This window comes from Camellia sinensis, chromosome 6 (genome assembly GCF_055761805.1).
Source record: "Camellia sinensis isolate YWXY chromosome 6, ASM5576180v1, whole genome shotgun sequence".
Taxonomy (NCBI): Eukaryota; Viridiplantae; Streptophyta; class Magnoliopsida; order Ericales; family Theaceae; genus Camellia; species Camellia sinensis.
In genome coordinates, this window is record NC_138966.1 from 161,682,451 (window position 1) to 161,826,629 (window position 144,179).

The 144,179-nt window shown below is 39.7% G+C and overlaps 3 protein-coding genes and 1 long non-coding RNA gene across 4 annotated transcripts; 1 reads left to right on the forward strand and 3 right to left on the reverse strand.

Annotated features, from left to right (window-relative positions):
• Positions 1-40,231: 40,231 nt before the first annotated feature.
• LOC145792449 (uncharacterized) lies at positions 40,232-41,347 on the forward strand. The gene is made up of 4 exons (XR_014331849.1): positions 40,232-40,369; positions 40,449-40,538; positions 40,636-41,159; positions 41,260-41,347. It is a non-coding gene; the product is annotated as an uncharacterized LOC145792449 (long non-coding RNA).
• A 12,651-nt stretch (positions 41,348-53,998) lies between these two features.
• Positions 53,999-57,286, reverse strand: LOC145793000 (uncharacterized). Its single transcript, XM_082875228.1, has 2 exons — positions 54,608-57,286; positions 53,999-54,531 (listed from the first exon to the last, which is right to left on the reverse strand). The coding sequence occupies exons 1-2, from the start codon at positions 57,150-57,152 to the stop codon at positions 54,215-54,217; spliced, it is 2,862 nt and encodes a 953-aa protein (XP_082731354.1). The 5' UTR covers positions 57,153-57,286; the 3' UTR covers positions 53,999-54,214.
• A 9,652-nt stretch (positions 57,287-66,938) lies between these two features.
• On the reverse strand, positions 66,939-67,802 carry LOC145793759 (uncharacterized). Its single transcript, XM_082876631.1, has 2 exons — positions 67,495-67,802; positions 66,939-67,167 (listed from the first exon to the last, which is right to left on the reverse strand). The coding sequence occupies exons 1-2, from the start codon at positions 67,800-67,802 to the stop codon at positions 66,939-66,941; spliced, it is 537 nt and encodes a 178-aa protein (XP_082732757.1).
• An 11,128-nt stretch (positions 67,803-78,930) lies between these two features.
• Positions 78,931-79,800, reverse strand: LOC145793760 (uncharacterized). Its single transcript, XM_082876632.1, has one exon. It carries the CDS (start codon positions 79,798-79,800, stop codon positions 78,931-78,933), a length of 870 nt encoding a protein of 289 aa, XP_082732758.1.
• Positions 79,801-144,179: the final 64,379 nt, after the last annotated feature.

Below are 144,179 nucleotides of genomic sequence, written 5' to 3' on the forward strand. Positions count from 1 at the left end.
TTCAAAAATGTCCAAAGAACCTTGAATACTTTGTGAGAGAAGGTATCATAAAAAACAAGCCACCTGAATAGTCCTAAAATCATTTTTTTCCTTACCTTTCGTGTGTGTTTTTGACAAATACCTATTGTCAAGGTTGTTAAGATCGAGATCCTACACAAGATCGTTTTGGGGGTCTGTCGGATCGGATCGAGGATCGTAAGATCCTACTAAAATGATAAAAAAAATGCAATAATTTTTATATGACTAAATAATACTATCAATATATATATATAGAATAAGCCCAAAAAAAAAGAATTATAGCAATTCAATGTAGAATTCAAACAATTTTTTTCAAAAAAAGAAGTCAAAAACATAATAAAACTAAATACCAACAGTTACACACCATTGTCATTGTTTCTTAATGAAAACAAAACAAACTAAATTAAAGAAGAACAAATGAAAGACTACAATAAGTCATCATTGTCACCGAAATTATCATCATTATTGCCACAATCAGCATTAATCATTGCCACATCATCATCATCATCACCACCACCCCCAGTGCCATCCAAGTCCTCAATGTCTTCACCAATAGTAGCATCTTCAAAGTCATGATCAAAATCCCTTCGAGCATTCATGTTTTGATCCATAGCATCATCATCACTTACTTGATGAACTTCATCATGTTCTCTACCAATATGATCACGACCTAAGTTGGAGTAAACAAAAAAATTAAAAGTAAAATTAAAGTTATAATTTCAAATTAAAACTAAAAGATGTGTACATAAACTTACAACCTTCTTCCAAATTCCTTGCAAGGGCCTCCACTTCGACTTCGTCTTCATCCGAATCACATCCATTTCGAGCATTCCTATCAAGAACACTCAACCAATTTCCTTCTCTTGGAAGAGTCAGAGTCTCTCTCTGTTATCCATTCATCATCTGATGGGACATCATCCAAACATAATGGATTCACGATTGCTTGTCTATTCATGTGTCATTGTCTCAATTTCAAATTGTACATGACAAACACCAAGTCATTCATTCTCTTTTGGTGCAAACGATTCTTCCACTTTGAATGTACCATCTCAAAAGCACTCCAATTTCGCTCACACCCCGATGAACTGCATGTTAAACTTAATAGCCTAATTGCAAACCTCTTCAACTTAGGACATTCATCACCAAAAGAGTCACACCAATCAACTATATAAAAGTTTAGTTATAAATTTAAAATTGATGAAATGAAAACAAATAATAAGATATTAAAAATGATACAAATCAACTTCTAGTAAAAATAAAAAAACACCTGGAGATTTCTTTGTTCTCTTTGCAAATCGACTATTCCTCCACTTGGATGATGTAAACAAGGAGAACAATGCACCTTTTTGCTCATGAAGGTGCCTCAAGGTCAAGTAAGATGTGGCAAATCGCGTTACCGCGGGCCTAATAAGTTCAATACATTTGGTGAACTCCATCTAATGAATAAGATTTGTTCTTGAATAAATGTATGCCACAATTCTTTTTCCTTTTTTAATTGTAACTCGATGAAGTTGGATTTGCTTCTCAAAATCCTCTAACATCAAATCTATGTAATGAGCGGCACAAGGTGTCCAAAACAAGCTCTTCCTCTTATCCATTAACATTTCTTCCACCAACTTATAATTAGAAGCATTATCGGTCACCACTTGCACAACATGCTCCACTCCAACCTTCTCAACAACCTCATCCAACATCTCAAAAACCTTTTCAACGGTTTTTGAAATGTTGGATGTATCTAATGATAATATAAAGATAGTTCCATTAGGGCTATTGACAAGAAAATTACAAATTGATCTTCTCTTTCTATCCGACCATCCATCGGACATAACTGTACACCCGGTCTTCTTCCATTGTTCCTTGAACTCATCAAGTAATTGCAATGTCTCTTGCACTTCTTTTTTTAAAAATGTCACCCTAATTTCATGGTAAGATGGTGACACAAGGCCTTTTCCATAATCTCCAATTTTCTTAACCATGAGTGGAAATATAGGATTGTTGACACAATTAAAAAGAATTGCACTAGTGTAAAAAATCGGACAATTGTTTGACAAACATCATCTCTCTCTTCTTTCTTAAATAATTGATTGATAGTTTTTTGATTTTGATGTCGAGACTTATATACCACAAATTTATCCATACGCCCATAATGTTTTTGTTTGTTTTCATGGCCACCGGCATGCAATAATTCCACTTCTTCATCAGAATCATCATCACCAATATCAAGCATTCTCTTTTTCTTATTTTCAGACTCCAATGTTTGAGTTCTCAAAAGACTCATAAATTTTTCTCTAACATCTTTCGGAACTTGGGGACATGATTCAACATTTTGATGAGTGCATGCCAAATGGTGTTTTAATCTATATATTCCTCCAGAACGAGTACCATTACAATATTTGCATTTTACCTTTTTGCTTACAGCATCCACTTCAATGTCGTGTTCCCAACCAGGATCAGATCTATGACCAGCAACATTTTTCCTCTTCCTGAACCAAAGGCTGACATTCCTGCAATTGCAAATTGTAAACATTAAAAGAAATTCCAAGCCCATGTAAAAATTGAAAATTGTAAAAAAGCTTTAAACAAACCATCACTTGGCAAATTGAAAAAAGGCATAAGACAGTTCATGTTTTTTTAATAAGCAATCATGTTTTGCCTTTCCAATCAAAGAAGCAATTGTGCTTAACAAGATTAAGTAAAATGAATCTTACAATGATTTAATTTCCATTCCCAAGAGCTAATGAAAATAGCAGTAGCATTATAATTTATAGCATTGCAGACAGCAAAGAAGAACAAGGAAAATTGAAGAAGAAATGTAACGCCCTCAAAATTAAACCCATTAAATATATATACTATCAACATGCAATGTTTAAAAGGGAACGATTCATTATAACATTCATCAGAGTCTTACTAAATAAAAGCATTACATGTAACATCAAATGAAATGCCCTACAGGCTTACATCTTTCCAAGCCAACACTTGGACACAAAAGTATGAGTTCTAACTCAAATACAAATAAAGCCCTAGGCTTGAGTGTTTACATGTGCTAACAAATAAAACAAATAACTGGAAATAGTCTTCAAAATCCAAGTCCTTCCAAGCTAAGTTCTTGGAGGTAGCTTATCACCTGAACCTGAAAATGATGTTCCCATATAGGGTGAGCCACAGCCCAGTAGAAATATACTAAACCAAATATAAGCAATGAATAAAGCTATAGCATTCAATAGATGATTAACCTAGATAATCAATTATATCATTAAACTGTCTCATGACACTAATGTCTAAGACACGTTTTACTTTACAACATTATCAATATGGCTCAGAACCTGGCCAAACTTACAACAGTGAACTATATATATCATATTCACATTCTTCCAATGTCAACAAACAAATGAGACTCAGGCTCAAATCAAAACACTTCATACTTCCAGTTTGATACACATTTTAGTGCTGTATCAATAAAAACACTTCAATATAAATAAGCACACATAAAAGTGATGCTAATGGAGTCCATCCCCTATCTCCTCCCAAACAAAATCCGGTTTAGAGGTCCATCCCCTATCTTTCCCTAAACCGTGGAGTACATCCCCTATCTCCTCTCACACAAAACAATGTATGTAAACACATAACATATACAACACACAATCAATACATATGATGTCTGTATTAATTCAACAGTCAAAATTGATGACTTAATCAATGATTAGTTTCAGTTATCCCTAATCCATATGCAGTGTCTACAACAATCACGACTATCCTCCACCGATAGCCCAAACAGTTATTTCTAGACTTGGAAATAAATAACTGGGTGATTTAAATTAACCAACTACCCCATTTAATCAATAAATTGCTCAACCTCATGGATTTAACTAGTTTCCCCAATGTTCCTTAAATTAAATACACAATTCAATTTATTTAAACAACTAGGGTTTTTCCCAAAATTACCAAAATACCCCCAACCTATTAAAATGCCAGAACTTAGAACAAAACGTATACATTGGAGTAGGAAATCCCTACCTCGAAGGAAATAACCCGAATGGAGAAGACAGAGATGAAGACCCAAATTCCAATGTGCTCCAAATCACCAAAAGTTCAGATTAAATGAAAGCCCTCGACTCACTCTATCTTTTTAATAAAGGATCTAAGGTAGAAACTCACTTTAAGTAGATCAATCCTAAGAGAGATGGTGTGTAGAGGGAGAGAGAACTCGTACCTAGGGTTTTGGAATCTGAAAGTGGATCAAAAACTGATCTGAAACACGCTGCTGCCTATTTAAACCTGACAGACTCGCTCGAGCGAAGACTTGGTTGCTCGAGCGACCAGACACACGAAAACCTCGCTCGAGCCAAAAATGCAATGCTTCAGGTCTGCAACCCAGCAGCACGCTCGAGCGACAGAAATCTCGCTCGAGCGAGGAACTCGAAAACATACTCCTCGCTCACTTGAGCGAAGAAAATCTCGCTCGAGCGAATAAGCACTGCCCACAGGTCTATACTAGACGCAAACGCTCACTCGAGCGAAGAAAAGCTGGATCGAGCCAGATGACACAAAATACAACCCTCGCTCGAGCGACCAAATCCTCGCTCGAGCGACCAACCCAAAAACTGGACAGCAACACTTGGTTTCCAAACCCAACCAACCTGAAACAACCCTGCCCAACACATCCTATAACTCCAAATGAGAAAATAAAGGACGACAACAACAATTATACAATGACAGAATACACGGAACCTAAGTCCGGATACAATAATCAAATGGGAAAAGACCGAGGTCGCTATAACCTCCCCCCCTTAAAAGAATTTCGTCCCCGAAATTAAGCATAAGTTTTTGAAAACAGGTTTTTTTTTTTATTATTATAATATGACAATTCAATAGTACACAACTTGACCCAATATTGGTCATTTCATCTCTTTATCAAGAAGCATCTCACAATATATATATAACACAACATATATCTCAACCTGCATCACTATTATGCATTATTCCTTTCAATGTTAGCAATTCCCATATCATATTCAATTGCATGATATATACAACACATTCAACAATGTAATCAACATATGCAATGTTACACTAAACTTATATAATGAAGCAAGTTTCAAGATACACCCATTTACCCAAACATACTCAATGTTTTACAACTTAAGACATATGTAAAGCTCTTAAGTTCAACAATATTACAAAATCTAAATACAAGAATACAAATCGACAAACATGTCCGGGTATTTTTCGCGGACTTCCAATTCACGTTCCCAAGTGGCCTCCTCCATTCCGTGATGTTTCCACAAAACTTTTACCAAAGGGATGGTCTTGCCTCGTAAAACTTGATCACGCCTATCCAAGACCCGAACCGGTCTCTCCTCATACGAGACATCCTTGTCAACCACTAAATCAGTCCAATCCAACACATGTGATGGATCCGGCTCATACTTCCGAAGCATACTCACATGAAACACGTCATGTACTCCGGACAACTGCGGTGGCAAAGCTAAACGATAGGCAGCCTCGCCAATCCTCTCAAGGATCTCAAAAGGACCAATGAACCAAGGGGACAACTTCCCGCTCTTCCTAAACCTCATCAATCCCCGTCTAGGTGATATCTTCAGAAAGACATGATCTCCCATGTCAAACACCAAAGGTCTCCTCTTATGGTCGGCATAAGATTTCTGACGACTCTGTGCTGTAACAAGCCTTTTACGGATCAGCTCAACTTTCTCCGTCGTTTCCCTCACCAACTCTAGGCCCAACAGAGGTGCATCACCCACCTCGGCCCAACAAACAGGAGATCTACACGGTCGGCCATGCAAGGCCTCAAACGGTGCCATACCGATACTAGACTGGAAACTGTTGTTATAGGCAAACTCCACCAACGGCAAGTGCCTCTCCCACGACCCACTAAAGTCTAGAACACAACCTCGAAGCATATCCTCAAGGATCTGAATAGTACGCTCGGACTGGCCGTCAATCTGAGGATGATAAGCCGTGCTAAAGGTCAACTTAGTGCCTAAGGCACTCTGCAAACTCTACCACAACCTGGCAGTAAAACGAGGATCTCTATCTGAGACGATCGTCACTGGGACCCCGTGCAACCTCATTATGTCCCGAATATATAAGTCGGCCAGATGATCTACTGAATCTCTAACACGCATAGGAATAAAGTGTGCCGACTTAGTCAATCGATCTACAACCACCCAAACAGCATCACTACCCCTCTGAGTCCTCGGAAGACCTACAACGAAGTCCATAGTGACATGCTCCCACTTCCACTCGGCAATAGGCAAGGGTTGTAACAAACCCGCTGGCCTCTGATGCTCGGCTTTCACTTGCTGACAAGTAAGGCACTTAGACACAAAAGCTGCCACATCGCTCTTCATACCCCGCCACCAAAACTGGCGACCCAAATCCCGATACATCTTAGTGCCTCCCAGATGCACCGCAAAGTGTGAATGATGAAACTCTCGGAGTACCTCCTCTCGACAAGACTCCGGCACAAACAGACGGTCTCGGTATCTCACACTCAGGTCGGGATACACCGTCAAACCCTTCTCAACCTTCCCACCGGAAATCTTCTCACGGAGGGATTCTGCCTCAAGGTCACCCCTCTGAGCCTCTAACACTCGAGTCACGAGTGTAGGCTGTACAACAACAGAAAACAAAGCCGCAGCCTCAACGGATTTGCCCAGAAGTAAATCAAACTCCCCCAAGTGCACCCAACATCTCCCATTCCCGGATGGCTATACTAGCTATGTTACTAATAGATTTCTTGCTAAGGGCATCGGCCACCACATTGGCCTTCCCCGAATGATAATGCAACTCGAAGTCATAATCCTCAATAAACTCCATCCACCTCCTCTGCCTCAAGTTCAAGTCTTTCTGTGTAAACAAATATTTCAGACTCTTATGATCCGAGAATACTTCGAACCTCTCACCATAAAGATAATGCCTCCAAATCTTCAAGGCAAATATCACAGCTGCTAACTCTAAATCATGCGTAAGGTAATTCTTCTCGTGGATTTTCAACTGACGTGAGTCATAGGCAACTACTTTCTCTTATTGCATCAACACACAACCCAGACCCTCTTGTGAGGCATCACAATAGACTGCATAACCCAACCCTCTCTCCGGAATAATCAAGACTGGAGCGGTGGTCAGTCTAACTTTCAACTCCCGGAACGACTTTTCACAAGTCTCACTCCATACAAACTTGACTCCCTTCCGAGTCAATCTAGTCAAAGGTGAAGCTAACCTGGAGAAATCCTTCACAAATCGGCGATAATACCCAGCTAACCCCAGAAAACTGCGGATCTCAAAGACACTCTTAGGCTGTGCCCAATCTTGCACTGCCTCAATCTTGGATGTATCAACAGACACTCCTTCCCCAGAAACTACATGGCCTAAGAACTTGACCTCTTCTAGCCAAAACTCACACTTCCCAAACTTAGCATAAAGCTTATGGGCTCTAAGTAACTCAAGTACCACTCTCAAGTGTTCCTTGTGCTTCTCCTCAGAAGGTGAATAGATAAGGATGTCGTCCACGAATACGACTACAAAACGATCTAAAAATTCCCGGAATATCCGGTTCATCAAGTCCATAAAAATTGCTGGTGCATTGGTGAGCCCAAATGGCATCACCAAAAAATCATAGTGGCCATACCGCGTACGGAATGCCGTCTTCGGAATATCCTCCTCTCTGACTCTTAACTGATGATAACCCGATCTCAAGTCTATCTTCGAGAAACAACAGGAACCCTTCAACTGATCGAACAGATCATCTATATGAGGCATAGGGTACTTATTCTTAACCGTAGCCCGATTCAATTTCCGGTAATCTATACAAAGTCTCAAAGCACCACCTTTCTTTTTAACAAAGAGGGCCGATGCTCCCCACGGCGAAACACTAGGACGTATATAACCCTTGGCTAGTAACTCCTGGAGCTGAATCTTCAACTCAACTAAATCGGCTGGGGCAAAACGATAAGGTGCCATAGAAATCGGCGCCGTGCCAGGCACTAGGTCAATAGAGAACTCAATCTCCCGATGCGGTGGCAAACCAACAAGATCCTCAAGAAAGACGTCCGAGTACTCACAAACCACCCGTGGCAACACAATCTGAGTCTCATCACACTCACTACTCAAAAAGCTAGCAAGTAGACCACTAAGCTCACTCTGCCCTCGCGAATCATACCCCGGTGGCAAAACACTACCAACCCGGTCCTCCAGAAAATGGAAACACTCCCCGCTCACGGTACAACAAGTGACCCTCTGGCGGTAGCAATCAATAACTGCCCGGTATGACGATAACCAGTCCATACCCAAAATAACATCGAAGCCCTTCATGGGCATAACTACAAAAGGAAACGGAAGTCTATGATAGTCGACCTCTATATCACAACCCCTAACACCTTGTTTCAAGATCAATTCACCCCCAAGAGGTGACACTACACAAATAGGAGATGCTAACTGTGCTAACTCCAACTCCAAAACAGATGCAAATGTAGCAGACACAAAGGAATGAGATGCACCCGTATCAACCAAAACACTAGCAACCGAGTTGCAAAACAAGAAGGTACCTCTCACAACTGATGGTGCCGGCACAAGATCCTGCGCAGTAACAGCGTACACGCGCCCAGACAACCTCTGATCAACCTGCTCACCCCTAGGAGCATAAGATTGCTGCACCGACTGGGACGATGAAGCCCCCTGATTGGCCCTTGAGGCCTGACCCGACTGAGCTGGCTGTTGACCCTGGATCTGCCTCAAACCAGATGCACCAGGTGTGCCACCCAACTGCGGGCAATACCTCTTCATATGCCCTGGTTGACCACACTGATAACACGAGAGTGGCTGGCCTCTACCCTGACTCTGGCTCTGAGATCGAGCCGAAGATGATGCTGCTCTCTGCACTCCTCCCCTCTGAGGACAAACTGGAGACTTGTGGCCCAGTTGACCACACTTGAAACAGGTAATGTCTCCCTGACTGCCTTTCCCCGAACTAGCACTCGGCACAGGAAAAGTCGATCTAGAAAAGCTACCCTGAGACTGCTGAAGATTAAAACCCTTCTGTCTCCTACCATCACTCTGACCATCCTGACTCCTCTAGGAGCCCTTCTGTCCTTCCTCCTCCTCCTGCATCATGATTTCCATGTGGGCTGCAGCATCAACCAAACGCCCATAATCCCGAATCATAGTTCCCCCAACTCTCAGCTTGAGGCCACGCCTCAACTTCTTCTCAAACTCGATACAACGGCGTTCCTCAGACGCCACCAACTCAGGTGCAAACCTGGACAAGCTAGTAAATGCAGCCTCAAACTCGGCCACTGAAGAACTCGACTGCTTAAGCTGGCAGAACTGGTCTCTCAGCTTCTCCCTAACTGCTGGAGATAAGAACCTCTCCTGGAAAGCATTCACAAAAGCCTCCCATGTACCTCCTATACGACCCTTAGTGAACTTCCACCACTGACCCGCATCCCCCTTCAGCTGGAAAGATGCCAAGGTCACTTTCAACCCCTCGTCTTCGATGCCAAGCATCTCAAACGTCTTCGTTGTCTGTTCGAGCCATTCATCTGCCTTAAGCGGCTCTTTAGGATCACCCACAAATTCATCCGGATTAGACCGAAAGAACTCCCTTTTCAGAAAGGAAGGTCCTACATCTGGAACAACAACCCGAGCTTGATTCTCAGGTCTGAGAATGCCTACTGACTCCCTGAATGCCCCTGCTATCTCTCGGGCTAGAGCGCCCATAGCCTGTTGGCCTACTGGCTAGGCCACATTGGCCTGGCCAATTCCCTCCTGAACTGCCAGAATCTCCTCTGGCATAGGCACCTCCTGCCTACCCGGCCTACCACGCCTACCGCGTCCTCGTCCTCGTCCTGACATCCTAATAAAGGAAACAAAGACGTTAGCACATTAATAAATGTGCCGAAACTAAGCACTCGCGTCCTAATGCATTGGACAACAATAATTCATTCCACGTAAGCACATAATCACATAAGCACCTACGAATTTCATTCCTGGATGGTGATAGTCCCGAAGCGTTACTATTGTTCCGGTTGGAAGCAGCATTGATCAAGTGCCTTTCCAACAAGACTACTAGAAACTCAAGGGTCCAATCAACATCCTAGGAACTACATTCCATACCCACATAGTCACATAAACAAGTTATCATGTAAGCATATAATATTACACTAAGTCTCTATCAAACGAGACGAACCCATTGTGATACTAATCACTTCCCACGTACCCAAAGTATTCAAACCTGGCTCTGACACCAAGTTGTAACGCCCTCAAAATTAAACCCATTAAATATATATACTATCAACATGCAATGTTTAAAAGGGAACGATTCATTATAACATTCATCAGAGTCTTACTAAATAAAAGCATTACATGTAACATCAAATGAAATGCCCTACAGGCTTACATCTTTCCAAGCCAACACTTGGACACAAAAGTATGAGTTCTAACTCAAATACAAATAAAGCCCTTTTACATGTGCTAACAAATAAAACAAATAACTGGAAATAGTCTTCAAAATCCAAGTCCTTCCAAGCTAAGTTCTTGGAGGTAGCTTATCACCTGAACCTGAAAATGATGTTCCCATATAGGGTGAGCCACAGCCCAGTAGAAATATACTAAACCAAATATAAGCAATGAATAAAGCTATAGCATTCAATAGATGATTAACCTAGATAATAAATTATATCATCAAACTGTCTCATGACACTAATGTCTAAGACACGTTTTACTTTCCAACATTATCAATATGGCTCAGAACCTGGCCAAACTTACAACAGTGAACTATATATATCATATTCACATTCTTCCAATGTCAACAAACAAATGAGACTCAGGCTCAAATCAAAACACTTCATACTTCCAGTTTGATACACATTTTAGTGCTGTATCAATAAAAACACTTCAATATAAATAAGTACACATAAAAGTGATGCTAATGGAGTCCATCCCCTATCTCCTCCCAAACAAAATCTGGTTTAGAGGTCCATCCCCTATCTTCCCCTAAACCGTGGAGTACATCCCCTATCTCCTCCCACACAAAACAATGTATGTAAACACATAACATATACAACACACAATCAATACACATGATGTTTGTATTAATTCAACAGTCAAAATTGATGACTTAATCAATGATTAGTTTCAGTTATCCCTAATCCACATGCAGTGTCTACAACAATCACGACTATCCTCCACCGATAGCCCAAACAGTTATTTCTAGACTTGGAAATAAATAACTCAACAATTAAATGGACGGGTGATTTAAATTAACCAACTACCCCATTTAATCAATAAATTGCTCAACCTCATGGATTTAACTAGTTTCCCCAATGTTCCTTAAATTAAATATACAATTCAATTTATTTAAACAACTAGGGATTTTCCCAAAATTACCAAAATACCCCCAACCTATTAAAATGCCAGAACTTAGAACAAAACGTATACATTGGAGTAGGAAATCCCTACCTCGAAGGAAATAACCCGAATGGAGAAGACAGAGATGAAGACCCAAATTCCAATGTGCTCCAAATCACCAAGCGTTCAGATTAAATGAAAGCCCTCGACTCACTCTATCTTTTTAATAAAGGATCTAAGGTAGAAACTCACTTTAAGTAGATCAATCCTAAGAGAGATGGTGTGTAGAGGGAGAGAGAACTCATACCTAGGGTTTTGGAATCTGAAAGTGGATCAAAAACTGATCTGAAACACGCGGCTGCCTATTTAAACCTGACAGACTCACTCGAGCGAAGACTTGGTCGCTCGAGCGACCAGACACACGAAAACCTCGCTCGAGCAAAGAAAAGCTCGCTCGAGCCAAAAATGCAATGCTTTAGGTCTGCAACCCAGCAGCACGCTCGAGCGACAGAAATCTCGCTCGAGCGAGGAACTCGAAAACATACTCCTCGCTCGCTCGAGCAAAGAAAATCTCGCTCGAGCGAATAAGCACTGCCCACAGGTCTATACTAGACGCAAACGCTCGCTCGAGCGAAGAAAAGCTGGATCGAGCCAGATGACACAAAATACAACCCTCGCTCGAGCGACCAAATCCTCGCTCGAGCGACCAACCCAAAAACTGGACAACAACACTTGGTTTCCAAACCTAACCAACCTGAAACAACCCTGCCCAACACATCCTATAACTCTAAATGAGAAAATAAAGGACGACAACAACAATTATACAATGACAGAATACACGGAACCTAAGTCCGGATACAATAATCAAATGGGAAAAGACCGAGGTCGCTATAAGAAAAAAGAGAAACAGAACTACTATGAGTGCTAATGAAAACAGCAGTAGCATTATAATTTATAGCATTACAAGTAGCAAAGAAGAACAAGGAAAATTGAAGTAAAAAAAAAAGAAAAGAAAAGAAAAAAGAGGAACAAAACTACAATGATAGCAAAAAAGATGTATATTTACAATCTTATAGAGCATATATATATACATATATAATATAATTTATATATAAGAGAAACATACAGAAATATATATATATATATATATATAATTTACCGAGACAAAAATAAATAAAAAAATAAACCGAAGAGGTGATTCAATTTAGTGAAGAAAGAAGAAAAGATGAATGAAGAAAGAAGAGCTGCTGAGCAGCGAAGAAAGAAGAACAGCAGAGGAAGAACAGCGAAGAGAAAAAAAAAAAGAGAGCAGCAAACAGTCTGAACAGCAGCGAAGAAGAGAGAAGAAGAAGAAGAAGAAGAAGAAGCAGTGTACCTGGAGTCGCAGTAAGTCAGGCTTCTTTGTTTGATGTTGAATCTCTCTTTTCCCAATTCGTATTGCCCTAATCGCAGTAGGTCAGGCTTCTCTGTTGCTTTGCTTCTCTGCTTCTCTCATTTTTGCTCCCGATTTTGCTTTTAAGTTGCCAAAAAAATCCTTCAAATCTGGATCGCATGGAGTCGCGATCCAGATGTGATCCTAACGATCCCGACGATCCCAAAACGATCCTGACCTGGGGTCGATCCAAAGTACGAGTTGGATCAAATGGTGTATATTGGGTCGTAGGATCATACGATCCTATGATCCGGATCGCGATCTTGACAACCTTGCCTATTGTACCTAGAATTATATGATTAGAACATTATATGATCACAATAGCTTGATTCGTAGTATTTTGGAATGTTTCTTATCATTGTGTGGGATTAGATTATGGGGAAAAAATACTTTTAAATTAAAAGAACCAACAACTCTGGCTTATTTCTTTATCCTTTTGTGTATCTGCCTGTGTGGTGGGAACCATGAATTCAACCTCACCAATTCATGGAAAGCAATACATTAAATAGATTAAAACCAGTCCATATGTTATTTCTTTCAATCCATATGTAATAAACAATGTCATGTCCACACTTTACAAGAATAAGGACAATTAAAGAGCTGTTTATACACTTTTAACCATTTCAAACCACATATTCTAGCCATTTCAAACCGCATACTCCTAGTAACAGACAGCAGGTTTGAACATTTATTTAAATAACATAAGTGAATGAAAAAGTTAATAAACAAAATTGGAAAGAAGAAGACTGATTGATTAGAACACAACCATATATAACAGGGTCATACTTCAATGCTAACAAATTTTCAAGTGCAGGAATCATTTTAGCAAAATATGCTAGCAAATTAGAAAAATTCACAGTTACAATAACATCTACACATCCATGATTTGGCAACCAAATTAAATATTGAATAGAGGCTATATTCATTCTGTAAATATTTCTCTATTTCATTTTTATTCTTTTTAAGTTTTATTCTGAAAACATGACTTCAATTTGGTTAGTTATAATTATTTATAATTGCAAAGTATCCTAAGAAAATATGAAACACAATATAGATCATATTTGGCTATGTATCTCAACTCAACATGGTGCCTAACTTATTCAAGTATATATTAAACAAGCTTTAAAAACAAATACTTTGCTCCACATTATAAGGGATGATGTTTACTTCCTTAAGGGGAAAAAAAAAAAAGAAAAAAAAGGTGGATGACTATAAGTTTTACTTTTCCCTCAAGTGTATATGTATCTTTGATTATATAATCTACACTATGTCTTTCTAGAATCTACTTCAAGTAAAGTTACCCATAAAGTCATTTATCAAAAAAAAAAAAAAAAAAAAGCTAACCCAAAAAATCTAATTTTCCTAGGATATGGTTGTTTAACATTCATCATAGAAGAATAGACAAGAGAGTTCATATTCTTTATAGATTTGAAACAATTTTTAAATTAAGAAAATAATCTACTCAAAGTGAAGCATAGAGAGAAAAGTCTAGAATACAAACCCATGCTATGAAGCACGGATACTTCAAATAGAAAGACGTATCCGTATCGGATACCGATACTCCTTGGATAATTACGGATATTTCTTAATTAATTTTTCATTAATTTTGAAGTATTGGATACTTAGTTTTGAAGTATCGGATACTCCGACTCACATATTATCGGATATTTCTTAATTAATTTTAAAGTATCAAATCCTCCAAGTCACGTATTACTCCTTTTACGAAATTAGAATTGTATTATTTCTTACATAACATCATGATATAATATAATTGCGAGAATAAATAGAATATTTTTACAATACTTTGTTTAGTTTTTTTTTAATAAAAATAACATAGTAAGCTCAAATAATAGAATTCATCAAATTGGCATATCTTCATTATATCATGCGCTTCCCCTATAACTACATAGAAGTAAGGATTAATAAGATAATATAACAATAGTAAAATTAAATATCAATAAATAAATAAGAAAATAAACTTGCATATAATATTTTTGACTAGTGCAAAAGGAAAAAACATAGGGCCAAGTTATGGATTGTTTTGATATTATAATATCAATATATTAGACTTGATATTGAAATGAAATATTTGCAAGACCTATTGAAAATTTAAAAACTAAACTAGCTATTAGCTTAAATTAATACCTAATTCTTAAAGATTAGTATTTTGCATAATAAAGTTACTGTGATTTCTCAACATTCTTGAGCTTATGTGTAACTCATTGCTAATAATTTATTTATTTTTATTTTTTACAAACGTATCATAGCCGTACCCGTATCCTACTTTTTTAGGTTTTGTTGTATCATCGTATCCGTATCGTATCGTATCCGTATCCGTATCTCGTATCTGTATCCGTGCTTTCTAGAACCCATGACAAAAGATCTCCATTCACAACTGGGGCTTCTAGCACCAACAAAAAGAAATCCTGTAATAATAACTCAGTTATCAAAATATTCTAGACTAATCAATATCTACTCATAATTTAGTTTCTTCAAACCCAATTAAAAAATTTATATCTATGTCATATGGAGAATTACTAACAAATCATATACCACAACAAAATATATATCTATGTCAAACCTTGGAGCCAATGAAGTATTAGTCTCTTTGACAAATTCTCAAACAGCTTCCATGCGCAAGTTTTGTATGCCCAGCAAGACCATTGTCTATCAAACACAAAGTAATCATTGAACATAGATAAATTGAAGTTGGGGGGAAAAAAATACAACCAGGGGTCATTTCTTCCTTCAAACTCATCTTGAAGAAAAAAAAAAAAAATAGGGTTCATTCCAATTCTATGATAAATTGAAGTTGTGTTCATGTAAAACAATCCTAAAATACAATGGGTTCATAAAATACTTATCTAATTCCTCTTCAAGATATCAATTCAACCCTAAGCAAAATGCAATTGCCAATTTTGTTCTTATCTAATTCCTCTTGCAATTGCTACTTTGCAAGAGAAAGAAAGGCATTTTATGTATATTACATTTGGTGAAATTGCTACTTTGAAATTGAAATTTTTAGATCAAGAATTTCAATTGAAATTTTTACAATTTGTCTAGTTAAGAGACAAAAACTAAATAGTTTACAAAAACCCCAAAATTAAACAAAAAAATTTCTAAAATCCTAAAATTTATCAGTTACAATACAAACATTATGTATGTAGGTGTAGAAATATGTATATATAGAGAAAAAAAGAGTAAGGTGAGAGCAGCTACTACACCATTCCAAAATAGTATGCAAAGAGGTGAAAGAAGGAGACAGAAAAGGGCTGGGAAGGGATTCATGATTGAAAATTAAAAGAAAATTGAAAGAAAGCTTGAAACCTAGCAATCAGAAAGAAAAAGCTAACATTATGGGAAAGCTCCATGGGGACTCAACCATTGATATACACACAAACAAACATGTAGATACATACATGTATATATATATATATATAGAAAATGAAATCAGAGTTGAGATCAAAGAAGTGTGAGCACTCTTACCTTCTAATCTATCAAGCCTCCATCACTCAGATCCTTCACTTTTCCACACGGTTTCTTTCTCTCTTTCAAATGTCTGATTTTTCTTTCTCTTCTTTCTCTCTCCATCTTTGCCTTTTGAGGGAAAAGAAAAAAAAAACAAAATTAAAAGGACGCAAATCATACCTGGACTGGAGGTCAAGAGTGGCAAGGCATCGGAACTGGCGGCCGAGGTAGAACAAGGGACGAATTTAATGGAGATGGTGGCTATGGTTTTGTTGCCAGTTGGGAGTGAGAGAGTGACGAGATAGAGATAGACAGGTATATATACATACAGAGAGAGAGAGAGAGAGAGAGAGAGAGAGAGAGAGAGAGAGTAACTCTGGCTATTGGGATGAAGAGGGCCAACGTTGGAGGAGAGGAAGCGAAGTTTTGGAAACATTCAAAATGACCTAGTTTCATTATAAAATATGTCCTTTTGCTTTGCTTTTTTGTGATCACAATTTAGGGGTTGTTTGGGAGGTTCTAAATAAGTGTACTTTTTGACCTTTTATAAAAAGATGTGTAGAAAAGTAGAGAGGAGATATTAATTGATGTGACCTAAAAAAGATAAAAAGTATGGACTTATTTAGTCTTCCCAAACTTGGCCTTACTGGTTGCGAAAGGTTTTGGGATCCCGCTAAAATGTTTCACCCTCCCGCCATTACCTTTTGAGACCATAATACAGATCTGCTCACAAAAAGTTATCTATTAGCTACCAAATAATTGTTGGTCGCGAAAATGTAACTCATTCGCGACCAAAAAAGAAGTTAGTGGCAGAAAGTAAATTATTTGCGACCAGCACGTGAAAGGTGGTCACTAAAAGTGTTTTTCTTGTAGTGAATTTTTTCGCATTAGTTTTTATTTCCATTGGTTGATTTACTTGTGGGAAATCATTGATTTTTCCTAACAACTGACATCAGAGCTTACGGTTTATTTGACCTTATTTATTTGTGTAAATCAATAGAGGGGAATGTGAGTCGTATGTCTAGCTTCAATAGAAGCAATTGGGTAACTTGAAAAATTAAAATGGAAGACCTATTATTTTATAAAGATTTGTATGGGCCTATTGAGGGTGACAGTGGCAAACCCGAGGGTATGCAAGATGATGAATGGAAGAGGCTTAATTGAAAAGCCATTGGTGTTATCTGTCAATAGATTGATAACAATGTGTTTCATCATGTTGCTACTGAAACTTCAACACATGATTTATGAAAAAAAATTAGAAGGCCTTTATGATAGGAAATGAGCTACAAATAAAGCTTTTTTGTTTCGTAAGTTGGTTAATTTAAAATATAAAGAGGACAACCCTATTCCAAAACATTTGAATAAAATAAAGAGTATTGTTAACCAACTTGCTTCTATGAAATTTGTTTTTGATGATGATTTGCAGGTTTTGATGCTACTTAGTTCTTTGCTCGAAAGTTGAGAGACTTTAGTTGTGACAGTTAGTAATTTAGCACCCGATGGAGTTGTCACAATGAGCCAAGTCACTAGTAGCTTGTTGAATGAAAAAAACTAGAAGAAAATCAATGGGTTCTTCTCATTCGGAGGCATTTGTTGTGAGAGGCTGAAGCAAAACAAGGGGGATGAGTAAGACTCCTCATGGTCGTGATCAAAACCATGACAAATCAAGAGATGGTTCTTTTTCAAAGAAAGACTGTCATGAGAAAGGGCACATGAAGTGGGAATGTCGAAATCTCAAAAACAAAGAGAAAATGCGTGACAAAAGTGTAGATAAAAAACAAGAAGACACAACGGCAGTTACTACCGATGATCTCATGGTCGTTTGTGAAGATGATTGCATCAATTTTGTGGGCCAAGAGAGCAATTGGGTGATTGATTCTGGTGCTTCTTTTCATGTGACTTCTAGAGTTGATTTCTTCACTACCTACACTAAAAGAGATTATGGGTGTGTTTAAATGGGTAATGAAGGTTTGTCCAAGATTGTTAGCATGGGTGATGTTTGCTTGGAAACAAATTTGAGCTACGAGTTGTTGCTTAAAGATGTAAGGCATGTTTCCAACATTCGTTTTAATTTAATCTCTACCAAGAAGTTAGATGATAAAGGCTACAACAACAAATTTGGTAATGGAATATGGAAACTCACAAAGGGTTTTTTGGTGGTGGCTAAGTGCAAGAAGACTCATATACTTTATTCGATGCAAGGAAATATTTGTAAAGGTGTTGTCAATGCACTTGAAGATGATGCTTCTACTGAATTCCGGCACAAACGGCTTAGGCACATGAGTGAAAAGGGGTTGTAAGCTTTTTTTCAAGAAAGAGCTTCTATCTGGTTTGAAAGGTACACATCTTAAAACTCGTGTTCATTGTTTGGTGGGTAAACAACATAGAATTTCTTTTCATAAAAATGTAGCTTCTAAAAAAAAATGTTTTGGAGTTGAATCATTCGGATGTTTGTGGTCCTTTGAAAGTTAGAACACATAGTGGTGCACTTTATTTTGTTACTTTCATTGATGATTATTCAAGAAAAGTTTGGGCTTTTATATTAAAAACTAAAAGTCAAGTTCTAGATGTATTTAAGCATTTTCAAGTCATGGTTGAAAGAGAAACAAGGTAGAAATTGAAGTGTATCAGAACAAACAATGGTGGTGAATACATTGGGCCATTTGATGAGTATTGTCGCAGCCAAAGGTATTCGACACCAAAAGACAGTTAAGAAGACTCCTCAACAAAATGGTGTTGCCGAGAGAATGAACCGCACCATTGTGGAAAGAACAAGGTGCCTGCTTTTCACATGCTAAATTGCCAAGATCCTTTTGGGGTGAGGCAATGAGGACAGCAGTTGACGTGATTAATTTATCTCCTTCCTATCCTTTGAATGGTGATGTCCCAGAAAGAGTTTGGACTGGTAAAGATGTGTCTTATGAGCATTTGAGAGTGTTTGGTTGCCGAGCTTTTGTTCACATTCCAAAATATGAGAGGTCCAAGCTTGATAGCAAGTCAAGACAATGTATTTTTTTTAGCTATGGGCATGATGAATTTGGTTATAGATTATGGGATCTGGTCGACAAGAAAGTCATTCGAAGCCGTGATGTTGTGTTTTTTGAAGACCAAACAATTGCAGACTTTTGCAAAGGTGATCAACCGGGGCCAAAAAGTAGTGATCTCATTGACATGAATCCATCTCCTTCATCTTCAGTGGATAATGAAAATAGGGGAGATGTGCAGCCACCTATTGAAGATGCAGAGGATGATACTAATCCTATTAAACTTGAGCTAGAAATTGAGGAAGAGCATCCAACTCAAGAACCACCACCGCAACTTGAGTTGAGGAAATCTACAAGGGACCGACAAACTTCAAGAAAGTATTCTTCCAATGAATTTGTGTTGATTTCCAATTAAGGGGAGCTTGAGAGCTTCCAAGAAGCAATTGAGCATGCAAAGAAAGATGATTGGAAAAAGGCCATGGAAAATGAGATGAATTCCTTACTTGAAAATCACACTTATGATTTAGTGAAGTTGCCTAAGGAGAAGAACATTTTGAAAAATAAGTGGATTTTCAAATTGAAGAATGATAACAAGAATCTGAGGTACAAAGCATGTCTTGTTGTGAAAGGCTTTGGGCAAAAGAAAGGTATTGACTTTGATGAGATTTTCTCGCCGGTTGTGAAGATGTCTTCTATTCGGGTTGTACTTGCCATGGTTGCAAGTATGAACCTTGAAGTTGAGCAACTTGATGTGAAGATCGCATTCTCCATTGTGATCTTGAAGAAGAAATTTACATGGAGCAACCGGAGGGTTTTGTGGAGAAAGGGAAAGATAAATTTGTTTACAAATTAAAGAAAAGTTTGTATGGCCTCAAACAAGCCCCGCGACAAAGGTACAAAAAATTTGACGCTTTCATGATGAATAATGGTTTTTCTAAAACCACTTCCGACCATTGTGTGTTTGTGAAAAAATTTCCAGATGGCAAAATTTATTATTCATTTGCTTTATGTTGATGACATGTTAATTGTGGGTCAAGATTATACTATGATTAACAAGTTGAAGTTAGAGTTGAGCAAGTTGTTTGCTATGAAAGATTTGGGGCTGCAAAGCAAATGCTTGGTATGAAAATTGTTCGTGATCGCAAAAAGGGGCTGATTTGGCTGTCTCAAGAAAGCTACATTGAAAACGTTCTTGAGAGGTTCAACATGGATAAAGCAAAGTCGGTTGATTGTCCACTTGCGGGTCACTTCAAACTTAGTTAGAATCAATGTCCTACAAGTGAGAAAGACAATGAAGAGATGCTGAAAATTCCTTATGCTTCAGCGGTTGGTTCTTTGATGTACGCCATGGTTTGTACAAGGCTAAATATTGTTCACGCCATTGGTGTGGTGAGTCGGTTTCTCTCTAATCTAGGTAAAAAAATATTGGGCAGCGTTGAAGTGGATTCTAAGATATCTTCGAGGGACTTCGAAGATGTGTTTATGTTTTGGAGATGGTAAGTCAATGCTTAATGGGTTCACGGATTCTGACATGGCCGATGATGTTGATTCTAGGAAATCTACTTCGGGGTATTTGATGACTTTTGCAGGAGGAGTTGTGGCATGGCAATCTAAATTACAAAAATGCATTGCTCTCTCAACTACTGAAGCTGAATTTATTGCCATTACGGAAGCTTGCAAAAAAAAAGTTATGGTTGAAGAAATTTTGGCAAGAATTGGGTTTGGAGCAAGAAAGGTATGTGTTTTATTGTAATAGCCAAAGTGCTATTCATTTGAGTAAAAATTCTACTTTTCATTTGAGATCGAAACGCATTGATGTGAGATACCATTTGATTTGTGATGTGTTAGATTCGAAATTGTTGCAACTCGAAAAGGTTTACAGAGATAATAATATTTCGGATTATGTTCACTACTACAAAAATTGTTAAAGATCACACTTTGACAAAAAAAAAAATATCACTTTTATTGGAAGTGTGATAAAAAAAATTAGATTGATATTTTAATCGCACTTAATTTGATTGAGTGTGATAATATTCATTTTTTATGTCACTTTTCAATTAAGTGTGATTGTATATATTTTTTTTAATCACACATTCTAATTAAAGTGTGATTATATATATACATTACTATTTTTTAATCACACTTTTTAAATAAGTGCGATTATATATATATTTTTTAATCACACATTCTAATTAAAGTGTGATTATTTATATATTTTTTAATCACGCATTCTAATTAAAGTGTGATTATATATACATTACTACTTTTTATTCACACTTTTTAAATAAGTGTAATATATATATATATATATATATTTAATCACACTCCACTACAAGAAAAAGCATATTTGGCGACTAAAAAAGCACATTTGGTCGCTGAAAGTATAGGTTTTGGCGACCAAAAAAGCATTAGTAGCCAAAAGTAAAGATTTTTGGTGACTAAAAAAATTTAGTAGCCAAAAGTATAGGTTTTGACGACTAAAAATCTATTTGGTTGCCCATATATGGCTTTTATCGACTAAAAAAATTTTAGTAGCCAAAAGTAAGGCTTTTCGGCGACTAAAAAAAATTATTAGCCAAAAGTAAGGTATTGGGTGACTAAAAAGATGTTTGGTCGCCAAAAGTGAGGCTTTTACCGACTAAAAAAAATTTAGTAGCCAAAACTGAGGCGTTGGGAGACTAAAAAGATGTTTAGTAGCCAAAAGTGAGGCTTTTTGGCGACTAAAAAGAAGTTTAGTCACAAAAAGTAGTAATTTTAGCTTGAGAATTAAATTTTTTAACGACTAATAAATAATTAGTAGCCAAAAGTATAGAATTGGCGACTAAAATTATGTTTAGTAGCCAAAAGTGGTCTCTTTTTTTTCTAGTAAATAATTTATTTTTACATAAATTATGTTCAATAAAAAATAATTATCTTTATATACATACTTTTATATTAATACGGGTCTATGTACTATATAAATAATATATGTTGCATATATAATCATATGGTGTCATAGAGGTGTAGTGGAAAGAGTGTGTTGTATACGGTTTATGGTGTGACAGAGTGGATGGTTTGAATCTCCACAAGAGCAAATGAGAAGCTAGTGAGTGTAATATTTTTTTTCCACATCTAAATATATTTTTTTTCACATCTAAATATTTTTAATCACACTTAAAAGGTGTGATCTAAATATTATTAATCACACTTAAAAAGTGTGATCTAAATATTTTTAATTACACTTAAAATGTGTGATCTAAATGTTATTAATCATACTTAAAAGGTGTGATTAAAAATGACCCCTTTTAATCACACTCCCAAATATCACACTTTAATAAAATTTAAAATGTGTGTTTAAATAACATACATCATACGAAAAAAGTGTGATCTTTATCTATTTTTGTAGTAGTGGTTGTTGTGTTGCTTGCGTGAAGTTGTGCGGCTGCTACGTATTGATACATCAATTTGGTGGAATCAAAGTTTGGGTTAGCTTCACTTATTTGTTGACAATTTCGGCTGATTTGGTGAAGTCGTTTTTTGGTGATTATTTTGGATCTTCTATAACTCTGTGTCGAAGATTTTTATTCATCTATTTGGTAAGGTTTTTTCCTCTTATTTATTTGTGATTGTTTGGAATTCACCTAATGGTGGTTTTGTGAGACTATTCGTGTCGTAATTGTTTGGAAACTCTTTGGTTGATAGTGAAATCGATTTTCAATTTCGTGAATGTACCACATAAAATTCTTGTGTTGTGGGTGATTTAATTTTTTCACATTAGTTTTTATTCTCATTGATTGATTTACTTCTGAAAAATCATCGATTTTCCCTAATAACAACTTCCTTGAAGCCATATTTGATTTTTAGGATACAGAACAAGGCTTTTAGGATTTCTCATTTATATAAAAATGAAGTGTACTTTTATTTAGCATTATTGTAGTTTAGTCAATTTATTTATTTATTAAAATTTTAATTATAGGGTAGGTGTGGTGTGCCTTGGTCCACAAGCTATTCGGTGTCAACTTACGTGGGTGGTCTTGGATTTACATATATCTCCACACAAAATCTAACAAGAATCCGCCATTTTTGAATTTCAGTATACTTCCAGAATTGAGAGATAAGCTCATGACAAGTCCTGGTACTAGAAGTACTTCTATGATTACGAAAGTATGAGTTTTGAATTATTTTAATTTTATTAATTTTGTTTGTAAATTTTTTAATTTAAATCAAGTTGGATAAATCTCAGACACCCATCTAAATTATTAATTGAATAATAATAAAGTTTGCTTAAAATATTTTATTTTTGGTGTCACTTTTGTTCACAATGTATAATTTTATCACTTTACCAACGGGAAACACTCTCAAGAGGGATAAAATTAAAAATTTCGGTGATAAAATTGATACAGACGCGTAATTTAGTGACTATAGGTATATTTTATTATAATTTTATTAATAATTTCAATGGTCACTTTAGTCTTTTATTTTTTTATTATAACAATTAAATTCTCAAACTTTTGTCATTCTTTTAATATAATTCTTTCATCCTTCACTATTAAAAAACTTAATAGAAAATGCTTAGGAGATGGCCATGTTAACAGATTTTAAGGGCATTAAAGGAAAAAAAAATTATATTTAAATTCCACTTTGGCTTTTTAAGGACGAGACAATTGAATGTTTTGTAATAATTCAAAAAAAAAAATCTAAATGAAAAGTTATTACATTTTAATGTTTTAAAATAATTTAAAATGTGTGTCATGAGGAAAAATTATTTGGTTGTTCAGCACACTACTTGTCAATGCCTTTGACCAATCACCAAACACCATGTTTTTGTGGTTCCTATGATCCAACACACAACATGCCCTTGTGGTTCCTTATAACCCAACACATAATTGTGAGACAACTTTAAGAGTTAGCAGAAATTATCCCATGGGTCAAGACGATCACGTGTTTGAGTGTCCATCTAATAATATTGTCTTATTTCTCTATTATTTCCCCTCGCCAATCACTAAACACTGTGCCCATGTTGTTTCCTATGACCCAATACAAAATTATGGACCCACCCCTCTCTACTTGTTAACATATAATATACATATAATATATCCCCCACTATGTATAGCTGTATCCTTGCATCTGTAAAGGCAACCTTGCATCTGTAAAGGCTCCATGTAAAGAAGGGAACTTCACTTTAGCTTTAGGCATCCAATGCTAATTGTCTCCCTCTCCTCTCTATAAAGAGAGGGAGCTTGCTCTCTTGTAATTACACTGAAACATAATACAATAACACCAACTTTCAGTCCCTCTCTTTTTTTCTCTCCCTCGTTACCAAACTCACATGGTATCAGAGCTTAGAAACACAATTCTGGCATCCCTCAATTTTAGGTCTTAGTTCCGTACACAGTGGACTATACCAAACAGCTCGGAATTTCCCTACGATCCCAACGGCACCAAGCCCATCACCAAACAAGCCTTCACGCGCTCTCACGCGCCGCTTCTTCTCTCGGCGCGTCTCTGCTTCCGTTGCCACTCTCACACGCGCTGCCACGCGCCTTCCATCCTGCCCTGTCGTGCGCCGTACCTGCTACCGTGCACCAGCGTGCGCCGTTCGACTACCGTGAGCCGCGTGTGCGCCGTTCCGCTATTGTGCACCCGCGTGCGCCATTCTGCTAACATACGCTGCCAGTCCCCTCTGCTACCGTGCGCCGCACGCCCTTCCTGCTAACGTGCGCCGCTGACCTCATTTTTCACCCTGCTGACATCATCCTTGCACAGCCCACCTTTCCTAGCTATTTTCGACCTTCCGGACTCACTGGTACACTCTGTTTTACCTAATTTTGCTTCTACAGGTCTCTCCCTATCCATTTAGACCTCATCATCTATTATTATGGATCGTCCTGATGCCTCCCATCCTATTTCCGTTATTTTGGATGGTTCCAACTATGTTCTATGGGCCCAAGCCATGTCTTCCTTCCTCAAAGGAAAGAAGCTCTGGCGAATTATCACCGGGGACATCACCCAACCGGTCAAAGACACTGCTGAAACCACTATTTCCCCTGCTACTCCTACATATGAAGATCGCCTTGAGGAATGGGACAGTAAGAATTACCAAATCATTACCTGGTTTCGGAATACGTCTGTTACCTCTATCAGTCTTCAGTTTGGCCGCTTTCAGCTTGACTCTGTCACCACTCCTGCCAAAGATATCTGGGATTTTTTGAAAGAACGCTACCAGACTACTGGTCTTGCTCATCAATATCAACTTCAGAGCCAACTTCATCGGATGCGCCAAGAATCTAGTCAGTCCATCAATGACTTCCTCTCTCAAATGTACTCCGTTTGGGACCAGCTTGCTCTTTCTGAACCAACTTGGCCTCACCAAGAAGATGCTGTTTTATTTACTGCTTATCGTAATCAGCAAAGGTTGGTGCACTTTCTTATGGCTCTCACTTCATCTTTTGAGCCTGTACGTGCCTCTCTTCTCCATCGCCATCCCTTGCCCACTCTGGAACAAGCTATTTCTGAGTTGCTATCAGAAGAGACTCGTCTTGGTACTCTCCAACCTCATCATGTGGACTCTGTTCTTGCCACTCCCCTGTACCAACCATCATTCCCCAGCGGACCACTGCCTGTCTCTACTGTCAGAATCGGGGCCTTCCTTCCACACATCTCCTAGTCAATTGCCCAGTCAGAACCTGCCGATATTGCAACAAACTTAGTCCTGGTCATCTGCAACAGGATTGTCTTCGCCATCCATCCCGCTCATCCTCCAACAACCACTCTTCTCGCGGTGGTTCTTCTCGGGGGAGCTTTCATCGTTCCAGAAACCAATCTCATCCTGGGAATCAGTTTCCTCACACCGCCACTGCTGCTGCTGCCGCCGAGGGTTTTTCTGAGTCTCCGGCTCCGTCTACCCCTCTCTTTTCTCCAACAGATGTCGAGGCCATGTTCAAACACCTTCTCTCCCCTTCTGGTACACCTCCTCCTACCGCTTTGTCTGTAATTCCAGGTAACTCTTCTTGGTATTTTGATTCTGCCTGTTGTAATCATATGACCTCCAGTTCAACTATATTTTCTTCTATCTCTTCCTCTCCTCATATTCCCTCAATTCAAACTGCTGATGGTTCTCTCATGACTGTCCGTCATCTTGGTACTGTTTCCACATCTTCCTTAACTTTACCTCAAGTTTATCATATCCCTGCTCTCACTTTAAACCTTATCTCTATTGGTCAATTATGTGAACTTGGTCTAACTGTCACCTTTTCTGCTACTCATTGTTTGGTGCAGGACCCTCAGACGAGGCAGACTATTGGGATCGGCCGTAAGCATGGACGTCTCTATGAGCTCATTCACCTTCATGTTCCTGCCTCTCCTCAGATTGCTGCTCCTGCCTCTGCTTCCTCATTATCTCCTTTTCAGCTTTGGCATTGTCGCTTAGGACATATTTCTATTACTCGCTTAAAGTCTTTGGTTTCTAGTGGACAATTGGGTCATGTAATTCCAGATACTTTCGATTGTATACCCTGTCAACTTGCCAAACAACCTGCTTTATCATTCAATAAAAGTACTTCTGTTTCCTGTGCACCTTTTGATCTTATACATTCGGATATTTGGGGCCCTTCCCCTACCACTACTATGGGGGGATCTCGTTATTTTGTTGTTTTCATTGATGATTTTTCACGGTTTACCTGGATTTTTCTCATGAAAACTCGGTCTGACCTCAAAACTCTTTATTATCGATTTGCCCAAATGATCCACACCCAATTTTCTAAAACCATCAAAATTTTTCGCTCCGACAATGCTATGGAATATCGGGATTCAGATTTCCTTTCTTTTCTTCAGAGTCATGGTACACTGCCTCATCGTTCCTGTGCTGGCACGTCCCAGCAAAATGGCCGTGCTGAACGGAAACATCGGCATATTCTTGACACTACTCGCGCTCTCCTTCTTTCTTCTTCCTGCCCTGAAAACTTTTGGGGGGAAGCTGCCCTCACTGCTGTCTACACTATCAATTGTGCTCCTTCCCCTGTCATCCATAATCAAACTCCATTTGAACGTCTGCATGGCACTCCCCCTCCCTATGCTAATCTTCGGGTTTTTGGCTCTGCCTGCTTTGTTCTCCTTCAATCTCATGAACGCACCAAGCTTGAACCGCGTTCTCGTCTTTGTTGCTTTCTTGGGTATGGAATTGAACATAAAGGCTTTCGCTGTTGGGACCCTCTCTCTAAACGTCTTCGTATCTCCCGCCATGTAGTTTTTTGGGAGCACCAAATGTTTTCCTCCCTATCCTCATTTCACTTACCTGCACTTTCCACTAATGTACTGTTTACTAATCCTTCCATCGATCTCTTCTCTGATGATTTTGATACAGGTCCCTCCGTCATTGAGACGCCCTTGCTTACTCCTGCTCCCCACCAGACTGCTCTCCCTGAAGGTCCACCTCTCCCTGCACCACCTCCTTCTCCACTGGTTCTTCCTCCCACCGATCCTCCTACGGGTCGACCACACCGGGTAACTCAACCTCCTATCCACCTTCGTGATTATATTGTTGGGTCTGCTGCCTTTTCTACTTATGAACCTACCTCCTATCGTGAGGCTTGTACTAATCCTCTTTGGCAGCACGCTATGACTGATGAACTTCAGGCTTTGGACAAAACTCATACTTGGGATCTTGTTGACCTTCCTCCTGGCAAAACTGCGATTGGCTGCAAATGGGTTTACAAAATCAAGACTCATTCTGATGGCTCGATTGAACGCTACAAAGCTCGTCTTGTTGCCAAGGGTTTCAACCAGGAATATGGGATTGATTATGAGGAAACCTTCGCTCCTGTTGCTCGGCTTACCTCTGTTCGCAGTTTACTGGCTGTTGCTGCTGCTCGCCACTGGGAGCTTTTTCAAATGGATGTCAAAAATGCCTTCCTCAATGGTACTCTTCTTGAGGAGGTCTACATGCAACCTCCCCCTGGGTCTACTTTTCCCCCTCATAAGGTTTGCAAACTACAGCGTGCCCTCTATGGCCTCAAGCAAGCACCCCGTGCCTGGTTTGCTAAGTTCAGTTCTACCATTCATGACTTTGGGTTCACCTCCAGCTCCTATGACTCTGCTCTTTTTATCCGGACTACTCCTCATGGTACCACTCTTCTCCTTCTGTATGTGGATGATATGATTATCACTGGTAATGATGCAGCTGGTATTCTCCACCTCAAACGCTTTCTCCACCGACAGTTTGAGATGAAGGACCTTGGTACTCTCAACTACTTTTTAGGCCTTGAAGTCTCTCATGATCCTACTGGCTCTTACTTATCTCAGGCCAAATATGCATCCGATCTTCTGGCTCGTGCTGGTCTTACTGATTGCAAAACTACATCTACTCCAGTTGATCCTCAGATTCGTCTCACTCCTCTCGACGGGGCTCTCCTCCCTGATGCTACTCTCTATCGTCAGCTCGTCGGCAGTCTTGTCTATCTCACAGTAACTCGTCCTGACATTGCCTATGCTGTTCACATTGTTAGTCAGTACATGTCGGCTCCTCGCACTCCCCACTATACTGCTCTCCTTCACATCCTTCGGTACATCAAAGGCACCCTGTTCCATGGCCTTCACTACTCTGCTTCCTCATCTCTGGAACTGCGTGCCTTCTCTGATGCTGATTGGGCTGGGGATCCTACGGATCGACGCTCCACCACGGGCTTCTGTTTCTTCTTAGGGGATTCTCTTCTTACTTGGCGTAGCAAAAAACAATCCCTCACTGCCCGTTCTAGCACCGAAGCTGAATACCGAGCTCTTGCCGATACTACTCAGGAACTTCTCTGGCTTCGCTGGCTCCTCACTGATATGGGTATTTCCTCTTCTGGCGCTACCGCTCTTTATTGTGACAATCAGAGTGCTATTCAGATTGCTCACAATGATGTTTTCCATGATCGCACCAAGCATATTGAGATTGATTGCCATTTCATTCGACAACATGTTACACGTGGTACTGTTCATCTTCTCCCAATTGCTTCTGCCGATCAACCTGCTGATATCTTCACCAAGGCTCATTCTCCTGGGCGCTTTCGTGATCTTGTTTCCAAACTCAACTTGGTCGATGCCTACCCTCCTTGAGTTTGCGGGGGGCTGTTAACATATAATATACATATAATATATCCCCCACTATGTATAGCTGTATCCTTGCATCTGTAAAGGCAACCTTGCATCTGTAAAGGCTCCATGTAAAGAAGGGAACTTCACTTTAGCTTTAGGCATCCAATGCTAATTGTCTCCCTCTCCTCTCTATAAAGAGAGGGAGCTTGCTCTCTTGTAATTACACTGAAACATAATACAATAACACCAACTTTCAGTCCCTCTCTTTTTTTCTCTCCCTCGTTACCAAACTCACATGGTATCAGAGCTTAGAAACACAATTCTGGCATCCCTCAATTTTAGGTCTTAGTTCCGTACACAGTGGACTATACCAAACAGCTCGGAATTTCCCTACGATCCCAACGGCACCAAGCCCATCACCAAACAAGCCTTCACGCGCTCTCACGCGCCGCTTCTTCTCTCGGCGCGTCTCTGCTTCCGTTGCCACTCTCACACGCGCTGCCACGCGCCTTCCATCCTGCCCTGTCGTGCGCCGTACCTGCTACCGTGCACCAGCGTGCGCCGTTCGACTACCGTGAGCCGCGTGTGCGCCGTTCCGCTATTGTGCACCCGCGTGCGCCATTCTGCTAACATACGCTGCCAGTCCCCTCTGCTACCGTGCGCCGCACGCCCTTCCTGCTAACGTGCGCCGCTGACCTCATTTTTCACCCTGCTGACATCATCCTTGCACAGCCCACCTTTCCTAGCTATTTTCGACCTTCCGGACTCACTGGTACACTCTGTTTTACCTAATTTTGCTTCTACAGGTCTCTCCCTATCCATTTAGACCTCATCATCTATTTGGTTGCCCATATATGGCTTTTATCGACTAAAAAAATTTTAGTAGCCAAAAGTAAGGCTTTTCGGCGACTAAAAAAAATTATTAGCCAAAAGTAAGGTATTGGGTGACTAAAAAGATGTTTGGTCGCCAAAAGTGAGGCTTTTACCGACTAAAAAAAATTTAGTAGCCAAAACTGAGGCGTTGGGAGACTAAAAAGATGTTTAGTAGCCAAAAGTGAGGCTTTTTGGCGACTAAAAAGAAGTTTAGTCACAAAAAGTAGTAATTTTAGCTTGAGAATTAAATTTTTTAACGACTAATAAATAATTAGTAGCCAAAAGTATAGAATTGGCGACTAAAATTATGTTTAGTAGCCAAAAGTGGTCTCTTTTTTTTCTAGTAAATAATTTATTTTTACATAAATTATGTTCAATAAAAAATAATTATCTTTATATACATACTTTTATATTAATACGGGTCTATGTACTATATAAATAATATATGTTGCATATATAATCATATGGTGTCATAGAGGTGTAGTGGAAAGAGTGTGTTGTATACGGTTTATGGTGTGACAGAGTGGATGGTTTGAATCTCCACAAGAGCAAATGAGAAGCTAGTGAGTGTAATATTTTTTTTCCACATCTAAATATATTTTTTTTCACATCTAAATATTTTTAATCACACTTAAAAGGTGTGATCTAAATATTATTAATCACACTTAAAAAGTGTGATCTAAATATTTTTAATTACACTTAAAATGTGTGATCTAAATGTTATTAATCATACTTAAAAGGTGTGATTAAAAATGACCCCTTTTAATCACACTCCCAAATATCACACTTTAATAAAATTTAAAATGTGTGTTTAAATAACATACATCATACGAAAAAAGTGTGATCTTTATCTATTTTTGTAGTAGTGGTTGTTGTGTTGCTTGCGTGAAGTTGTGCGGCTGCTACGTATTGATACATCAATTTGGTGGAATCAAAGTTTGGGTTAGCTTCACTTATTTGTTGACAATTTCGGCTGATTTGGTGAAGTCGTTTTTTGGTGATTATTTTGGATCTTCTATAACTCTGTGTCGAAGATTTTTATTCATCTATTTGGTAAGGTTTTTTCCTCTTATTTATTTGTGATTGTTTGGAATTCACCTAATGGTGGTTTTGTGAGACTATTCGTGTCGTAATTGTTTGGAAACTCTTTGGTTGATAGTGAAATCGATTTTCAATTTCGTGAATGTACCACATAAAATTCTTGTGTTGTGGGTGATTTAATTTTTTCACATTAGTTTTTATTCTCATTGATTGATTTACTTCTGAAAAATCATCGATTTTCCCTAATAACAACTTCCTTGAAGCCATATTTGATTTTTAGGATACAGAACAAGGCTTTTAGGATTTCTCATTTATATAAAAATGAAGTGTACTTTTATTTAGCATTATTGTAGTTTAGTCAATTTATTTATTTATTAAAATTTTAATTATAGGGTAGGTGTGGTGTGCCTTGGTCCACAAGCTATTCGGTGTCAACTTACGTGGGTGGTCTTGGATTTACATATATCTCCACACAAAATCTAACAAGAATCCGCCATTTTTGAATTTCAGTATACTTCCAGAATTGAGAGATAAGCTCATGACAAGTCCTGGTACTAGAAGTACTTCTATGATTACGAAAGTATGAGTTTTGAATTATTTTAATTTTATTAATTTTGTTTGTAAATTTTTTAATTTAAATCAAGTTGGATAAATCTCAGACACCCATCTAAATTATTAATTGAATAATAATAAAGTTTGCTTAAAATATTTTATTTTTGGTGTCACTTTTGTTCACAATGTATAATTTTATCACTTTACCAACGGGAAACACTCTCAAGAGGGATAAAATTAAAAATTTCGGTGATAAAATTGATACAGACGCGTAATTTAGTGACTATAGGTATATTTTATTATAATTTTATTAATAATTTCAATGGTCACTTTAGTCTTTTATTTTTTTATTATAACAATTAAATTCTCAAACTTTTGTCATTCTTTTAATATAATTCTTTCATCCTTCACTATTAAAAAACTTAATAGAAAATGCTTAGGAGATGGCCATGTTAACAGATTTTAAGGGCATTAAAGGAAAAAAAAATTATATTTAAATTCCACTTTGGCTTTTTAAGGACGAGACAATTGAATGTTTTGTAATAATTCAAAAAAAAAAATCTAAATGAAAAGTTATTACATTTTAATGTTTTAAAATAATTTAAAATGTGTGTCATGAGGAAAAATTATTTGGTTGTTCAGCACACTACTTGTCAATGCCTTTGACCAATCACCAAACACCATGTTTTTGTGGTTCCTATGATCCAACACACAACATGCCCTTGTGGTTCCTTATAACCCAACACATAATTGTGAGACAACTTTAAGAGTTAGCAGAAATTATCCCATGGGTCAAGACGATCACGTGTTTGAGTGTCCATCTAATAATATTGTCTTATTTCTCTATTATTTCCCCTCGCCAATCACTAAACACTGTGCCCATGTTGTTTCCTATGACCCAATACAAAATTATGGACCCACCCCTCTCTACTTGTTAACATATAATATACATATAATATATCCCCCACTATGTATAGCTGTATCCTTGCATCTGTAAAGGCAACCTTGCATCTGTAAAGGCTCCATGTAAAGAAGGGAACTTCACTTTAGCTTTAGGCATCCAATGCTAATTGTCTCCCTCTCCTCTCTATAAAGAGAGGGAGCTTGCTCTCTTGTAATTACACTGAAACATAATACAATAACACCAACTTTCAGTCCCTCTCTTTTTTTCTCTCCCTCGTTACCAAACTCACATGGTATCAGAGCTTAGAAACACAATTCTGGCATCCCTCAATTTTAGGTCTTAGTTCCGTACACAGTGGACTATACCAAACAGCTCGGAATTTCCCTACGATCCCAACGGCACCAAGCCCATCACCAAACAAGCCTTCACGCGCTCTCACGCGCCGCTTCTTCTCTCGGCGCGTCTCTGCTTCCGTTGCCACTCTCACACGCGCTGCCACGCGCCTTCCATCCTGCCCTGTCGTGCGCCGTACCTGCTACCGTGCACCAGCGTGCGCCGTTCGACTACCGTGAGCCGCGTGTGCGCCGTTCCGCTATTGTGCACCCGCGTGCGCCATTCTGCTAACATACGCTGCCAGTCCCCTCTGCTACCGTGCGCCGCACGCCCTTCCTGCTAACGTGCGCCGCTGACCTCATTTTTCACCCTGCTGACATCATCCTTGCACAGCCCACCTTTCCTAGCTATTTTCGACCTTCCGGACTCACTGGTACACTCTGTTTTACCTAATTTTGCTTCTACAGGTCTCTCCCTATCCATTTAGACCTCATCATCTATTATTATGGATCGTCCTGATGCCTCCCATCCTATTTCCGTTATTTTGGATGGTTCCAACTATGTTCCAACTATGTTCCAACTATTTTCGACCTTCCGTTATTATTATATTGTTACAAATATTTTCCATGAAACCAAACAGGGAAAGGAAATACAACACCTAGCCCAAAGGATGGGGACAAACAAATGAAAAGCAAGAGCCACTACAAGAAAACATAGCAAAAAACACGGAGTTTTAGCGACGCCGCGCCCCCCGTCGCAAAAAACGGTTTTTTGCGACGGTAACTGCACCTGTCGCAAATAATATCCTTTAGCGGCGGTACTGACCCGTCGGTAATGAAACCAAGCGGAGGGGTCGGAAATGCGGAAGTATTAGCGACGGTAAATAAAACCGTCGCAAAAAATCTTTTTTTGGAGACGGCATATATCATTTGCGACGGAAATTTGCCGTCGCAAAAAAGGATTAATTCAAACGGCGCCGTTTTGCCTTCTATTTGCGACGGTCTACATCATACCGTCGCAAAAAGTCCAAAAAAAAAAACCCCTTCTTTTTCCTCTTGGCTGCCGCTCGATCCTCCTCCCCAAATCCCTAACTTCACCCCCAAATTCCCCAAACGGCCTACGAGGAAGACATCGGTGGTGCGGCGGCGACGGCTCCGGCGACAAGAGTGGTGCTCCGGCGACGATTCTCTCTCCCTCTGCGTATGCTCTCTCTCTCTCTCTCTCTCTCGGTCTGTGTATATATATATATAAATCTGTGTATATATATATATGCAATGTATATAAATCTATATATATATATATAAATCTGAAATCTGTCTATATATATATATATATAAATCTGTTTATCCGAAATCTATATATATAAATCTGTCTATATATATATATATATATAAATCTGTTTATTAATAACATACTTTAATTAAGAACATACTTTAATTAATAAATCTGTCTATATATATGTATATAAATCTGAAATCTGTCTATATATAACAGATTTGTCTCATGGTTATTAATAAATCTGTCTATATATATGTATATATATATATATATATATAAATCTGTTTATTTTTTAATTATTATCAACATTTATCAATTATTATCAATTAGTGTTTTTAATTTTTTTAATTATTTTTATGGTTGTTTTCATTTATATCTCTTCAACTATTATCATTTTTTTTTCTATTTCATCCATAAATTATCAATTTTACCATTCAATCCTTCAAGTTTTTTATTTTTTTATTTTTTCCAAATCATATGCTCTAATTAGAAATAGTTTGTCAAAATCAGTAACAGTAGCAACCTAACATAATGTGAAAAATTTTAATCTTATAATTTAGACAACCACATCATCCGGCCAAACAACTATTTTCTTATTCATATTATATTAGAGCATCTCTATCAAAATAGTTATTTTTGTTTTTTTAATTAAAACAGTGATTAAATCACTAAATTTCAACTCCATTGAACTAATAACTATCAAGTTAGCTATTTTAGTTTTCGTAGTTTTGGCTCAGTAAATGCAGTTAGTAGTTTCAGCTAGTCAAACATTAAAAATATATTATTTTTGGTATTTTTTAGTTACTTGTGTTGATTTTACGAACTTAAGAACGAAATAAATTAAACTAATACTTTAATTGTTTAAATCGTCTCAAATTATATTGGTGTTTAAGAAGATTCAATTACAAATAACCATGAGACAAACTCAATTATAAAGTTTTAATAATAATATAAACTCAATTATAAAGTCATGAAGTTTTATCTTTAACTAATGGGGGTGTTTTTAACAACGGAAAGTCAGTGGGGGTCTGAAAAAACTTTACTAACGAAATAAAATTTTGACAATGGGGGTTTGATATCATACACATGTAATGGTTCGATTACAAATTTAAATTGCAAATGTTTAAATAAGTCATAAAAATATTTAAGAGAAAATAAAAAAAATACAAAAAAAAAAAAACAGGATTTTAACCCTTATAATAAAATAAATCTTAAATTTTTAATTTAATTAATTTAAACCTTAAATAGGAATTTTAGACATTTCGTTAATTTGCCAAATAGGATGTCGAGTGAATATTTATGTGTAGGTATTATATTTAGAGTTACTTTGGTGAGATATTCTTGTGGATGTGTACAGATGATGGATAAGAGTTGGATTGATTTGCCAAATAGGCTGTCGAGTGAATACATTAATGGGATTGATGAATTCCTTGTGTTTGCCTACACCAATAGGATTGAAGGTTCGATGATCAGTTGTCCGTGTAGGAAGTGTGAGAATCGATACTATTTTGTACGAGATGGTGTACGGGAGCATCTGATTTTGAATGGTTTTTTTAAAAAATACAAACATTGGATTAATCATGGGGAATCTTACATATCTCTGCATAGTAATCGAGAGAATGAAACATTAGCTAATTTAGACATTGGAGATGATATGATTGGAATGATACAAGGGGCTATGGGAAATCCACATGCCGGTACAAGTGTTGAGGGTGATGAACCACAGGGGCCTGATCCCCGTGCATCTGAACCCCAGCTCGGTCCAAATGCAGAGACTGCAAAGTATTTCAAACTTCTTCAAGATGCACAAAGTGAATTGTATCCGGGTTGTCAGAAGTTCACATCTTTGTCATTCATTGTTCGACTTCTACATTTGAAGGTGCTTAATCAGTGGACGGACAAGTCTGTTGACATGTTGCTTGAGTTATTGAATGAGGCGTTTCCGTTGGGTGTGAAACTCCCGGACTCATATTATAAAGCTCAAAAGGTCACAACAGATTTGGGCTTCACGTATGAGACGTGGGATGCATGTCCCAACAGTTGCATGTTGTTTCGAAACGAGGACGCCAATCTTGATAAATGTGTCATATGCAACAGTTCTAGATGGAAATCAAATGGTGATGGTGGTTCAAATGGTCCTAACACAGGTGGCAAACAAGTAGCTGCAAAATAGATGAGGTATTTTCCTTTAAAGTCAAGGTTACAGAGGTTGTTTATGTCATCCAAGACGGCCAAGTTAATGAGATGGCATGCAGAGGAACGAACTGATGATGGTGTCTTCAGGCATCCTGCTGACTCCCTTGCATGGAAAGATTTTGACCGTCGGAATATTGACTTTAGTAATGATTGCCGAAGTGTAAGGCTTGGCTTAGCATCTGATGGTTTTAACCCATTCAGGACGATGAACATAGTTCATAGCACTTGGCCTGTTGTGCTCATTCCATACAACTTGCCGCCATGGATGTGCATGAAGCAACCATTTCTAATTTTATCTGTGCTTATTGACGGCCCGAAAGGACCTGGTGACAAGATTGATGTTTATATGCAACCGTTGATTGAGGAGTTGAAAGAACTATGGAATGAGGGTGTGTCAACATTTGATGCATCAACAAATCAAATGTTTCAAATGCATACAGCTTTACTGTGGACAATTAGTGATTTTCCTACATACGCAAACTTGTCAGGATGGAGCACTAAAGGAGAATATGCATGTCCTTGTTGCAATAAGGAAACTACATCGTGTTGGTTGAAGCATAGTAGGAAACAATCATACTTGGGTCATTGCAGATTTTTACCTACTGGCCATAAATTCCGGAAGGATAAAGTATCATTTGATGGTAGTCGGGAAGTCAGACTCAAACCAAAATTGTTGTCTGGAACTGAGATGTTGCTACAATTAGAATCTGAGGGTATTTTAACCCAATACAATAGGGATGACCTTAAGGAGAGGCATAGGAGACAGGTAGAGAAGGAGAAAGCTGGACATCGCACCCATAGTTGGAAGAAAAAGAGTATCTTTTATGAATTGCCATATTGGGAGCACAATCTAATAAGACACAACCTCGATGTGATGCATATAGAGAAGAATGTTTGTGACAATGTGTTGTGGACAATATTAGGGGTTGCAGGAAAATCGAAGGATGGTGTTAATGCTCGGCGTGATTTACAAGATATGAATATTAGAAAACCCCTACATTTGCAGTTAAGAGGGTTGAATAAAGCCTATTTACCACCAGCACAATTCACGATGACCAAGGATGAGAAAGATTTGTTCTTGAAAGTGTTGAAGGAAGTAAGAGTTCCCGACGGGTATTCATCCAATATATCACGTCGTGTGCGCTTACATGATAGAAGCATTGGGGGTCTTAAGAGCCACGATAGTCATATTCTGATGCAACAACTTATTCCATTGGCTATTCGCAGATCGTTACCGAAGAATGTAATTGAACCCTTGATTGAATTGAGCAATTTCTTTAGACAATTGTGTTCGAAAGTGAATCGTGCGACGGATTTGCAATATATTAAAGATCGTATCGCTGTAACACTTTGTCATCTAGAGAAAATATTTCCTCCGAGTTTTTTTGATATAATGGAGCACTTGCCTATACATCTAGCTGATGAAGCGTTATTGGGTGGAGCGATTCAGTTTCGATGGATGTATCCAATTGAGAGGTATCTTCTTACTTTGAAGCAATACGTGCGTAATAGAGCTCGTCCTGAAGGATCAATTGCTAAAGGATATCTTATGGAAGAATGCATGAATTTTTGTGCACAATATCTCAGTGATGTGGAAACCAAATCTAGTCGACCCGTGAGGAACTATAGTGGTGCTGATAATTTGGGTCATGCTACTGGTGAAAACACAAGCTTTTATCTTGATAATACTTCTTGGGTACAAGCTCATCGGTACATCTTATGCAATACAAGCGTGGTTCAACCATTCATAAAGTAGGTTAAGTCACTCACTCAATATTTTATTATGTTTATTGAATTTTCAACTAAAATTTTTGTATGGCTAAAATTTCAATCTACACAGCAAACACCTTGAAGTACTTAAGCTCAAAATGCCTCGTGTCGACGATCATCAACTTCGGCGTGAACATTTTGAAACTTTTCACATTTGGTTCAAGGAACATGTATGTATTTAACTCTATAGATTCTAGTTACTTAAGTCGATCTACATTTTAAATTTTACATTTCGTGTTAAATAGGTCCAAACTTTGCGAAGGACTACTGATGTCATACTTTATGAAGAGCTTATTCTATTGGCAAATGGTCCTCATAACCTGGCAAGGAGGTTCAACGGGTATATACTGAATGGGTTTCGGTATCGAGTAAAGGCCATGGATGATCGTCGAGCCACACAAAATTGTGGTGTAGCTTTGAAGGCAGATACCATAAGTTATGCTAGTCGAAAAGACAAGAATCCTCGTCTGGGGTCTGTGTACTATTATGGACAATTGACAGATATTGTTGAGATTCGATATTCCAATGAGAAGAAACATGTGTTGTTTAAGTGTGATTGGATTGACAACATTCACGGAAAGAAAGAAGATGTCTTTAATTTCACGTTGGTGAACTTCAATCATTTGTTGTACCGAGATGATCGAATTACCAATGAACCTTTCATCTTGGCGTCCCAAGCAGAGCAAGTTTGGTATGTTGCAGACCCGTTACAACCAGACTGACAAGTCGTGGTGAAGATGTCTCAAAGAGGTTTATTTGATATGAGTTCAACTGATCCACAAATCGAGCCATACATGAGCCAACAATTGGAAGAAAATATAATGCTTCGTGATGAAGAAGTTGGTTGGGTGAGGGAAGCCGCAGAAGGGGAAACAGTTGATGTTCAAATAGGCTGATATGTAATTAACATTAGTAATTCAATTATGGCCAAGGTTGTAGTTAATCATCAATTTCTTAATTTACTTTGTCTTTGTAATTGTATTAGTTCAAATCATGTCATATTATAGTTGATGACAAACCATTGTCTATGTTTCTAATGTCAATTAATGTTATATTGCTTGAAGATTATTATGGGAAGGAAGAGGAAGCCTGATCATACCCGGCGCATGATGTCTGATGTGCTACATAACAGGACATCAGTAGCACCACCATTAGAGGAGGCATCACATCGGCCAGCATCGGAGGGGCCATTAGTGCCACCAGCATCTGAGGGGCCATTACCACCGTATCGACCACCATCAGTGGCACCACAGCAGCTACCATGTACTCGGCCTCCACGTCTACCATCGGTGCGTCCACCATCAATGGCACCACAGCAGCTATCATCATCAGCTTATGAGCCATCCGCAGGTATTTAAATTTGCTTTGAGTTGCATGAAAATTATTTACACATACATTTATTTATGCTCATTATATATAACTTGTTTATTCTCATTGTATTTTGCAGACCCTTCGACTTCTTCACAGCCCACATCAGGTTTATTTGATATGATTTGTATTCACATTATTTAAATTTGCATTTGGTTGTTACCATTGCATATTGTTTATTATTATTGTATATCGCAGGTCATGTTAGTTCTTCATCGACCTCAACTAGGCGTGGTAGAGGATGTGCCAAGGGCATTAAAGAGTGGGGTACTGGTAAAAAGCTGCACATACAATTTGATGGAAATTACTGCCCAATAGGGGATAACGTGGCCAAGTTAACTACTCAACTTCGCATTATTGTCCGGAATGGTAACATTGTTCCTCTTACTTTTGTTGACTGGAACAGTGTGCCTGATGATATTGTTGATGCTATCTGGAAGGATGTGAAGGTAAAAGTATATTTTTGTCCACAAATTCGAATTCCAAATTTGTGTTATACTTAGCCTTAAACTTTGTGTTTTATAGGACAATTTGAATATATGTCCAGAGGAGTACAAGCCAATCTGCATGAAAAACTGCAACAGCATATGGAAGGATCACAAGAACAAGCTTAAGGCTAAGTATTTCAAGCCTAGAAGCTCTGATCCTAATCTGAAGGATGATGTTCCTATGAACGTTGTGCCAAGCCAGTGGGAACAACTTGTAGAGTATTGGCGTACTTCCGATGCTGAGGTATACAATTACGTTATATTTATGATATGTAAACATACAAATCATATTTACATACTTACATTTGTTGAACTTGTTATAGAAAATTGCAAGTAGGAACGCTAAAAATCGGCGAGCTCACGGCATAGCTCATACCACAGGGCGTACTACTTTCTCTCAGATACGGCATGAGGTTTACATTTTATTGTTTTATTTTTCTATATAAATAAACATTGTATATTTGCAAATTATTTGGATTCTAATTTTCATATTTCTAAAAAAAAATTTAGATGACCAGTAAGGGGGAGTCTACTGATAAGATGAATGTTTGGCTTATGACACGTAGAGTAGATGACATAGAGGTTATCCAGACCTTGGTAGTTTCCAAACACCTTTGATTGTATTTAAAGTTTATTTTTTGTGTGTCAACCATCTTAATTTCGCGTATACTTGTGTGTCTTATTCAATATAGGATGAGTTTAATCGTCAACTCTCTATGCTACCTGAGGATGGTCGGACTTTGGAGGCTAGGAATGCCATTTTCCATGAGTTGATAGGTCATGACAGACATGGATATTGTCGCACATACGGGAGAATCGTGCCTCGGAGAGTGGTGTATAAGGATGGTGCTGGGCCATCACAGTCAACACCCCATCCATCGACTATTGATCAGATCACGCAGCAGGTTCGTGCTGAGCTAAGGGATGAGTTGAGGGAGGAGCTGCGAGCAGAGTTCTCTACACATTTGCAGCAGATGAGAGCTGAGATGATGGCCCTTGTGTCACAGGGGGCGAGTGTGGATCCCAACAGACAGGTTCCATATAAACATCACAATTGTTTGATAGTTCAATTTTCATTCAAGATTATGTATGAAATTCAAATATGATTAACACATTATGCACTGACTAACATAGGTTCCTGATGCATCGAGTGGCCACCGGGCATTTAGGGAATCTGCAAAAGACGAGAATCCATATACACCACCACCAGAAGATCAGGTATAAAATTTATCTTTGCATTCTAAGCTAAAATACATCTTTGCGTTCTTTACTTGAATTCGAGGCGTTAACGCCCCAAAATCACCAAACGGCGTCGGTTTAGGACAAAACCTGGCACACACGACCGCCTAGGCACGAGAGACTTGTGGGAGAAGACGGGGCTCGAATCGGGTTCCCGGTTTGGGAGTTAGAGTCGGATTTCACTTTAGGCAAACAACTTCCTTAAGAAACTTGAATTTGAGGAGTTAACGCCCCAAAATCACCAAACAGCGTCAGTTTAGCACGAAACTTGGCACACACGACCGCCTAGGCACGAGAGACTTGTGGGAGAAGACGGGGCTCGAATCGGGTTCCCGATTTGGGAGTTAGAGCCGGATTACACTTTAGGCAAACTACTTCTTTAAGAAACTTGAATTCGAGGCGTTAACGCCCCAAAATCACCAAACGGCGTCGGTTTAGCACGAAACTTGGCACACACGACCGCCTAGGCACGAGAGACTTGTGGGAGAAGACGGGGCTCGAATCGGGTTCCCGGTTTGGGAGTTAGAGTCGGATTTCACTTTAGGCAAACTACTTCTTTAAGAAACTTGAATTCGAGGCGTTAACGCCCCAAAATCACCAAACGGCATCGGTTTAGCACGAAACTTGGCACACACGACCGCCTAGGCACGAGAGACTTGTGGGAGAAGACGGGGCTCGAATCGGGTTCCCGGTTTGGGAGTTAGAGCCGGATTTCACTTTAGGCAAATTACTTCCTTAAGAAACTTGAATTTGAGGAGTTAACGCCCCAAAATCACCAAACGGCGTCGGTTTAGCACGAAACTTGGCACACACGACCGCCTAGGCACGAGAGACTTGTGGGAGAAGACGGGGCTCGAATCGGGTTCCCGGTTTGGGAGTTAGAGTCGGATTTCACTTTAGGCAAACTACTTCTTTAAGAAACTTGAATTCGAGGCGTTAATGCCCCAAAATACCAAACGGCGTCGGTTTAGCACGAAACTTGGCAGACACGACCGCCTAGGCACGAGAGACTTGTGGGAGAAGACGGGGCTCGAATCGGGTTCCCGGTTTGGGAGTTAGAGTCGGATTTCACTTTAGGCAAACTACTTCTTTAAGAAACTTGAATTCGAGGCGTTAACGCCCCAAAATCACCAAACGGCGTCGGTTTAGCACGAAACTTGGCACACACGACCGCCTAGGCACGAGAGACTTGTGGGAGAAGACGGGGCTCGAATCGGGTTCCCGGTTTGGGAGTTAGAGTCGGATTTCACTTTAGGTAAACTACTTCTTTAAGAAACTTGAATTCGAGGCGTTAACGCCCCAAAATCACCAAACGGCCTCGGTTTAGCACGAAACTTGGTACACACGACCGCCTAGGCACGAGAGACTTGTGGGAGAAGACGGGGCTCGAATCGGGTTCCCGGTTTGGGAGTTAGAGTCGGATTTCACTTTAGGCAAACTACTTCTTTAAGAAACTTGAATTCGAGGCGTTAACGCCCCAAAATCACCAAACGGCGTCGGTTTAGAACGAAACTTGGCACACACGACCGCCTAGGCACGAGAGACTTGTGGGAGAAGACGGGGCTCGAATCGGGTTCCCGGTTTGGGAGTTAGAGCCGGATTTCACTTTAGGCAAATTACTTCCTTAAGAAACTTGAATTTGAGGAGTTAACGCCCCAAAATCACCAAACGGCGTCGATTTAGCACGAAACTTGGCACACACGACCGCCTAGACACGAGAGACTTGTGGGAGAAGACGGGGCTCGAATCGGGTTCCCGGTTTGGGAGTTAGAGTCGGATTTCACTTTAGGCAAACTACTTCTTTAAGAAACTTGAATTCGAGGCGTTAACGCCCCAAAATCACCAAACGGCGTCGATTTAGCACGGAACTTGGCACACACGTCCGCCTAGGCACGAGAGACTTGTGGGAGAAGACGGGGCTCGAATCGGGTTCCCGGTTTGGGAGTTAGAGCCGGATTTCGGTCCAGTCAAAATTATTTACTAAACTATCTTTCTAATTATATAGTAGTCAATTTTTTTTTATATTTTTCTATAATTAAAATATTAACACATTATATGGTTTTTAATTATTTTTATCTTGTTTTTTTCAGATATTTCCTGAGTAGTAGTTGGCTTTTTCTGGAATGCGGGCGTATCAAGATTATGACTAATTTTTGTTTTTGTAACCCACGAACGAATGAAGACGAAAACTTTTGATTTTGATTTTGATTTTGATTTATGTTATTTAAATTTGGGAGCAACATTATGTATGTATTGTGCGACGTTATGTAGTGGCATAATTTTTATTGTTCTGAATTTTTATTTATGTATTGCTATGAATTGAACAATATTATTAATTTTCATTATTTGTCAATTTTTGTTTATGTACGTATTTATATTATTCTGTAATTTTTCAATTTTTTATACTTATTTTTTTATCTAATACAGGTTATTTTAATTTTTTTAATAATTTATCAGCAGGGTTTTTTTTATTTTTTTTATTTTTTGAGACGGGAGAAGAACCCGTCGCAAAAACCATTAATAGGCTTTTGCGACGGTACCAACACAGTCGCAAAAGCTGTCTTATTGAATGTACAGGACACCTTTAGCGACGGTAAACCGTGCCGTCGCCAATACTTATAAGATGCCAGAGCCTTTAACGACGGTAATGTTCCCGTCTCAAAAACTCACTTTTAGCGACGGGAATTACGTGCCGTCGCGAAAAGTGATTTTTCCCCCATTATTTGCGACGGGAAAAATGCCGTCGCAAAAAACTTGGCTTACCGTCGCAGAAACTAATGGCGACGGTACTTACCGTCGCGAAAGGTCTTTTGCAACCCCATCTGTCGCGACCCCCCCTTACCGTCGCAAAAAGCCACATTACCGTCGCAAAAGACATTAGCGACGGCTTTCGGGAGCATTTGCGACGGCCGTTTACCGTCGCAAAAAACAAATTTTTTTGTAGTGAGCCTTGGAAACCCTTTAGTTGAATTTTATTCATAATAATAACCCATCATGGTTTTACAAAATACTGTTGGAACAATCTTCTGTGTAAATAAAATAAATAGAAATAAATCCAAACAAATAAATAAATAACGTACCGAATTTATTTATTAAACTGAATAAATAATTTAAGACCAAGTCGAGTGTGTGACACTCTGTCCTTAAGACAGATTCGCCCCGCTACGGTGCTTACGGTTGAGTGGCGTCTATCTCCCAGGATACAATGATCTTCACAAAATTGTTGTAGCACACCAAACAAATTTGTACGTCGAACCAAACCTGTGTTCTAATACTCTCTTTAATTTATTCTACAACTAAAATGAAGAATAATGCAAAAGTAGAAAATTTTGGACAACAAAGAGACAACTAGACTGAATTTTCTCGGATGAAATATTTTTTTCCTACTTTCTAAACTGCTGGAACATATGGATATTTATAGGCAAAATCAAAAAGACCCAAAAAGGTGCCACAAAAAGTGAAAGGGTGCACCTCTAAATTCAAACCATTCCACTGACGGTTAAGCAGACCAATATAAAACAATTTGAAAAATTGACCGTTAATGGACAAATGTTCAACTAATTGGAAATAGAATGAACCGTTGGTGGAAAAGTAAAACTTGTGGGAACTAATTAATTTAAACTATTGGAATATATATATAAATATATATTTGAATAGTTTAATAAATAAAGGAAGAGGTACAAATTTTAGGAAACCACTTAGAAACTCAAAATTTGCAATTAGAATTAAATTAAATTCCCACAATTACAAACTTTAGGAAACCACTCAGGAACCCAAAATTTGAATTTAGAATTAAATTAAATTCCCACAATAATTTTTAATTGAAAAAATCCAAATGAATTTTATCAAATAAAAATTAATGTTAGACTCGAAAACGACGTCAACTTCCCATTCACTCATAAATGGTTTTGACGTTCCATCTTCACCGTGTGACTTGCCACGCGGCAAGGAACACTTCACCTCTTCGAACCCACCCCAAAAGACGTTTGGGGTCCACCCAAATTGGGCTAAATAATATGCCTATATAAAACCATTTTTTCCAACAATCCCCCACATGAAAGGAATTTGACGGAGAGAAAATGCAACAACATGATCTAATCAGAGAGAGTACAGAAATTGAAAATATTCTGCAAAGGATAGGTAGCTTTTGGCTTTGAACCTTCCCTTGTGAGATACTATCGGATTTACTAGCTAACCAGTGAACATGATGTCTTGAACTGTTCAGCCGTTTGTGTAAACCAAAACAATAGAACTCACACAGTATATTCTCAGACACAGTTTAGTTCTCACTATTGTGTTCGTTTTGGCCCTGAACAACCTGGTCTTTCATGAGTGCTCTAAAGACTTGTAGCCTTTCACAAATCTTATAGAACCGGCCCAGTTCACACTCACATAGGTGATTCTTATGAAAAGTATCCTGCCATACTCCACGAGGTTTACCTAGATATAAGAATCATTAAAAGTATTACTTAACCTAAATCGCTGCAGACATCACTTATTTCATCATAGAAATGGGTAGGAGTTGGACTCCACAGTGATCCTTCTAAGTCAATCACAACTCGGTTGTCCCTTTGAACCTAGATCTTGGGATCTCCAGTCAACTAGGTTGGGTTGCCGTTGTGGTAACTCTTATTTAATAGGCTTTAGTCCCATTCTCCTCGATGAATTCTCAACTAACTCTCTTGCTAACCCTTTGGTTAGTGGATCCGCTATGTTGTCTTTAGACTTAACATATTCTATGGAAATAATTCCATTAGAGAGTAGTTGTCTTACGGTATTATGTCGACGACGAATGTGTCGAGACTTACCGTTATACATATGACTCTGTGCTCTACCTATTGCTGATTGACTATCGCAATGTATGCATATAGCAGGCACCGGTTTTGGCCAAATTGGAATATCTTCAAGGAAGTGGCGAAGCCATTCTGCCTCTTCCCCTGCTTTGTCTAAAGCTATATATTCAGATTCCATAGTAGACCTAGCAATACAAGTCTGTTTGGAAGATTTCCAAGATACAGCCGCCCCACCAAGAGTAAAGACATACCCACTGGTGGACTTCGAGTCTCTAGTATCTGATATCCAATTTGCATCACAGTATCCTTCAAGTACTGCTGGATATCTAGTATAGTTAAGCCCAATGTTACGAGTAAATCGAAGATATCTTAGAACCCTTATCATTGCTTTCCAGTGTTCTACTCCCGGATTACTCGTGTATCTACTTAATTTACTTACTGCATAAGCTATATCTGGGCGAGTGCAGTTCATCAAGTACATTAAGCTTCCAATAATTTGGGCATACTCTAATTGAGAAATACTTTCCTGTACATTTTTAGAAAGATACAAATTAACATCTACAGGAGTTCTAGCAAGATGATCATCATCTTTGCTGAATTTGTCAAGTATTTTCTCAATGTAATGAGATTGTGACAAAGCATATCCTTCTGATGTTTTGGTAATTTTCATACCAAGTATTACATCAGCAATGCCCATGTCCTTCATGTCAAAATGTTTATTCAACATTTTCTTGGTAGTTTTAATCATGTCATTATTACTACCAATGATGAGCATATCATCTACATAAAGACATACAATGACATAACCTTTATCTGTGTTTTTAATATAAACACATTTGTCACACTCATTAATTTTAAATCCATTTGACATCATTGCCTTGTCAAATTTCTCATGCCATTGCTTTGGCGCTTGTTTTAAACCATATAATGATTTAACCAATTTACACACTTTCTTTTCTTTTACTGGAACAGAAAACCCTTCTGGTTGTTCCATGTAAATTTCTTCATTTAACTCACCATTTAAGAAAGCGGTTTTAACATCCATTTGATGAATTTCTAGATTGTATAGAGATGCAATGGCAATTAGCATTCTAATGGATGTGATTCTAGTAACCGGTGAGTATGTGTCAAAGTAATCTAGACCTTCTTTTTGTCTAAATCCTTTGACTACAAGTCTTGCCTTGTATTTGTCAATTGATCCATCCGCTTTCATTTTCCTTTTGAAAATCCACTTATATCCAAGAGGTTTACAACCTGGTGGTAAGTCCACTAGTTCCCAAGTATGATTTTGCAAGATGGATTCAACTTCACTGTTGACAGCTTCTTTCCATAAAGGAGCTTCAGGACTGGACATAGCCTCTTTAAAAGTTAAAGGCTCATTTTCTACCATATATGTTAGAAAATCTGAACCAAAAGATTTTGAGGTTCTAGCACGTTTACTACGCCTAGGTTCCTCTTCTTCATTTTGATCTAACTCTTGTTCTTGATCATGTTCTTGATCATTACTAGTAATAGCATCAAAAGATCTTTCCTTATTACTAGTCTCTTGTCCAATCTTATTCGGAAATACATGTTCAAAGAACGATGCATTCCGAGATTCAATAATAGTATTTACATGCATTTCGGAATGTTCGTATTTATGAATCAAAAACCGATATGCACTACTATTCTTGGCATAACCAATGAAAATGCAATCAATGGTCTTAGGACCTATCTTAGTCTTTTTAGGACTAGGAATAGCCACTTTAGCCAAACACCCCCACACTTTTAAGTATTTGTAGGATGGTATTCTTCCATGCCACAATTCGTAAGGTGTTTGATTCACTTTCTTTCGGGGTACTTTATTAAGTATATAATTAGCAGAAAGTATTGCTTCCCCCCACAAGTTCTGAGGTAATCCAGAACTTATTAACATGGCATTCATCATTTCTTTTAAAGTCCTATTTTTCCTTTCAACAATACCATTTTGCTGAGGTGAGTAAGGAGCGGTGGTTTGATGAATTATTCCATGTTCTTTACAAAACTCACCAAAAGGTGATTCATATTCACCACCTCTATCACTTCTAAATTTTTTGATTTTCTTACCAAGTTGATTTTCAACTTCATTCTTATATTGAATGAAAGTTTCCAAAGCTTCATCCTTGGTTCGAATTAAATAAACATAACTATATCTAGTATAGTCATCTATAAAAGTGATAAAATACTTTTTCCCACCTCTAGTTTGAATTGATTTAAAATCACAAATGTCACTATGAATTAATTCAAGTGGTTCTGTACTTCTTTCAATTGAATGAAAAGGAGTTTTAGATAATTTTGCCTCAACGCAAACTTCACATTTATGATTTGAATCAATGTTAAATTTAGGTAAACATTCCATATTAATTAATCTACGCAAAGATCCATAATTAACATGTCCTAATCTACCATGCCATAAATTTGAAGACTCAAGCAAGTAAGAAGAAGATGTAGTATTATTAATAACTGAGGGTACAACGGTCATTACATTTAACTTGAAAAGGCCATCAGACATGTAACCTTTTCCTACATACATCCCATTCTTAGTAAGTACAAATTTATCACTCTCAAATACTAGCCTAAACCCATTCTTACTCAACAAAGATCCAGAAACAAGATTCTTGCGAATGTCCGGTACATGCAGCACATTGTTGAGGGTGAGTTCCTTTCCAGATGTCATCTTGAGTACAATCTTTCCTTGTCCTTCAACTTTGGAAGTTGAGGAGTTGCCCATAAAGAGTTGTTCACCATTATCCACTGAAGAATAAGATGTGAACATCTTTTTGTCGGCACAGATATGGCGAGTAGCACCAGTGTCCACCCACCATTCTTTAGGATTTCCGACAAGATTTGCCTCGGAAACAACTGCAGAAAGATTGATGTCATCGACACCATTGGAAATATTATCCACTTCGGTCATGTGGGCTTGAGCAGGCTTCTTGCTTGTTCTTCTTTTGTTTTTGCCTTTGCTACGGCAATCTTTGGCCCGATGTCCCTCTTTGTCACAGATGTAACATTTGCCATTAAACTTGTACTTTTTATTATCCCCCCCTTTAGAGCCTTGTGATGAACTTTCTCCAGAAGACTTTCGTTTCTTGGTTTTTGAAGCATGTTCCACCACATTTGCCTTAGACTCCATAGGAAGCTTACCAGCCCGCTTTTCAGAATTGCGGTTGTCCTCCTCAATCCTCAAACGCACAATCAACTCGTCCATAGAAATTTCTTTGCGCTTATGTTTGAGGTAGTTCTTGAATTCCTTCCAGCCTTTTGGTAATTTTTCAATTAAGGCTGCAACTTGAAAGGATTCACTGAGAGACATACCTTCTACGTGAATGTCATGCAGAATGAGTTGGAAATCTTGAGCTTGGCTGATCACAGTTTTTGAATCAACCATTACAAAATCTAAGAATCTGCCAACCACAAATTTCTTTGAGCCGGCATCTTCCGTTTTGTACTTTTTCTCCAACGATTCCCAAAGTTCCTTTGCTGTCTTGATTGGACTGTAGACGTTGTACAATGTGTTGTCAAGTCCGTTCAAGACGTAATTCCGGCAAAGGAAATCGGCATGTTTCCAGGCATCAATAGCAGCAACCACTTGCCGATCGGTTTCATCCTCTTTCAGGATAGGAGCATCTTCACGGAGGAAACGAGCCAGGTTCAGAGTTGTAAGATAGAACAACATTTTCTGTTGCCATCTTTTAAAGTCAGTTCCTAAGAACTTCTCTGGCTTTTCACCGTGATTTACCGGTACTGTTACAACAGGAGAGGGGGTTGGCGTCATTACAGCCACCACAGTAGTACTTGTTTGGGCATTCGTTTCAGTAGCCATCAATTCTAATATATAAAACAAAAGTATAATTAGAATTTACACTACACAGAAAATTAAACCAAATTCACAGAATTAAATTCTGTAAAAATAAAAGAGACAAGAATGTAACTTTTATTTTCCAATTAATTTGAAAATAAAATTAAATTTTATTTAAACAAATTAATTCCACACAGAAAATTAAATTCTGTAAAAATAAAAGAAATAAAAAAACTATAACTTTTATTTTCCAAATAATTTGGAAATAAAATAAAATTTTATTTAACCAAATTAATTCCACAAAAGAAAATAAATTCTGTAAAAATAAAAGAAATAAAAAACTATAACTTTTATTTTTCAATTAATTTGGAAATAAAATAAAATCTTATTTAACCAAATTAATTCCACACAAGAAAATTAATTCTGTAAAATAAAAGAAATAAAAACTATAACTTTTATTTTTCAATTAATTTGGAAATAAAATAAAATTTTATTTAACCAAATTAATTCCACACAGAAAATTAAATTTCTGTAACACTTCAATAATTAAAATACTGAAACAGAATTTTAATTAAAGAAAACTCAGAAAATAATTTCTAAAAACCAAAATTAGTTTTCTGACAAAATTCCACAAAAATATATTCTGAATTGTTAATGACACCAGTATCGTACTACTAGTTGTTGTCAAAGAAAAGAGACAGTATATTACTACTATCTGTCAAATAGCATATAATCACTATTTGTTTTTCCAACCAGAATATTATTTTGTAAATTCACAGAAAATAATTTTTCTTCCGAAATTATTTACGAAGAATGAAAACGGAAAACAAACGAAAAATTCTGTAAACAGAATAATTCGAATCTGTCTTAAGATTGTTGGAACAATCTTCTGTGTAAATAAAATAAATAGAAATAAATCCAAACAAATAAATAAATAACGTACCGAATTTATTTATTAAACTGAATAAATAATTTAAGACCAAGTCGAGTGTGTGACACTCTGTCCTTAAGACAGATTCGCCCCGCTACGGTGCTTACGGTTGAGTGGCGTCTATCTCCCAGGATACAATGATCTTCACAAAATTGTTGTAGCACACCAAACAAATTTGTACGTCGAACCAAACCTGTGTTCTAATACTCTCTTTAATTTATTCTACAACTAAAATGAAGAATAATGCAAAAGTAGAAAATTTTGGACAACAAAGAGACAACTAGACTGAATTTTCTCGGATGAAATATTTTTTTCCTACTTTCTAAACTGCTGGAACATATGGATATTTATAGGCAAAATCAAAAAGACCCAAAAAGGTGCCACAAAAAGTGAAAGGGTGCACCTCTAAATTCAAACCATTCCACTGACGGTTAAGCAGACCAATATAAAACAATTTGAAAAATTGACCGTTAATGGACAAATGTTCAACTAATTGGAAATAGAATGAACCGTTGGTGGAAAAGTAAAACTTGTGGGAACTAATTAATTTAAACTATTGGAATATATATATAAATATATATTTGAATAGTTTAATAAATAAAGGAAGAGGTACAAATTTTAGGAAACCACTTAGAAACTCAAAATTTGCAATTAGAATTAAATTAAATTCCCACAATTACAAACTTTAGGAAACCACTCAGGAACCCAAAATTTGAATTTAGAATTAAATTAAATTCCCACAATAATTTTTAATTGAAAAAATCCAAATGAATTTTATCAAATAAAAATTAATGTTAGACTCGAAAACGACGTCAACTTCCCATTCACTCATAAATGGTTTTGACGTTCCATCTTCACCGTGTGACTTGCCACGCGGCAAGGAACACTTCACCTCTTCGAACCCACCCCAAAAGACGTTTGGGGTCCACCCAAATTGGGCTAAATAATATGCCTATATAAAACCATTTTTTCCAACAAATACCATCTTACAATTATATGAAAAGAGTAGTAGTGAACCACAAAGGGCTCAATGCCACACCAAGCAACAAGATTAGCATGAAGAAACATCATCATATCAATTGTGAATATAACCGTGGCCCCAGGGACCATCAAAATTCCCATGTTAGGACCATGCAACAAAATTTGTCAATTATTTTTTTATTTTTTTTTATTATTTTTTTTATTTTTTCCGACACTTCAGTTTTTCAAGTGACATGTAAGTTTACAGTATGCCACATCAGATGATGATGAATAAAAATATAATAAATAAACATTGGCAAACTTTTTCCGGCACCTGAATCTTGCTACTGTTTTTTTGTTTTTGTTTTTGTGAGTTTCTAAAATGCCAAGAATTTTTACTCCATTTAAAGAGTGATGGGAAGTCTTCGTGCCGTAGTTTTTAAAAAATAATATTTCAAATTCAAACTTTAACTATTCAAAAATTATCATCTTATGATTTAAATTTATTTTACACATAAATCTCATACTATACAAATTTAATTTCAATCATACATTTTCATTTGAGATAAATTCAAAATAATTAAAATAGGGTTCATAGACTTATTCTTTAAAAAATGCTGGGAAGACTTTGCTGCCAACCATTTTTCACTTTTCCAAGGATTTAAAAAATGATGCGGAAACCTTTTTACAAATATGTATATATATATATATATATATATATATGTCCGCGTTTATTTTTGTATTTGTTGATGTTATAAAAAGTTACACATCAACTACTCAACACCTAATACAATTGACTAGCTGGAAAAATAAATAAAATCCAAGGGGTTGGCCTGGCATAGGGTCTACTCCCCTCAAGATGTCAAATTCGAAATCTCTTAAATGCAAATAATTTTTTAAGGCAAGTTTATATGAGATTTTGTCTCGGCTTTAATTAGACCCTACTAGTGGATTATAGGATTGGTCTCGATCTAGTGGGCTGAGTTATCAAAAAATTAGTTGATTAAAAAAAAAAATCAGAAGAGAAAAGAAAAGAAAAGAAAATAGAAGAATTTAACAAATTATTTTATAAAAAATAGTTTGTAAGTAAATTTAACATCCAAACATAACAGATAAGATTCATAGACCAGTTAAATTTACCCGTGACACAAGTGGTGGAATGCTCAAGGAATTCCCTTGCAGCCACTTGAAAAGCTAAAAAAAATGATAAAAATCAAGAGAACATTACAAAAAACGACCAACTTCCTCCAATCCATTTTTTTTAATTGATTCAGAATGGTAACCCCCAAGTGTAGTTGCCTTTCATTTTCCATCAATTATTTCGGTGCAAGGAAAAATCAGTTTTTTGAACTAAAGCTACCCAACTCGACATGCGTTGACGTGGACTTGGACTTATCAGCGCAGAAAAAAGTCCAAAAAAAATTTAATTCCATCATTATTGAAGTTCATGCATCCACTGAAGGGAAGGACATCATAAGCTAAATGTCTAATGCTACAAGTCTTGGGACTACTACCACTTGGAGCTGAATTTCAATAATGGAAGAAAGAAGAAGAAGATGACATGAAGGCCTGTTGGTCCGTTGTAACATTCAAATTTATCGATTATATCTTAAGATTATCACACAACGAAATTTTCGGTGATCTAATAATTATGAATATTTTAAACAAGGGACGGAGAGATTAGAGAATACTTCACCATCTCTCACCCTCCATGTTATACTTTAGCACTTGCACTTCAAATCTGATTTGAAGATTTCGGATTTTTGCCTTTTAAACAAATTCTGCTTCAATGAACAACTCTGATTTCAAATCAAAATAGAGAAAGCAGAGTTGTTGCATTTATATGATTCATAAGATATTCATGAACCCACAACAATTCAGCTTGAAGTGGAATGATAGAGATTAGAGTGGATCCACCTAGTTTATTATTGGGTAATTAAAATAATTTAAAATAATTGTAATTTTTATAGAAGTTCAAATCGATCTGTGTGTCGAGTACGAATGAAAATTGTGACACGACTCTCACTTTTTGAACAGTTGCCATTAAAACACAAATTTCCCTTAATTAAAAAAAAAATTATAAAATGAAAAAAGAAAAAATTGAAAAAAAAAATCCTTGAATAAAGACCATTTACCGAATTGATTTTAATAGATTTATAAATTTATTCCCTTTTTATCTAAAATTTTATTGACAAAATTATACACTGGGATAATTCCTCTCAAAGCATAAGATAAAATGTAAAGAATCAACATAGTTCAAACATACAATCATCCTATATTACAAAATTATACATTTTTAATTATTCAAATTAAAAATTTATTTTGCCCGAACTTGATTGTTCTTGCTTAGCACCCAGTGATCACCAACCTTTTTTTTTCAAGCACTTGAGATGCAACATTCATGGTAGGTCGCGCTTGAGGATCAACACATAAGCACCACAGTGCTAGCTTCACAATGGAATTCAGTTCATCTTCAATTTTTCGACCAGAAGGAGGCGAAAGACGACGATCTAACACATCTTCAAGTTCTAGTCTTTGATCAACCAATGATTTCAGGCTTGAAATAAGTTCTCCAGGATGTGATCCCATCAAAACTTCAAGTGCCAAAACCCCAAAGCTATACACATCACATTTTTCTGTCACTGTCATGTTGTATGCCAATTCTGCAATAAAAAAAACCCAAAATAAAATGGTTAGATTTCAGTGATAATATCATTTTTATGAATTTATTGAAGTTACCTGGTGCGATATATCCATATGTGCCTGCAACCGTGGTCCAATGTGAGGAATTAGGCATCAAAAACCTTGCAGTGCCAAAATCCGAGACATGAGCCTTAAGCTCCAAATTCAACAAAACATTCTTGCTCGATATGTCACGATGAATTATTGGAGGCATGCAACTATGATGCATGTAACACAAAGCATGAGCTACACTTCTAATAACTTCCACCCTCTTGAACCAATCCAACTCATTTGCTTCCTCATCACTGCTCAACACATTTGCCAAGCTTCCTCTTTCCATGAACTCACAAACTAAAAATGTGTGCCTTTCATGAGAGCAATAGCCATAGAGTTTCACAATGTTTCGGTGCCTTATTTCTGTCAACGTTGCTATCTCACTCATGAAGCTCTTGCGATCCTCAATCTCCATTGTTTCAGTTGTGGTGCTCAGCTTTTTCACCGCAACAACTTGGCCGCTTAGTAGCTTAGCTTTGAAAACTCTTGCTGACCCTCCTACCCCAATGCAATACTCATCGTTGAAATCTTCTGTGGCATTGATGATGTCCTCATACACAATTCTCCCATCAAAATTCCAAATTGAAAAGAGATTTTCGTTCTTTGACTGGGACTCGTATTCTTGCGCACTCACTTGGTGTCCTCTGTGGTAAAGTGCGATGATCCCAACAAACACGAATACGAGAAACAGTAACAAAATGGAAGAGGTGATGATAATAATGACCATACGAGTGTGTTCACTTTTATGGCTAGTATTTTTGGGAGATGTTGATGTGTTACATGACCTCAATCCTTGGATTTCACCACATAAATCTTTGTTATTAGCAAAATATTTCAGAGAAGAATCAAAGGCCTTGGTATTAGGAAGAGGACCCTCAAGATCATTGTAAGACAAGTCAATGGACAACAAGCTAACCATGTCAACTAGAGAATTGGGTATGGAACCAGAGAGATTGTTGTCGGAGAGATTCAAATTTTCAAGATTTACAAGCTTTCCAAACTCGGACAACATCTCTCCAGTGAGTGAATTGTAACTCAAATCAAGTAAAGTTTGTAAGGCTACAAGATAACCAATATGGTCTGGGATTGAACCATTCAAGCCATTCTTGCTCAAACTTATGAACCGTAGTTTTATGCAATTCCCAATTTGATTTGGAATTGGACCACTTAGCATGTTCAGTGATAGATCTAGATATTGCAAATTGGACAATGCTCCAATTTGTGAAGGTATTTGACCGGTAAGTTTGTTAGCGTTTAATCTTAAGTCAATTAATTCAGTCAAGTTCCCAAGTTGTGCCGGTATTTCCCCAGAAAGTTGATTTGAAGAAAGGTCAAGAACACCCAGTTGGTTCAACTGAAGTATTTCCTCAGGGACTTTCCCAACAATCATATTCCCAGCAATTTTCAGCTGTGTCAGATGCCTGGATTCTCCCCATTGCGGTGAGAGCCTACCTTGTAGCAGGTTATAGCTCATATCGATGTAATTAAGGCTTGGATATACACCAAAATCTTGGTCTAGAATACCGGTTAGTTGATTATATTCAAGTCGAACTCTAAACAAGGTTGTGCAATTTCTTAGACTTATTGGAATAGGACCAGTAAACTTGTTATAGGAAGTTGTGAAATTCACAAGCTTCCCATTTCGACACACTTGTTGAGGCAAGTGACCGATGAAGTTGTTCTCGGTCATATGAAAGGTTGTCAAAGCTGACGAGTTTCCTATTCCTTGAGGAACAAAACCAAATAACCGGTTTTTACATAGGCGCAGATCGGTTAACTTAGTCAATGAACCAATATTCCAGGGAATTTCCCCGGAAAGTTGATTTTCTGTCACGCGCAAAGCGGTTAGCTCACTCAAATTACCCAAAGAACTAGGAATTGTACCAAAGAAATGACTCCAATCTAAAGCAATAAGAGTCAAGTTCTTACAATTCCCCAATTCTAATGGAATATAGCCACTCATGTTAGTGTCTTGGATTAGTAGCCTCTGGAGGCTAAAAAGCCCGGTTTTCACCCCTTCTGTTCCATTAGGAAACAAGCGCGAATCGAGCTCACCACTGATCATGTTTCGCGACACGTCTAGCTCGACAACCATGGAAAGGTTGGCAACAGAAAGTGGAAAAAAGCCAGTGAAAGCATTTGTAGAGAGATCAAGGAATTGGAGGTTTGTGAGGAGGCCTATGGTGATTGGTATGGTGCCAGTGAGTTGGTTTACTTTGAGATCGAGGCGAAGAAGATGAGGGAAAGAAGAGAAGTCTAAGCGCTCGAGCGTACCTTTTAGGCCAGTGTAAGCGAGGTTTAGTCTGATCACATCTCCGGCATCGTTGCAGGCTATTCCATGCCATTTGCAGTGGCTTGAGCTTGAGAGGTTGGTTTTAATGGCCCATGAGGTGAGGATTGATTGGTTCGCTATGCTTTGTTTCCATTTGATAAGTGCCTCAGCTTGTGAGTTTGGTGATGGTTGAGCATTGCAAAAAGGTAGCAAAACTAGTAAAGAAACTAGCAAAAAGGTCGCAAAAAGGCTGAGATGTTTTACTTGCTTGGTCATTGCTGTAGAGTGGAGGTTTGGTTTGCTCTGAGGTGGGTTTTTGATCTTCTGAAACAGAAAATGCTTCTGTGTCAGAACTTAAAAAGCAAGCCTCATCTCATCAGAATGGAACCAGAGTTTCATATTGTAAGGGCCAAAAGATAAATCAGTACGTTTGTTTTCAGTTTTTAGAATTTACATTTTAAAAATTTTATTTTTTTTATTTTTCGTATTTTTCGTTTTTATTAAATTTTTTAGATATTTTACGTAATTTTTTTTTTAATTTTTAAATACACCTAATATAAATACACTTAAAAAGTATAATTTTTGTAAAAAAATCTTCAAAAAATTCACAAAATACAAAAAATACAAAAATACAAAAAAAAATGAAAATTCAGTTTATTTTGTTTTTTATTTTTGTGTATTTATTAATTTTTTAAAATATTTTTTCACAAATATTTTACTTTTTAGATACATCTAAGTAAGATACATCTAAAATAGTAAAAAAAAAATACTTAAAATTTTAAAAATATTTATTAAAAATAAAAAAATGAAAATAAAAAAAACTCAATTTTCAAAAAACTAATACCAAACACACTAAATAATATTTTTTCACCATATAAACAAACACACATGTATTACAATACGATATATAAATCATATATAAATTAAAAAAAATTCAAATATCGTAGAAACAATCTCTAAGAGGATAAAGAAATTTTTTGGTAGAAAATAAAAAGAAAATGCAAGATAAGAGAAAAATGAGATATATATAAATGGAATTGGGGCGGCTTCTGTGTGAGGGCACAGCAGCCACTGTTGTGCGGTCAAATTGGTCCATTTCAGAACCCATTTAAATAATCTGAACAGTTCATATTTTAGAATACATCGAGTAGAATATACCTGAAAAAAAAATTAAATTAATCGGATATCGTTAACCCTTTTATCCACTCACATTTGTATTTACAAAAATAAATAACAATTGTAATTTAAAGTATTAAAATAAATACAAATGTTAGTGGATGAAAAGGTTAGAGATATCCGATTAACTTGAGTTTTTGTAAGTATGTTCTACTCGATATATTCTAAAATATAAATAGTTCGGATTATCGAAATGAGTCCCAAATGAGCCCATTTGACCGCACAGCAGCCACTTCAAATCTTATCTTTTATACTAAGAGACCATGTTATTTCTGAACTAATATATATATATATATATATATATATTTAGAAGTACAATGTCAAACAAATTTTTTTATAGAAACAGGGAGCTATGGCTCCCCATAGCATTCTCTTAGTTCCATCCCTGCATCTCATTTATGGGTAGGATAAACCCAAAAGAAATATAACTGCATATTCACCAATATTTTACAAATTTCTTTTTATATGTTTTTTAATTTCTTCTTAAATCTATGAATCAAAGATAACCATAGAATTGATGATCAATGTTGGTCACATGAATTTTCGATGGCGCGGTATATACCGGTTTATTAGTTGATACAGTACATTATGGCTTATTTTTAACTTGAGATATTATTATTTAATAATAAACTAAATAACAACTTTTAGATGTACTAGTTACAAAATTATGTTGAAATAAATAAGTGAAAATTACCATTAATTGGAAATTTTATAAAATTATTACAGATTCATTGAAAGACTTATGATTTAAATTATTAATATTTATAAAATTTATTACTTATTTATAATTATTTTTTAAGACTTGTATTGATTTGAAATTTTATCAATAAATAATTACATTTGAGCAGTAAAGCTTTTTGGTACCAATTTAGTTCGAATCATGTAGTTTTGGTATGATACTTCTTCCCTCTTTCTACTGACGTTCTCATCTTGTACATTGGTTTACATCAATAAAGTTCTTTTCGTTGTTTCCAAAAAAAAAAAAAAAATGAATTGATACAACTTATTATAAATTAAAAATTGATAATCATAAAGAGGAAGTTAAAATATTTTTCTTTGAACTTTTAAATAATTAATTTATTTAAATTATTTCTGCAGAAGTTGCAAAAAAAACAAAACAAAACGTACCACAAACTCAAAAGGATAAAAATAAGGGACCGAGTCTGATTTTATTTATTTATTTATTTATTTTTAATTTTTAATCGGCGAGTGTGAATCGTTCTAATCAAGTGATCCTATCGACATTAACTGCAGGGAAAAAGATCGGCTCAATACAAAATCATGGGTTCCACCACTTTACTAATGTCAACAAAATCACTTCAAAAATTAATAGAAATTATCTTACTGGTCAGGACAACCACTTTCGTTTTCAGTCATTTCAGAACAAAGAAACTCAAAATTTTCAATTTGATGTGCGTGTGGGCCCCAAGCAAGCCAACTGTGGAGTAGGACTTATCAGTGCAGAAAAAAGTCCCAAAAACAAATTAGTTCCTTCATTTTTGAATTCATGCATCTACTGCACAGAGGGGCATCATATGCTAAATGCCTAATGCTACAAGTCTTGGGACTACTACCACTTGGAGCAGAATTGGCTCAATACAAAATTATGGCCTCCACCTCTTTACTAATGTCAACAAAATCACTTCAAAAATTAATAAAAATTATTTTATGAGTTAGGATAATCACGTCCTTTTCGTTTTCAGTCAATTTAACGCGTTTCAAAGCAAAGAAAATCAAAATTTTTAACTAGATGTTCTAAAAAATTACACTTTTTGACTTATTGACTTATATGAGTTGGGTTTGATGCGATGTGTTAGAGATGTGATATGATTTAAATAAGATGATGTGACTTAAATAGGATAGTAACTTTTTGACTTTTTATATTATTTAGTTTATGCCAATCCAAGTCTTAATGTGCGTGTGGACGTATGGGCCACAAGCGAGCCAACTCGCCATGCGTGGCCGTGGACTTGGACTAATCAGTGCAGAAAAAAGTTCGAAAAACAAATTAATTCCATAATTTTTGAATTCATGCATCTACTGAAGAGAGGAACATCATATGCTAAAAGCCTAATGCTACAAGTCTTGGGACTACTACCATTTTGAGCTCAATTTGCTCAATACAAAATTATGGCCTCCACCTCTTTACTAATGTCAACAAAATCACTTCAAAAATTAATAGAAATTATTTTATGAGTCAGGACAATCACGTGCTTTTCGTTTTCAGTCAATTTAATGCGTTTCAGATCAAAGAAAATCAAAATTTTCAACTTAATGTGCTTGTGGGCCACAAGCGAGCCAGCTCGCCATGCGTGGCCGTGGACTTGGACTTATCAGTGCAGCAAAAAGTCCGAAAAACAAATTAATTCCGTCATTTTTGAATTCATGCATCTACTGAAGAGAGGGACATCATATGCTAAATGCCTAATGCTACAAGTCTTGGGACTATTACTACTTGGAGCTAAATTTCAATAATGGAAGAAAGAAAAAGAAGACGATAAAATGTTTCAAGGCCTGTTAGGCATTCATCGGTTATATCTTAAAATTATCACATTTTAAAATTTTCGATGATCTAATATTATGAGTATTTTGAAATAGGAGATGCAGAGCCTTGAGAATACTTTACCATCTGTCACCACCAATTTCATAATTATGCACTTCAAAGATATCATTTGAAGACTTCGGATTTTCACTTTTAAAGTAAATTTTGTTTCCTAAAAACAACTCTGATTTCAAACCAAAACAAAGAAATCAGAGTTGTTGCATTTATGTAATTTGTGGGTGTTGATTTTTGACCACACAATCAAATGGGGGAACTCAGCTGGAGAGCACCGGCATAATAGATTAAGCCTGAACAACCTGTAACAAGAAGATGAGAATTCGGCAGTGGTTCTTCTACCTGGGGATACTTCGACGATCAAGTTAGTAAACAAATATCTCTCAAAAATAGCAAATTGTGCTTAAACTCAAAAGAAAGAATATACAAAGTATACCTTAGACCCATAAGGGTGCCTTACTTTTATAACCAACAGTGACCTGATCCCTTTAGAAGCTTCACTTCAGTGGACTGAGGGTCAATGCTCATCTTAGACCCTTATCTAGATAAAGATAAACTTTTCTTGAGCTTTATCTTTATCCAAAATGAGATACTCCCCTGTTCTAGAACTCTTGTTCCTTATCTGCTTAACTTGGATTCTGGTATCTTCGCAATAACCTCGGCTTAGCCGAGATCATCTCGACAACATGACCAAGCCACGTGGCACCTCGACTGATACTTTGGTACCACTGTAGCCACATGTTGTTATTTACAAAATACTCCCCCACAACTGCCCCCTAGGTTCTATTACCTCGGTAACCTGAGGTGATGGAACCTACATCGTCTGGCCATACTTCATGTCGCTAAATTCATTCTTCTTTTTTACTGAGATCATTACTCGTCGGCATCATATAACCAATACTCAACTGTCTACTTTCCTAAGGATCAAGAACCAAGAACCCAATTCTTTAAGCATCTCAACCAAGATCATCTCTATGGCTGAGATCATGGCCTTGTTACTTCAAGAATTTCAAGAGTTCTAACTGCGTATGAGCTGTCACGCACAGTCTTTTCAACCGTTTCCTCCACGTGTCCCCTCCTCATTGGTTCGTACCTAACATGCGCTACTAGTTCGCGATTCTGCCTACACTGCCTGACAGGCACGTCGCACAAGGTGTTTTCATTTCATTTTGCCACATTTTCAGTTTTTGACCAAACTTCCTCCCTCTCTCTCTCTCTCTCTCTCTCTCTCTCTCTCTCTCTCTTCGTCTTCTCACTTTGCAAATTTGATTTTCCTCTCTGTGCCCAAACTTTCTCTCTTTGAACTCCATTGCTGTGTTCTTGAGCTCTTTACCACCACTTTATTCACCATCTTTGGCAAACTGTTCATCCTTCGCGTCCGATCATCTAACTCCGGCAATCCTCACCTCGGCGTCCGTTTCCTCTGTTTCAACCGGTAAGCTACTAATTTCTTTTTCCCCTATTCAGTCTTGTACTATTTTGAATATGTTTCTTCCCTGAACTCGCCATATGCTCTTTTTACTGCATTCGTTGTTGTTGAATCTCGTATTCATAGCTATATCATGAATCAATTTCTTGAATTTGCTCTATATTTTGAAGTTTTGTCATTGTGTCTCTTGACTGTCAATCGCATTTGTTTGTGATCTATGCACATTGCCTTCATATACTCACTCAGTGTTTTGTGGATTTGCAATTCCATATCTGTGTTTCTTTCTTCTTCATGTGATTCTTGAATTTTGCCTCTGAATGCTTCTTGGTTCCAAACTTCGTTCTGTTTCTGTTTGCTTTGTTTGTCTTTCAGATTCTTGCTTCTATTTCTTGTTTCTGTAGGATTAAGTTTGGGATTTGCTTTAGAACTCACACATTTAGGAAAAACTTAAACAAATTTCCCCTTGGATCTTAAAAATTCTTGCCCTAGTGCCTGTTTAGGGTTTAGCCGAGGTTCTAAAAACCCTACTAGTTTCTTTTCTCTGAAATCCATCACAAAACACTTTAGGCTGAGATCATGGGTATGTTTAGGTGGAGGGTAGACACCCCGACCAAACTAAAGTACTTCCGACAAGAGTTCTCCATCTTCGCCAACATTCAAATCAAGTTGGTTGAGGAGGAGGACTCTATCATGCCTGATGGAGATTCCATGCCAATCTCAGTAGTTCCATTCATAAAGTGTGGACTCAGGTTTTCCCTAGACATCCTCTTTAGGGAAGTCCTCCACTATTACAAACTTAACCCTATGCAGCTAGCCATTAACTCATATAGGATTATTAATGGCATAATCGAGTTGGCACACTGAGAAAAAGCCAAGATAACACTAGCCGACATTTTGTTTTGTTACACCATGTGTGGCTTTAAGTCTGAAAAAGGCTATATATATATATTACCTCAAGCCCACATCCACTGCCTACAAACTCATAGCCGACCTCCCAGACTCCAACAAAGGTGCTGGAGATGATTACTTGATCGTCTCGGGTAACTGGGAGTTTGCGCCTGATGACAATCTTCATCTCTGTCCTCTGCACCGAACAGTGATTAAAAAGGGTGATGGTAAGAACTAAGTCATCTCATAACTTACCTTTATTAAGACTTGCTAGTTCATCGATCTATACTAATGTTTTCTTTTTGTTTCTCTTTTGCAGCTCTTCTCTAGCCATCAAAGGATTTTCGTCAAACTTTCTTCCCCAACCCTGATCTGAAAAGGCTTTTAGGTTTGGATATTGATAAGCGCAAAGCCCCTTTGCTGCTTAATTATATCCCGACCTACAAGTCTGCTTTGCCCGACGTTCCCCGCCAAAACAAGACTCTCCCATCGGCAACAACCCCACCAGTTGTTTCATTGCCAAGGCCAAACCAAGCCTCTTCTTCAGACCCAGTAGAGCAGCCCTCTACTTCTACTCTAGCTCAAATAATCCCACCATCTCAGTGCCGTCGCCGACATCGAGCTCTACCAAACGCTCCTGCCGGTAGAACTCGCAACCGAAAAAATCGAGAATATGAGGAATTGGCCTACAATCTAGCCAACCCTCCCATCGCCTTTCCTGCGATCCAGTTTGGCACAAGAGTCACCGTTGCTGCAATTGCCAAAGACATGGGTCTCAGTAAAGCCATTGTGGAAGACCACCTGGCCGACTTGCCAGGAGTGGTTACAGTTCAATCTTCGTTTCCCTCACTATCCCAGTCCAAGCCCAAACCAAAAAGGGTGAAGAAGGCTAAGGCAAAAGCCTTTGTCACCAAATTTGACTCCGAAGACACCGTGTCGATCTCCAAGCTGGCCAAGATCGAGAAAAACCCAGTTGCTGCCAAGAAGAGGCCTACCAAGGCCGAGCCTTCCAATGAACCAAAATCCAAGAAGCCGAGGTCCGAAGGTTCAGTGGGACCAGGGATTTTTTGAGCCGACGAGCCTGGGCCCCTGCAATCATGGTTGGGGACCGACCAATGAAGGCTACCAATAGTGCCATTGACAGTATTGAAGTCGGAGCCGTGCTCTCTACAGCTGTTCTTCTGCCTACGGATCTAAATCGCATGGCTGAGATCAGTGAGTATGAAACTTTGGCTTTGATGGTGCAACACTCTGTTTTGGTAAGTCCTCAACACTTTTACTCTTTGGTTCTTTACTTTAAGTTCTCATACTTAGAAATTTTACTAACTTGTTTGTCCCTTTCCTTTTAGGCCATCCAACATGCTCACTACTTTGCAACGAAAGCTGAGGAGATGAAGAAGGAGTTGATAAAGAAAACCCAAGATGCTGCTGGCTTTCTTGCCTCCCTAAACAACGTTGAGGCCAAGATCAAGGTTTTGTTGGACCAGGCCAAAGCAGCCAAACTTGCGCAAAACTAGGCTGAGGCAGCTGAAGCTATGGTCGAGGTGCTAAAGGCGAGGCCAAAGAAGCTGAGGCAAAAATTTCGAAAGCCAAATCTAATCTCCAAGAGGCATTGGTGAGCAAGGCAGCTGACGAAAAGGCTTACGCTGAGGGCCAAGTCGACGTGCATAACGCCTATAAAGCCTAAGTCAACCAAGCCTGCAACTGAGGCTTTATCTCGGCTGGACAGCAGCCCTCAACAAACTCTCTGTCCCAATGGATTCTCTCCTCTGAGATATCCCCAACTTCAAGTGCCTTTTCCTCCAACTCCCAAAGGATCGGATGACGAGGCCGATGAGGAAGAGGCCGATTCTGATGAGGCTGACGGAGAGGAGGAGATTGCTCTTGGGGCCAAGTCTCCCACTTTAAATGAGCAAGTCCTAGACTTGACTCAAGATGATGAGGACGAGGTCTCCAAGAGTGCCTCTCAAAAGAAGACAACCTCTAAAGCCGAGGTCCAGACTGCCGAGAAGAGCCTTGATGAGACCCTTCCTGAGATCGATGCCGAGATTAAGGCTGAGAAGGCTACCGAGAAGACTACCCAACTGTTTACCGAGGCCGAAACACCTTCAACTGCCGAAGCATGACAATTTACTTAGAAATTTTCTTGCTTTGTACTTTTTTTTTCTACTTTTGAACAGTTGTAATAGTTTGTTTGTTGGGCCGAAGTGCCATCTCTATACTTGGACAAGTAATCTCTTATGCCAGGCCGATGTGCCTTTTTGTTTTTGAACAATTTCCTTTTTCTGAATGCAAGTTTGCTTTTTAACTAGGTGTTGAATGTTCTCTTCATGCATGCTTTATCTGTCTTTACTACTTTGTATGCTTCCATACTTAGAATAATATTGCAATTCTTCTAAATATACCTTAACTGTATAATCACTTCGGGTTGGAACACATCTAACATGTATCACCTCGGACTCATTTCATCTCGCGTGCATCCTTAATTGGTCACCTTGGACCAACTTACCTCAGATTTTCATCTTTTACTGTGATCTCGGCCAGAGGGTACTTTATAAAATTTCTTGAAAAACATTCCACAAGTATTGCTTCCTTACTTGTTCTTGCAGTCTTATACCAAGACTTCACTCTTCTAGCCCTTCTAGGCATGACAGCTTGGTTGGTGATCTCGAGTATCCCTTTATTTGGTTACATTAGCTGACTCCAACTTGTAAATTTTTCTAAAATTTCAACAAGTGTCAAACCTATTCCTCATTCCCGCTTCCTGCCCCCCAATGTGAACTGAAGTATCACTTATGTTCACATTAAGCATACATCTTTGACTTTTGTCAAAGTCTGAATCCAACAATTTTTGTCAAGGTTTTCTGCCTCGGTGTCTTTGTTAATCCGACCAGTTTTAAACTTAGTTCAACTTTACTGTAATGGCAAGTCTAAGTTTCTTATCATGTTTCATTTGGAAACATTGCCAACTTTATTCAACTCTATCATATGACAAGTGTGATTCAGCTCTGCCATATAATAAGTCTAAGTTACTCGTCATGTTTCATTCAGAAACATCGCCAACTTAGTTCAACTCTATCATATGGCAAGTATAATTCATCTCTACCATATGATAAGTTTAAGTTACTCGTCATGTTTCATTCGGAAATATTGTCAACTTAGTTCAACTCTATCATATGGAAAGTATAATTCAACCCTACCATATGAAAAGTCTAAGTTACTCGTCATGTTTCAATCGGAAACATTGTCAACTTAGTTCAACTCTATCATATGGCAAGTATAATTCAACTCTACCATATGATAAGTCTAAGTTACTCGTCAAGTTTCATTCAGAAACATCACAAACTTAGTTCAACTCTATCATATGGCAAGTATAATTCAACTCTACCATATGGTAAGTCTAAGTCACTCATCATATTTCAATTGGAAACATCATCATAAGACTGTTCAGTCCTATCGCACAATTTTCAACAATAAAATCAAAATCAAACTAGCACTTTATTAAAACTTCAGCTAATAAAATCATTACATAAATCTCAAAAAAAAAAAAAAAAAAAACTAATGATAGAAAAACTTCAGATTGCAAGTGTTCCAGGGTTATGACAGCTCTTTGCCATCAGTGTTTTCAAGTCGATATGCCCTATTGCCGGCAACTGAGATGATTCTACAAGGCCCTTCCTAGTTTGGGCCCAGTTTGCCTTCCCTAGGATCTTTCTTGTTGCCGACAACTTTCTTTAAGATGAGGTCCCCAACCTTGAACTCCCTTAGGTTGACCTTCTTGTTGTAAGCCCTAGCAAGCTGCTGTTGGTATGCCCCAACCAAATTGTTGCCCTCTCCATTCTCTCTTCCAGAAGATCCAGATCTCGAGCAAGGAATGCCTCATTGGTCCCATTGTCCACTCCCGGTGTTCTGATTCCAGGGATGCTGACTTCCAGTGGGATGATTACTTCAGTGCCATATGCGATGGCAAAAGAGACTCCCCAGCTGATCTTCTCAGTGTAGTCCGATATGCTCACAACACATTGGACAATTCCTTTACCCACTTTCCCTTGGCTATTTCCAACCTTTTCTTGATCCCATCTAGGATGGTTTTGTTGGATGCTTCTGTTTGACCATTACTCTGAGGGAAGCTGAGAGTAGAGTAATAATTCTGAATCTTGTACTTTGCATAGAAGCTCTTGATTAGCTTGCTATCAAATTGGGTGCCATTGTCTGCCACAATGGCTCTTGGAATCCCAAACCTGGTGATGATGTTTTTCGAGATGAAGTTCTTCACATCAATATCTCGAATCTTTGCAAGGGGTTCAGCCTCCGCCCACTTTGTGAAGTAGTCTGTTACCACAGGTAGGAACTTCCTCTGTCCAGTTGTCTGGGGTAATTTCCCAATAAGATCCATGCCCCACTGAGTAAACGGTCAAGAACTGGACACTGGGTTTAGATCTGCTACTGGCTGATGTATCAAAGGCACAAACCTTTGGCATTTCTCACACTTCTTGACATAGGCTTCAGCATCCTTCTACATGTATGGCCACTAGTATCCCTGGGATATGATTCTATGGGCAAGTGACCTGCCTCCTATATGGCTTCCACAAACTCCTTCATGGATCTCATATAAAAAGTCCTCTACTTGAGAGGGGTGCACACACCGCAGTAAAGGTCCAGTGAAGGATCTTCTGTAGAGATAGCCTTCTACTGATAAGCAGAACCTGCCCAACTTCAACCTAGTCTTGTGTGCCTCTTTTCGGTCATCTGGTAGCTTGCCATCCCTGCGGAACATTACTACTGCATCCATCCAGCTTAGACCCATTTCTATGCATATTGCTTTATACTCTGAGATGAGGGGTTCAATATTTGGGCCTGACAGGTAATCCACCATTATTGTTTTGACCTCCCCTGATTTCATTGCACTAGCCAGGTAAGCGTCGGCATGACTATTATCATCTCAGCTAACCTGTTGTAGCCGGCAATCTTGGAACAATGCTAGCAACCTGACAACCTCTTTGACATAGGCTATCATCTTCTTATCTCGGGCTGCATACTCGCATGTTGCTTGATTCACAATAAGTTGGGAGTCACAAAAGACTACCACATCATCAGCTTCCATTGTTGCGGCTAGCCTTAGTCCAGTAATCAGTGCCTCATACTCTGCTTCATTATTTGAGGCCTTGAATCCCAAACGGATTGATTGCTCTGTCATTCACCCTTCTAGTGATACAAAAAACCACTCCTGCCCCCCGCTCCTTGACGATTTAAACTTCCATCAACAAACAGGCGGAATGAATCACCGATATAAATGTTGCAGAGTTTTGGTTGCCCTATCTTCTTCTGTTTTACTGGTGTGGGATCTTTTGGCCCCAGTTGGGTTTCCTCTGGTTCCTTTGGATATCCTAAGCCACGGCTTACCGGAGCCCGACGTGGGATGGCACTAGGGGTGAACTTTGCCACAAAGTCGGCCAGAACCTGGCCCTTGATTGCTATTCTAGGTCTAAATTTCAAGTCATATTGCCTAGCACCACTACCGATTTGGCTACTTTGCATGTCAGATCTCCATGCTGCAACAGGGATTTCAGGGGATGCTTAGTTAGCACCACAATCTTGTGAGCCTAGAAGTAGTGATTTAGTTTTCTGGAAGCCATCACCAGGGCTAGTGTTAACTTTTCCAAGGACAGGTACCTGGTTTCTGCACTCGTTAAGGTTTTACTTATATAGTATACTGCCTTCTATTCTCCCTCTTCTTCTAGAATTACCACTGCACTTACTACATGATCTGAAACTGCCAAGTATAGGAACAGTTCTTCTCCAAGTATTGGATTTGACAAAATTGGAGCTGTTGTCAAGTACCTTTTCAAGTCGGCCAAGGCAACTTAGCATTCTTTTGTCCACAAAACGTTTGTGGCCTTTTTTAACAAACTAAAAAATGGCTTGCACTTATTAGAACTTTTGATAAACCTGTTCAAGGCTGCTACCTTGCCGGTCAAAATCTGGACCTGCTTGGCTGATGTCGAGCTCTTTAAGTCAAGGATGGCCATGATCTGATCTGGGCTTGCTTCAATGCCCCTTCTGGTGACCAAGTATCCCAAGAACTTACTAAACCCGACTCCAAATGCACATTTCGAAGCATTGAGTCGGAGTCGATATGCTTTTAGGATATCAAAAACTATTTTCAAGTCTGCCAAATGGTTCCCAGGTTCTTTGGTCTTCACAACCATGTCATCAATGTAAACCTATACCGTCTTCCCAATCTGATGCCTGAACATCTTAGTAACCAATCTCTGGTAGGTTGCTCCTGCATGTTTAAACCCGAAGGCATCATTCTGTAACAATAGAGTCCTTTCGGGGTGATGAATGACGTCTTCTCTTCATCCAAGGCATACATTGCTATCTGGTGGTAGCCTCTGTATGCGCCCAGGAAACTCATCCTCCCATGCCCTGAAGTGGCATTAACTAGTTGATCAATCTTGGGCAGTAGGAAACTGTCCTTGGGGCAAGCTTTATTCAGACTGGCGAAATCAACGCAAACCCTCCACTTTCCGTTCTTTTTTTTCACAACTACTATGTTGGACATCCAAGTAGGGTAGTTTACCTCCCGAATGGCCTGGGCTTCCAACAGCTTATCCACTTTCTCCTCAACTGCCTCCACATGTATCAATGTCGGCCTCCTTGCTCGCTGGATGACAGGTTTGGCCGACCTGTCCACATTCAACCTATGACAAGTGACCTCGGGGTCAATGCCAGGCATCTCATAGGGCGTCCAGGAAAACACTTCTATGTTTTCTTGTAGAAAAACTTCCAACTCCTTCTCCTCTTCCTCAGCTAAACCCGAGCTAAGAAGAAAAAAGCGTTCCTCATCACCTTTTTGGACCATAATTTTCTTTAATGCTTTATCACTCTTGTCGAATGGTTCTTTGCTGACATCATCAAGGACCTCCCTGTCTTCATCTTCAATTTCCACTATTTTTGCTTCTCGCACATTACAAGTGGATTTCATTGCTATCATGGAGCAATTCTTTGCTTGCACCTGATCCCCTCTGACTTTTTCAATTCCCTGTTCAGTTGGAAACCGTAACAATTGGTGCAACGTTGAAGTAATAGTCCTTATTGCATGCAACCATTGCCTATCCAAAATAACATTATAAGGGAAGGGGGTGTCAATTACTGTAAATTTTGTATTTACCTTCCTGGTGCCTTGCCTACACTTCCAAATTCATGGCTCCTAGTGGCCATGTCGGCGTCCCATTAAACCCGACCATGGTGCTGTCGGACTACTCCAGATCATCTAGGTGAAGGCTAAGCTCCTTGTAACATCAGACATACATGATGTCACAAGAGCTGCCTTGGTTGATTAGTATGCGCCTCACCTGGCATTCTTCAATTCCTAGAGTTACCACCAAGGCATCGTTGTGTGGATGTTGCACCAAATCCAGGTCTGCCTCAGAAAATGAAACCATTGGTCCCTGGTACTCATTTGTCCTGGGCTTCTTCTGCTGGACCTGATACACATGCTACAAATGCCTTACTCTCTAGATCTCTCGTCATACATCATTCTCATTGACCTTTGAATGAACCACATTGATCACCTGGGGTCCATCTGCTTACTGCGGCGGCGGCGGTGGAGGCAGTGTTGTCGGTGCCGGGAGAAACTTGGCATGTTCCTCCCCAGTCCTGACCTCATCCATTAGGTCTCTCAAGTGACCTTGTTTGGCCAAATCCTCCAAGTATGTTTTCAGGGCCCTACATCCTTGCGTCAAATACCCATCCTCATTGTGGTAAGCACAGTTCTTCCCAATGCTTCTTCCCATAAACTCACCGTGAACCTTCTCTGGCGTTCTGTAATACGGTTGGTTCCTGATCCTTTCCAGAACTTTGTAGATTGAAATCCTGAATACAGTGGTAACTGCCTGTGCAGCCCTCAACCCTATTTCTTTTCTATTAAAATCAGAATTACCTCAACCTTGCTTCGGCGAGCTGTTTCTCTTCTCCTGTTTCGGTGTCTTTGTTCCTTGTGTATCTTATTTTGCTTTGGCATACTTCGCAATCCGTGCCATGAGTTCGTCCATACTTTTTGGCAGAGTTTTTTTAAGTGACTGTCGTAGTGGGCATTCATTTTCCAGGCCATTTTTGAAAGATAAGACTACCAGTTCCTGGTTACATGTCGGTATTTGGTTGAACACCTCATAATTCCATTTTGCATAAGCCCTGAGGCTCTCACCCTCGCTAATTTTCAAAGCCAACAGGGAGTCTACCCTTAGTGGCTGCAACTTGTTCGTGACAAACCTGGCCACAAACATCTCGGCCAGGCCTTTCTAACTTTTCCTAATTCCTTTCGGTAACTTGTGAAACCAAGCTGATGCGATCTCTCCAAAAGATAAGGGGAACACCTTACACAGCAACTGTTCATTCTCGCTATACAAAGCTATTGAATTTAAATATAAGCCGACATAAAAGTTCGGATCAGACTTACCGTCATAAATCTGGAACCTCGGCATGTGGAATCGCTTCGGGGCTTCAAAAGTATCCAACTCTACTGAGAACGGTATTCTCGGTTTGACGGGTGATGTGACCTCTGTGTTGAGCCGCTTCCTCTAGAGCTAGTCTCTTAAATCTTTCTTCGTTCGACCTGGAGCTCAGCTATCAATGGATTTCATCCTTTTTGGCGCGCTACTTCCAGTGTCATTGCATGTCCTCTTGGATTTCCCTTCATTCACTTTGTCAAAACACAGGCCTTGGCCTTTTCCCTGGATATGCCGAGGATCTTTGACATAAGTTCCCTTCATACGAGGCGTCTTCTGTGTATCACCCCTTACTGACTCAATTCGCCCGATATCTCGTGATGGCTGATGTGAACGCTCTTTTTCCTTGCCATGCTGGGGGACTACTAGGATTGCTCTCTACTCTTCTTTCTGGGAATCAGTCTTTGCTACTGGCATCAACGTGTCCTGCAACGGGAATGGTGGTTGCATCACGTTGTTCTGCATCATAAAGTGGACCATTGACTGAAGGTTGGCCAATTTTTTCCCCATCTCTTTCATCTCCCCATCCTTTCTCAAGCATCTATTCTTTTATACCTAGAGGTCACTTTCATTGTAATACTCACCTCAGCTACCCTTTTTCAGGGCATTATCTTCTTTGCTGACGTCCTTTTAAGCCCGAACAACCTGTTACAAGAAGATGTGTTCTTTTACCTGGGGCCACTTTGATGATCAAATCAGTAAACAAATATCTCTCAGAGATAGCAAATTGTGCATAAACTCACAAAAAAGAACATAAAAAGTATACTTTAGACCCACGAGGATGCCTTACTTTTATAACCAGCAGTGACCTGATCCATTTAAAACCCTCACTTCAGCGGACTTAGGCTCAATGCTCATCCTGGACCCTCACCTAGATAGAGATAAGCTCTTCTTGAGCTTTATCTTTATCCAAAATGAGATCCTCCCCTATTCTAAGACTCTTGTCCATTATCTGGTTAACTTGGATTCCGGTATGTTCGCAGATAACCTCGGCCTAGCCGAGATCATCTCGGCAACATAACCAGGCCACGTGGCACCTCGGCTGATACTTCGGTACCACCTTAGCTACGTGCCGTCATTCACAAAATACTCTCCCACATAATTCATAAGATATTCATGAACCAAAAGACAAAGTGGATCCACTCACTTTATTATTGACTAATTAGAAATAATTTAAAATAATTGTAATTTTTATGGAAGTATAAGTTGATTTATGCCCAGTACAATTGAAGATTGTGAGACAACTCTCACACTCACTTTTTGAACTGTCGCCATTAAAACACAAATTTTTCATAATTAATTCCATGATTAATTTTTTTGAATTAATTACTCAAAAGTCCTATTTGTAAGGTTAATATTCCATTAAATCTCACTTTTTATTGTTTTTAATCTATAAGGTTCTACTTTTAATAGATTTTTATTTATACAATTGTTTTACCCTTATAAAAAAATGGTGGAAGGAATTGAAGCGTTAATTCATTGAGTGCTAAGGAAAATTATTAAGTGTTTCAAGTGTACCACATAACAATATTATCTACCAATCACTGAACATTATGTCTCATACCTCAACACAAAATTACGAGATCCACCCTCTCCATTAATCATAGCTTTTCTGGGCAACACATTATGAGCATGTCCCAATAATACTCAATAACTTCTCATAACTTATTACTTTTATTTTGTTGTTTCAAAATTTAAAATTTTCATAACTTTTATTATACATATTTATTTTTAATAAAAACTATATTTTTGAAATCTACACAATAAGATCTATTAAACAAAACCAATATTTAATATAGCATTTTACAAAAATAAAATATTATTTTTTTAACTATATGAAATTTAACAATTTCTCAGTTTGTGTCCAGTAAAACTGAGAATTTCTTAATTTTTTTCAGTTTTAAAACAGAGAACATTACCAATTTTTTTTTTAGTTTTATAATTGAAAATATTATCAGTTTTTTTCTAATTATAAAATTAAGAATATTATCAATTTTTTTTCAATTTTAAAACGAAATTTTATTTCAATTTTTGCACAGTAATATTCCATCATTATACTCCTTTCCAGACATAATTTTTTTAATTATTTTAGGATTTTTTCAATTTTTTTTTTCTTTCTTAGTTTAGTTTAGTTTGGCGTTGTCATGACGTTTTCCTTGTTGGAAGTTAAAATGATGAATTGATCCCTTATTTCTTTTTTCTTTTTTTTTTGTATTGTAAATGATATAGGGATGGAAATTTGAATTTGACCCGATAGGGACTTGCCCTCCGACCCCGATTAGAACGGTTTTTTCCAAAAAAATACCCCCGACGGGCAGGGGATGGTATTCAAAATTGAATCCCCGACAATTTTTGAGCTAGGGACTGCCACGACCCAAACCCGCTCCTATAGGTTTAGCGTCATAACCGGCCACTAATCCTTGGATTACTAAAGGCCTCAGAATTGAATAACATATAATCAGGGGTTGCAGAAGCTAATACAAAACATACATAGTCCGTAGAGCTGTGCAGAAATACATGGGAGAGATAATTTAAAACCTTGTTTATATATATACACATATGATGTCATAGACAACCATCCAACCATATCATTGTACACAATATAGAATAAGAGAACTGATCACAAAACAACAAAATTCTCAAGCTTATGTCATGGTTTACAAAACTTGACCGTTGAACACTTTCTAGAACCTCTTCGAGAGGCACGATGGTTGGCCGACAAAACACAAAACAGGGACTCCAAAACATCAACTCTGAGCCTGGTCACGCGCTTGGTCGCTTACATACATAATATAAATAGACAACCTCAATGAATAATATAAGAGTAAGATTTTAATGAATGATGTCCAGTTTCATATCATATCAATCAGAGAGATAAGCATAGTCATATCAAAAATTGAGTCTTGTTCTATTTCGTATTCGAATCATGAGTGGTACATCCATTAGCATTAACATATCTTGTTTGGTCAAGCATATCAAGTTTCATATTAGAACCTCTGGTACCGGTTAATACATGGCTGCGGTATTGTTTCCCCCGGGCGAGGGCCTAGGCCACGGTATTGTTTTCCCCAGACGAGGGCCTTATGACCATAAACCACAGTATTATGTCCCCTGGGCGAGGGCCTCTGCTAAGGATACCACAAATACATTTCAAAGATATGGATCATCATTCATGTAATCACAAAATAGCATTTGGTATCATTCACAAACAGTTCATATCATAACATAATGTTCAGAAAGTACTTTCATATCAAACATAACTTTACTAAGTTATTACTCACAGATTGTTCATAGATAGCTTGATAGCAACCAATGAATCAACAGCTTACGGTGCATGACCTACACAAATATAACAAATACACAACTGAACCATACACTCGGATCGTACTTAACTTATTTCATTTCGTTCTTAGTGTGTTTCTACATCTTATGGTCATTAATATGTCTTAACCATGACCTAGGAATGCCTAGAATGCAATGCGGATGCCAAAATATGCCGTTTAATACTTAGGCAAATTTGCTGAAAATAGGGTCCCCGTTCGAGCGCAACTTCCTTCGCTCGAGCGGAGGTTCAAAAAATGTGAGTCGTCACTCGAGCGCAAGTTCCTTCGCTTGAGTGGTCTTTAAACTCTCCAAAAGTACTGGTTATGTGATTTTTCCGCTCGACTCACGCTCAATGGTCGCTCGAGCGTAAGGCTGAGGTCCTCGCTAGAGCGCAACTCTTGTCGCTCGAGCGGTCTGCAAAACATGTGAACTTCTGTGAGCATGCATTTCACGGTCGGGCTAATTTTTGGTCACTTAAGCATAAGTGCAAGATCACAAAGTTGTCGCTCAAGCGTAGGTTTTGTCGCTCGACCGAAAAGACAGAATTTGAAGTTTACAGATTGCACTTCCAAGCTCAAACTTGAATTTAACCGCTTCAAAACTCATCTTTTGGGGTCAAAACTCAAGAAGATATTTATAAACTTGAAGAATATCATGACTTGAAGATCATTTCGCAAAATCATAGCCCAAAAGCATGTCAATTGTCCAAAATCAAACTTGATACTTTGAAACCACAACATGCATGCAATGGTATGAACTCCAACCTTCTAAAACATGATCAAATAAGGTGAATTGGTGGAAAACAAGATGAATTCTCAAAACTAAGATAGAATTGGTACATGCATGTGAGAATCCTAAACAATTAAACTCAAAATGCAAACAAAATGTGCATGCATGCATGAATCTTACTTAATACTCTCATCTAAGTTTAATTCTTGCATCTAAACTTTCAATTCTCTTGAATTCATGTTGTTTTTTTCACAATCCTATAGCTTAGAGGTTGGATTCATACCTAGGCTTCCCAATTTAGGCTCAAAAGGCTTGATTCAAGTTCAATCTTGTAATTCCTAGCAATTTCCCTAGGTTGAGCATAATTCTTCTCCAATTTGACTCTAATTAATTTATTCTAATTATTCGGTTCTGAATCGAATCTCAATTAAACCTACCATAAAATTATAAAAATTCCAACTAGCACGTAAACCAAGTCAATTTTGTGTTCGGATGCCGATAAGGCCTTCAATTCACAGAATAACACAGAAATACAGGCAGATATTCCTACCGCAAACAGATATAAATACAAGTATGCAACACATATGAAATTAATTCACAATTTTACCTTAATTACTTATTAGGAATTCTTAATCATGGTTTAATGGCTAATCATAGGCCGGGGTTGTTACAGTCTTCCCCTCTTAAAGAGTTTGGTCCTCCAAACTTGAATTACCTTCATTTTTGAAGAATACCGGATCCAAAGGAAACAATTCAGGGTATCTCATCATCATAGCTTCCTCCATTTCCCAAGTTACATAGGTCCCTCTGTGGTTTTGCCAATCAACTTTTACCAATGGTATTTCTTTGTTCCTTAATCTTTTGATTCGGTAGTTCACAATCTGAATTGGCCTTTTTTCATATGTGTAATCATCCTTCAAAAGCACATGTGTCGGCTCAATAACATGGTGCGAATCCCGTAAATAATCCTGAAAACATTGAGACATGGAAAACATTGTGCATATGTTCTATGACCGGCGGTAAGGCTACTCGATACGTCACTGGGTTGATTTTCTCAAGGATCTCATATGGCCCTATGAATCTCGGTGCTAGCTTACCCTTCGCTCCAAACCGCGTTTGCCCTTTCATAGGAGTCACTTTGATAAACACATGGTCCCCAACTTCATATTCCCTATCTTTTCTTCGGACGTCCGCATAATTCTTTTGGCGACTTTGTACAGTTTTCAATCTTTGTTGAATCAGTTTCACATTTTCCATTGTTTCTTCCACAAGTTCTGGTCCTAACAAAGGTCTGTTACCTACTTCGGCCCAACAGATGAGAGAACGACATTTTCTTCCATACAAAGCTTCATAAGGAGCCATACCGATACTCGAATGGTAACTATTGTTATACACAAACTCGGCCAATGGTAAGTAAGTCTCCCAATTACCTTGGAAATCTAGGGCACACATTCTGAGCATGTCTTCTAACGTCTGTATTGTTTTTTCTGATTGGTTATCTATCTGTGGATGTTAGGCACTGCTCAATCTTAACTCAGTTCCCAAAGCTTACTGTAGGCTCTGCCAGAATCTTAAGGTGAACTTAGGATCTCTGTCAGATACAATAGATACTGGCACACTATATAATCTCACAGTTTCATTCACATACATGTTAGCCAACTTATCCACATTATAAAAAGTTTTGATAGGTAAGAAATGTGCAGATTTAGTCAAACGATCAACAATGACCCCAATAGTGTCCATAACTCAAGAAGAGCAAGGCAATCCCACAATGAAGTCCATGGTGATATGCTCCCATTTCATTCTGGTATTAGTAACGGCTGTAGTAGTCCAGTGGGTCGTTGATGTTCAGTTTTACTTGTTGGCAATGCAGACATCTAGCCACATAGTCAGCAATACTCTTCTTCATTCCAAGCCACCAAAAATTCTGTTTTAAATCTTGGTAGATCTTCGTATTCCCCAGATGCATAGCAAATTTAGAGTTGTGAGCTTCGGTCATAACACGCTTTCTCAAGTCAGGAAAATCTGGTACACAAAGTCTATTATGAAATTTCAACACATTATTATCAAGCACAAATCCTGGCCTAGGGCTTGAGTCAATTTCATCCATAATATTTTTTAGAAATGAATCTTGCAGTTGTTTCTCCCTAATCTCTTCAATAATTGCAGACTGGGCTGAAATAGCAACTAAGACTCCACATTGTTCACGAACACAATTTCGATCTCATTCTTCTCCAAGTCACATAACATCTCCCTTTGACTGGTGAGCAAACATGACAAATTGCCAATGGATTTTCGTCTCAAGGCATCTGCAACGGTGTTTGGCTTCCCTAGATGATACAAAATCTGTAAGTCATAATCCTTTATTAATTCAAGCCATCGCCTCTGTCTCTTTATGTAAAGAAGTATTTGAGGCTTTTGTGGTCAGTATACATCTCACAAGTTTTACCATACAGATAATGATGCCAAATTTTCAAAGCAAAAACCACAGCTGCAAGTTCGGACAGTATACATCTCACAGGTTTTCGTAGGTCGGACAGTTCTTTTCATGTGGACGGAGCTGCCGAGAAGTATAAACAATCACCTTCTCATTTTGCATTAATACACACCCCAAACCTTTGTAGGAAACATCACTATAAATCTGAAATCTATCAGTATCATTAGGCAAGGTCAATATTGGTGCAGTTACTAACCTAGTCTTTGGTTCTTAAAAGGCCGACTCCCATTGATCAGCCCAATCAAATGGCACATTTTTTTGCATCAACTGTGTCAATGGCATAGCAAGTTTTGAAAAGTCTCTCACAAATATGCAGTAGTAACCTGCAAGCCCTAGAAAATTTTGGATTTTTGTCACATTGGTTGGTCTCGACCAGTCTACAATAGCCTCAATTTTTTGTGGGTCCACTGATATGTCGTCTTTGTTGATTACATGCCCTAGAAATGCCACACTGTCAAGCCAGAATTCACATTTGGAAAATTTTACATACAATTCCTTTTCTCTCAGAATCTGTAAGGCAGTTCTCAGATGATTCTCATGTTCCTCCTTGCTTTTCGAAAAAATTAATATGTCATCAATGAACACTACAATAAACTCATCAAGAAATTGGTTGAGAACCCTGTTCATTAGGTCCATATATGCTGCAGGTGCATTAGTTAACCCAAATGGCATTTCTAAAAATTCATAGTGTCCGTATCTAGTCTGGAAAGCGGTTTTCTTTATATCTTCTACTTTAACTTTTAGTTGATGATACCTGGATCTAAGATCTATCTTAGAGAACACTTGTCCTCCTAAAGTTGGTCAAACAGGTCATCTATTCGGGGTAATGGATATTTGTTCTTCACGATTACTTTGTTTAGTTCTCTATAATCGATACACAGTCTCAAGGACCCATCTTTCTTTTTAACAAACAAAACTGGAGCACCCCAAGGTGAAGTGCTTGGTCAAATAAACTTCTTTTCTAAAAATTCTTGAAGTTGGGCTTTTAATTCTTTTAGTTCAGAGGTTGACATTCGGTAAGGGGTCTTAGATATTGGTTGTGTTTCGGGTAAAATCCCAATAGTAAATTCAATTTCTCTATCAACTAAGTTTTCGGGAAAATTATTTGGAAATACATCAGGAAATTCATTCACTGTAGAGATGTTCTCTACAGTAGGACTATTAAAAGTCACAGTCAAAGCACAACACGTATAACCCTTGCATCCTTTCCTAAGCAGTTTAAGAGCTTTCATGGCGGAAATCAAGTATGGGGGAGGAACTACTCCATTCCCAACAAACACAAATTCAAGTAACCCAAGTGGAAGAAACACAACAGATTTATTCATATAGTCAATAGTTACACAGTACTTCGTCAACCAATCCATACCCAATATACAATCAAAATGTTCAAATCCCAAAGGCAATAAATCAACATACAATGTCACATCACCAATCACAATATCATATGCTGGATAAACATAAGCACATACCATAGAACCCTCAGATGGCGTAGATACAGATAACAAATAATTCAGAGGTTCTAGTGGTCTAGTTAGTTTCTGAGAAAAGGCATGCGACACAAATGAATGTGTAGAATCAGAATCTATCAACACATACGCATTTTGAGCACATATGAGAATTATACCTGACACCACAGACTCAGTGTTCTGTACATCCCCAGGCACCGGGGCGAACACTCTCCCTTGCCTTAACGTCTCATTTCTAGTGTTACTTCTAGCATTAGTTCTGGCATTTGACCTTGTTACAGAAGCAGATTCGACTGAACTTACTGTGGGGTGATGGGTATTCTTGACCCAAAGTGGATAATCCTTCATCATATGGCCAACTTTGCCACACCGATAACAGGCTCCGGATGCTCGGTAATACACTCATCTATGCTTCCTTCCACATTCAGGTCAGTTTAGAATAGACCCGCTACTCTGACTAGAGCTATTGGAGGATCCCATGTTTTGCATCATTGAAAATGTCTTTCCCTTCTTGAAATTGAATCCGAACCTTTTTCCTCTCCATTCGGTTATTGGGGCTTTAGCTTGTTTCTTTGCGGCTAGGGTGGCTTCTACCATTAATGCCTTGTCAAGAACTTCCACATATGTAGGCAATTTCAGGATGCCTACTCGATCAAATACGTCCAAATCTAATCCCACCTCAAATTTCTGAGCTTTCTTGTAGTCCATATCCACCATATGCGAAGCAAATCGAGCTAATTCTGTGAATTTAGCCTCATACTCGGCTACAAACATGTTGCCTTGCTTAAGTTCTTGGAATTCAAAAGACTTTCGGTCCTAGAAGTACTGAGGAAAATACTTGTTGTAGAAAATCTCGTTGAATTGAGTCTATGTCATGTTCTGATTATTAGTTTGGATTAATAACCACCATTTTCGGGCTTTATCTTTCAGGGTATAGGTGGCCAAAAGAACTTTTTGAGTCTCGGAGTAGGGAAACACCTCAAATAGTTTCTCCATTTCAAGCAACCATGTTTCAGCCTTTAATGGTTCAATCCTACCCAAGAACGTTGGCAGTTTCATCTTCATGAACTTCTGTGTTAAATTTATAATATCATTGTTGTCCGACTCTACTTGAATCGGAGGAGGTGGAGGTTGTTGTCTTTGCTGCTGTATCATTGCTTCTGTTAGGGCAGCTGTAGACACCCCATTTTTGACCGACCTTAAGACTCAGACGTCACCAATTGAGCGCTCGGTGATGACGTATATTGTGCTCGTTCTGAGGTTTCAGAGTCCCGGCTACCGGTTTGCGAACTAGGTCCTGTTTTCTCTATTTTCTCTTCCCGAAGGGAGGGAGAGGTCTCGTAGACCATCTCTCAGTGGCCGTAGGCTACGTTTCGTGGTCGTAGGCCATTTTTCCCGTTTAGAGACCAGTTTTCGATTTTCAGAGCCATCAGCCGTGTGCCTCGGTTCGGGACCGCTTAACTACCTCCGTTTGCTCCGATTTTTGGTACACACCTTGTTTCCTCTCTTTTGTGGGACACTGTGGCCCGAGAGACCACCTTCGTGGTCGCACGCCACTTCCGGTACCTAACAGCCTGTTTTCGGGGCCCCGAGCCACGTGTTTTGGCCCCCGAACCTTCGTTTTGCATCGGTTAGGGTTCATTTTTGGTATGGACCCTATTTTCATTGTTTGGAAGGTGGTACTATAGTGGGAGACCAGTAATTATTTTGGAAATCATTTTCTCTCTCCTCCAGCCATTTTTCTTGACAGAAAGCTGGTTTTCCTCACTTTTGAGCCATAATTTCTGGTCTCCTACACCACCATTGTGTTGTACTCATCTGGGAGGCCACCAATATGGGTAGGCCGACCAGCTTTTCTTCCTGACCCTTTTGAACCTTGCTAGAAAGGTGGTTTTTCTCACTCTTGGGCCACATTTTCTGGCCTCCCACCATACATCTGTATTCTACTCATCTGGGAGGCCACCTTTCTGGTATAGCCGACCAGCTTTGTACCTTGACCCTTTTGAACCCTGGTCGGCCGACCACTTGAACTGGTTGGCCAACCATCTCCTTTTTGTTCCTCCTGAGTGCAACACAGCTGTGCCAACTGTGAAGCATTTAACCCTTCCTCCGAGATTTCACCCTCTTGTTTGTCTTCTTAAGGAGGTTTTGATCCTTTTGCTTAGCTTCAAGGAGAAGCTTGACCCTTTCTTGAGGCTTCTCCAAGAAGCCTTGGCCCTCTTCCTCTATGAAACAAACCCTCCTCCCCATTTGCAAGGGTTATAAAATTTAGCCAAGGCATATACATACTCTCCTCCATATCTCTCTCATCCAAGCTCAAATATTCCATTGTTCTTGGCCATTACACCACACCTCCTAGCACAACACCCCCACCATCCATCGAAACACCTTGGAGCTGTTTTTCAGAGGTTGAAGGCTCACCTTCTTGGTCCAGAACTTGCTGCATTGCTGTGCTACAAGGGTAAGTCATCATTTTCCCCATTTTTGCATTATTTTGCTTCATAACTTAGCCCTATTTACAAGCATTTCTGGGTTTCGTCTTAAACTGAAAAGTGTCTTATTTTGAGCTCCTCTTGAAGTTTGTTTAAGGATACTTTTCTGTTTGAGGTCATCTACCCTTATTTTGATCTCCTTTTGAAGTTTGCATATAAATTGCTAAGATACGGGAGAAGAAAACAAGAGATTTTAATCAAGTTAAATGTATCAAGAGTGAGGATTCTAAGGTATTGGTGAGGGATGGAGGGATTAAGGAAAGATGGAAGAACTATTTTGAGAAATTATTAAATGAGTCCCGGCTACGAGCCTTGCATCCGGACTTCGGGGCTCTTTTGTGCTTTACCTCGGTTTGCGAACTAGGTCCTGTTTTCTCTGTTTCCTCTTCCCGAAGGGAGGGAGAGGTCTCGTAGACCATCTCTCAGTGGCCGTTGGCTACGTTTCGTGGTCATAGGCCATTTTTCCCGTTTAGAGATCAGTTTTCGATTTTCAGAGCCATCGGCCGTGTGCCTCGGTTCGGGACCGCTTAACTACCTCCGTTTGCTCTGATTTTTGGTACACACCTTCTTTCCTCTCTTTTGAGGGACACTGTGGCCCGAGAGACCACCTTCGTGGTCGCACACCACTTCCAGTACCTAACAGCCTGTTTTTAGGGCCCCTGGCCGCGTGTTTTGGCCCCCGAACCTTCGTTTTGCATCGGTTAGGGTTCATTTTTGGTATGGACCCTATTTTCATTGTTTGGAAGGTGGTACTATAGTGGGAGACCAGTAATTCTTTTGGAAATCATTTTCTCTCTCCTCCAGTCGATTTTCTTGACAGAAAGTTGGTTTTCCTCACTTTTGGGCCATAATTTCTGGTCTCCCACACCACCATTGTGTTGTACTCATTTGGGAGGCCACCAATATGGGTATGCCGACCAGCTTTTCTTCCTGACCCTTTTGAACCTTGCTAGAAAGCTGGTTTTTCTCACTCTTGGGCCACATTTTCCGGCCTCCCACCATACAGCTGTATTCTACTCATCTGGGAGGCCACCTTTCTGGTATAGCCGACCAGCTTTGTACCTTGAACCTTTTGAACCCTGGTCGGTCGACCACTTGAATTGGTTGGCCAACCATCTCTTTTTTGGTCGTCCTGAGTGTAACACAGCTGTGCCAACTATGAAGCATTTGACCCTTCCTCTGAGATTTCACCCTCTTGTTTGTCTTCTTAAGGAGGTTTTGATCCTTTTGCTTAGCTTCAAGGAGAAACTTGACCCTTTTGGTTAAGCTTCTTTGAAAAGCTTTGACCTTTTCTTGAGGCTTCTCCAAGAAGCCTTGGCCCTCTTCCTCTATAAAACAAACCCTCGTCTCCATTTGCAAGGCTTATAAAATTTAGCCAAGGCATATACATACTCTCCTCCATATCTCTCTCATCCAAGCTCAAATATTCCATTGTTCTTGGCCATTACACCACACCTCCTAGCACAACACCCCCACCATCCATCGAAACACCTTGGAGCTGTTTTTCAGGGGTTGAAGGCTCACCTTCTTGGTCCAGAACTTGCTGCATTGCTGTGCTACAAGGGTAAGTCATCATTTTCCCCATTTTTGCATTATTTTCCTTCATAACTTAGCCCTATTTACAAGCATTTCTGGGTTTCGTCTTAAACTGAAAAGTGTCTTATTTTGAGCTCCTCTTGAAGTTTGTTTAAGGATACTTTTCTGTTTGAGGTCATCTACCCTTATTTTGAGCTCCTCTTGAAGTTTATATATAAATTGCTAAGATACAGGAGAAGAAAACGAGAGATTTTAATCAAGTTAAATGTATCAAGAGTGAGGATTCTAAGGTATTGGTGAGGGATGGAGAGATTAAGGAAAGAAGGAAGAACTATTTTGAGAAATTATTAAATGAGTCCCGACTACGAACCTTGCCTCCGGACTTCGGGGCTCTTTTGTGCTTTGCCTCAGTTTGCGAACTAGGTCCTGTTTTCTCTGTTTTCTCTTCTCAAAGGGAGGGAGAGGTCTCGTAGACCATCTCTCAGTGGCCGTAGGCTACGTTTCGTGGTCGTAGGCCATTTTTCCCGTTTAGAGATCAGTTTTCGATTTTCAGAGCCATCGGCCGTGTGCCTCGGTTCGGGACCGCTTAATTACCTCTGTTTGCTTTGATTTTTGGTACACACCTTGTTTCCTCTCTTTTGAGGGGCACTGTCACCCGAGAGACCACCTTCGTGGTCGCACGCCACTTCCGGTACCTAACAGCCTGTTTTCGGGGCCCCAGGCCGCGTGTTTTGGCCCCCGAACCTTCGTTTTGCATCGGTTAGGGTTCATTTTTGGTATGGACCCTATTTTCATTGTTTGGAAGGTGGTACTATAGTGGGAGACCAGCAATTCTTTTGGAAATCATTTTCTCTCTCCTCCAACCGGTTTTCTTGACAGAAAGATGGTTTTCCCCACTTTTGGGCCATAATTTCTGGTCTCCCACACCACCATTGTGTTGTACTCATCTAGGAGGCCACCAATATGGGTAGGCCGACTAGCTTTTCTTCCTGACCCTTTTGAACCTTGCTAGAAAGCTGGTTTTTCTCACTCTTGGGCCATATTTTCTGGTCTCCCACCATACAGCTGTATTCAACTCATCTGGGAGGCCACCTTTCTGTTATAGCCGACTAGCTTTGTACCTTGACCCTTTTGAACCCTGGTCGGCCGACCACTTGAACTGGTTGGCCAACCATCTCTTTTTTGGTCCTCCTGAGTGCAACACAGCTATGCCAACTGTGAAGCATTTGACCCTTCCTCCGAGATTTCACCCTATTGTTTGTCTTCTTAAGGAGGTTTTGATCCTTTTGCTTAGCTTCAAGAAGAACCTTGACCCTTTTTTCAAGCTTCTTGAGGAAGCTTGACCCCTTTGGTCTAGCTTCCTCAAGAAGCTCGACCCTTGCTTGAGGCTTCCTTGGCCCTCTTCCTCTATAAAAAAAACCCTCCTCTCCATTTGCAAAGGTTAGAAAATTTAGCCAAGGCATATACATACTCTTCTCCATATCTCTCTCATCTAAGCTCAAATATTCCATTGTTCTTAGCCATTACACCACACCTCCTAGCACAACACCCCCACCATCCATCCAAGCACCCTGGAGCTGTTTTTCAGAGGTTGAAGGCTCACCTTCTTGGTCCAGAACTTGCTGCATTGCTGTGCTACAAGGGTAAATCATCATTTCCTACATTTTTGCATTATTTTGCTTCATAACTTAGGCCTATTTGCAAGCATTTTTGGGTTTCATCTTAAACTGAAAAGTGTCTTATTTTGAGCTCCTCTTGAAGTTTGTTTAAGGATACTTTTCTATTTGAGGTCATTTACCTCCTTTTATGCTCCATCCCTCTTTGTAGGCTTATTTTGCTTCCTATGTTAGCCTTGCTTGCAAGCATTTTCGAGATTTGTCATAAACTAAAAAGAGTCTTATTTTGAGCTTCTCTTGAAGTTTTATAAGGGAATTTTTCTGTTGGGGGTCATCTACCCCCTTGTATGCTTGTTTGCATCTTGTTTTGAGCCTTGCATCTAGGCCTTTGTTGCATGCTTTGTTTAGCCTTCTAGCCACTGAAATCCAGTTGATTTTCAGTGGCTGTCACACTATTTTGAGAGCCAAAATTAGAGGGGGGTGACCCTCTCTCTCCTTGTCTTGTTTGTTGGCCCTTTTGGCCTTCCAAAGGACCCCCATTTTGCATGCTTTGAAGTCTTATTTTAGGCCATTATTTGTGAGTTTTTAGGTCAGCCTTAACTCTTTTCGGAGCCCCTTTGGCCATATTTTGTGTCTATCATGCATGTGTGGAGCAATCCTCCTCAAGGCCTTTCAAAGGGACCTTTCATTGTATGCTTCATTGACCCATTTCAGGGCATTTTTGGTGAGTTTTAGGACCCACATAACTGATTTCCAGAAGTGGCTTTTCCATGTTGCATGTCTATCTTGTATGTGTTGAACAACCCTCTTATTGGCCTCTCAATGGAGCACCTCATTCTAGCATGTGTTGACTGAGTTTACATGGGTTTTTGGGGTTTATTTGACATGCCATGTTTCTGTTTTTAGCTGGTTTGGTGACCTCTCTTGTGCTTCATATACATGTAGTGAAAACCATGCTTACTAGCCTATGTTGCATGTTGTTTTGGCCCTTCATGTTAGCACTTTTTGGCCATGCCTTAAACTGATCTTAGGCATATTTTGGACTGCTTTTGCTCTATTTTTGGGTCTCATGGTCGAATGGTGTTTGTTTTGCATGCTTGTGGTTCAATACACTTGCTTAGCTTTGAGTTTCGGGGTCCAATACATGCATATACTGAGGTATTTCCTTGTTTTGGGGCCATTATACATTATATTTCAGAGCTTGTTTGAATGCCATATTGTCATGTTTTATACTCTTTAAATGTGTTTGAGAGTCGGGCTTGTATGCCTCATTTACCGACCATTGAATGAGCTCCATTTTGTTGCATTCCGAGCCATCATTTTAGGCCATTTCCCCACTGTTTCAGACCTACCTAGGGTTTGTTTGGGGTTGGTTTTGCCATTAGTGCATTGCTTTGGGTACCTCTAGTGTAACGCACTTCACTAGTTTCGATACCTGGGCCCCCTAGCTTGCATTGTGTGCCATGTTTGCATGTTCCGGGACCATTTTGTATCATGTTTCAGAGCTGGAATTTGTGTATTTGTATGCCATATTGCATCCTTTTCCATGCTTTGGTAGAGTGGCATTTGATGCCTTAGGATCAATCCCTTGCATCGTGCATGTTTGTATGTGTTTTGGTTGTCTCATTTCCATCATATGGCCACTGATGTGAGTATGGCTGAGGTCCACTCATGTTGGTGTAAGTCCATCGTGCATTGTGTATGCCATTTCAGTCCATAGCATTGCGTATGTTAGGTTGTATGTTAGAGCATTGTGTATGCCATGTTACATCACGTGCATTGTGGAGTCTAGGCCTTGTTGTGTATATATGTGCATTCATTTCACATCGAGTCGTGCAATTCGACTCCTCGGCCATTTTGCATCGAGATACGTGATTGGTGGCACAAGGATCGAGGTGTGCATACATATGTGAAAATACTTTGCCATGCCGCTTTCTTGTTCTCTGTTGCAGCAAATCAGAAATCAGCAACTTTCTAAAGCCTTGCACAGCATTCCGGGGTTAATTGCAAACAAAGGCGAATCGGGGCATCGCAATGGATTTATGCGCAAGGCAACTCGAACTTGCATCTTTCATCATTCGGAATAGAGCTGAGGCGGTCTATGAATTTGCATGCTAGTTTATTCACTTTACTAGTTAATTTGTTAATTAAATAGGGTTTTGTAATATTTAATCATTCATTCGGACTGTAATTATTTATTCGGACTGTATTATTTATTCGGACCCTCCGAGCGAGGGCACAATTATAATAAGTGTGCGTATGTGTGATGTATGTCTTCCAACCCCACGTCTTTCTCCCTTTTATTTACCAGCTTATGATGGTTAGATTAGAGCATGTTTCAATTAGCATACTTATGTTTGCATCATTCATCTGTATTGCATGCACCAGGCTCGGCGCATCATACTAACTGCATTGTACTTCAATTCCGAGATTGAATACTTGTTAGTTGTAGCATTTCACATGCCATCTTTAGAATAGCCGAGCCTATTAAAGTTGCATTCATGCATGTGTTGCATTAGGCATTTCAGCATTGTTAGGATCATGCACGGATTTTTAACATAGCTTCTGTTTTGGCTTGGAGTACTTGATAAGTGTTTATGCTTTAGCATCCTTGCATGTGTGTGAGTGATTGCCATGATAGCATGCTTACCATGAGGCTATGTGCTTATGTGGTATAACTGCCTGAATGCCTGTGGGCGAAGGTTGGATTATCTGAATTGCAATAATGCATTGACTGTGAGTTTTAAGCCCACTAGATAGTGGCAAAACCATGTTTTCTAAAGACCACCCGAGAGTGGCAAATCCACGTCTTAGCCTACTTGCGGGTAGCACCATCAAATCATTTTCAAAATAAACAAACATGAGATGTGTTATTCCAATTCAGGCAATCCAGTCTATACTTGTATGCTATGCGCATCACGTAGTAAATCTAGGCTAATAACCGGAATAAGAACACATAATGTTTTCAAAACTCGATATCATGGTTAGTAGAGACCGATCTTTGATCGGGCGAGCGAGGGTGCTCACGAAGTGACCTTCCCCAATTGTACCCAAGTTCCCGAGATGAGGCAACTTTGGTGATGACGGACACGTGGCCTTAGGCAAACGAGTCAGGGTTTCTTAAATTTTCCAAAATAAAATATTTAGGTGGCGACTCTGTATCTGGCAAAGCAGTCCATGTTTCGCACTTCTGTCAAAAAAATCTATTTTCAAAAAACGATTTGCCGGACTTGGACTCTTTAATGATTCATCGGTTTTGCATTGCACTCTGCGAGATTAGATACAGGACCGTGACATTTGAGTCCTGAACTGTAGTGAACCTAAATGAACGAAACGAGATTTCCCTCCCGGGATGTTCGGGGACGTCTATAGTTTCTGGCGACTCTGCTGGGGATTTAGAGAACTTGACTCGAACTCGTGATATCTAGTTTTGACTACACTTGTGTGTTTCTTTGCATTGCTTTTGCATCGGTGCACCTAGGACACCGTGTTTGCCGAAGGCTCGCTTCGAGAAGCGTGCCATAAGGCTGACCGGTTGCGGGCTCTGCCACGACGGGAACACAAACCCTGGTTTTACCGGGGCACCCTCTTTGACCATTCGACCTAGTGCATATTCGGATCCATAGTGACCATTCCAAGCTAGGACAGGTTGCTTACCCGATATAGGTTGTTTGAAACCGCTGCGTGCGTAGTGAAACCCTAGCTCCTGACAAAATAGGACAAGGAAACCCTACCCCAACATAGGGGTGTTTTGGCTCTCACTTGCTTGTTATGTGCTTTTAGAGTGCGTCTCTACAGGAATCCATGTATCAGTTTGCAAGTTTGGGCATCAGGCCTGCGGGCACCAGTTCAGTGTTTTGGGAATCAGTTATCTGCGGGTATCAGATTCAGTTTTGAGGACAGTGATTTGGGGATAATGATCAGTGTTTGAGAACAGTATTTGCAGCTTATCGACTGTGTGTTGTGATACCCAACTGTGTGTTGTGTGTTTATTTTAAGCCGTTATGCTGTCCGTTTGTTTGGTTATTTATTTCCTTATTATTGCTTTATTTTATCTTTTTGCTAGGTAGTTTAGCACAATTGCTTCAGACCAAGCAGATATTCCCCAAGCACTCTGGACAAGAGGTCGCCGACTCAATCGATCTGAGGATCTGGTTGACGGACAACCAGTGTTCCACTCTCTACCCCCGGTTATCAGATGGAGGCCGAGAAAACGCAGTGTGTCTGAGCAGAGGTTGCCAGAGCAGTGGTCTACCCCATCAGTGGACAGTCAGGCTGAGGTCTCAATTGTTGCCATAGAGATAGATATACCAGTCAGTCAAATGGATCAGCAGAACACGTCAGGGATGGAGGCAATGATGCGTCAACTCCAAGAGAGCATGAAAGCCATGCAAGAGGACGCCGTCCGCCAAGCAGAACTTGCCAAGCAGCAGGCTGCGATCATGGCCCAGCAGGCCGAGCTAATCACCAGGTTGCAATAGCAAAACGGAGCATCTGCTTCGCATCAAGCTCCTCCACCACCAGGAGTTCCGCCAGCCGGGGAGGTACCAAATGTCCAGGAAGAGACGAACATTCCGACAGGGCTGGCTCCACCCCCGATTCTACTTCAATTGTCCAAGGCACCTACGCCTATCAATCAACCGGACTCTCCCTTCGAGTTCGAGGTCGACCCTACAGCATTGAAACTGAGCAAGCTTGAGAAGTTGTTCAAGAAATCCCAGGGGGTGAAGTCTATCCCGGACATTGAGGACTGGTGCACTAATGTGGCTGTGACGCTACTAGATAGGTTCAAAATGCCACAAATTGATCGCTTTGACGGATTTGGAGATCCCATGGTGCATCTCCGTTTGTTCTCCGATATACTACGGCCGATGGGCCTCACCAGACCGCAGAAGCATTCATTATTCGGCCGGACCCTGTCGAGTGTGGCCGCTATCTGGTGCGCGAAGTTAGAAGACGATGTTAAGCGGAATTGGGATGAGATGGCCAAGGCTTTTATTGCATAGTACTCCTATAACACACAAATCGAGATTACAACCCATGATCTTGAGACAACAAGGCAGGAGCCTAAGGAGAGCTTCTCTGAATTCGTAGCCCAGTGGAGGGCAAAGGCCTCGATGATGACCCTAAGGCCTACTGATAAAGACCAAATCCGGATAATTGTGCGCAATCTCCATCCTAAGCTGATGCAAAAAATGATCATGCTCCCCTTCCCCACCTTTTCAGATCTGCATGAGATGGGAGTACAGATTGAGGATGCCTTGAAACAGGGCTTGATTTATAATGACAGAGAGAAACCCAGAAGAACCTTCAACCGCAACAACAATACAGGGACCAGCAATGCCGCAAATGCTAGAGCTTCAGAAGTAAGCATGGTCACCACCATTTCCCCTCCAAGACCTATGGCAGCTACACCTTTCTCCAGCGCGTCTGGAAGCAACACACAAACCACCAAATACCAACCTCGAGGCCAGAGGACCTTCACTCCATTATATATGCCCCTGTCCAAGGCTCTGGGGGAATTAATCCGGAAAGGGCACCTAAAGCCCCTGGAGCCGAGGCCATTACCAAATCCACTCCCTCCCTCTCATAACCTAGCAAAATACTGCGCATATCACCAATAACATGGTCACGACACTGACCAATGTTTTAGATTGTGTCACGAGATTCAGGATCTCGTTGACAAGCAGGTGATTGTGCCTCCAGAAAAATCCAATGTCACTACAAACCCTCTCTCACCGCACAACCAAGCTCCACCCCCAAACGTATCAACTTTATCCAGACTGGGGTCGTATTTTACGATCCTATCATATATATCACCCTATCCCACCTACCCAAGCCGGAGGTGCTCCTTCCTGACTGCACTGACTTGTGCATATTGGACATCTCCAGAACCCAACTTGAACCAATGGTGGTGACTATCGAAGACAGAACAGGGGAGATTTCAGGGCAGAATGGGATTGTTGAGTCAGAATCAGAGGTATTTGGGAGTTTTGCTGAGGAGGTATACAGTCCGAGTGACTACATTTTATCAGTAGGCCAGGTTAGGCCAAATGTGGAATTACCGGCAGGGGCACAACTTTGCGTGATACAGGGGGATGAATTTGGTCAGAGGATAGATGACTTGGTAGCTATGGAGGAGGATTTTGCTAACCTCCAATTTTTCAATGAACACGATCCAGAGGGCATGGTAGTCAACTGGTCAGATTTTGAGGAGTCAGCAGAGGTCACTGGGTGGCTTGATGACCTACCAGATATTGTCGACGAAACTCAGTTGGGACAAGGCCCGGTAGGGGTAAGAACATCAATTGTGGCCAGAAGGGTCGAAAATCAGAATGCATCGTCGGAGAGCGCCGGTGCTAAGAATTTCGCTCAAGATCTGGGCATTTTGAATACAGGAATTATTGAACAACCAGCGGTACTGACGTAGTTGGAACAAGAAAGATTTGGGGATTCTGAGAGAATCAGGAAAGCTAAAGCCCTCGTGGGGACTGAAAGTGCCGTGTGCACGGGTACACCGAATGCTGCAAGCATGTGAACAGGAAGTACTGTGGGTATAATTGTACCAGAGCCGGACAGGTGTCTGTTGGCTGCCGATGGAATGTGGTGGGAGGACGATAATCTATGTCTTGCCCACACGGATGAGGATTGGTGGAGCAACCAACCAGACGATACCTGGTACATCGGCGAAGTCGATCATATGACTAGAAGCGGGCGGTATTTTAAGCCCCCACATCTGGATCAGCCAGAGGTGTCTGGGAAAGATAAGGAGGCGGAGAAACAGAAAGAGAAACAACTCGAAGAAGAGGCTGTACTGAAGCAAATGAAAAAGATACAAGCAGACATCTCCATCTGGGGACTGCTTATGGCATCACGAGTGCATCGACAAGCTGTCTTATCGGCCATGGACAAGGCCAAGCTCTCAATAGGCGCCACGCCCGAACAGCTGATAGGCTTAGTTTTTCCGGGAGGGGCTACCCCGATGTTGACTTTCTCTGACAAAGAACTACCACCTGAGGGTGCGAACCACAACAAACCACTCTACATCTCTGTGGAGTGCAGAAACAAATGGATACCCGTGGTGCTTGTCGACACAGGGTCCGCCATTAATGTGTGCCCGACAAGAACCGCATATGCGATCGGTTTAAAGACTGCGGACTTTGTGCCGACAGCCTAGGTGATTTGGGCATATGATAACACGAGCAGAGAAGTAATGGGGACAGTAAAAATTAATACCAAGGTTGGGCCGGGACAACATGAGATTGACTTTCATGTCTTAGAAGTTCCTGCGACCTTCAATCTACTCTTGGGGCAGTCGTGGCTACACCAGGCGAAGGCAGTTTCGTCCACCTTACATCCGATGGTGAAATACCCCCATGGGAAGGGAGTAGCCATTGTTTTTGGAAATTCATCGATCCATCCACCGCCAGAGGTGTCTACACCAGTCCTAGAAATTGAGCACGGTATAGAGGATGTGTTCTTATCCAGTTTCACTCTGGCTAAGGCCCGAGTCGTACAGAACATTTTGGCTATTAATGAGGGGGTGTATGTCAGTGCGCAATCTGTATACCTCATGAGCAAGCCTCAACACATCCCCAGGATAGGATTGGGAAAGAGCGGCCGGAAGGGCATTGCAGCATTGGCCGAAGTGCCACACAACCCACACACCTTTGGCTTGGGTTATCTACCCACCAAAGAGGATTGGATAAGGAAAGGTAAGGAGATGGCTGGGAAAGCCAGAGCAAAGAAGGCAGGGAAGCCGTATGGGTTAATGCACCGACCCATCCAGGGTACCCTAAACGGATGCTTCGTCCGGGAGGGAGAGGATTTTCCATTTTGTGGCTTCCCGGAGCCGTGGATAAACGAAGAGAAGTGCCGTGTGCTAGGGTTTGAGATTTTCTTTGACCTACAGTTGTCTGGGGATGACATTGCCAAAGAGCAGACGGACCCATCAGCTAAGGCTGAGCAGAGCAAGAAAATGGAGTCTGAGGACGCCGAAAATGAAACGGGGGTAGCGCTGGCATGTCTACTTTCAGATCCTCCGATCGAACAGAAGTGCTTGGGAGATAACTTCTCGGTATGCATGATCGGGAATGAAACGGTTGTGGGCCTACCAGCAAACATTTTGGATGCATCTATCGCTCCCTCTCTCATTTGGCAATATGAAGAGGGAATTTTGTCAAGCAGCACCGGGTCAGGTAGTGAGCCGGAATCTGATTCCACCGAGTCTGTTGAGTCGGAATCAAGTTCCAGCTCGACTGAATCTGAGTCCGGTATTCCAGGAGGTGATAACTCGGATACCACAGTCCTGTCCAGGTCATCTTTTTCTTTCTTTTTTGAGTCTATTGTAACCGAAGAATTAGACGATTTGGATGTGCTTAATGAGAATGATGTGACTGTGGTTTCTGAGTACTTTTCTGTGCCCTTGATTTATTGCATTAACTCAGACTTTCAAAATTTTGATGAAAACGACGAGGAAGAAATTCCTCCGATTTTGCAACACTTAATTGAACAAGAGCAGGAAAGATTTGTCAAACCCTTAATGGATGAAATCACTACTGTGAATATTGGTACTGAGGAGGACCCGCGGCTGGTCCAGATCAGGTCCACGTTGTCTTCGGAGGAACGCGAGCGCTTAGTCGCTTTATTAAAAGATTTCAAAGATATTTTCGTGTGGTCCCACGAAGACATGCCTGGAATCGATCCTGAGATTGTACAGCACCAGATCCTTCTTGACCCTGAGGCCCGACTCGTTAAACAAAAACTCAGAAGGATCCGCCCAGACTGGGCTCTCAAGATTAAGGAAGAGGTCACCAAGCAAATTGACGCAGGTTTCCTGCTGGTATCCGAATACCCAACTTGGTTGGCCAACATCGTTCCGGTGCCGAAGAAGGATGGTAGGATCCGAGTATGCGTGGATTTTAGGGATTTGAACAGAGCTAGTCCGAAGGACGACTTCCCCTTGTCGCATATCGATGAGTTAGTGAACTTCACAGCGAGGCATGCTTTGCTTTCGTCCATGGATGGCTTTTCGGGCTATAACCAGATAGTGATGGCACCTAAAGACCGAGAAAAGACTGCATTCACCACCCCGTGGGGGAGTTATTGCTACAGGGTAATGCCATTTGGGCTGAAGAATGCTGGAGCTACATATTAACGGGCCGCGATCACAATATTGCATGACATGATCCACAAAGAGGTTGAGGTGTACGTGGACGACATGATTGTCAAGTCCAAGGAAAGAGAAGGCCACTACACCGCCTTGCAAAAGTTCTTTCAAAGGATCAGAGAATTACGGTTGCGGCTGAATCCTCAGAAGTGTACGTTTGGTGTTATAGCAGGGATAATGCTGGGGTTTCTGATTACACAGAGAGGTATCGAAGTCGACCCTTCCAAAATCAAGGCCATCCTAGAAATGCCACCACCAAGGACTGAAAAAGAGGTGCGAGGTTTTCTAGGCAAAGTGCAATTCATAAGACGGTTTATCTCATAATTAACCTTGACTTGTGAACCACTTTTTGGCATCCTGAAGAAAGGAAAGAAATTCCAATGGGACGGCCGATGTTAAGCTGCTTTTGAACAGATCAAGGAATACTTACAGAACCCACCTGTGCTGTCACCGCCAGAGCCGGGGAGACCGTTGATTTTGTATCTTTCAATAACTGAGACTACAATGGGCTGCATGCTCGCGTAAGAATCAGAGGACAAAGTGGAGAGAGCTATCTACTATCTGAGCAAGAAGATGCTAGAGTATGAGACTCGCTACACACCGTTGGAAAAGGCTTGCTTAGCTTTGGTATGGGCTACCAGGAAGCTGCGGCACTACCTGTTAGCTCAGTCCGTAATGTTGATTTCACGACTAAATCCCATCAAATATCTCTTCGAGAAATCGGCACTTACGGGTAGGCTAGCTCGTTGGTTGGTGTTGCTTTCCGAATTCGATCTGAAATATGTGACACGCAAGTCAGTCAAGGGAAGAGCAGTAGCAGAATTCTTAGCCAATCATCCAGTGGAAGGAGGTGAAGCAGTTGAGTACTTATTCCCAGATGAGGCCATTTTGCATATCGAAGATGAAACTTGGACGATGTACTTTGACGGAGTGTCAAACCAGTACGGATATGGGATAGGGGTGTTACTGATAGCACCCGACAATTCCCGTATCCCTCTAGCATTCAAACTCCGATTCAAAGTCTCGAACAACGAAGCAGAATATGAGGCATGTATTGTCGGTCTAGAAGCAACCCTGGAACTAGGGGCAAAACGGTTGGACGTCATCGGGGACTCGAACCTTGTTGTGTCTCAAGCAAAAGGAGACTGGAAGGTCAAAGAGGAAAAGATGATAATGTACCACCAGACCTTGGATCTGCTGATTCCTCGGTTTGAGAAGCTAAACTTCACTTATCTACTAAGAGAAAACAACAGGTTCGCAGATTCACTAGCAACTCTATCTTCCATGATAGACATCCCGTTTGGAGTCCGGATGCGTCCAGTCATTATCGACCAGAAATTTGTGCCGGTTTACGAGTCGATTACTGCTATAGACGAGGTTCAAGATGAGAACCCCTGGTATTACGATATTTGGAATTTCTTGGAGAAGGAAGCATATCCACCATGGGTAAATGCCAAGGATAAAAGGGCAATCAGAAGAATGGCCGTTCAGTTCATCATCTGCGGAGGTAAATTGTATAAAAGAGGTCATCTGGGAATGAATAAACTGTGTATTGAAGCTGAAGAATCGAAACGCCTGATGGAGGCCATTCATGGAGGGGAATGCGGTGCGCATATGAACGGGGTAATGCTAGCGTGAAAGATCTTCCGACAAGGTTATTATTGGTCCACCATAGAGGAGGATTGTATCGGCTTTGTTCGGCGATGCCACAAGTGTCAGATCCATGCCAACCGCATGAACATTCTGCCGTCGAAGCTGTACAATATGACTTCGCCGTTGCCATTTTCAGTTTGGGGAATCGATGTGATCGGGGCTGTTACTCCAAAGGGGTCGAATGGGCATGAGTTCATCCTAGTCGTGATAGATTATTTCACGAAGTGGGTTGAGGCCCAATCTTATGCGGTGTTGAAGGCGTCGCACGTTGCAAAGTTTATCAGAAACAACATCATCTGTCGTTATGGGGTCCCAAACGAGGTCATTTTAGATAATGGTTCCCACTTCAAGAAGGAAGTGATTGACTTGTTGGAAAATACAACGTGACTTTTCGTAAGTCATCCACATACCGGCCGCAAACCAATGGAGCGGTTGAGGCCGCCAACAAGAATATCAAGCATATACTATAGAAGATGGTGAAAACCTACCGGGATTGGCCAGATAAGCTGTCGTTTGCTCTGTGGGGTTACCGGACGTCAATTCGAACTTTTACTGGGGCGACTTCGTATTCATTAGTTTATGGGATAGAGGCCGTTCTACCTATCGAGATTGAGGTTCCGTCTTTACGAGTGTTGGCTGAGTGTCAGATAGTCGAAGCAGATTGGCAGTAGAGCAGATTTGAAGAACTCATGCTCTTTGATGAGAGAAGACTGAAAGCACTGTACCATGTTCAAGGTTATCAGCGCAGAATTGCCCGGGCTTTCAACAAGAAGATTAAGTCTAGGAATCTAAAAGAAGGAGATTTGGTGCTCAAGGACAACCGAGCTCTCATCCACGACCCTAGGGGCAACTTCAGACCCAATTGGACTGGTCCCTACATCATTAAGTCCATCTGGTCAGGTGGAGCTATGGTTCTGATGGACCTAGATGGCCTAGAGTTCTACCAACCGATCAACATGGACAAGTTGAAGAAATATTACCCGTGAGAGGCTCGCTAGGTCGAAAACCCGAGAGGGCGACCTAGGCAAAAGTCATAGCACAAAAATTTGAAATTATAAAAACTGAGCTCGCAAGGTTGAAAACCCGCAAAGGGCAACCTTGGCAAAAGTTAGAGCGTAAAAGGAGAGTGAAAATACTCGAGAGAATCCCAACCTGAACTATGTAAGGCTTGATTCCCATCTTTGGGATACACAGGCAACTTCATCCTGAAGTTCAGCCATAAACTTTTACCCTATCAACTTTGTCCATTTGATCATCTCGGCCATCTTTGTCTATTCAGCATTCGAGAGTTCGGGTATGATCCCCGATGTAGTGCTTTTCAGACTAGGGGCAACTTTCTGTTGCCTTGTAGTGCCGCGGTATTATTCAGACTAGGGGCAACTTTCCAGTTGCTAGGATCTGAGGTTATGCATCTCAGTGACAGGTTTCAGGCGTGTCCAGTTCTAATCCATATCAAAAATGATTTTGAAAAGTTTTAATAAAAGTTGACTTTGTTCAAAATTAATCTTTTTACAACTTAGACCATTTTTGGACCAAAACGGAGAATTTTCAGTACCCACAACCTTCAATTTCATTGATTTCAATACAGAGTTCTCCTGCTCTTGCATACAAATTGAAGTTGCTTTTTATTACATTCATAAAGAAAACTTGAAAGTACTAAAAAAACAATAAATCTGAGGCATAGATAAGTCAGGTGTTCTTGCGCCCCCTCCCAGAGCTGGTCGAAGCCTCGGATGCCAAAGTGGGCCCTTCTTATGCCTCTTCATTGAGCCAATCCAAACACTCATCATACAAGGTGCAACTAAAAGTGGGAGCGGGGGCCAGGAGTTCTCTAGTCCTCCATGCTGTGGCATACCGGGCAAGCTGTGCGCCTCGGGCTGGGAATGCAGCAAGGTACTCTATCCCCTCTGGCAGGCAAGTTTGATCATGCCCGAACTGGCATTGGAACCGGAACGGAAAGTAGAAGACACAGTGTGTCATGCCAATCAATTGAATCCCAGGTTGACGGGTCATGTTGTAACTTATTGCTGGCAGGTCGAGCCAAGGGCAGCGCCAAGCGATGCGGTTTGCAGACAAACTGCACATCTAGTTGTACCACCACCCCTTATCCAGGGCATCGATCAGGCGTTGTCGAAAAAAGTAGCCGCGAGCTGAGTATGCTGGGAAAGACTCCACAATCTGTAACTTGTCCATCAACTACACCTGGGGAGGGATGAAAAATGAGAGAATAAAGAATAGAGAGATGTACGATGAGAGAAAAGAAAGAAAAGGGTTTTGTGAGAAAAACCGAGCCTGAGGGCCGAGTGATGTGAGCCATACATATGTGAGATTGGGTGGGAAACATTACCTGCAATAGTAGTGGGCTCCTCGCAAGCCTAGCCATCTCCCGGCGATGAAAAGCTTCTAAACCCATCAATGTCTCAGCCAATGTCATGGTGATGCAGCTCTTGCCCTCCTTCAAACCTTTGGCAACCTCGATCAACCGGACACTAAATCCACCGGAGCCCGGAGCAAGCAAGAAATGAGAAAGCAAGCATAGGCAAAGCGCGTGTCGCCGATAGCGCTGCCAATGATGGTCGCCGCGGTCACCAGCATCAGAAAACCAGCAAACCAAGCTTGGGATGTCCAGCTCCCCGTCGTGAATCAATGATCGAGGGTCATGCAAAGTGAGGCTGCACATTCGTTTTAGGGCTTGGACGTGGCCAAATCGGAGTTGAGGCAAGATTTCCTCATTGCGCTCGGATTCCATCAAAGCTTGGAAATCTTCGAAAGTAGGACACATCTCTTGCCCGCTAAAGCTAAAGACGAGTGTTATCGGATTCCAAAACCTTGCCGTGGTATGGAGGAAAGGAAGATGCAGCGGAGTACGGCCCAGTGTGAATAGGGCATTCAAGCCGAAGCCCCGGAAGTTCAACTTTTTCGAGCCGTCTAGAGAAGCAATCCAAGCTTTGAGATTTTGGATGAGAAATGCTTCCATTTTGATGTAAAACTAAGATAAAATGAAAGAACCACGAAGCTGGGACTTTTATGGAGGATAAGGCACTGTTCGGGGGACACGTGTCAACAATTTGGTGGTTGCCAAGCCAGGTGGTCGGTCGACCACCTTTTCTGGTAGGCCGACCACCCCTTTGGTCTCTGATGAAAAAAGCTGGTCGGCCAGCTCCCTATGATGGTCAGCCATGAAGAGAAGTGGGGCTTTGGTCTTGTCCTAGCCTCTGGAAGAAAGTTCCTAGCATTTCCATGCATTAGGAGTGTTGAAAGTGTGAGTTTTCCTCTGTTTCGAATGCGTTCCGTCACCCCGATCGTCCGAGATACGTTTGTTTATCAAGTTGTTGTTGAGTTTTGATTATCGAGTTGTTGTTGAGTTTTGTTTATCGAGTTATTGTTGAGTTTTTCTTATCAAGTCGAATTGTTAAGTTTATCGAGTTGTTAAGTTTTTATCGAGTTGTCGAGTTTTGTCCGTCGAAATTGTTGTTCTTTGTTTATCAACATTTCCGGGATTTGTTTATCGAGTTAAAAACTTGCTAAGGTTGTGTTATTTCTTAGTAAGTCGATTGTTTAGTTTGTTATGTCGGTTCACTACCTGACTTGGCAATTTTCGGTGCACAATTCCATTCAATCTCATTTTCGTGCAAAATAATGCGATGCGATGCAAGAACATAAAATGCAACACTTTTTCAAAAAGCTGTTTCATTCCATCATGCTTCCTTTGTTACAACATTTTACAACAAGGGTACAAGTTTTACAAAAAATAAAACTGTCTAATAATGTACAATGTGCTACAACTACTAGTAAAAAGGCAAATAAAGCAGGGAACAGTTGCATCAATGCTATCAAGCACAGGAGTAAGAGGCCCTCTTCGTCCTCTTCTGCAGAACAGCCTCTGCACCATCATTATCATCGGAATAGGAGTCGCCGCCCTCGGAATCCTCCTCGGCATTATCCCCACTACCGGAACCGGAACCGGAACCAGAGTCATCCCCTCTGCCAGCAGATGTCTCTGATTGGGGATGTGCAGACTCCTCCTCATCGCCGGACTCCTCCTCTATGACAGGTGCTCTGCGTCTGCCTCGGCCACGAGTCGAACCCCCTCTCCCAGCTCTCCGAGGAGGCCTAGATGGCCCGGCCTATGGCCCAGTATGTAGCGGAGGCATCTGAAAAGAAAGAGCACAATTTGAATACATCAGCCAAAGTATGTATATCAGATGCAGATGCAAGAAAACTACTTAGGGTCGGTGCATGCAGATACAGTACATGAATGTGGTGTGTATCGGATGTGCTCTACACATACAGTTAATCAATGCAGTGAAATATTCAAGTTCAGCATGTCATCAGAAGTATGACAAATGCAAGAAAACTAAAGAGTACCGGGACACCGACGATGGACAATTGCATCTCTCTCCGCAGGACCATGCCCTCGAGTGAGGCTACTAACCAGGGTAACCCCTCCGTATACTCCCTGGTAGGCTGCAGATACAAGCTCAAGTCATCAATGAGTAAATAAATGCCTAAGTACCTGAGTGGTAAACGAAAAGCAGTGGAACATACTGGTGATGAGTCAGGATCACTGACGTATCGATGATCAGGCATGGGGGGCTCTCGGGTAGGAAGTCCCGTATCGCCATCTTGTCAACTCAGTCGGGATATCTGGCCATCCGACCTGATGATAAGTCAGGGGAATCGAGAGGACTAGTCCAGCTCCGCCTCTCGATGTGCCAGCCCTGTTGGTCAAAGGAATATCTGCAGCCCGGGCCCAGCTCGATGATGGCATGCCAGCAAACCTCCTCGTAGGAGTATGGACACCTGTCAATGGAGGTATCAAGTATGTATGACGGTAGGTCGCGTACTCCCCCTCCTCCAAATGCAGAAGTACATCAGTGCCCAGCATGGCCGACTTAACATCCTGGGGAGTGAGCCCCTCGGTGGACCGCATGTCAACCGGAGGTGCTGCGGGGACCCTCTGCTCGGGGTAGCCCATAGTCTGACGCATGAAGCGATCCCCTAGAAACTAGGCCCTACCAACGGGCCCCTCAAATAAGATCCTATACCGAGAAGCGGCCCGCCCCCCAGCAAGCTGAAATCGGGTGTTTCCACCCAAGGACGCCCAGGGCTGCCATGTGATCTGCGGATAACCAATGCATAAGTCGATTAGAAATTGTAAATGTGCAAGATGAATTAAAGATGAAAACATGGAGAACTGAGAGTTCTAAATTACGTCTGTCGACCACACTGTGTCAAAATATTGTCGCAGGTAGGGCAAAGTCTCCCGGGCCCTCGGCCGGTACTGGCCCTCGAATACAAGCGAGTAAGGGATCGTGAGAGGCACCGCCACCTCGAGCTCTGGGGCCAGCGTCGGAAAGTACGCAAAGACCCATAACTGTGGAAAACAGGCCAATAGCCATCAGAATATAGAATGCTGAGTGCAAAATGTACAGAGAATGCAAAATGCTGAGAGCAGAATGCAAAGTACAGAATGTAAAGTGTGTCGAGCGTGCAGTGTACAGATAACGAAAAGAAGAAATGTAAATCAAAGAGGATAGAAAGTACCTCCCAAGCTCTCCAATAACCGCCGACTATGTTCCCCCATTCGTGGAAGGTCGCGCTCATGTAGCAATAGAGGGTAGCCAAGTCGGCACCACCCCAGTCATACCGACTGACCTGTGATAGGTCTACCAGGGCACTCAGCAGATAGAGTCCGACGGTGTTCCCCCTATCGGAAAACAGAGTGGTCCCAAGGAGGAACATCAAGAATCCCCGAGTGTACTGTGCTACCTCCTCGGGAGTCTCGGGCTCAGTCCCCCTGAAATGTGTGGAAAACCATGTGTACCAGACCCTGCCCGATGATCTGTCAACCGGTGGGCAAGCTCCCAATAGATAAGTCCAGGCAGCCTCCCACTCGCCCATGTCCTCATCGTAAGGGATCGACCAGCCTCCCATGTCGAGGTCTATCAGTACAGCAAAGTCAAATAGGGCCATAGTCATGTCCCCGGTGGCTGAGAAATGAAAGGAGTTGGTGGTGTCCCACCATCTCTCTACAAGGGCACCCATCAACGTCCTGCTAGCGGGGTAGCGAGATATCCCTGCGCAAAAGGGTCCGAACCCTGCCTGATAGACCCAATCACGGACGGCCTCTGGGAGCTCCGTGTACCACTCCCCCGCAACGATGGAGCCGTATCCTCGCGTAATACGGGAAGATACCTGCATTCAGAATGAACACATGTATTCAGTTCAACATGAAAATATGAGCTGTGTGCAAATTAAATCAAATACAATGTCATGAGCTGGGCTGTGTGTTCAACTCAAGGTTCGAGTTATGTGTTCAACATCAAGTGTTTTGGGCTGCGTGTTCAGACTTCAGAAATAGTGGGCTGTGTGTTCATCTCAACAAGTATGGGCTGCGTGTTCAACTCTCAACAACTGTGTGCTGTGTGTTCACCTCAACAGTTTGGGCTGCGTGTTCAACTCTCAACAAGTGTGTGCTATGTGTTCACCTCAACAGTTTGGGCTGTGTGTTCAACTCTCAACAAGTGTGTGCAGTGTGTTCACCTCAACAGTTTGGGCTGCGTGTTCAACTCTCAACAAGTATGGGCTGCGTGTTTAGAAATTCAACAGTTTGGGCTGCGTGTTCAACTCTCAACAAGTGTATGCTGTGTGTTCACAATCAATATGTGGGCTGCGTGTTCAGAAATTCACGTGATTGAGCTGTGTGTTCAAGATGCAAACGGAATACTGTGTTATAAACTAAGTGTTCAGAACGAGCTGCGTGCTAGAGTGAGCGAAAGCATGAAATGCACAGAAAATGCATAATACATTGCGCAAAACGTAAAAGTGAAGTACATACCTCCCGTGCCTGATGAGAAAGGTGGGACTCTGGCTCCCGCAATAGCAGATCCACAGGTGCTCGATCATCAAAATCGGTAAAATGGTAGAAAACGGCCCGAGGAAGGATATGCTCCCGAGGGCGATACCTCGCAGGATCAAATGGCCAAACCCTCGGAGGCAAAGACATAATATCTGGCTTACCTCCGGCACTTGGAGGACCTCCGCCATGAGGGAAATGACCTGCCATTTCAAAAAATCTGCAAAACGGAGCAAAAATGAGCAAAATGAGCTAAAATTGGAAAAAGTCAACAAAAGTCAACTCTGGGGAAATGAAAAAGTCAACAAAAGCCAACTCTCGATAAAATGTTCCAAATATTGAGACAAACTTACCTCAAGTGGTGAAAATGGAGAAAGAAGCACCGAAATCAAAATCTAATCGGTTCAAGGTGAAGAAAACTGAAAGATTTTGCGAAACAACTTTGCGTGGGGCGTGGGAAAACGCGTATAGAGCGCAGATCTGAGAGGGAAAATGCTCTAGGAAGGGAGAGAGACTAATTTTGGACTTAGAGTTGTGAGCAAAAGAGCTTTGGCCGAGTGTATTTAAAGAAACAAGTGTGAAAGTACCAAACTGCCCCGGATTTGGGCTAGGTGGTCGGGCGACCACCTTTTTTGGTAGGCCAACCAGCCCCCTTTACCAAACCTGGTCGGTGGCCTCCAATAGCCTCCAAACCTGGTCGGTGGTGTTCCCAAGGTGGTCCTCAAGGTCTCTTTGAGCTCCCTGCAAAATTTGGTAGTGATCGGAATCCCCGACACTCGAGAAAGTACAAGAAAAATGCACTTTTCGTCGCGAAATCCCTCCGCAGGAACTTCAACTCCAACTTTCAATGCGTGTTTCATCGTTACTCGTCAAAAGCAAGATGTATCCTTTTTGAGTACGCTGTGACCCTTCCGGGAGGTAAACCGAAGGCCAAGATTGAGTCGCCCTCGTCGAAACTTGCATTTCTTCGCCCGTTGTTTTGTGTCAAATGTGCATTCGAAGTTGTACTCATCCTGCATTGTTATGCACGTCACTTTCATTCTCATGCACACCACTTGCATTGTTGTGCACGTTTCATTGGTATTGTCATGCCTCCGTGCTTAACTTGCTGTGTCACGCACGTTTCTTCTTGCACTGCGATGCACTTTCTCATCGGCACCGTGTTCGTTTGCGTTTGACATAGTGTTGAACATATGTTGTTAACTATGTTGTGCTTATTAAGTTTCTCTCTCTTGTAGGTACGATATTGTATGTACGGTTCATTTGAGGCTGGTGCGACCAGACGAACCGCGTAGGTATTGTATCTTCTCCGTGTGAGACGTGGCGAGAATTGAATAATTCTCTGCATTCTTAAACTGCATGAAATGTAGTTTTGCTTTGCATTCTTGCTTAAAACTGTTGCATCGATTGTGAATACTTGCTTCATTACAGCTTGCTGCTCTGCATAATCATGAGTTGCATTCGGCTTTGTACATATCGTTTTGCGTTTTGCCCCTGCCTGAGGGCATGCCTGTGGGCACATCTTTGTTTATCTCATCTATTTGTTTAAGCCTTCGGCCTTGTCAAAAATGGGTCGTCTCTAGGCTTTGACATTCACTCCCGTCACTTATGACTTCTGAGCTCTGTCAAAGAGGGGCAACTGTAGACACCCCATTTTTGACCGACCTTAAGGCTCAGACGTCACCAATTGAGTGCTCGATGATGATGCATATTGTGCTCGGTCTGAGGTTTTAGAGTCTCGGCTGCGAGCCTTGCCTCCGAACTTCGAGGCTCTTTTGTGCTTTGCGTCGGTTTGTGAACCAGGTCTTGTTTTCTTTGTTTTCTCTTTCCAAAGGGAGGGAGAGGTCTCATAGACCATCTCCCAGTGGCCGTAGGCTACATTTCAAGGTCGTCGGCCATTTTTCCCGTTTAGAGACCAGTTTTTTATTTTCGGAGCCATCGGCCGTGTGCCTCGGTTCGGGACCGCTTAACTACCTCCGTTTGCTCCGATTTTTGGTACACACCTTGTTTCCTCTCTTTTGAGGGACACTGTGGCCCGAGAGACCACTTTCGTGGTCGCACGCCACTTTCGGTACCTAACAGCCTATTTTCGGGGCCCCAGGCCGTGTGTTTTGGCCCCCGAACCCTCGTTTTGCATCGGTTAGGGTTCATTTTTGGTATGGACCCTATTTTCGTTGTTTGGAAGGCGGTACTATAGTGGGAGACCAGTAATTCTTTTGGAAATCATTTTCTCTCTCCTCCAGCCAATTTTCTTGACGGAAAGTTGGTTTTCCTCACTTTTGGGCCATAATTTCTGCTCTCCCACACCACCATTGGGTTGTACTCATCTGGGAGGCCACCAATATGGGTAGGCCGACCAGCTTTTCTTCCTGACCCTTTTGAACCTTGCTAGAAAGCTAGTTTTTCTCACTCCTGGGCCACATTTTCTGGCCTCCCACCATACAGCTGTATTCTACTCATCTGGGAGGCCACCTTTCTGGTATGGCCGATCAGCTTTGCCCCTTGACCCTTTTGAACCCTGGTCGGCCGACCAGGGCAAGTGGTCGGCTGACCACTTGAACTGGTTGGCCAACCATCTCTTTTTTGGTCGTCCTGAGTGTAACACAGCTGTGCCAACTATGAAGCATTTGACCCTTCCTCTGAGATTTCACCCTCTTGTTTGTCTTCTTAAGGAGGTTTTGATCCTTTTGCTTAGCTTCAAGGAGAAACTTGACCCTTTTGGTTAAGCTTCTTTGAAAAGCTTTGACCCTTTCTTGAGGCTTCTCCAAGAAGCCTTGGCCCTCTTCCTCTATAAAACAAACCCTCCTCTCCATTTGCAAGGGTTATAAAATTTAGCCAAGGCATATACATACTCTCCTCCATATCTCTCTCATCCAAGCTCAAATATTCCATTGTTCTTGGCCATTACACCACACCTCCTAGCACAACACCCCCACCATCCATCGAAACACCTTGGAGCTGTTTTTCAGAGGTTGAAGGCTCACCTTCTTGGTCCAGAACTTGCTGCATTGCTGTGCTACAAGGGTAAGTCATCATTTTCCCCATTTTTGCATTATTTTGCTTCATAACTTAGCCCTATTTACAAGCATTTCTGGGTTTCGTCTTAAACTGAAAAGTGTCTTATTTTGAGCTCCTCTTGAAGTTTGTTTAAGGATACTTTTCTGTTTGAGGTCATCTACCTCCTTGTATGCTCCATCCCTCTTTGTAGGCTTATTTTGCTTCCTATCTTGGCCCTGCTTGGAAGCATTTTCGAGATTTGTCATAAACTGAAAAGAGTCTTATTTTGAGCTCCTCTTGAAGCTTGATTAGGGAATTTTTCTGTTGGGGGTCATCTACCCCCTTGTATGCTTGTTTGCATCTTGTTTTGAGCCTTGCATCTAGGCATTTGTTGCATGCTTTGTTTGGCCTTCTAGCCACTGAAATCCAGTGGATTTTCAGTGGCTATCACACTTTTTTGAGAGCCAAAATCAGAGGGGGATGACCCTCTCTCTCCTTGTCTTGTTTGTTGGCCCTTTTGGCCTTCCAAAGGACCCCCATTTTGCATGCTTTGAAGTCTTGTTTTAGGCCATTATTTGTTAGTTTTTACGTCTTCCTTAACTCTTTCCGAAGCCCCTTTGGCCATATTTTGTGTCTATCATGCATGTGTGGAGCAATCCTCCTCAAGGCCTTTCAAAGGGACCTTTCATTGCATGCTTCATTGACCCATTTCAGGACCTTTTTGGTGAGTTTTAGGACCCTCATAACTGGTTTCCATAAGTGGTTTTTCCATGTTGCATGTCTATCTTGTATGTGTTGAACAACCCTCTTATTGGCCTCTTAAAGGAGCACCTCATTCTAGCATGTGTTGACTGAGTTTACATGAAATTTTGGGGTTTATTTGACATGCCATGTTTCTGTTTTTGAATGGTTTGGTGACCACTCTTGTGCTTCATATACATGTAGTGAAAACCATGCTTACTAGCCTATGTTGCATGTTGTTTTGGCCCTTCATGTTAGCACTTTTTGGCCATGCCTTAAACTGATCTTAGGCATATTTTGGACTGCTTTAGCTCTATTTTTGGGTCTCATGGTCAAATGGTGTTTGTTTTGCATGCTTGTGGTTCAATACACTTGCTTAGCTTTGAGTTTCGGGGTCCAATACATGCATATACTGAGGTATTTCCTTGTTTTGGGGCCATTATACATCATATTTCAGAGCTTATTTGAATGCCATATTGTCATGTTTTATACTCTTTAAATGCGTTTGAGAGTCGGGCTTATATGCCTCATTTACCGACCATTGAATGAGCTCCATTTCGTTGCATTCCAAGCCATCATTTTAGGCCATTTCCCCACTATTTCAGACCTGCCTAGGGTCTGTTTGGGGTTGGTTTTTCCATTAGTGCATTGCTTTGGGTACCTCTAGTGTAACGCACTTCACTAGTTTCGATACCTGGGCCCCCTAGCTTGCATTGTGTGCCATGTTTGCATGTTTCGGGAACATTTTCTATCATGTTTCAGAGCTGGAATTTGTGTGTTTGTATGCCATATTGCATCCTTTTCCATGCTTTGGTAGAGTGGCATTTGATGCCTTAGGATCGATCCCTTGCATCGTGCATGTTTATATGTGTTTTGGTTGTCTCATTTCCATCATATGGCCACTGATGTGAGCGTGGCTGAGGTCCACTCATGTTGGTGTAAGTGCATCGTGCATTGTGTATGCCATTTCAGTCTATAGCATTGTGTATGTTAGGTTCTATGTTAGAGCATTGTGTATGCCATGTTACATCACATGCATTGTGTATGCCATCTTAGTCCATAGCATTGCGTATGCTAGGTTACATGTTAGTCGCATAGTGTATGACATCTCATTTGCATTGTGTTTGGGATAGGAGTTAGCCCAAGCACGGGAAACGAGGGACGTTCCGTACTCAAAGTGACGAAACGCGTCTCAATTCCCGATCGCCGACACTCCGGATTAACCATGATGGAGTCTAGGCCTTGTTGTGTTTATATGTGCATTCATTTCACATTGAGTCGTGCAATTCGACTCCTCGGCCATCGTGCATCGAGATGCGTGATTGGTGGCACGAGGATTGAGGTGTGCATACATATGTGAAAATACTTTGCCATGCCGCTTTCTTGTTCTCTATTGCAGCAAATCAGAAATCAGCAACTTTCTAAAGCCTTGCACAGCATTCCGGGGTTAATTGCAAACAAAGGCGAATCGGGGCATCGCAATGGATTTCCGCGCAAGGCAACTCGAACATGCATCTTTCAACATTCGGAACAGAGCTGAGGCGGTCCATGAATTTGCATGCTAGTTTATTTACTTTCCTAGTTAATTTGTTAATTAAATAGGGTTTTGTAATATTTAATCATTCATTCGGACTGTAATTATTTATTCGGACTGTATTATTTATTCGGACCCTCCGAGCGAGGGCACAATTATAATAAGTGTGCGTGTGTGTGATATATGTCTTCCAACCCCACGTCTTTCTGCTTTTTATTTACCAGCTTATGATGGTTAGATTAGGGCATGTTTTAATTAGCATACTTATGTTTGCATGTTTGCATCATTCGTCTGTATTGCATGCACCAGGCTCGGCGCATCATACTAACTGCATTGTACTTCAATTCCGAGATTGAATACTTATTAGTTATAGCATTTCACATGCCATTTTTAGAATAGTCGAGCCTATTGTAGTTGCATTCTTGCATGTGTTGCATTAGGTATTTTAACATAGTTAGGATCATGCACGGATTTCTAACATAGCTTTTGTTTTGGCTTGGAGTACTCGGTAAGTGTTTATGCTTTAGCATCCTTGCATGTGTGTGAGTGACTGCCATGATAGCATGCTTACCATGAGGCTATGTGCTTATGTGGTATAACTGCCTGAATGCCTGTGGGCGAAGGCTGGATTATCTGAATTGGAATAATGCATTGACTGTGAGTTTTAAGCCCACTAGATAGTGGCAAAACCATGTTTTCTAAAGCCCACCTGAGAGTGGCAAATCCACATCTTAGCCTACTTGCGGGTAGCACCATCAAACCATTTTCAAAATAAACAAACATGAGATGTGTTGTTCCAATTCAGGCAATCCAGTCTATACTTGTATGTTGTGCGCATCACGTAGTAAATCTAGGCTAATAACCGGAATAAGAGCACATAATGTTTTCAAAACTCGATATCATGGTTAGTAGAGGCTGATCTTTGATCGGGCGGGCAAGGGTTCTCACGAAGTGACCTTTCCCAATCGTACCCAAGTTCCCGAGCCGAGGTAACTTTGGTGATGACGGACACGTGGCCTTAGGCAAACGAGTCAGGGTTTCCTAAATTCCCCAAAATAAAATATTTAGGTGGCGACTCTGTATCTGGCAAACCAGTCCATGTTTGGCACTTCTTTCAAAAAATCTATTTTCAAAAAATGATTTGCCGGACTTGGACTCTTTGATGATTCATCGGTCTTGCATTGCACTCTGCGATATTAGATACAGGATCGTGACATTTGAGTCCTGAACTGTAGTGAGCCCAAATGAATGAAACGGGATTTCCCTCCGGGGATGTTCGGGGACGTCTACAGCTGCGAGCATTTGTTGCATTCGGCTTATGCGAGCCTCAAAAGATTCAGCTGTTCCATCCCTTCTTGTAGTTTCCATTGCTATAGGTAAATAGAACAATAATAAACACAGGCAAATTGTTCTTGTTATGGTGTTCATAACAGTCAATCCCAGTTCATTCGTGCCCATTTCATGTGTTCATGTTCAGGTTCAGTTTTCATATTTATAGCAATTAACACACACATTCTCACATGCAGATGAAATGTCCCTAATTCATTTCTAGGACATTCTATAGCTCATATGGACTTGTGTGTGTGGTATAACTCGTGCTTTGATACCACTCTGTCATGAACCAAACCCATCCCTATCGGTTTAGCGTCGAAACCGGCCAGTAATCCTTGGATTACCAAAGGCCTCAAAACTGAATAACTTATAATCAAGGGTTGCGGAAGCTAATACAAATCATACATAGTCCATAGAGCTGTGCAGACATACATGGGATAGATAATTTAAAACCTTGTTTATATATATACACACATGACATCATTGACAACCATCCAACCATATCATTATACACAATATAGAATAAGAGAACTGATCACAAAACAACAAAATTCTCAAGCTTATGTCATGGTATACAAAACTTGACCGTTGAACTCTTTCCAGAACCTCCTCAGGTGGCACGATGGTTGGCCGACAAAACACAAAACATGGACTCCAAAACATCAACTCTGAGCTTGGTCACGTGCTTGGTCGCCTACATACATAATATAAATAGTGAGTGAAACTCAGTGAATAATAACAGAGTAAAGATTTTAATCAATGATGTCCAGTTTCATATCATATCAATCAGAGAGATAAGCATAGTCATATCAAAAATTGAGTCATGTTCTATTTTGTATTCGAATCATGTGTGGTATATCCATTAGCATTAACATATCTTGTTTGGTCAAGCATACCAAGTTTTATATTAAAACTTCTGGTACCGGGTAATACATGGGCCGCAATATTGTTTCCCTCGGGCGAGAGCCTAGGCCACGGTATTGTTTCCCCCGGGCGAGGGCCTCATGGCCATAAGCCACAGTGTTATGTCCCCTGGGCGAGGGCTTCTGCTAAGGATATCACAAATACATTCCAAAGATATAGACCATCATTCATGTAATCACAAAATAGCCTTTGGTATCATTCACAAACAGTTCATATCATAACATAATGTTCAGAAAGTACTTTCATATCAAACATAGCTTTACTAAGTTATTACTCACAGATTGTTCATAGATAGCTTGATAGTAACCAACGAATCAACAGCTTACGGCGCGTGACCTACACAAATATAACAGATACACAGTTGAACCACAAGCTCGGATCGTACTTAACTTATTTCATTTCGTTTTTAGTATGTTTCTACGTCTTATCCTCACTAATATGTCTTAACCATGACCTAGGAATGCCTAGGATGCAATGCGGATGCCAAAACATGCCGTTCAATACTTAGGGAAATTTGCTAAAAATTGGGTCGCCGTTCGAGCGCAACTTCCTTCGCTCGAGCGGAGGTTCAAAAATGTGAGTGGTCGCTTGAGCGCAACTTCCTTCGTGCGAGTGGTCTGTAAACTCTGCAAAAGTACTGGTTATGTGATTTTTTAGCTCGACTCATGCTCAACGGTCGCTCGAGCGTAAAACTGAGGTCCTAGCTCGAGTGCAACTCTTGTCACTCAAGCGGTTTGCAAAGCATGTGAACTTCCGAGAGCATGCATTTCATGCTCGAGCCAACTTTTGGTCGCTTGAGCATAAGTGCAAGATCACAGAGTGGTCGCTCGAGTGAAGGTTTTGTCGCTCGAGCGAAAAGGCAGAATTTGGAATTTCCAAATTGCACTCCCAAGCTCAAACTTGAATTTAACCACTTCAAAACTCATCTTTTGGGGCCAAAACTCAAGAAAACATTTATAAACTTGTAGAATATCATGAATTGAAGATCATTGCGCAAAATCAATGCCCAACAACATGTCAATTGTCCAAAATCAAACTTGAAACTTTGAAACTACAACATGAATGCAATGGTATAAACTCCAACCTTCTAAAACATGATCAAATGAGGTGAATTGGTGGAAAACAAGATGAATTCTTAAAACTAAGATAGAATTGGTACATGCGTGTGAGAATCCTAAACAATTAAACTCAAAATGTAAACAAAATGTGCATGCATGCATGAATCTTGCTTAATACTCTCATCTAAGTTTAATTCTTGTATTTAAACTTTCAATTCTCTTGAATTCATTTTTTTTTTGTGCCACAATCCTATAGCTTAGAGGTTGGATTCATACCTAGGCTTCCCAATTTAGGCTCAAAAGGCTTGATTCAAGTTCAATCTTGCAATTCCAAGCAATTTCCTTAGCTTGAGCTTAATTCTTCTCCAACTTGACTCTATTCTCACTCGTCTCTCTCTCTCTCTCTCTCTCTCTCTCTCTCTCTCTCTCTCTCTTTCACGTTTGATGCAATAATTGAAGAGGCTCATATAGGAGCCTTATATAGGCTCAATTAAGAGTTGGTTAATTAACTTTAATTAAGCTAAGCAAAGGCTATTAATTTATTCTAATTATTCGGTTCCGAATCGAATCTCAATTAAACCTACCATAAAATACTGAAAATTCTAACTAGCACGTAAGCCAAGTCAATTTTGTGTTCGGATGCCGATAAGGCCTTCAATTCACAGAATAACACAAAAATACAGACAAATATTCCTACCGCAAACAAATATAAACACAAGAATGCAACACACATGAAATTAATTCACAATTTCGCTTTAATTTCTTATTAAGCATTCTTAATCATGGTTTAGTGGCTAATCACAGGTAGGGGTTGTTACAGGGACAGTGATACGTTCTCCAACCCTAGCTCATCCCCGTCCTGGTTTCCCCCCAAACTGAAATTACTATTATACCCCTCTATCTATTCATATATATATATATATATATATACCCCCTTATTATACCCTTCTGTCACAAACACACACAAACACTCTCACTCTCACTCTCTCTCCTCTAGTCTCTCTCTCTCTCTCTCTCTCTCTCTCTCTCTCTCTTCTCTCCGTAGCGATGCAGTTACCATTGCCTCCTCCTCCGCGCCACCGGCACTGCCGTGATACCAGAGTCGCCAAACCTCTATACTCCGGCATTAGTTCCCTCTACCACGGTAGATCTGAGCAGACGTGAACAGAAGTTACAAACGTTGCTAGCATTGATTCATTTTCTCTAACACCTCACGTCATCCTCCTCCATCGTCCATTGCCGCCGACTTGCATAATCTCTTTACTCAGATCTCTCTCTCTCTCTCTCTCTCTCTCTCTCTCTGTGACACACACTGAGATACACAAATCTCAAATCTGTTTGATGACACACAGAGATCTCAGATCTGTGTTGATGATACACACTTAGATCTCATGTATGTGTGTGTATGTCTCCAACTGTCTCCAAATTATTATTTTTTTGGTAGTTGATCTGTTGTGTATGTGTATGTTTATGTGTAATTGTAGTTATTTTGGTTATTGATGTTGATTTTGATGATGTTGATGTTGATGTTGATGTTGATGAAAATGAAACAGATCGGGGATGATGTTGTTGTTAATGATTTTGTTGTTTTTGTATGGGAATTTTTCGGGGATCGGGGAATTTTGTTGTTAGTTTAACTGCAATTTTAGCGATTTTATCAAAATATATTGGTTAAATTTGTTTGATTCAAAATAAATTAAAGATTGACCTAATTAAAGATTAAACGATTAAGATTGCTTAATTCTAAATAAACTTCCCATCCAAACAATTGTTAACTTTTAAACAATTAAGAAAATTCTCATTAGTTAGCTTCCATTTAACTTTTATTTTATAATCTCACATCGAGAAAAGAGAGAAAAAGTGAATTGTTTCACTTACATAAAGTGAATCTTATGCTCCCATTTATATAAGCAAAAGGAGATTTTTAGTGAGAGGCCTTATGATCAATATCCCATACTAATTTTTTTTTTCTTAATTTTATATAATTAAGAAAATCCCGATTGGCTAGCTTCCATTTAACTTTTATTTTACAATCTCACATAGAGGTTTTGATTTTAAAAATAGTTTTGTATGAAATTTTGAAAATCTCATAATATCTCTCAATAAAAGTATTATTTTATAAAATATATAAATATATCGATAATGTCAACGTCACTCTTACTGCTCATTAAATACAAAAATTATAAGATAATTATGATAATTTTAAATTTGTATTTAAAATTTATAAATTATGAGATAGATTATTATAATTTTAAATTTATATTGTGTCGATTTTAAATTTAAATTAATTGATTGCTTCCCATATTTAGTGACAGTTTAAATTTTAATAAAAACAATTAAAAATTTTAATTAATTAATTTTTGTGTAAGCTGATTGGTCTTTTGACCTAACTGATTTGCTGGTTTAACCGTAATTTTAGCGGTTTTACATGTTATGATGATTCTTCCTTACTCATTAAGTATTTAAAATTTCTTTAATTATTTCCCTTTCAAAAACCAATATGATAATTTTTTAAAATTCATATATTTTTATTCTGCAATAGTGAAGTATTAGAACTATGTCATTTTTTTTATAACAAAGCATAATTTTAATTATTAATTGTCAATACAACAATTTTAATCTATCTATACTATATATTATAGTAAAGGAACCTTTGAAACAAAACTCTTAAACTTATATATAAAATTTTATTTACGATAGACAAAATATAAAAAAATTAAATATAATTATAATATTTTTAATAAATATATATTATTTTATCCCGTGCATAGCACGTGTGATATGCTAGTATCATATAAACAAAAGGAGATTTTAATGTGGAACCCTATGAGATCTTCAAAGTTCCATCCTAAAATTGTTGAATTTTTAATTTACTGAATAGATTACAAAAAAAAAAAAAAAAAACTATTGGCCAATCTATTTAATTAATTATGTAAAAGGTAATTATCCCTTAATAAATGGATTTCAAAATTCATGATTTATGGCTTTTAAATTGGAAATATTCACATTATATCTTCTCTCCAATTTATGCTCTCTAACCTAATATATTATAATATATTATTTATGTATATATTGATTTATGTCAATTTTAATAATTTATTTGATATTCTTATTAGGATACACACTACATAGTATAATTTACATATTATATATCAATATTAATAATCAGACCAGGCAAAGTTTCAATAAATATAATAAAATTGAGCACAATTAATAAACCGTCCTAAAAATTTAGTACATAATTTATATTTATATCTATATCTATATATTACGATAGCACAAGACTCTATAAACTTTAAAATATTAATCTAAACTTTCTAATTTTTTTTTTAATATATTTTGAAAGTTAAGAAATTTGCCTAACATAAAAATATTGGCACATCCAACCATATCTATAATTTTTGAATTTAAAAATCTTTTTATAAAAAGTCAAAAAAAAAAAAAGCCATATATAACTTATATTTAATTTAAAATTTAAAATTGTTAAGAGAATTGTTTAAATGTAACTTTAGTCTTATACAATTTCAAAATAAATCAAATTTTTTATTTTTTATTTTTTAAAACTAAAATTACATGTATCATGTGAAAAAATTTCAAAAATTTAGACAACTAAATATTTACAGCCAGTTTATTAGTTAAAAAGGAAATTTCACATATACATGTCAAAGAAAATTTAATGTGTTGTGCATATTTTTATGCAAAATCTACATATATATGTATCGTGCTTAAAATTAGAATTGATTTTAATACTATATTTTAATTATGTTTACCACTTTCATACTAAACAAACTCATAAAATATTATATTTACCACTTTCATGACACGTCTAGCTCGACAACCATGGAAAGGTTGGCTACAGAAAGTGGAAAAATGCAAGTGAAAGCATTTATAGGGAGATCAAGGAGTTGGAGGTTTGTGAGGAGGCCTATGGTGATTGGTATGGTGCCAGTGAGTTGGTTTACTTTGAGATCGAGGCTGGAACAATTTATGGTCATATCGGACCATGATATAGAAACTGGTTGGAACTAATATTGAGACAGTTTAAAGTCATACCGGACCAATGTAGAAGCTAATTGGAATTCATGTCGGGGCAGTTTAAAGGGGTCATGCCGGACCGATGTAGGAGCTAACCGGAATCAATGCCAGGATAGTTTAAAAGGGTTATGCCGGACTGATGTAGAAGCTAACCGGAATCAATGTCGGGATAGTTTAAGGGGGTCATGCCGGACCAATGTAGAGAACTGGATGTTGAACCAGTAACTGTGGCACACACAGAACTTATGACGTGGTGCTGAACGATGATGGCAACAGATAACTGAGTGTGCTAGGGGCGGCTTGGATTGTGTACCAAAGGGGGCCGCTTGGGTTGTGTGCCAGAGGGGGTAGCTTGGATTGTGAGCTAAAGGGGCTGCTTGGATGGTGCACAAGGAGCTGCTTAGGTTATGCATCAGAGAGGGTGGCTTAGGTGGTGTGCCAGGGGAGACGACTTAGGGACCTGTGCCAAGAGAGTGGCTTAGAGTGTGTACTAAGGAGGCGACTTGGGTGGTTTGCATGGTGTATCACCATGCTCACCATGATATAGGTATAATATCCCCCTCAAACTGAAATAGGCTTGAAGATAGAAACCTATTTGAGGTTGAAATAGAGGGAAAGACAAAGTGGAGCAGAAACACAAAACACAAAAAAAAAGGATTGCGGGTAAAAAAAATAAAAATATGAAAAAAAATATGATAGAGATATTTGGGGTAAGAATAAATTGGCAGATATATGAGGAAATCACAACGAAACGATACTAAAAGGAAAATATAGTAGTGGAATGGGTTGAGGTCCGACGGGTGGCTAAGGCAAGGCTGCCGCTCGCCAGTAAGGTAAAGAACACCAAGAGCTTAACCTATAACTCTGATACCATGTTAGAATAGTAGAGAGAGAGAGGAAATAATATGTATTGTATTGAATGAATTATTCTATACAATAGAAGGCTTGTATATATAGGTTGAGAAAGAGTATCCTACTAGAAATCTAACTATGAGAAGGAGTGTCTTATAAGAGACCTAACTATGACAATATCTAATATATCTAGGAAATCAGTACCTAATATATGTAGGAATATATACTATACATACATTAACAAGAACAGAACTAAGATTTCATATCCCAAGGACTAAAAGATAAATAATATTTTTTTACTATATAAACAAACACACACGTATTACAATACGATATATAAATTATATATATATATACATTAAAAAAAAGCATTCAAATATCGTAGAAACAATCTTTAATAGGATGAAGAAATTTTTTAGTAGAAAATAAAAAGAAAATGTAAAATGGAAGAAAAATAAGATATATATCTTTTATACTAAGAGACCATTTTATTTATGAAATAAGATAGATATATATATATATATATATATATATAAACAGAAGTATTATGGCAAACAATTTTTTTACAAAAACACGGGGATCATGACCCTCCATAATTTTCTCCTAGTTCTATCTCTGCATCTCATTTATGTGTAGGACAAAATGAATAGAAATATAACTGCATATTCATCATACATTTTTTATATATATTTTTTTATTTCTTCTCAAATTTTGTGAATCAAACGTAACTATAGAATTGATGATCAATGTTAGTCACATGAATTTTCGATGGTGCGGTATATATGGGTTCAACCAAAAAAAAATGTTACTTATTAGCTGATGCAGTACATTACGACTTATTTTTAACTTGAGATATTATTATTTAATAATAAACTAACATGCAACATAATAACTTTTAGATGTACTAGGTACAAAATTATCTTGAAATAAATAAGTGAAAATTACCATTAATTGGAAATTTTATAAAATTATTACAGATTCATTGAAAGACTTATGATTTAAATTATTAATATTTATAAAAATTACCACTTATTTATAATTATTTTTTAAGACTTGTATTGATCTGAAATTTTCTCAATAAATAATTACATTTCAACAGTGGAGTTCTTTGCTCTTTGTATTGATGTTCTCATCTTGTATGTTTTTTTTTTATAACGCAGGTATCCCCAACCCTCTAGTTTTTCGAGAAGTCAGGACTAATCCTGCGGGGTAAGTAGCCCGGGGGGAAGCCGTGTACCCCTTTCAAACTGCTGCAAGCACTCACCCAGTGGGGAATCGAACCCGTGACCGTGCGCCTTACCCACAGAGTCACGTGTGCGCCCTTACCACTGGGGCATCTTGCCCCCCCGGTTCTCATCTTGTATGTTGATTCACATTAATAAAGTTCTTTTCATTGTTCAAAAAAATTGGTATAATTTATTATAAATTAAAAATTGATAATCATAAAAAGGAAGTCAAAATATTTTTCTCTAAACTTTTAAATAATTTATTTATTTAAATTCTTTTAGTAGAAGTTGCACAAAAAAAAAAAAAAAACAAAACAAAACAAAAACAAAAAACAAAACAGAACAAAACATCCCACAAAGGAAAAAAAAAATAAAGGAACAAGTTTGACTCAGACGGAACCAAGATTTTTTTTAGGATTCCTGGTATTAAGATTTTATAACATAAAGGACATCCAATATTTTCATAATATCTAAGGTCCCTCAATATCGATCCAAAAAAAATTCAATTCAGAGAATTTCTCTAGACTTCGCAGAGAATTTCTCTCTAGAAAAATTCTGGGAAGGCCAGAGAAATTCTCTGGATTCCAGTCTAGAGATTTTCTTTGGATTTCTAGAGAATTTCTATGGTTCTCGCAAGAATTTCTCTAGGTTCAAATTAGAAAATTTTTCTGCCTTCCCAATCATGATGTGCAATACACAAATCGATCACTCAAATAAGTAACAACAACAACCAATATACATATATCCAGAGAATTTTTCTGGACTTCCCAAAGAATTTCTCTGGATTCTAGTCTAGAGATTTTCTCCGGATTTCAAGAAACAATAATGAAGAGTTCAAGGAATCTGCTTTCCTAATCACAATGTGCAATACACAAATCGATCAACCAAATAAGTAACAACAACAACCAATATACATATCCAGTCTAGAGATTTTCTTTGGATTTCCAAAGAATTTCTCTGGATTTCAGGAAACAATAATGAAGAGTTCAAGGAACAGAGCATCTGGCTTCAATGTGATTTGCATTTGTCCATATACATAATACATATAGAACTCCTCAAACCCTAAAACTTTAAATAAAAAATTCAAGAACTTAGCATCCCCAAATCCTTTAAGACCCATCAACACCATACAAAATTGTCAAACAAACCGTAATCACATTGTTTGTGAGACAGAGTTTTAAGTACATACATAAACATAACATAAGGATATTCAAGAAACATATATTTGTATCAACTATATTGCAGAAAATGATAGGGGTGCAACTCGGGTGGGTTCACTCGGGCTGGAGGGTTGTCCAGGCCCAGCTCGAATTGTGTTTGGCAGTGCCCAAGCCCGGACTGAGCTTGGTTGCCTAAGCTCGAACCGAGCTTCATAATCTAAACTCGGGTTAACCCACATTACCCAAATTTCACAACAAATATGATGATATTACAACAAGAAACCCTTTTTCATCCTTTCTTATTTGACAGGAGAAATTAGGAAAAAAAACTTATGTTAAAGATGATTTGTATAGATGCATATCCTGATTAAGCATTGACTACCACAATCCAATAAGCAGTTAATTTCATCATTATTCGAACTTCTGGAAATGTAGCAGCAGAATGTATCCAAATCTGAAATAGAGGACTGGCAATGGTGCATTTCAGTGGATCTGAACCATAGCCCAAAACGATCAGCATCTTCATAGTTAAACTATTGCAATTCATAGATGAAGGCTATATCAAACATCCTGCTATCAATATACAAGCTAGACTAGTAAAATATTAATCAAGATACAAGAGTGTAACTGGATTGCTTACTTGGAATCCTTAAGAGCAGGAACATCTACATAGATGGAATCCTTCATTGATTAAACTTCATGGTCCTTGTTCCTCTCTGCACCGTTCTTCAACTCTTTGAGGAAAAAATGAGAGGTTGAGACAAAGAAAGAGAGAATAAAAGAATAGGTAGGGTTTCGTCTTTACTTTTAATTTAATGGTCCAAATACAAGATTCTAATCTAAGGGCCAAAGCCCTGAAAAAAAATAAAATAAAATCTTAGGGCCACCTATTTATACATATATTATATAATTTTTATCATATATAAAATGCAACTCGGGTTCGGGTTGCTCGGGTTACACAGAGCCTCTGCCCAGGCCCGACACAAATTGCAATTCGGGCATCAAAAATTTGCCCAGGCCTACCCAGATTAGAATATATTATTGCCTAAGCCCTAAAAAAACTAGGACTGGGCACAGGTTGCTCTAGTTGAACCCATCCGAATTGCACCGCTAGAAAATGAAGAAAATAAAACAGGGGAAAACAATTACTTCAATTTCAATTTCTTTTATCATCCACAGAAAAGGGAAAAAAATTTAAAAAACCCTTGGGGCATATAAATATATGTACAGCAAAAAGGTATTGTGACCTATGTTGTGTAGTTCAGATCAAAATTGCAATGGCAAAAGCAAGGCAGCAAAACCCAAGAAAGTAACCAACTTGGAAATTCTACCCACATTAAAAACAAATTAATTAGTTAAGAACATTGCTGCAGCTCCAAAACAATTCTTTTGATACACTTAAAAGAGTAACAACAAAGTACTCAGCACTTCTGCGACAATGAATCCATGGTTGAACACTTCATTATTGTTGATAATCCGGCTTTAAAGCCCAAAATGACCCATTTGAATCTTTCTCTAAAGTGGCAATTTCCTTCAAAAGATTGCGTCGTTGCTTGATGATTCTTCCATGCGTTTAGGGTTGTTGATTAGTTGGGAATTTACCGTTGAGCAGAACGTCCGGTGAATGGAGGAGGGTGCACCAGTAGCTTCGGATCTCCCAATCTAGGTTGGGACGGATTTGCTTTCCTGGCTTTGAATCATTCATGATTGACGTAATGCTTTTGCGATGGAGATAGAGTTCGGTGGAGAGAGAAAGAGAGGGAGAGACTGGTTTGATTTGAGAGAATCAAATTTCTCTGTGATATATGGGTGTTGGGGTTGAGGGACCTTAGATATCACAAAATAATATTATGGATCTCTTTCATTACTAAAAATGAAATAAGGACTTTAAACTAATTTTCTTAAAAATAAAGGAATGAGTCTGACTTATTTATTTATTTATTTTTAATCGGTGAGTGTGAATTGTTCTAATCAAGTGATCCTATCGACATTAAAATAAATAAAATATTAAAAAAAATCAGAGAGAAAATACTTCAAAAAGTCTCCTTTCTTGGATAGGAATTTCAATGATGCAATTAATGATCATACTACTGTCTAGTTGTGGGCGACAATAAATTAGAAATTAATGAGTGTTTTGGGAAGATGGTTAAAAGTTGATTTTTTTGGGATTTTTGGTGAAAAGCCCCTCCCATTGGGCCTATTTTGTGTGAAACCCACGGAATAAAACAATGAGCCCAAAAGCCCCTCAATTAAAAAAATATTATGAATTGACTGAAATGTCCTTCCATATAACTGGGGAAATATGAAACAATCGCACCATTTTTCTCCCCTCGCTCTGTTTCATCGATTGACAACCCTCCTCTGAATATCCTCATTCGAAAACCCTAGCCTCATTCGAAAACCCTAGCATCGATTGAAAACCCTTCTCTGAGTCTCATTACTCTCGCTCTCTAGAGCTACTTTGTCTTTCTACCCCTGGAAAGTTACAGGTTCCTCGCTTGGGCTCGAATCGAACTCCACATTACGCTTTACTCTCTCTCTTGGACATACATTTTGTAGGTGATTTTTCCCGTTTCTGCTAGTTTTTCGATGTTATGAAGTCTGTCTGGGATTGTTTTCATTTTGCGAGTGGTGTATGAGATTACGTTTTCATTTTGTTTTCATTTTGCGAGTATTTTAAGGAATTTCTTTTTATTTTTTTTTTCATTGTTGCATTAGGGTGAGTAGAGTTCGGGATTTGGGGTTACACTAAGGATCATCATTTCTAAAATTTTTATCACTATCTTAAAATACTTTAAATTACTAAATCATGTGAGAATGTTAAGGTTTAAAAATTTTGAAAACTAATTTAGGTATTTCAGAATGGTGTATGCAGTTTTGCTTCAATTTTGTTGCTTTGATTTCTGTAGTGTTTTGGTCCTGCAATTTCAATGCTTTCAATTTCACTTGCTTCATGAATTTTTCAGAGTAAAATTTTACTTCCAACCAGAGTAAAATTTTACTTTAACTCTAGCCTTTGCTCATTACATAAATGTGAATGTGATTGTAGTTTCGTCATTTCTCTGATTTCGGTTTGAATGTGAATTGTACATGTTAATTTCAGAATTGTGTTGTGTATAGTCAAAATTGAGACAAGATTTTGTTGATTCTTGGTTCTATAAATTTTGTATGTGTTTTTGGTTTATTTCCTAGGGTATATTATTCAGAGTAAAATTTTACTTCCAATCAGAGTAAAATTTTACTTTCAATAAAAGTAAAGTTTTACTACCAAACAAAGTAAAACTTTACTGTCTCATTACAATGCTTATGCATTTTATTTAGTGCTTATTTGTTTTGTCACTTTGATGTTTAAAGTAAAATGTTACACTGTTGATATAGGGAAACTTTTTACTATTTTAAAATGGTTGTTACAAGAAGCAAATGTAGTGATGATGATGATGATGATTTTGAAGTTCCACCAACGACTATACAAAAGAAGAAAGTATAGCGACCCCGGTCTTTTCCCATTTGATTATTGTATCCGGTCTGTTCCGTAGATTCTGTCATTGTATAATTGTTGTTGTTGTTGTTCCTTATTTTCTCATTTGGAATTATAGGATGTGTTGGGCAGGTTTGTTCAGGTTGGTTGGGTTTAGAAACCAAGTGTTGTTGTCCAGAATTTTGGTTATTCGCTCGAGCGAGGAGTTTGTCGCTCGAGCGAGATGTTGTTTTGGTTCTTCGCTCGAGCCGGGGTTTGGTAGCTCGAGCGAGAGTTTGCGTCTGGGTTGGACCTGAAGCTTTGCATTCTTGGCTCGAGCGAGCTTTTCTTCGCTCGAGCGAGTTAGTTTGTTCTTCGCTCGAGCAATAGTTCCTTCGCTCGAGCGTGAGTCTGGTTTCAGACCTGAGGGTTTGAGTTCTTCGCTCGATCGAGCTTTCTTTCGCTCGAGCGAGCTTTTGGGTTGTTGGCTCGAGCAAGGCTTCCTTGGCTCGAGCGTAGATTCTCTGTGTCTGGTCGCTCGAGCGACCAAGTCTTCGCTCGAGCGAGCCTGTCCAGTTTAAATACACAGCAGCGGGATTTGATCAGTCTTTTTCATATTCTTTTGATTCCAAACCCTAGGTTCGACCTCTCTCTCTCCCTACTCACCTTCTCTCTTAGGTTTGATCTGTTTAGAGAGTGTTTCAACCCTAGTTGCTTTATTAAAAAGATAGAGGGAGTCAAGAGCTTTCATTTAATCTGAACATTTGGCAATTTGGAGCATTTTGGTCTTTGGGCACTCATCTCTGTCTTCACTATTTGGGTTGTTTTCTCTGAGGTAGGGATTTCCTACTCCATTTTATAGGTTATGTTCTAAGTTTTGGTATTTTAATATGTTGGGAATACTTTGGTAAATTTTGGGAAAAACCCTAGTTGAATTATTGAATTGATTTGTATAAGTAATTCATGGAATTGGGGAATTTATTGATTAAATGGCGTAATTGGATAATTTGTAATCATTTGTCTATTGAATTGTGGACATAGTTATTTTCAGTTTAGAAATAACTGTTTTGGGCTATCGGTGGAGGATAGTCGTGATTGTTGTAGACAATGCATGTGGATTAGGATTAACTGAAACTAATCACATTGGTTAAGTCATAAATTCTGACTATTGCATTGATAGAAATTACGTGTATTGATTGAGCATTGCATTTGCATACATTGCTTTGTGTGTGGGAGGAGATAGGGGATGTACTCCACGGTTTAGGGGAGGATAGGGGATGGACCTCTAAACCGGATTTTGTTTGGGAGGAGATAGGGGATGGACTCCATTAGCATCACTTTTATGTGTGCTTATTTATATAGAAGTGTTTTATTGATACAGCACTAAAATGTGTATCAATCTGGAAGTATGAAGTGTTTTGATTTATTTGAGCTCGAGTCTCATTTGTTTGTTGATATTGGAAGGATGTGAATACGATATATGTAATTCACTGTTGTAAGTTTGGCCAGGTTCTGAGCCATGTTAATAAAACTGGGAAGTAAAACGTATCTTAGACAATAGTGTCATGAGACTGTAAAATGAAGTAATTGATTATCCTGGTTAACCATCTGTTGAATGCTATTGCTTTATTCATTGCTTATATGTGGTTTAGTATATTTCTACTGGGCTGTGGCTCACCCTTTATGGGAACATCATTTTCAGGTTCAGGGGATAAGCTACCTCCAAGGACTTAGCTTGGAAGGACTTGGATTCTGAAGACTATTTTTTTTTTCTGTTGTTTGCTTTTATTTGTTAGTACATGTAAACACTCAAGCCTAGGGCTTTTCTTGTATTGAGTTAGAACTCGTATTTTTGTATCCAAGTGTTGGCTTGGAAAGATGTAAGCCTGTAGGGCATTTTATTCGATTATTTAGTAATACTCTGATGAATGAATTAATAAAATGTCTTCTTTAAATAATGCATGTCAATGATATATAATGGGTTAAATTTGAGGGCGTTACAACTTGGTATCAGAGCGTACCGGGTTTGAATACTTTGGGTACGTGGGAAGTGATTAGTATCACATTGGGTTCGTCTCGTTTGATAGAGACTTAGTGTAATGTTATATGCTTACGTGATAACATGTTTATGTGATTATGTGAGTATGGAATGTAGTTTCTAGGATGTTGATTGGACCCTTGAGTTTCTAGTAGTCTTGTTGGAAAGGCACTTGATCACTGCTGCTTCCAACCGGAACTATAGTAACGCATTGGGACTATCATTATCCGGGAATGAAATTCGTAGGTGCTTATGTGATTATGTGCTTACGTGGAATGAATTATTGTTGTCCATTGTATTAGGACGCGAGGGTTTAGCTTCGGCACATTTATTAATGTGCTAATGTCTTTGTTTCTTTATTAGGATGTCAGGACGAGGACGCGGTAGGCGTGGTAGGCCGGGTAGGCAGGAGTTGCCTGTGCCAGAAGAGATTCCGGCAGTTCAAGAGGGAATTGGCCAGGCCAATGTGGCCGAGCCAGTAGGCCAGCAGGCTATGGGCGCTCTAGCCCGAGAGATAGCAGGGGCATTCAGGGAGTCAGTAGGCATTCTCAGAGCTGAGAATCAAGCTCAGGCTGTTATTGCGGATGCAGGACCTTCCTTTCTGAAGAGGGAGTTCTTCCGGTCTAATCCGGATGAATTTGTGGGTGATCCTAAAGAGCCACTTAAGGCAGATGAATGGCTCGAACAGACAACAAAGACGTTTGAGATGCTTGGCATCGAAGACGAGGGGTTGAAAGTGACCTTGGCATCTTTCCAGTTGAAGGGGGATACGGGTCAGTGGTGGAAGTTTACTAAGGGGCGTATAGGAGGTACGTGGGAGGCTTTTGTGAATGCTTTCCAGGAGAAGTTTTTATCTCCGGCAGTCAGGGAGACATTACCTGTTTCAAGTGTGGCCAACTGGGCCACAAGTCTTCAGTTTGTCCTCAGAGGGGAGGAGTGCAGAGAGCAGCATCATCTTCGGCTCGATCTCAGAGCCAGAGTCAGGGTAGAGGTCAGCCACTCTCGTGTTATCAGTGTGGCCAGCCAGGGCACATGAAGAGGTATTGCCCACAGTTGGGTGGCACACCTGGTGCATCTGGTTTGAGGCCGATTCAGGGTCAGCAGCCAGCTCAGTCGGGTCAGGTCTCGAGGGCTAATCAGGGGGCTTCATCGTCCCAGACAGTGCAGCAATCTTATGCTCCTAGGGGTGAGCAGGTTGATCAGAGGTCGTCTAGGCGCGTGTACGCTGTTACCGCGCAGGATCTTGTACCGACTCCATCAGTTGTGAGAGGTACCTTCTTGTTTTGCAACTCGGTTGCTAATGTTTTGATTGATACGGGTGCATCTCATTCCTTTGTGTCTGCTGCATTTGCATCTGTTTTGGAATTGGAGTTAGCACAGTTAGCATCTCCTATATGTGTAGTGTCACCTCTTGGAGGTGAATTGATTTTGAAACAAGGTGTTAGGGGTTGTGATATAGAGGTTGATTATCATAGAATCCCATTTTCCTTTGTCGTTATGCCTATGAGGGGTTTCGATGTTATTTTGGGTATGGACTGGTTATCGTCATACCGGGCAGTTATTGATTGCTACCGCCAGAGGGTCACTTGTTGTACCTTGAGCGGAGAGTATTTTCATTTTCTGGGGGACCGGGTTAGTGATGTGTTGCCACCGGGGTATGTTCCACGAGGACGGAGTGAGCTTAGTAGTTTACTTGCTAACCTTTCGATTAGTGAGGATGAGGAGACACAGATTGTGTTGCCAAGGGTGGTTTGTGAGTACTCGGACGTCTTTCCTGAGGATCTTGTTGGTTTGCCACCGCATCGGGAGATTGATTTTTCCATTGACCTAGTGCCAGGCACAGCACCGATTTCTATGGCACCTTATCGTTTTGCCCCAGCCGAGTTAGTTGAGTTGAAGATTCAGCTCCAGGAGTTATTAGACAAGGGTTTTATACGTCCTAGTGTTTCACCGTGGGGAGCACCGGCCCTCTTTGTTAAAAAGAAATGAGGTGCTTTGAGACTTTGTATAGATTACCGGAAGTTGAATCGGGCTATGGTCAAGAATAAGTACCCTATGCCCCGTATAGATGACCTGTTTGACCAGTTGAAGGGTTCCCGTTGTTTCTCTAAGATAGACTTGAGATCGGGTTACCACCAGTTGAGGGTCAAGGAAGAGGATATTTCGAAGACGGCATTCCGTACGCGGTATGGCCATTATGAGTTTCTAGTGATGCCATTCGGACTCACCAATGCACCGGCAGTCTTTATGGACTTGATGAACCGGATTTTCCAGAAATTCTTGGATCGGTTTGTAGTCGTTTTTGTGGACGACATCCTTATCTATTCGCCTTCTGAGGAGGAGCACGAGGCACACTTAAGGGTGGTGCTTGAGTTACTTAGAGCCCATAGGCTGTATGCCAAGTTTGGGAAGTGTGAGTTCTGGCTGACAGAAGTCAAATTCTTAGGCCATGTGGTATCCGGTGAAGGAGTGTCTGTTGATACATCCAAGGTAGAGGCAGTGCAGGATTGGGCACAACCTAAGAGTGTATTTGAGATCCGCAGTTTTCTGGGATTAGCTGGGTATTACCGTCGGTTTGTGAAAGATTTCTCCAGGTTAGCATCACCGTTGACTAGGCTGACTCGGAAGGGAGTTAAATTTGTATGGAGTGAGACTTGTGAAAAGTCGTTTCAGGAGTTGAAAATTAGACTGACTACCGCTCCAGTATTGATTATTCCAGAGAGAGGGTTGGGTTATGCAGTCTATTGTGACGCCTCACGAGAGGGTCTGGGTTGTGTGTTAATGCAAGAGGGGAAAGTAGTTGCCTATGGCTCAAGTCAGTTGAAAATTCACGAGCAGAATTACCCTACGCATGATCTAGAGTTAGCAGCTGTGATATTTGCCTTGAAGATTTGGAGGCATTATCTTTATGGTGAGAGGTTCGAGGTGTTCTCAGATCATAAGAGTCTGAAGTATTTGTTTGCACAGAAAGACTTGAACTTAAGGCGGAGGAGGTGGATGGAATTTATAGAGGATTATGACTTTGAGTTGCATTATCATCCGGGAAAGGCCAATGTGGTGGCCGATGCCCTTAGCAGGAAACCTGTTGGTGACATAGCTAGTATTGCCATCCGAGAATGGGAGATGTTGGGTGCACTTGGAGAGTTTGATTTACTTCTGGGCGAATCCGTTGAGGCTGCGGCCTTGTTTTCTGTTATTGCACAGCCTCCACTTATGATTCGAGTGTTAGAGGCTCAGAGAGGTGACTTTGAGGTAGAATCTCTCCGTGAGAAAATTTCCGGTGGGAAGGTTGAGAAGGGTTTGACGGTGTATTCCGACCTGAGTGTGAGATACCGAGACCGTCTGTTTGTGCCGGAGTCTTGCCGAGAGGAGGTACTCTGAGAGTTTCATCATTCACGCCTTGCGGTGCATCCGGGAGACACTAAGATGTATCGGGATTTGGGTCGCCAGTTTTGGTGGCGGGGTATGAAGAGAGATGTGGCAGCTTTCGTATCTAAGTGCCTTACTTGCCAGCAAGTGAAGGCCGAGCATCAGAGGCCAGCGGGTTTATTGCAACCCTTGCCTATTGCCGAGTGGAAGTGGGAGCATGTCACTATGGACTTCATTGTAGGTCTTCCGAGGACTCAGCGGGGTAGTGATGCTATTTGGGTGGTTGTAGACCGGTTGACTAAGTCGGCGCACTTTATTTCTATGCGCGTGAGTGATTCGGTAGATCATCTTGCCGACTTGTATATTCGGGACATAGTGAGATTGCACGGTGTCCTAGTGACGATTGTCTCAGATAGAGATCCTCGTTTTACTGCCAGGTTGTGGCAGAGTTTGCAGAGTGCCTTAGGCACTAAGTTGACCTTTAGCACGGCTTATCATCCTCAGACTGACGGACAGTCCGAGCGTACTATTCAGATACTTGAGGATATGCTTCAGGGTTGTGTTCTAGACTTCAGTGGGTCGTGGGAGAGGCACTTGCCGTTGGTGGAGTTTGCCTACAACAACAGTTTCCAGTCTAGTATCGGTATGGCACCATTTGAGGCCTTGTATGGCCGACCGTGTAGATCTCCTGTGTGTTGGGCTGAGGTGGGTGATGCGCCTCTGTTGGGTCCAGAGTTGGTGAGGGAAACGACGGAGAAAGTTGAGCTTATCCGTAAGAGGCTTGTTACAGCACAGAGTTGTCAGAAATCGTATGCCGACCGTAGGAGGAGACCTTTGGTGTTTGAGGTGGGTGATCATGTCTTTCTGAAGATATCACCTAGACGGGGTTTGATGAGGTTTGGGAAGAGTGGGAAGTTGTCCCCTCGGTTCATTGGTCCGTTTGAGATCCTTGAGAGGATTGGCGAGGCTGCTTATCGTTTAGCTTTGCCGCCGCAGTTGTCCGGAGTACATGACGTGTTTCATGTGAGTATGCTTCGGAAGTATGAGCCGGATCCATCACATGTGTTGGATTGGACCGATTTAGTAGTTGATGAGGATGTCTCGTATGAGGAGAGACCGATTCGAGTCTTGGATAGGCGGGATCAAGTTTTGCGAGGCAAGACCATCCCTTTGGTCAAAGTTTTGTGGAAACACCACGGAGTGGAGGAAGCCACTTGGGAACGTGAATTAGAAGTCCGCGAGAAATATCCGGACATGTTTGTTGATTTGTAATCTTATAATTAGATTCTGTTATATTATTGAACTTAAGAGCTTTACATATGTCTTAAGTTGTAAAACATTGAGTATGTTTTGGTAAATGGGTGTATCTTGAGACTTGTTTCATTATAGAAGATTAGTGTAACATTGTATATGTTGATTACATTGTTGGATGTGTTATATATATCATGCAATTGAATATGATATGGAAATTGTTAACATTGAAAGGAATAATGCATAATAGTGGTGCAGGTTGAAATATATGTTGTTTTATATATATTGTGGAATGCTCTTGATAAAGAGATGAAGTGACCAGTATTGGGTCAAGTTGTTTATTAATGTTATATACTATCTTTGGGTATTGAGAAAAACCTGTTTTCAAATTTGTGCCTAATTTCGGGGACGAAATTCTTTGAAGGGGGGGAGGTTATAGCGACCCCGGTCTTTTCCCATTTGATTATTGTATCCGGTCTGTTCCGTAGATTCTGTCATTGTATAATTGTTGTTGTTGTTGTTCCTTATTTTCTCATTTGGAATTATAGGATGTGTTGGGCAGGTTTGTTCAGGTTGGTTGGGTTTAGAAACCAAGTGTTGTTGTCCAGAATTTTGGTTATTCGCTCGAGCGAGGAGTTTGTCGCTCGAGCGAGATGTTGTTTTGGTTCTTCGCTCGAGCCGGGGTTTGGTAGCTCGAGCGAGAGTTTGCGTCTGGGTTGGACCTGAAGCTTTGCATTCTTGGCTCGAGCGAGCTTTTCTTCGCTCGAGCGAGTTAGTTTGTTCTTCGCTCGAGCAATAGTTCCTTCGCTCGAGCGTGAGTCTGGTTTCAGACCTGAGGGTTTGAGTTCTTCGCTCGATCGAGCTTTCTTTCGCTCGAGCGAGCTTTTGGGTTGTTGGCTCGAGCAAGGCTTCCTTGGCTCGAGCGTAGATTCTCTGTGTCTGGTCGCTCGAGCGACCAAGTCTTCGCTCGAGCGAGCCTGTCCAGTTTAAATACACAGCAGCGGGATTTGATCAGTCTTTTTCATATTCTTTTGATTCCAAACCCTAGGTTCGACCTCTCTCTCTCCCTACTCACCTTCTCTCTTAGGTTTGATCTGTTTAGAGAGTGTTTCAACCCTAGTTGCTTTATTAAAAAGATAGAGGGAGTCAAGAGCTTTCATTTAATCTGAACATTTGGCAATTTGGAGCATTTTGGTCTTTGGGCACTCATCTCTGTCTTCACTATTTGGGTTGTTTTCTCTGAGGTAGGGATTTCCTACTCCATTTTATAGGTTATGTTCTAAGTTTTGGTATTTTAATATGTTGGGAATACTTTGGTAAATTTTGGGAAAAACCCTAGTTGAATTATTGAATTGATTTGTATAAGTAATTCATGGAATTGGGGAATTTATTGATTAAATGGCGTAATTGGATAATTTGTAATCATTTGTCTATTGAATTGTGGACATAGTTATTTTCAGTTTAGAAATAACTGTTTTGAGCTATCGGTGGAGGATAGTCGTGATTGTTGTAGACAATGCATGTGGATTAGGATTAACTGAAACTAATCACATTGGTTAAGTCATAAATTCTGACTATTGCATTGATAGAAATTACATGTATTGATTGAGCATTGCATTTGCACACATTGCTTTGTGTGTGGGAGGAGATAGGGGATGTACTCCACGGTTTAGGGGAAGATAGGGGATGGACCTCTAAACCGGATTTTGTTTGGGAGGAGATAGGGGATGGACTCCATTAGCATCACTTTTATGTGTGCTTATTTATATAGAAGTGTTTTATTGATACAGCACTAAAATGTGTATCAATCTGGAAGTATGAAGTGTTTTGATGTATTTGAGCTCGAGTCTCATTTGTTTGTTGATATTGGAAGGATGTAAATACGATATATGTAATTCACTGTTGTAAGTTTGGCCAGGTTCTGAGCCATGTTAATAAAACTGGGAAGTAAAACGTATCTTAGACAATAGTGTCATGAGACTGTAAAATGAAGCAATTGATTATCCTGGTTAACCATCTGTTGAATGCTATTGCTTTATTCATTGCTTATATGTGGTTTAGTATATTTCTACTGGGCTGTGGCTCACCCTTTATGGGAACATCATTTTCAGGTTCAGGGGATAAGCTACCTCCAAGGACTTAGCTTGGAAGGACTTGGATTCTGAAGACTATTTTTTTTTTCTGTTGTTTGCTTTTATTTGTTAGTACATGTAAACACTCAAGCCTAGGGCTTTTCTTGTATTGAGTTAGAACTCGTATTTTTGTATCCAAGTGTTGGCTTGGAAAGATGTAAGCCTGTAGGGCATTTTATTCGATTATTTAGTAATACTCTGATGAATGAATTAATAAAATGTCTTCTTTAAATAATGCATGTCAATGATATATAATGGGTTAAATTTGAGGGCGTTACAACTTGGTATCAGAGCGTACCGGGTTTGAATACTTTGGGTACGTGGGAAGTGATTAGTATCACATTGGGTTCGTCTCGTTTGATAGAGACTTAGTGTAATGTTATATGCTTACGTGATAACATGTTTATGTGATTATGTGAGTATGGAATGTAGTTTCTAGGATGTTGATTGGACCCTTGAGTTTCTAGTAGTCTTGTTGGAAAGGCACTTGATCACTGCTGCTTCCAACCGGAACTATAGTAACGCATTGGGACTATCATTATCCGGGAATGAAATTCGTAGGTGCTTATGTGATTATGTGCTTACGTGGAATGAATTATTGTTGTCCATTGTATTAGGACGCGAGGGTTTAGCTTCGGCACATTTATTAATGTGCTAATGTCTTTGTTTCTTTATTAGGATGTCAGGACGAGGACGCGGTAGGCGTGGTAGGCCGGGTAGGCAGGAGTTGCCTGTGCCAGAAGAGATTCCGGCAGTTCAAGAGGGAATTGGCCAGGCCAATGTGGCCGAGCCAGTAGGCCAGCAGGCTATGGGCGCTCTAGCCCGAGAGATAGCAGGGGCATTCAGGGAGTCAGTAGGCATTCTCAGAGCTGAGAATCAAGCTCAGGCTGTTATTGCGGATGCAGGACCTTCCTTTCTGAAGAGGGAGTTCTTCCGGTCTAATCCGGATGAATTTGTGGGTGATCCTAAAGAGCCACTTAAGGCAGATGAATGGCTCGAACAGACAACAAAGACGTTTGAGATGCTTGGCATCGAAGACGAGGGGTTGAAAGTGACCTTGGCATCTTTCCAGTTGAAGGGGGATACGGGTCAGTGGTGGAAGTTTACTAAGGGGCGTATAGGAGGTACGTGGGAGGCTTTTGTGAATGCTTTCCAGGAGAAGTTTTTATCTCCGGCAGTCAGGGAGACATTACCTGTTTCAAGTGTGGCCAGCTGGGCCACAAGTCTCCAGTTTGTCCTCAGAGGGGAGGAGTGCAGAGAGCAGCATCATCTTCGGCTCGATCTCAGAGCCAGAGTCAGGGTAGAGGTCAGCCACTCTCGTGTTATCAGTGTGGTCAGCCAGGGCACATGAAGAGGTATTGCCCACAGTTGGGTGGCACACCTGGTGCATCTGGTTTGAGGCCGATTCAGGGTCAGCAGCCAGCTCAGTCGGGTCAGGCCTCGAGGGCTAATCAGGGGGCTTCATCGTCCCAGACAGTGCAGCAATCTTATGCTCCTAGGGGTGAGCAGGTTGATCATAGGTCGTCTGGACGCGTGTACGCTGTTACCGCGCAGGATCTTGTACCGACTCCATCAGTTGTGAGAGGTACCTTCTTGTTTTGCAACTCGGTTGCTAATGTTTTGATTGATACGGGTGCATCTCATTCCTTTGTGTCTGCTGCATTTGCATCTGTTTTGGAATTGGAGTTAGCACAGTTAGCATCTCGTCCCAGACAGTGCAGCAATCTTATGCTCCTAGGGGTGAGCAGGTTGATCAGAGGTCGTCTGGGCGCGTGTACGCTGTTACCGCGCAGGATCTTGTACCGACTCCATCAGTTGTGAGAGGTACCTTCTTGTTTTGCAACTCGGTTGCTAATGTTTTGATTGATACGGGTGCATCTCATTCCTTTGTGTCTGCTGCATTTGCATCTGTTTTGGAATTGGAGTTAGCACAGTTAGCATCTCCTATATGTGTAGTGTCACCTCTTGGAGGTGAATTGATTTTGAAACAAGGTGTTAGGGGTTGTGATATAGAGGTTGATTATCATAGAATCCCATTTTCCTTTGTCGTTATGCCTATGAGGGGTTTCGATGTTATTTTGGGTATGGACTGGTTATCGTCATACCGGGCAGTTATTGATTGCTACCGCCAGAGGGTCACTTGTTGTACCTTGAGAGGAGAGTATTTTCATTTTCTGGGGGACCGGGTTGGTGATGTGTTGCCACCGGGGTATGTTCCACGAGGACGGAGTGAGCTTAGTAGTTTACTTGCTAACCTTTCGATTAGTGAGGATGAGGAGACACAGATTGTGTTGCCAAGGGTGGTTTGTGAGTACTCGGACGTCTTTCCTGAGGATCTTGTTGGTTTGCCACCGCATCGGGAGATTGAGTTTTCCATTGACCTAGTGCCAGGCACAGCACCGATTTCTATGGCACCTTATCGTTTTGCCCCAGCCGAGTTAGTTGAGTTGAAGATTCAGCTCCAGGAGTTATTAGACAAGGGTTTTATACGTCCTAGTGTTTCGCCGTGGGGAGCACCGGCCCTCTTTGTTAAAAAGAAAGGAGGTGCTTTGAGACTTTGTATAGATTACCGGAAGTTGAATCGGGCTACGGTCAAGAATAAGTACCCTATGCCCCGTATAGATGACCTGTTTGACCAGTTGAAGGGTTCCCGTTGTTTCTCTAAGATAGACTTGAGATCGGGTTACCACCAGTTGAGGGTCAGGGAAGAGGATATTTCGAAGACGGCATTCCGTACGCGGTATGGCCATTATGAGTTTCTGGTGATGCCATTCGGACTCCCCAATGCACCGGAAGTCTTTATGGACTTGATGAACCGGATTTTCCAGAAATTCTTGGATCGGTTTGTAGTCGTTTTTGTGGACGACATCCTTATCTATTCGCCTTCTGAGGAGGAGCACGAGGCACACCTAAGGGTGGTGCTTGAGTTACTTAGAGCCCATAGGCTGTATGCCAAGTTTGGGAAGTGTGAGTTCTGGCTGACAGAAGTCAAATTCTTAGGTCATGTGGTATCCGGTGAAGGAGTGTCTGTTGATACATCCAAGGTAGAGGCAGTGCAGGATTGGGCACAACCTAAGAGTGTATTTGAGATCCGCAATTTTCTGGGATTAGCTGGATATTACCGTCGGTTTGTGAAAGATTTCTCCAGGTTAGCATCACCGTTGACTAGGCTGACTCGGAAGGGAGTCAAATTTGTATGGAGTGAGACTTGTGAAAAGTCGTTTCAGGAGTTGAAAATTAGACTGACTACCGCTCCAGTATTGATTATTCCAGAGAGAGGGTTGGGTTATGCAGTCTATTGTGACGCCTCACAAGAGGGTCTGGGTTGTGTGTTAATGCAAGAGGGGAAAGTAGTTGCCTATGGCTAACGTCAGTTGAAAATTCACGAGCAGAATTACCCTACGCATGATCTAGAGTTAGCAGCTGTGATATTTGCCTTGAAGATTTGGAGGCATTATCTTTATGGTGAGAGGTTCGAGGTGTTCTCGGATCATAAGAGTCTGAAGTATTTGTTTACACAGAAAGACTTGAACTTGAGGCAGAGGAGGTGGATGGAATTTATAGAGGATTATGACTTTGAGTTGCATTATCATCCGGGAAAGGCCAATGTGGTGGCCGATGCCCTTAGCAGGAAACCTGTTGGTGACATAGCTAGTATTGCCATCCGAGAATGGGAGATGTTGGGTGCACTTGGGGAGTTTGATTTACTTCTGGGCGAATCTGTTGAGGCTGCGGCCTTGTTTGCTGTTATTGCACAGCCTCCACTTGTGATTCGAGTGTTAGAGGCTCAGAGAGGTGACTTTGAGGTAGAATCTCTCCGTGAGAAGATTTCCGGTGGGAAGGTTGAGAAGCGTTTGACGGTGTATTCCGACCTGAGTGTGAGATACCGAGACCGTCTGTTTGTGCCGGAGTCTTGCCGAGAGGAGGTACTCCGAGAGTTTCATCATTCACGCCTTGCGGTGCATCCGGGAGGCACTAAGATGTATCGGGATTTGGGTCGCCAGTTTTGGTGGCGGGGTATGAAGAGAGATGTGGCAGCTTTCGTATCTAAGTGCCTTACTTGCCAGCAAGTGAAGGCCGAGCATCAGAGGCCAGCGGGTTTATTGCAACCCTTGCCTATTGCCGAGTGGAAGTGGGAGCATGTCACTATGGACTTCATTGTAGGTCTTCCGAGGACTCAGCGGGGTAGTGATGCTATTTGGGTGGTTGTAGACCGGTTGACTAAGTCGGCGCACTTTATTTCTATGCGCGTGAGTGATTCGGTAGATCATCTTGCCGACTTGTATATTCGGGACATAGTGAGATTGCACGGGGTCCCAGTGACGATCGTCTCAGATAGAGATCCTCGTTTTACTGCCAGGTTGTGGCAGAGTTTGCAGAGTGCCTTAGGCACTAAGTTGACCTTTAGCACAGCTTATCATCCTCAGACTGACGGACAGTCCGAGCGTACTATTCAGATACTTGAGGATATGCTTCGGGGTTGTGTTCTAGACTTTAGTGGGTCGTGGGAGAGGCACTTGCCGTTGGTGGAGTTTGCCTACAACAACAGTTTCCAGTCTAGTATCGGTATGGCACCATTTGAGGCCTTGTATGGCCGACCGTGTAGATCTCCTGTGTGTTGGGCTGAGGTGGGTGATGCACCTCTGTTGGGTCCAGAGTTGGTGAGGGAAACGACGGAGAAAGTTGAGCTTATCCGTAAGAGGCTTGTTACAGCACAGAGTCGTCAGAAATCGTATGCCGACCGTAGGAGGAGACCTTTGGTGTTTGAGGTGGGTGATCATGTCTTTCTGAAGATATCACCTAGACGGGGTTTGATGAGGTTTGGGAAGAGTGGGAAGTTGTCCCCTCGGTTCATTGGTCCGTTTGAGATCCTTGAGAGGATTGGCGAGGCTGCTTATCGTTTAGCTTTGCCGCCGCAGTTGTCCGGAGTACATGACGTGTTTCATGTGAGTATGCTTCGGAAGTATGAGCCGGATCCATCACATGTGTTGGATTGGACCGATTTAGTAGTTGATGAGGATGTCTCGTATGAGGAGAGACCGATTCGAGTCTTGGATAGGCGGGATCAAGTTTTGCGAGGCAAGACCATCCCTTTGGTCAAAGTTTTTTGGAAACACCACGGAGTGGAGGAAGCCACTTGGGAACGTGAATTGGAAGTCCGCGAGAAATATCCGGACATGTTTGTTGATTTGCAATCTTATAATTAGATTCTGTTATATTATTGAACTTAAGAGCTTTACATATGTCTTAAGTTGTAAAACATTGAGTATGTTTTGGTAAATGGGTGTATCTTGAGACTTGTTTCATTATAGAAGATTAGTGTAACATTGTATATGTTGATTACATTGTTGGATGTGTTATATATATCATGCAATTGAATATGATATGGAAATTGTTAACATTGAAAGGAATAATGCATAATAGTGGTGCAGGTTGAAATATATGTTGTTTTATATATATTGTGGGATGCTCTTGATAAAGAGATGAAGTGACCAGTATTGGGTCAAGTTGTTTATTAATGTTATATACTATCTTTGGGTATTGAGAAAAACCTGTTTTCAAATTTGTGCCTAATTTCGGGGACGAAATTCTTTGAAGGGGGGGAGGTTATAGCGACCCCGGTCTTTTCCCATTTGATTATTGTATCCAGTCTGTTCCGTAGATTCTGTCATTGTATAATTGTTGTTGTTGTTGTTCCTTATTTTCTCATTTGGAATTATAGGATGTGTTGGGCAGGTTTGTTCAGGTTGGTTGGTTTTAGAAACCAAGTGTTGTTGTCCAGAATTTTGGTTATTCGCTCGAGCGAGGAGTTTGTCGCTCGAGCGAGATGTTGTTTTGGTTCTTCGCTCGAGCCGGGGTTTGGTAGCTCGAGCGAGAGTTTGCGTCTGGGTTGGACCTGAAGCTTTGCATTCTTGGCTCGAGCGAGCTTTTCTTCGCTCGAGCGAGTTAGTTTGTTCTTCGCTCGAGCAATAGTTCCTTCGCTCGAGCGTGAGTCTGGTTTCAGACCTGAGGGTTTGAGTTCTTCGCTCGATCGAGCTTTCTTTCGCTCGAGCGAGCTTTTGGGTTGTTGGCTCGAGCAAGGCTTCCTTGGCTCGAGCGTAGATTCTCTGTGTCTGGTCGCTCGAGCGACCAAGTCTTCGCTCGAGCGAGCCTGTCCAGTTTAAATACACAGCAGCGGGATTTGATCAGTCTTTTTCATATTCTTTTGATTCCAAACCCTAGGTTCGACCTCTCTCTCTCCCTACTCACCTTCTCTCTTAGGTTTGATCTGTTTAGAGAGTGTTTCAACCCTAGTTGCTTTATTAAAAAGATAGAGGGAGTCAAGAGCTTTCATTTAATCTGAACATTTGGTAATTTGGAGCATTTTGGTCTTTGGGCACTCATCTCTGTCTTCACTATTTGGGTTGTTTTCTCTGAGGTAGGGATTTCCTACTCCATTTTATAGGTTATGTTCTAAGTTTTGGTATTTTAATATGTTGCGAATACTTTGGTAAATTTTGGGAAAAACCCTAGTTGAATTATTGAATTGATTTGTATAAGTAATTCATGAAATTGGGGAATTTATTGATTAAATGGCGTAATTGGATAATTTGTAATCATTTGTCTATTGAATTGTGGACATAGTTATTTTCAGTTTAGAAATAACTGTTTTGGGCTATCGGTGGAGGATAGTCGTGATTGTTGTAGACAATGCATGTGGATTAGGATTAAATGAAACTAATCACATTGGTTAAGTCATAAATTCTGACTATTGCATTGATAGAAATTACGTGTATTGATTGAGCATTGCATTTGCATACATTGCTTTGTGTGTGGGAGGAGATAGGGGATGTACTCCACTGTTTAGGGGAAGATAGGGGATGGACCTCTAAACCGGATTTTGTTTGGGAGGAGATAGGGGATGGACTCCATTAGCATCACTTTTATGTGTGCTTATTTATATAGAAGTGTTTTATTGATACAGCACTAAAATGTGTATCAATCTGGAAGTATGAAGTGTTTTGATTTATTTGAGCTCGAGTCTCATTTGTTTGTTGATATTGGAAGGATGTGAATACGATATATGTAATTCACTGTTGTAAGTTTGGCCAGGTTCTGAGCCATGTTAATAAAACTGGGAAGTAAAACGTATCTTAGACAATAGTGTCATGAGACTGTAAAATGAAGTAATTGATTATCCTGGTTAACCATCTGTTGAATGCTATTGCTTTATTCATTGCTTATATGTGGTTTAGTATATTTCTACTGGGCTGTGGCTCACCCTTTATGGGAACATCATTTTCAGGTTCAGGGGATAAGCTACCTCCAAGGACTTAGCTTGGAAGGACTTGGATTCTGAAGACTATTTTTTTTTTTCTGTTGTTTGCTTTTATTTGTTAGTACATGTAAACACTCAAGCCTAGGGCTTTTCTTGTATTGAGTTAGAACTCGTATTTTTGTATCCAAGTGTTGGCTTGGAAAGATGTAAGCCTGTAGGGCATTTTATTCGATTATTTAGTAATACTCTGATGAATGAATTAATAAAATGTCTTCTTTAAATAATGCATGTCAATGATATATAATGGGTTAAATTTGAGGGCGTTACAGAAAGTCCCTAAAAAAAAAGACAAAAATAGTAAAGAAGTTCAGTCCAATGCTAGTGATGATGAAGGCTGTAATGAAAGCAATCCAATGCCTTCAACAACAAAACCTTCGAAGTTGAATGTTGTACATGGAGTACGGGAGAGGGATAACTATGTGAAACAATATAGGTCAAATATTGTTTCACTGATAAACCTAATGCGAGACACAAGGTTCATTGAAAGACATATTACTATCCTCGAGAGAACACCTTTTGGGATGTTGTTTAAATCTTTTTGAAAGAAAGAAGATGTGGTGTTAAAGAAGTTCAAGAAAGTTGATGATAATGTCATGGATGTGATCAAATGTTATGACTTTCATGCAAAGGGATTTAAGCTTTGGGGGAAAACGTGTGACATACGGGACAGTGACGTTACTTTTATTTTTGGGATAAAATCGAGAACGAAAAAAGTAGACATCTCATATGGGAAGAAACAAGAATAAGCTTTTGTGCAGAAAAGGTTTTGTAATATGTCAAGAATATCCGTAAAGAGTTTGCAAGAGGCATTAGGAGATGCATTGGAAGACACAACGACAGTTGATGTTGAGGATGTTGCCCAAATAATGTGTTTGTTTGTTGTGGCAACTTTACTATTACCAACAACTGGTCTAACAGTTGGATGGGCATTTGTCGCCCTTGTAGAAGATTTGGAAATGATGAATTCATATGCATGGTCAACTGCAGTTGCATCCACGTTGACTACTTCAATCCATTCTTCATTAGGAAGTCCTGAAAATGTAACTGGATGTGTACTTCTTCTTTTGGTAAGTAAATTGAACTACTTGAAATATTATGCAATCTATCTTTAGAGAATTAACTAATTTTGATTTTTTATTTTATAGTACTGGTTATGCGAGCATACTACCCTCATTCAACCTCAAGGAAAAAATTTATGTCCAAGGCTCCTTCGATGGGACTTATCAACGTTGAGAAAAAAGCTAATGAAAAGGTCACTGCAAACACTAAAACCTGAAGATGTATCATTTTCCAAACTCAGCCTTATGGGTTCATTTTGCTTAAAATTATACTTACATAATAAAACTTACACTTGAACAGAGTCAAAGTTTACTTAAAATTGGAGTAAAAGTTTACTTACAATCAGAGTAAACTTTTACTTTGAAACAGAGTAAAATTTTACTTTGAAACAAAGTAAAATTTTACTTACTCTTGAATACAGTAAAAGTTTACTTACAATCAGAGTAAACTTTTACTTACAATCAGAGTAAAATTTTACTTACTCTTGAACAGACTAAAAGTTTACTTTAAATTAGACTAAAAGTTTACTTACAATCAGAGTAAACTTTTACTTACAATCAAAGTAAAATTTTACTTACTCTTAAACAGAGTAAAAGTTTACTTTAAATCAGAGTAAAAGTTTACTTACAATCAGAGTAAAATTTTACTTACTCTTGAACAGAGTAAAAGTTTACTTAAAATTAGAGTAAAAGTTTACTTACAATCAGAGTAAACTTTTACTTTGAAACAGAGTAAAATTTTACTCTGGTGGTTAAAGTTTTCTTCATTCCTGACTTCTTTTCTTTTTCTATTTTTCAAATGCAGGTAAATCACGATGAACTGAAACCCATTTCTAGAAAAGAAATAGATCTCATTCGCAATGATGAGGAAGAAGATGCAGTGGACATGGAGGAAAATTTGGAGACTAAAGAAGATGAAGATCATGTAGCTGAAGCTTTAGGAGATGATCAACCTTTGAAGGACTTCATTGATCTTCGGAAATAAGAACGAGTTCAAAAGGAAAACAAGAGGCTGAAAAGTGAGAATATGACATTGGTTGAAAAACTGAAGAAAATGAGGGAAACAATGCAAAAAATACAAGAGGATCAAGAGGCAAAAACAAAAGAAATGATGGAAAAGATGAGCAACACAAAGAAAGAAATGGAGAAACTAAGAAAGGAGTTTGAAGTACTCGAATCTGAAAATAAACAGTTGGTTGAATAGATTGAAGAAAATGCAGTTCATGCAGCTACCCAAGCTTTTGCTTCTAAAGAAATGCCACATGCTAAATGAGTAGAACAAGAGCAAAACTTTGGGATTCAAACTACATTGAAAGAAACACCTATAGTCGTAGAGCCATTGCAAACATCCATGGTCAAGAAAATCAAAATCAAGGCAAGGAAGAAAAAAGAGATGTCTGATTTTGAATGTGAGCCAAGAGAGGCAAAGAAAAAAAAGACCACAAAATAAGCAATTAAAGTGATATCAAATGAAGTGATTTGTGTTGACAACTTGCCTCTAAGCCAACCAAAGCCAGTTGAAAGGGTTTTGTTTCCAGATAAGGCTGCAATATGCATATTGCTTGATGAGAATGATAAGTGTCTATTGAACAAGATTTACAATTTGGAAACCACAGAGTAAGACCATTTTAATTTTATCAAACAACAGATTTTTACTGTTATCAAATTGCAACGTGTTAATCAATATTTTTTTACCTTATGACTAGTGCAATCATATGGTCCGGCATAGGAAATGGAGTATATGTTACATTGCATGATGTGGATGCAATTCTGAGAGATGGTGATACTACAAATAATGTAAGTGGCCATACAATTTTCAATGACTAGTGTTCACTTCAATAAATAAAAATAGTTCATTTTACTAACATATATTTAATTGATTTTTGTTTTTGTAGGTCATTGACAGCTTTGTAGAAATGCTTGATATTGAGCAACAAGCAAAGAAGCCAGAAAAGCATAAGTCATTCTTTTTCTCAAGCCTTTGTTGGGTAAGCCATCAATTTGTGCTTAGTTTGAATTGATAAAATTTTACTGTGGTTTAGTGTAACATTGTACTATATTTTAGAGTTAATTTTTACTATTTGGTTTGCCAAAGATTGACAACTCATACAGTGTGTCACCAATACAACTTGAGACATGACACTCTTATATGATTAAATGCAGTCATTAGAGAAATGGGGTTATGGAGATTTGAGAAATCATTTAATTGACCAAGTGCTTGAGCAAGATTTGAGTGGATACAAATACCTTCACTTTTGCATGAACTCCAATGGGAACAAGAAGGAAGAAAAACCCTCCCACTGGACACTTCTTGTATTTGACACTGAACTTGATGAGTGGAGACATTACAATTCTTTAAGGCCAAGAGACAACAGAGAAGATCCTTACCTTAAGGATGCAAAAAAGATTGCAAGTGCTTTGCATCATATTAATAGTAATTTTTTGCTGTGTTTTATTCTTGAATTTAATCGTGGCCAAACAATTATGCAATGATATTAGATAACATATGTGGATAGTAAGTTGGCCAACAAAACGAAGAGAGGTAGAAGAAAGTTTGCAAACTTGGTTTCGGTGAAAGATAGTCCACAATAACGCCCAACATCGTAAGTATTTCACGCTACTATTACATGCTTGAATTGCTAGTTTTCAAATTTGACTAAATCTAACAAGATATTGATTTTTATTAACAGTGTTGATTGTGGAATTACTGTATGTTATATCATGCGCCAAATCATAAGAAATGAGCCTATTGCAAATTCTATGGAAGATGATGAAATTAACAATTTCCGAGCGTCAATAGTGCATCAATTTTTGAATGATTATCCAAAAGCATGGACCGAAGAACACTTCAACCTCAATAAAAAATAAAATAAAATAAAATAAAAAACGGGCAAGAGCTAAGACCTCAAGGATGACAATGTGGACAGGTTCTGGGGAACTACTGTGAATGATGTATGTAATTTCGGTTTTTGTAAATGAAATAACGGTAAAAAAGTAATTGTAAGTGAAAGAATACTAAAAGAGTATTAAATAGTACATGCTATGTCTATTGTTCTAGTAAATTTTACTGTGGTTTGGTGATTAATACATTATTATAGAAGGATATTGTTTTGACTAGGAATGAACGTTGTTATGGATAGAATATAATGATACACGTTATACTTGTGTATCTTTGATGATATATGTAGTTGTGTTGTTAGATTATTTTTGCACAAAGATTGCATGATGATCATCAGGGGAGTTTGTGTGTTGTAGCAAATTTTGGTGCAGGTTGGAAATGTTTTTCTAAGGGGGCTAACATATTTTCTGAAATAAAGTAAAATTTTACTCTGAAATGAAGTAAAATTTTACTCTCTGCATAAAAGTAAAATTTTACTCTCAAATAAGAGTAAAATGTTACAAAAAGAATCTAAAAGTAAAATTTTACTCTGCATAAAAGTAAAATTTTACTCTGAAATAAGAATAAAATGTTACACTCTGAATCTAAGAGCAAAATTTTACAGCCTGAATAAGTAAAATTTTACTCTGTATAAAAGTAAAATTTTACTCTGAAAAATGAGTAAAATGTTAGACTCTGTACAAAAGTAAAATTTTACACTTTGAATCTAAAAGTAAATTTTACTCTGTACAAAAGTAAAGTTTTACTCTGTATGAAAGTAAAATTTTACTCTGAAGGGCGAGTAAAATTTGGACTCTAAATCTAAAAGTAAAATGTTACTCTGCACTAAAGTAAAATTTTACCCTCTTTAAAAGTAAAATTTTACTCTGAAATAAGGTAAAATTTTAATCTAAAAGTAACATTTTACTCTAAAATAAAGTAAAATTTTACTGTGAAACCACAGGCTCATCGCACCTATAGACAACCATTCAACAACATAGTAAATTTGTACTTTGAAAGGTAGTAAAGTTTTACTTTCATGTGAGTGAAGACAATGTTTTACTTTAGAAAAAGTAAAATTTTACTCTGCAATAAAGTAAAAGTTTACTGTAAAATACTGAAAAATTTTACTTTGAAAGCACAGGCTGAGCACAGCCATTTCCAACCTTCACACCTATTGAACAAACTCCATTATAAGTTCATTTACACGAAACTTATTCAACCACATTAAAAAAAATATTAAAATGTCAAACTCAACCACAAACCAAATCAGAAACTAGAACAGACAACCATTCAAGAACATAGTAAAAATGTCTTTTATTGCAATGTCTCCTTACAAATCTAGTCTAAAAGACTATACTATTATTGCTATGGACTATTTATTGCAGAAGAACTGCATTATTTTCATACTTCTATTACAAATCGATAATGTCTTTCATGGCAATGTCTCCTTGCAAGTCTTCCTATTATGATCGTATTTCTCGCATCTACCACATTGTACTCATCTTATCTTCTCATCCCTCGATGGGATCCTATTCTTCCTTGGCCTACTAGGTGGCTTCTTACAAATTGGAGGTAGGACAACAAGATCATCCATAGCTACAAGAGGTTTCTCAATAGTGGGTATTGGATAAACGGACTCAAAATAGCAATCTTTGAACTTGCTAGTGTAATAAAATGGTTCCACATATGCATAAAAATCACCTCCGCTCTTTTGGATAGCGGTCGCCGCGTGAGCACAAAGAAATCCATTCAATTGCCATTGGTAACATGAGCAACTTTTATTCAAGAGGTCAACGCTAACCGATGGCCGTGATTGAACCTCAAAAAACATGATCACTTGAACAACTAACCAACCAAGTTCTTCCACTTTTAAGAGCATTTACTAATGTTGAATCCATCTCCGGACAAAGGAAAGTATTCTATTTCTTAGCTTGTTCTCTCCTTCTCGACATCAAATCCATGATCTTCAACCTAATTGAATCAATCATCTTTGTAGTGGGAAAATGACGAGCTTGACGGATCCATGAATTGAAAGACTC

Coding starts and splice junctions, on each gene's coding strand:
- LOC145793000 (XM_082875228.1), bottom strand. CDS start 57,152: ATGACCAAGCAAGTAAAACATCTCAGCCTTTTTGCGACCTTTTTGCTA. Junction 54,532..54,607: donor ATATGGATATATCGCACCAG/GTAACTTCAATA, acceptor TTTTTATTGCAG/AATTGGCATACAACATGACA.
- LOC145793759 (XM_082876631.1), bottom strand. CDS start 67,802: ATGGTGGATTACCTGTCAGGCCCAAATATTGAACCCCTCATCTCAGAG. Junction 67,168..67,494: donor GGAAGCCATATAGGAGGCAG/GTCACTTGCCCA, acceptor CATCATCACCAG/GTTTGGGATTCCAAGAGCCA.
- LOC145793760 (XM_082876632.1), bottom strand. CDS start 79,800: ATGAAGGATTATCCACTTTGGGTCAAGAATACCCATCACCCCACAGTA.